This window comes from Anarhichas minor, unplaced genomic scaffold, assembly GCF_050575085.1.
Source record: "Anarhichas minor isolate MPS153535 unplaced genomic scaffold, ASM5057508v1 ptg000034l, whole genome shotgun sequence".
NCBI lineage: Eukaryota > Metazoa > Chordata > Actinopteri > Perciformes > Anarhichadidae > Anarhichas > Anarhichas minor.
In genome coordinates this window covers 879529-1015983 of record NW_027466480.1, presented here as the reverse complement: position 1 = coordinate 1015983, position 136455 = coordinate 879529, and the positions used below count along the sequence as shown (strand labels likewise).

Sequence of the window (136455 nt, the reverse complement as noted above, 5' to 3'; positions counted from 1 at the left end):
TGTCTCTGTCTTACAAAGAAGAAAGAAACAGTGCACAATGATAACAGATAACAAGACACCTGGATACTAAACTAATTAAAGTCATCTACTGAAACTACAGTTTGGTGTCTGCACTTTTAGGACTTACATTCTTTAAACCTTCACATGAGACTATGACATATTTTCCCATTACAACACACACACATATATATATATCCCCCTCAGGCTTTATACCCCCCTCACACCTGTGCTGTGAGCTCTCTATGAAGAGCTTCTGACAACACACATGCACCATGGAGATAGGACCCCATGGGGGCTGAGACGCCGAAAGGTCCACATGTATGATATTGCTCATTAAAAGACAGTTGTCAACATCTGGCAGTGGTGATTCGGATTTATTGACATATTGACCTTGTAGATATGAAACATTTAGCAAGCAGTTGCTTGCTAAACAACCAGGAGATACGTAGCAACATCGTCGAATATAAGTCAGATTTTCACTCTACTTCTACCTCTACTTTGGTCTTCACTGCCTCCTCGGGGGAAATATCTGACTCCTTGCTGTTAAATGCTCCAATTGGTTCACCCGCTAACTTTGTCTTGCTGCTGTTTGGTGCCGGGCAAATACCATACCTTGGGTTACATCAACAATTTCACAGAAAAAAAAGGCGCCTGCTGCTGCTTGATGCATGGATGCTCGAGAGTGGGGAGAAACCGAAAAGTTGCATGTTGTCATAATTCTTGGTGGATTTGTCACTACATTAAGCCTTTTTCACATTACACATCAGTATTTAATCCATTGTTGATAGAAAAATATGAATAGGTGCATCTTTAAGCCCTACATTTCCCCACCCTGACTTTATAAAGATCCCTCAACCCCGAGTGGTAAGTATTTAGTTGGTGTGGTTATTTGGTTTTCTGCAGTACACTCATTGTGTTCCTCAACTTTTTTTGCAGCTGCCGCCATCACTCCCGGTCTTTGCAGGTGTTCTCATTTCCAGTCTCTCAGATCCAGGTTTACCAGCAGCTGCGGCGCAATCTGGCAGCCGCAATCTTATCATCACATATTCTCCACGCAGTGTTCCCTTGTTCAATGATGGTAACCTGCTTTCCACAGTGACTCATGGTGAGTAAAATGTTTTTCAGGGTGGAGATGGCTTTGAGTGCCTCTCTCTAGCACCAGGCTGACTTATGCTGCTTCTCACCATTTTGACCTCTGGTTTTCCAACTGATGGTCACGTCAATAGAGCTAACATTTCCCTGCAGGCCAACCTGCCATAGATCCAATCATCAGGATGTTTCAGTGCTCGTTGGATGGTTGGATTTTTACAAAGCGGTTACTGAGTTAGCAGTTTCAACATAGCTAAAGATCTTGCTGTTCTACAGATGTATTAGTATTCATTCCATCATGAAGGCAACGGCGTGAAGTTTGACCCTAAAATAACCATACTCCTTTCATTTGGTTTTTGAGTTTTTCCCCAGGTAGGAAGCTTTTAAATAGCACCCTTAGAAAATCAAATCGGTTTAAACACACCATGGCAATCATCAAGAGTTATACAATTTGTATTCTGCAACATAGGCCCTTTTCACACCAGCCATTTTGACATGCCATTGCAGGGTAAACACAGGTGTGATTACCTGCCCCACTATACAGGCTCAAAGTTCTAAAGGCGGGCAGATGAAAGTCAAACTGAAACTCCAAACAGCAACCAAAGAACAAAGGAACTGGGCTGGTATGTGTAGTGAATGACTGATCGAATAAGTGGGAACAGGTGAGCAGGAGGTGAGGCGACTGCAGGGGCTGACGAGGGACAGGGGAAACTAATCTGGGCGGGGCAGACAATCAAAACTGGTGGGAAAACGCATGAAGGCAGGAAGTGAAGAGAAAAGAGGCGAGCGACAAAATAAAACAGGAAGGCACTGACCATGAACGATATGAATGAAACAAAAGGGCAAAAATGGAGCAGGGTGAACTATGACACTGAGTTGGATGAGACAACATGCAGAGAAGTGACCTCAGGATCTAGAAGAAGGATCTTATGATCATACAGCAGATGCACATGTTGGTGTTCAGTTGGTGAAGGCACCAACTGAAAATATGGTACCTATATGTTTTCACATGTTTTGTGGCAATGGGTGTGGCAATCGTGTTTAAAGATGATAAAAAGGCTTTTGTCTTGCCTGCAAGAGATGTGCTGAAGAGACACTTCGCTGTTTGACCTGTAGTAACCCCTCACACTGTTATCTCTTATCTCCCCCCCCCCGACAGTTACCCTTGCCAAATCTGTGAAACAAAACGAATGAAGCCATTCAACAAGATTTCCCTTGTCTGGGAGGTTGAGAGTATGACGATGAGGGGAGGACTACCGGAATAAGACTCTCTAGGCAGGAGATTGCTGAGCCCAACAGTGAGACAATAAAGCAGCGGCAGCATGCGATGTGGAGTCCTGAGTCTTGTTCGGGGTAATATTCCGTCTGAGGCTCCCTGTGTTACAAATACAATGGGATGACACTTCAATTTTCAGAGCGTACAAAGGCACCGGGGGGAGCTGAAAAGTGCTTCCACGACGATAGCGCTGTAGATAAAACCGACTGGAGAATGCGGAGACAGTATGTCTGCTGATGATGGTGTTAATCAGTCAGTTAGATTCACAGTCTCACAGATCACTGACAAATCTGGGCCCCGTTCAAAATTGAAAGGGGCATTAGTGGAGACAAAGTGCATTTCTTGGCTGTAATCAGACTCATGAACAGGCGCTAGATGTGATCCAACAGCGAGGCGCCCTCAGGTTGCATATGGTGACAAATTTGCCCACCTAATTTACGCCTTCTTGAGCTATCGGGGGCAATTTGTAGAAAGCTGCTGCCAAGCACTTTTGGGAAATTGTGTGTCGCTCTGTGGATATTTTGTGCTGTTCTTGTGATGGCTGCTTTGGGGCGCTCAGAGCGAGATGAGCCTCCCGAAAACTGAGGAAAGGTTGAGCAACTGTGCCACAGGCTATGCTGTATTTTGTCAGTTGAACTGTCAAAGAACTGATCTGAAAACCAAGAACTTTAAAGGCATATTTCTTCTGACGTAATAGGCCCCTTCGCTTCTACATTAAAGCTATATATTTTTATATATTTCATTTATGTCAACATGTAATAATTTGAGCATCATGTATAATACTTAACATAAATAACATTTATACCTCTGAGTCAAATGAAAATCTAAAGACATTGATCATAATTTGCACAATATTTATTTAGTTTAAGATGTCATACATTGTCAGATTTCTGAATTATATGAAACATTAGGACATGTTTGTCATATAAACAGATATTTAGAGAGTTTTTCTAACATATATTGCACATTTAGGAGATAAACATACTGTACATATAGTTTACACTAACACACTGTATTCTACACACTGACTGGTTGGTTGACATCCACTCTCAGCTGCCCCAGTAGTGAAACTATAGCACAGAGGAGTCCTGCCCTATGGGAGACAAACACAAGGGATGAATACTTGTGGGAACAGCGGCTCCTATAATAAATGTAATCCACATATGTATAAAGAATTTATGTCCCTACTTTTTCTGTAATCTTGGTGAGGGGATAACCTACCCTGCAGAAAGAAAGGCGACCACCGCTCTCCATCTGGTCCTGTAGTCCTCCATGCTTCTCATCTGGTCCTGTAGTCCTCCATGCTTCTCATCTGGTCCTGTAGTCCTCCATCCTTCTCATCTAGTCATGTAGTCCTCCATCCTTCTCATCTGGTCATGTAGTCCTCCATCCTTCTCATCTGGTCCTGTAGTCCTCCATGCTTCTCATCTGGTCCTGTAGTCTTCCATCCTTCTCATCTGGTCCTGTAGTCTTCCATCCTTCTCATCTGGTCCTGTAGTCTTCCATGCTTCTCATCTGGTCCTGTAGTCCTCCATGCTTCTCATCTGGTCCTGTAGTCCTCCATCCTTCTCATCTGGTCCTGTAGTCCTCCATCCTTCTCATCTGGTCCTGTAGTCTTCCATCCTTCTCATCTGGTCCTGTAGTCTTCCATGCTTCTCATCTGGTCCTGTAGTCCTCCATCCTTCTCATCTAGTCCTGTAGTCTTTGTGGAGGCTGAAATCTTCCCCACCGAGAAAAGGCCGGAGAGCACGCTCCACTGTTTTACAGTAGAGTTGCTTCTTAATAAATCTACCCTAAACTGGTTTACAATTAAAATGTATTTAATCCTACTGAAGCTTATACAATTACAGAATGAAGTACACTACTAACAGAATATATAATATATGATCCGCGCGGAAAAGCTATTCACTCGCGACTCAGCCTGGAAACACAGATGTTTCCATGCTGAGAGCCGAGAAGAAAGAGAGTGAATTCCTTTCCAGCACTTCCCCTTACAGTTTGAAATCCCCTCCCTTTTGTCCATCTTAATTCCTATTGGCTAATTTCGGTTGCCTCCTCCTGGCGTCAGGCTTCCGAAAACCCTCGCGCGGGCACAACCTGCAAATGTCTGTCTAGAAGTCTGACTTTCCCTTGGCTATTCTTCACAGTTTAATACATTCAATGACTGTCTTTTATGGCTTAACACTGCTTTGGTAAACATTCTATATAAAGATTAGGATTTGCAACTTTTGGCAAAAACCTTCACAAGTTTCACAAACAAATATTAAGGTGCTACAATTCTACTAAGATACACTTCTAACTACAAATTCTAAAACACTTCTAATTATGAATCTTCTAATTATGTATTCCAACATACTTCTAATTATGATTTCTTAATTATGAATCATTAAACACTTCTATTATAATTTCTTAAAACACACTTCTAAACCCCAAATTTCCTACACAATGTGGTAATTTTATTCTTTATTACAGTGCTCGTAATATTAACCCTTAATCACAGCACTCGTAATATTCACCCTTATAGTCAGTACCCTTAATTCATTCTGCAGTATGTTTCACAATGTAAATATACATTACTCAGTTCAATGAGGCCTACCTCTCTTTGTCCGCTTCTCGTCAGCTCCCAGCAGCGTTAGCCTTTAGCAACGCCAGCCCTCGAACACCTTCGCTAAATTGTCCTATAAGCTACCTATACAGATTTTATTAAAAAGGTTCTGCTGACCTCTGTGTTTGTGGGCCCCGAAGGTGTCGATGGCGAACGCTGTCCTCCAGCCCACGCTGCTTCTGGCGAGAGTGTCCCATCTGGGGTGCCAAATTTGTGGAGGCTGAAATCTTCCCCACCGAGAGAAGGCCGGAGAGCACGCTCCACTGTTTTACAGTAGAGTTGCTTCTTAATAAATCTACCCTAAACTGGTTTACAATTAAAATGTATTTAATCCTACTGAAGCTTATACAATTACAGAATGAAGTACACTACTAACAGAATATATAATATATGATCCGCGCGGAAAAGCTATTCACTCGCGACTCAGCCTGGAAACACAGATCTTTCCAGGCTGAGAGCCGAGAAGAAAGAGAGTGAATTCCTTTCCAGCACTTCCCCTTACAGTTTGAAATCCCCTCCCTTTTGTCCATCTTAATTCCTATTGGCTAATTTCGGTTGCCTCCTCCTGGCGTCAGGCTTCCGAAAACCCTCGCACGGGCACAACCTGCAAATGTCTGTCTAGAAGTCTGACTTTCCCTTGGCTATTCTTCACAGTTTAATACATTCAATGACTGTCTTTTATGGCTTAACACTTCTATGATAAACATTCTATATAAAGATAAGGATTTGCAACTTTTGGCAAAAACTTCACAAGTTTCACAAACAGATATAAAGGTGCTACTAAGATACACTTCTAACTACAAATCACTTCTACAATTATGAATCTTCTAATTATGTATTCCAAAACACTTCTAATTATGATTTCTTAAAACACTTCTAAACCCAAATTTCCTACATCTTCCATCCTTCTCATCTGGTCCTGTAGTCTTCCATCCTTCTCATTTTTTCCGGAGTAAACACATCTCCTCCGTCGTCAAGGAAACCCTGGATGCTGAGTCTCAGTCTTCCGTGATTGGTGCGGTGTGTTTACACACACCGCACTGAAAGTCCCAAATTCCAGAAAGTGAGTAAAATGAACAATCTTTGAATTATTGGTATAAGAGGCTTTCAAGAGACTTGTGTAAATGCTGTCATCAAGTGTTGACTTACCTTTGTCTGGTTTAGCCATCTATACTTCATGAAGACAAATATTTATAACCAGTTATTGTGAACTTACCTCTGGTATCATTATCTAGCATACTTTCTCAATGTCTTTAAAAAAAATGATCCAGCTCTGGTGAAAGATGCTTTCTATGGCACACTCTGACAGACGTGTGTGTTGGCTGTCTGGGGCTTTATCAGTCAAGGTTTTTTACAAACCTGCAGCAAACAGGGCGCTGGACCATCTGTAGTCCTCTTCCCTGCTCCTGTTCGTGGAGGATCCGAGGCCTGAAGTTGAGGGCGCTGACCATCTGCAAGTTTAAGTTTGAGGCAATTTGAGGAGTTTGGGAATGGAAACGTGTTGGAATTTTTTTTCTTTCTGACTTCTGCAGTCAGAGTAGAAGTTCAACAAAAACATGAATAACGCATTTTATTACACATAAACTACAAATTCATCTCTCGTAATGTCTCAGTGGAGTTGGATTGAGAGAGGGGGTGTAGGAAATTTGGGTTTAGAACTGTGCTTTAAGAAATTATAATAGTGTTTAATAATTCATAATTAAGAAATCATAATTAGAAGTGTCTTGGAATACATAATTAGAAGATTCATAATTGTAGAAGTGTTTTAGGATTTGTAGTTTTAGAATTTGTAGTTAGAAGTGTATCTTAGTAGCACCTTTATATTTGCTTGTGAAACTTGTGAAGGTTTTTGCCAAAAGTTGCAAATCTTTATCTTTATATAGAATGTTTACCATAGAAGTGTTAAGCCATAAAAGACAGTCATTGAATGTTTTAAACTGTAAAGAATAGTATGTTGGGAGTAAGGGACAGATAGATTTCTAGACAGGCAATTACAGGTCATACCCGTGCGAGGGTCCTGCGAGGAGGAGGAGCCAACTGGATTTAGCCAATAGGAACTACGGACATTATGGGAGGTTTTTTGAACTATGTAAGGTGGGGGATAAAGAAATTCCGGCCTCTTGCTCCTGTACCACTGGGTGGGTGGTAACGACTTTTGGGGTGAGCAGGTCATATTCGGTGTAACTGTAAATAATGTACTCCACTATGCAATTGTTTTAGCATGAGAGGTATTAAATGCTTTGTTTATAATTGAAACCGGTTCTCTTTGTGTAAGAGGCTGGATTACATGCGGTTTCCACACAGTCTAGAGGTTCCATGAACCTAACGGGCTGCTGAGGAGAATTTGGATGCCCTCGTCATGTTGTCAGTTACAGTTAGGCGCGCTGCTAATTCTGCTTATGCAGACGCGTAGGTGTTGAGCTACAGCTCAATTTGAATGCACTCCCACACACTGTTGCGTCGTGCTGTTTATTTATCCCAATTTTTAACAGATCGCTAAGGAAACCACATTCAACCAGTGAGAGGCTTGTTTTAATTCATTCACAGTCAAACATGTAATGTAAGGAGGAGACTAACCTGATGGAGCAAACTCAACACCATCAGCCTTTAATTAGTTGCTTTTTTTGTGCCCTCGAATCAAATCCATTGTGGCGCGCTAAAGAAAGCGCTCCGAAGAATCTATGTTTTCAGGGCGCGACGGCTTCGACTAGTTCGTCTAGCCAATGACAACCAACAGATATGTTTTTATTCTTCTGACCAGTCTAGACCAGTTTAACGTTCCATTGACAGGTGTCCCAAACTGAAGATGACAAATAACAAGTAACGCTACTGTGACGGTTGGAGCATAGTTTTTGGTCGTTGTAGTGAAGCCTGGCGCGAGGCGTGTGCGCCAGAAAATTATGTAAATGTGGCCTACACGTCTTGCTCGGGGAGGTCCTCAAGTAGTTGCGGGGCTTGGTCGTGCACTTTCAAATTTTTGTAACTTGGCGCGCGCTATCACGTGACTGTCACAAATAGTTCACTGATACAAAGACGGCCAATTCCTTTTTAGATGCTTTAGAAACCAGAGGTCTTAAAAATATTCATTTGATTAAATCTTTTGCAGCCAAATCAAATAGTTTACAGGATATTCACCCTTTGTTTCTTTAAAATGCACATAATATTTGACTTGCATTTACAGGGCTTGCACAAAGGCAATAAAGTAGTTCATGAATATAAGATATGAGTTTACAGATCATTACAATTCCTCCTCGGCATTGTGGAGGTTGGTTTATAGATTTTTGCCGGTTACACTTGTCTTTTTGATCCTTAACAATTCATTTGATTTGTACGCCCTCTGGCGTTTCGGAGAATAAGGCGCGTTGAGCATAAATGCCTTTGTGCCAGCTCCTAGCTTGCACGCCATCTGCGGAAGCTCACGCCACGGGGCCGGGCGCAGCTGGAAATCAATGTCTTTGTTTTGACTTTCTTTAGTTCGGTAAGTGAGGCTATCCGCACGCAGGTTTTGGTTGCTTGGTAGTGGCAGGAGCGTAATCTCCAATAAAGCGTGTGTAGGCCACAGCTGTCAGTCTGAACCCAGTAGAGCCAGATGTAATTGGCTTTCTGCTCGACACTCTCAAGGAGGGGGGTGAATGAACGAATGAGTGTGTGCTATTAGGGAGTTCTTTACCAGAGGATCGGGGAAACGCCGCACCATTTTTACTGTCTTCTCTAAATGGAGACACCATTCCTTCTTTGCGATGGTGTTTGACCTCCGAATAGAACAAGGAAAAAGATAGAGAGAGAAAGAGAGCTGGGGTGGGGGGTTGGATAGTACTGAGACCATCCCACCAGTAAGAACCACTTACTTGAAACCGTAGAAAACAAAATCACTTAGTCCGCAAACCGCATCACCGCCAATGGGATTCCAATAAAAAACATCAACTACGATGCACACAAACGTGCGCGCACATACGTACTGCAATTGCTCAGGCACGCTAATGGTACCACTGTGGAGATCTATTCTCTTCTGAGCTGAGAGTTACTGACTTGTTTGTCATCTCGAGGGTGGAACAAAAATGCATAAACATCAGTCGGAAAAAACGAGACAAACACACATTGCTACTGAACATAAAGTGAACTCATGGAAAGAACACAATGTGAGAGATGTAATCATTTATTGACTACCAATCATCCCATCATGGACGGGGTTTTTTCAGCACCTACAGTAAAAAGCACATAGTGTGTGTATTTTTAGAACGTGTCGAGAATAGATTGACTTATGCTGATGAGATCATGAATATTTCACATCTGCTGGCAAATTAGAGCAGCTTTGAGCTCCCCCGGTCGCTCTCAGCTGTCCACCAGAGCTGGCAGAGTTAACTGGATGGAGCCGAACCCCAGGGGGACTGGCTGACAGTCGGCAGAGAGCATGCTGGGACAGAACCCCTGAATAAAACAGGGACTTTTGGAGAAATTCTCAGTGGGAAGCGGCACCAGAGGGAGCTGCATTTTCACATGATGTATGTGCTGCGTGTGCAGACCGGCTGCCTGAACACAGTCATCTCTGGGGATTGTGGTTCAGATTTACACGTTATTAAATCTGCATCCTATAACCTTGTTAGCACAGTAATTGCTTGATAACTGCACCTGACTACAAATGGCTTTCATGGCTTTCACAGCTGAAGCAGTTGGGTCCCACTGACTTATGAAGGTGCTGGAGCTCAACATTGCCCAACAGATTTAAAAAAGGGAAAATTCACAGTTTTTCAAAGTGTGGAAAAACATCTGCAGTTGTTACAGATGCTCTGTGTTTCTCGGGCGCAGCTGCAAAATCCGTCATCCAAGTGCAGGCTGGTCACATCCAGCATTCGTAGCTTTAAAATAATACGCCGTAATTCATAGATATCCCACAAAATAACTTTGTATTTTATTCACGTAATCATGAAAGAGGAAGTTATAAGAGCGCAAAAGCACACAGTGCAGGTGAGAGGTGAATGGGTCCAACAACCGGAGATCTTTCAGCCAGGACACACTTACCCTCCAGAATCTGAGAAAACGAATGGTGGTGCCTTTGCTGAAATTGTCCTCCAATGCTAAACAGAATCATTCTGCTGGTTCTTCAGGATTCCGAAGACAAACCAGAAAACAACCAAGACCAGCACTGTAATGTTATTTTCCTGATTTAAAGGCCTCCAAAGAAGGAGTGAGGCTGGCTTATTGGCGGCAGCCAATAAGCCAGCGGGGCAGCTGCCTGGGCAACCGGTGCTTTTGTCTCAACATGTTTTCTTGCTAACTGGTTTCTATATGCGTGCACACTTTGTGTTGTGTTCAGCTAACACCAGCAGATGTTTGTTGCCTCTGTCACCAGATTTGGCAGACATTCCAACATATTACTGACGATTGTCAGCCAGCGTCTCCTATCTACTGCGGCAAATTTGATTGTACAAGTGAGCACTACACAGTCACAGTCACCTACGGAAAAAATATATTTGAAAGATCGCATTGAGTTTGATTTGACTGCACTAAAACAGCACATGTCCTGAGTTTGCTGCTCTGCACTATGAGTGACACAAGCTTATACAGTTCAACTAATTCCAGTCAGATCTTAATTAAGTAACGTTACGTTAGCGTCCAGGTAACATTTTGTTTTCGCTTGATCTGAAACAAGTGGTTACCTCTTAGAAAATAAAACAATAACATTTCTATTGGAATGCTCTTCAAATGTATAATGTCCACGCCCACTTTTTCTAAATTATGCTCAGACTATAATGATAATAAGGATACATTTTATTTACACAACACTTTTCAAATAAGTTTACAAAATGGTTCACAGACATGAATACAGAAAATACGCAGTGCAATAAAATAATGAATCCTGGAATCAATCAGGTATTCATCAACATCAGCATTTTCGGCTTTTTCCTCCTTCTCTGTGTATCACCTGTGTTGTATTAGTATCGTCAGCCTCGCAATGTTCCCTTGTGTTTCTTTTTTTCACCGATCAGCTTTCAGCCTGCCCTTGTGTCTGCCCACCTGTTTCTATTTGTCTGATTAGTTTCTCTGGTATTGAAGGCAGACGTCACAAAATGGGTGACTGTATTATTGCCTTTTGGGGAGCTGATGGAAACATTTACACCATGTGTCATGGGGGATTAAGGGCTTGAAGTCCGTCCTATAAAAAGTAAGAAGACTGAAGAAGCGACAGACTGCATAATGTTTTCTTTCCTTCTTATAAGCGAGGTTCACCAAAACTAACCCTGACGAGCGGAGGTAAAGAATTGATCAAATTTGCCTAATTTGAAATAAGTTGAATTGTGAAACATTTGATATTTCGGTGCTTTTCTACACAGCAACACAGGAAAGAATCAACATATTACAAAAAAATACTACCTGCAAACAAATGGCTTGGTGGAGAAGATAAATGGCACCATTCAAGGGTGAACACGCTTTTCAACATATTTTATTTGTTATTTGAAAAAATGTTGCAGACCCAACTAAGTGACTGGGACAATTCCATAAAACCAACTGTGTTTAGACTATGGACAACATTTTTTTTTTTCTTATGAATAGAAGGGAGGCATGTTACCCGTCTGAAGTTCCAGACAAGTGGCGGGTATGACGGCATTTTCTCTCAGCAGGAGCTCACTTGGCAGCCATATCTGATTCTCTGCTTTATTGTGTACTTGTGTTTCTACATCAACGTTACAGATAACTGATGAACACATCTTACTAACTGAAAATAAGGACGTATGCATCCAAACTGCAAACCTCAAAGATGTTTAGGCTAAAGTGGGTGCCAGTATTGCAGACGGACAAGAAAGAGTAGAGGAAAGAGAAGAGGAAGTTATCAAAAGGGGGAAGTTATCAAAGGGGGAAGATAAGAGCTTTGTGGTTAGGGGCCCACAAAGAAAAGGGGGTAGATTAAGGCCCTGTCCACACTACTCCGTTTTTACTCCGTATTTGCTACGTTTACACTGAGCGGCCACACTACGCCGCTACTACGCTTAGTTTTTTTTAACTAAGCAAGCAATCCACTTCCTGTTTACACCGTCACGCGCATGCCCAGTGTACGTTAATGGTCACGTGCTGTCCGCCTTCGAAGGCTGCCGTGTGGACGCAGATCAACTCGAGAATGATGCTGAAACTCCCGTGTGGACAGTGATCGTTTCTATTTGACAAGTCTGCATCCAAGGAGAAACGGAGTTGTGTGGACAGGGCATAAAAGCTGATGTATTGGGTCCATTCGCAATAACAAACATTGATGGAAAAAGTGCTGATCTAAAAACACCAACAGGAAGCCACATTGAAAGAATTGACCATCTAAAGAAATATGTGGAACCACAGCCAAGAATGCCCGCCAAATGGATCACTCCTGCTTTCGCTCCTCCTCCAGCACTGCAGCCCAGCCCCTTGAGGTGTCTTAGGGTTCACCAATCGTCTACTTTCACACAAAGTCCACAATCAGACCCCTCGTATTCCAGTCTCCAGTCATGTAACGCAACCGGCTTTAAACCCTTCAGTCGCCTCAGATGAATGTACGGATCAATACAATTTCAGTTTAGTGACGGTTTGGGTGTCCTTATGGAAATCGATGGTTGCATTTAATTACAAATGAGGCCTTGGTAAACAATGCTGTCTTCTAATTCTCAGCAATAGCTGACCTCTGGTCAGGTAAACAGGAAGGTGTGCCAGTGAGCAAAGTTGGACCATACAAGATATTTGCCACAGACCTGCAGAATCTGGCCACCAGAGGGGAGCTAGAGAGTGAGGCAAAGGCGGTAACAGCTTGCATTAAGTCTTTCCATTTACACGCTTAGCAGTTTTTGATGGCAAAAAAATGTAATGCATTTGAAACCTGACACTGTCGGGTTTCAAATGCATTCATTCATTCATACCATCGTTGTGAAGTTACAAGAGAAAAACTTCAGAAAAAGTTGTATCTCGTTAACTCCTTTAAAATGGGTGCGAAGTGGCAAGGATCATTCAGAGGATTAAAAAAAGTAACTTTTTTTAAAATCTGTTCATACATGATTAAACATTCATTCATTGTTTGTAATTTTTCAGCTTGACCCAATGGCCTACAATGTCCTCATAGGACAAATGGTACTGGACATTTACGTGCTCTAGCTTTTTTTTCTGTCAGTGTGTACCATCGCATTCATTGAAGGGTCTTTTAAGGAATGAATTGCACTTGTCTGATGTGTTGGAAAACGTGTTAGGACTATGCAGAGCATGTGGGAATGCTTGCCAAAGTCCAGGGAGAAATAAAGGGTCCAACATGCAGTGTGTGGTTCCATTGGATTTGTATTTGGAAACCACCATAGGAGCAGGACTTCTATTGTCCAGCATGTACTCTGTAACAGACAACGGACGAGGACGTATCTGGCTGAAGCTCTCCACCCCTGGCTGCTACCCCGGTCTCTGGGCCTTCAGTACTGTGTTGTGGGTAGAACATTATTGTATGAATAAAAATTATTCTGATTCTGTATTCTACTCTTCCTGTGGCTCAGTGTTAGCAATTATTTAGTGTGTTTTGACAGTATTGATTTTTTGTCACTATTTAACGGTATTTATTTGTCATAATGTGTTGCAGGGGGCTGTAAAGCGGTGTATGGCTGTAGCCTGCAGAAAAAGACATTGAGAAATATGTTCGGGTATTTTCTAAGATACAAAGTTGTTTTAGATCAACCCCAAAATAATAAATATTACCTAGGGGCTGACATTACGTAACAATACGTAACTAGAAGCAATTCAACCATGTACACTCGGTTGACACAGCAGTGGGCCAAAGAGATGTGCTGAGATCTTACTTTTCCATAAGTGGCTGGGAATACACGTTAAAGGCATTCTGATTGTAACCTCTGATTGACTACAAAAGTCAGATGTTAGTGGATGATTGCAAGATTTTTGTCAAGTGGGGAAAAGGGCTTTATAGGAGAACAGCTAGAATATTTACATTTTTTATCGCAGGTGGTCTTGATTGCTTCTACTGGATTGGACGGCTGGACTGTGTGTTGCTCCAATCACAAACTCCAGAGGTCCTGGCAACAAGTGGGATGGGCTGTGTCTGGTTTGAACCAGGATCATGGAAAAGGAACCAGACAAGACAAAAAAAAAAGGTTACACACATACGCTACGTCACACATGTGTCACCAGATATTCATTGCACTGGTCCCTGTGATTATAGCGTGAAAATGAATGAAAGCAAATTTTCAGGAGGTAATCAACTTACTAGGGGCGGGCGTAAAAATAAATAAATAATATAATTATGACTCTTTTCTTTGTGATTCACAACTTACAAAAATATATTTATATAAACATTTTTTCGACAAAAGAACAGATTATTTTGATTGGGAAAACATGGTAAATGGACTATTTTTATCGTGCTTTTCTAGTCTTCCGACCACTCAAAGCGCTTCAACACTTCATGTCATTTACCAACTCACACCCATTCATACACAGATGGCAGAAGCTACCATGCCCCAAGCACTCTAACTAAAATTAAAAATGTGGGGTTAAGTGTCTTGCCCAAGGACACATCCACATGAATTAGCGGAGCTGGGGGTTGAACCGCCGATCCTCTGAAACAGGGCATCTGACAAAAGTTCAGCTCATTACGTGGCCAGTTAGGACAGAGTATCACAACATAATGCATGTGATAATCACTCAAAATACAAATCTTACAGTTACATATTGTGTTCATTTTTTTAATTGGCTGTCACGATCAGGCTTTGCCTTCTGTGTTCTGTGTGTGTCTTTGTGTTGCTCCACACCCTCCTCACTCTACCTGTCAGCCACTCCCTCAGCACCAGCCTAACTCCCTTCACCTGCCTCTGATCACTAATCAAGCACTCCCTCCTTATCAGCACAACTCCCCTCACCTGTTCAAGCCCTTGCCTCTCAGTCACTCACTGCCAGATCATTTCCATGTCTACCCGCCCGTTTGGCTCGTCCTGTTCCCGGTTTCCCCGCCCGCCCGCCTGCCCTGCCTCGTCTTGCTGGATTTCCCCCGTCATCTCTTGTCTCGTTCGTGGATTCCACCTGTGTTCCTATCAGTTTCCTGTTCTGATTTAAGTATTCATTAAATTCCACTTCACTCTACTTCTGGTCTGGTCTGCGTTTGAGTCCTCCACCACACCCTGTGACATTGGCAAGTTACTGAGAAATACAAAGGCAGCTTGCCTACTGATTTTATTGACGTAACTGGCATTTTTAGTTTTTGTTTAACTTGATCTGGTTATTCTTGAGGTCACTTAGAATTGAGAAATATATTTTTTGTAAAAAAGGGTTTAGTCGTACAAGTTATAAGTAGCATGAATAAATGATGTGTGTTTACATTATTGCAATCGGTTGATGAGCTTGCTTTGCTGTCAGCATGTACATCCCCATGCAGCTAGCTACCAAAGCTAATCCAGAGAGCTCCTGTTGGCATCTGCTTTTGCGAGGACTCAAACACATGCCTTTGAAATGATTTATGTCCTGATGTCCAGCGGTGTACGTGAGTGCGGAGTTAGTGACCCGCAGTCAGAATGGGCACAAAAGACAAAATATTTAATACCTGTTTCTTTAAGAAGTTGTTGAAGGGGTGGGTTGTGTAAACAGTCAAATGGATGCAATGCTTGGACATAAGCACACATGCATGTGCAGGAATACAGATGATACTTAAATGTGCAGTCACGGCTATCTTCCCCTCTCACTTCTCTGCAGGGATACTGATCCAAGGCTTCATTTTCTTTGATACTGCTCTTTGTATTCCCTGTAAAAGTCCTTGTGACGCAGTTTAGTATGCAGAGGCAGTATTGCGTTAGCCCCAGGACCGCAGGAATGTGAAGGAATCATGGTAATAGAGGACAGACTCTGAGGACGTGGAATACACTGGAGGATTCCAGTATTTTAGTGAAACTCCCCTTGGACACGACATGTTATATAACACTTCAAATTGTTTATCAGTTTCATACAAATAGAGCATCAGAACAGTGTATATTAGCTCGGAAAGGATGATGGATAGTTCATGTTGTTGGTGAACGCCTTGTCAACTTTAAACCTTGACTATTTATCCCAGTTTCAAGCCAAATTTTCGAACTCACTCAAAGCATTTTACCAAAAGGAAACTCGATAAAATAGCTGACAGTGGCCCAGAGGCTATTCAACTATTTAGTTCACACAGACTGTCCGATGCTGCTCTGGGTCTATTCAACCCTTTTATTGAAGAAGAGCTGCAACTGTTGCAAATTTGCATCGCTGCCGGTCTGAATAGTTTTGATGCAAAAAAAATTTGTGTTGTCTATTAGTCCCACCCCCCGGTGTATAAAGGCCTTGATCGCTGTGAATCCAAGGAGACTACAACTTCCATTCTCTGCTGTAACCCGGCCTACATTAGAACCTTTTAGAGTCACTCCAGGTATGTTTCATACCTGGATTTGTGCACAAGTTTAGCAGCTCCCCTTGTCCTTCAACACATATGTTTTATCTTTGGATAAAGCAGAAGCTGTATTCCTTCAGGAAGTTGAATGTGTGCCATTTTTGTGTGTGCAACCCAAGAGGAATCAAAACATTTTGGACTGAAAAGGTAATTCCTCACAGAGAGCAAAAAGCGAGCACATCATCCATTAAGATTCAAATTAGTTTTAAATTGCTTTCCCATTAGTCTCTGAACTACTTGGACGGATTATTGCAGTAAAATAATATTTTATTAAATGATAACTTAACATTTATAACGACAGGTTATTATAGACTGAGGAACCAATTGAGCCATACATGTCCAGTTGTAAATGTTTAGTTTGGTTCAGATGTTCTTACCAGAATATTTTTTGTTTTTTGTCATCAAGTTATCCTGGAGGAAGGTTTACACAACCTGGCAGCCCAAAACACAACAAAAGCATGAAGAGAACTCTGTTCTGAAGTTTGCAGATGACGCCACCATCATTGGCCTGATTATAAACGGCGATGAGACTTCATATAGGAAAGAAAAACAATCTTGCAGACCGGTGCTTAGAGAACATCCTGCTGCTCAACGTCAGTAAAACCAAGGAGCTGATTGTAGATTTTAGAAAAAAGGAGGCGAAGACACACAAGTGAACAGTTTTAAGTTCCTGGGAATCAATCAGCATCACAAACAATGTGTCATGGTCCTCACAGATCTCCATCCTGGTGAAGAAAGCTCGTCAACTCTTTTACAGAGGCGCAATAGAAGGCTTCCTGGCTGGAAACATTACAAACTGGCGTGGGATGTGCACGGCTCAGGACAGGAGGGCGCTACAGCGGGTGAGTAAAACCGCCCTGAACATCATTGACACCATCTACTAAGCATCAGTGGTAGTGGGGACAAGAGGTGCCTGCGAAGAGTTAAGTTAAAAGGTCAACACATCCTCTTTAAGTTGCTAAACAACCTGAAATTATTTTATTTTTCTAGATTCCACGTGAGACTTTTTATTGTCACTACAATTGGTCTAGATGCTAAATTACAGATGCTTCTTTGCCATAGCAGGAATAAAACAATATACACTTCAAACCCTTAAAGGAACAGTTTATAACATTTAGGGGGATTAATTGGCAGCAATGGAATACAATATTCATAACTATGTTTTAATCGGTGTATAATCACCTAAATCTAAGAATTGTAGTGTTTTCGTTAGCTTAACAAAAGCCATTAACCCTCTATGGCATCAAACTACCTTTTTGGACCTCACACCTCCCTTTTAATTGTTTTTAACTTGAAAACAGTATATATATTATTACCAGACATGTCTGTGTCCCATGAAATGAGGGAATGAAGTGGGTGTGACCTTTTGTTTGGGAGTGAAGCACTCTTTCCAGGAAGCAAAGCAGCACAGGACACAGTGCCACCAATTGGTTCACTCTAGCTTTTAAATTGAAATATATTTATACAAAAAAAATGTATGCATGCACATTATATTGTAAAAAAGTGTGTTTGATTGCCTAATGACTTATTTTGATTTTATTTATATACTAAAATTGTGTTTTTTTGTTCGCTGCCTTGGGGCAACATTGTGCAGCTAGACCACTTATGTTCAGGCAATATCCTGCTATAATGTGGAGATGATAATTATGACAATAGTCATTGTTTTTACTTTACTACACAGCAACATAATATGAGGGCAAGGTACATGATCAGGCAGTTAGGATCATTTTAGAGAGACAATTAGGAGGTCAGGGGTCAGTCAGGAGAGTAACGTGTGAGTGTAAATGTGTAACTGTTTGTTTGCATGCATGTCAGTAGATGAAGAGGGTAAATGACACATTACAATTTCTGCTTCCTGCTTTCTTAAAGGGGAATGCTTGTCTGTTGAATGACACAGAGTCTGTGGATGAAGATGGAGAAGTGGCAGAGGTTCCACGCCTATCCTGGTGAACGCCCCACAATACTTCCTACGATGCTTACCCAGAACATCAGGGTCCTTCCAGATGCGACACACACAAGATGGTAAAATTAAAACAATGACTATGGCCATAATTCTTACACACACACACACACACACACACACACACACACACACACACACACACACACACACACACACACACACACACACACACACACACACAGAGACACACACAGTGGATGTTGGTTTACATGTTGATGTTAACATTAAACTTTTTCTAAATGCTATAATATTGCTTGTTTTCCTTATTCCTTTTATCATAAACTATAAAAAACCTTGTTGCGGTACCCTCTTGGCACGTTGTTGCCCTGAGGCAACAAACCCAAATCTGGCTGGGGGGGGGAATCAATTGTTAAACGACTGAACTGTTCACTGCTTCAGGTGGTTTGAAAGGAAACTGAATGTATCATGACAACTGTCACAAAGTGCATGATCCTCTGTTTGATGCTGTCTCTGTATGGGCTGAAACACGATGCCCACAACCTAACTGCTGCAAAAACATCATTCAATATTGATCATTAGCAGATAAAAAGCTAGTGTACTTCATCTAGCATCTATTATTCATGGGCATCCTTTACCCGTGATATGCGGGCTGACTTCATAACACTTAATGTCTCATTTTATTGCACAGTTCACTTAAACAGGCGGACAAGATTTCAGTGCAAAGGTGCAACAAGTTCACCACAGTAGATGTGCAAGTTGAGCGAACAAAATAGAACTCTGGTGTTCAGGGAAAGAGTACTATGTCATACTCAAGTAAAAGTACGGTTAATGTAAATACATATTACTAAAGTAAAAGTACTTGCATACAATTTTACCTTTTATAAAAGTAGGTCAGTTAAAACACTGACCTACACTTATCCCACACTTATCCCATACAGCACTACACAACAAAAATAAACATTTTTGGTATAATGCACACACATTAAATGTTCTTGAACATGAATGACAACAGAATCTGAAAATGCTAAATGTTATTAGCTTTGTAGTTCTTTCATGACCACTCAACACATGTTGATAAAATCTGAAAACATTTAGCGTCAAACAATACATTTCCTGACTTCTATACACTCATATTAATGTACAACTTTTGATCGTTATGTACAGAAATATTCAGAACAGATTTACCCACACGGACAACGACTAACGTTCCACAGGTTAGTCACTCAAAAAAAAAAAGGATTTCACTTGATGCTTCGCTCTTCACGTCCCGCTAGCTTTCTCTGGAGTAGAGTGCCCTCTAGTGGCTTTGGTGGCGACAGCATTTGTCCCACTGTATGTAAGTTGATGTTGTACAAGTCTCTCTTTGGTCATGTGACAAGACAAAGTAATACACAATAGCTTTCTTTTTGACCTCTCTACTTTTCCAATGTAATAGCCTATAAGTACAACATGAGTAGTAATTACTAGACATAATACTGTGCACTTGTGTCTTAACTGCCTTACACACACCTCACCACTGGATGATCCACTTTACAATGTCAACATCTAACATTTTAGCTAGATTCCAGCCCTGACCCCTAACAAGTAGATGCCCGTTTTTTTTTTGACGTATCACAAATATGTTTCAAATGAGTCCACGAAGGTTTACGTTGGTTGGGAGGTCAGGGTGGTGGATGGACCACAAACGCGGGGCTTTTACTCAGGAGACTGTTGCTTGTGTCCCATGTGAACAGAGTACTTTTGTTGCCTGAACATAATCAAATACTTTTGTTGCAGTCATTTAAAGCCAAACCAGGATGTTATTTTACTAGACCCAACGACGTAGCGTCGTGTCCCGTTTTTTTTTTGTTTTGTTCCTTAATCACCCCTATGATGACTTCATCACCAATTTCCATTGCTGTGCATTTTGTGCCAACATTTAATTGTTACAGTACCACAACTGAATTCATTACTTCAACTCCTGTTAAAGTTACACCCAACATGCCGTTGTGTCATGATCATCTGTTTGCCTTTTGATAGTTAAAGGGGGAATCCACTGATATTACATGTCAAAATCAATTTGCTAGTTAATAGACACTTTACATATTCATTTTTAATTATGTCTTGACATTATTGTACTGTTTATTGCTATTCACCAATCGCCAAGTCAAATTCCTTGTATGTGGAAACTTACTCTGCAATAAACCGTTTCTGATTCTGAATGGGTGAATAAAACTCAAATTGTAAAAACTGCTGAATAATGGCTCCTGTGAGCTTTGTCACGTCTATCATAAATAGCCCCTCATGATGTCATAGTGATGTCATCAGGGTTATCTCAGCGTTGTCTTGGAGACTTGGGCCCAATCCCAATCTTCACACTCAACGACTCAGACTTTGAGGCGTGAAGGTTTAGGGCTGTCCCACTGTCAAATCGTTGAGTGTCTCTCGCAGACATTTTGAGCCCTTTATGAACACGTTTCCGTAAGTCAGCATTAAGTGCAGACTTTGCCCAAGGAAATTACCCACAATTCATAGCAATGTGATGTTAAACACAGGGTTACCAGTGGAAGCATGGAGGTGTAAAAAAAGGTAAACAAAGAGGACGGCAGGTGTGTGTTCAGCCTGGAATATTACATTTACTCAAACATTAAGAGGATGTTTATTTATTCATCAAATATGGAATTTAGTCATTGAAGCTGTTTTGACAAAAATAAGTAAATAGATTATTTGAAATGACTCACAATTGTACATCATATTTTTTGACGTTGTCATGGTAACATTAAATGTTGCAGCAAAGAGCTGTCCTATTCATATTTACACCATTTAAAGCCCTTTCAGTCTCACTCAACCCTTTAACAGGTGATGTCAGTAGGTCCCTGAGGGTCAGGGTTTAAGACCTGGGGGACATTGGGATTTGGCCTTCAAATGTATGACAGAAAGCCTGCAATACCAATTAGGGGCGTGGAGTTTGAAAGACTTGCCATTTACCAGAGTTGCATTATGGGATGTGTAGAAAGCATGATCTGATTGTAAGGACTAAAAGTTAGGATATTTAAGTCTGTGCTGTTCTGATTCTGGCCAATCTTTTTTTTTTATGTCACTCGCAAATCTTTCACCTTTATTGAAGTGTAAATTGATGGATGATTGCCCCTTGTAAAGGGGTTTTATCCATCCTAATCATAAACGTTTTTTGATGTTAATGTATGGAAACTGATAGGAAAGAAAAGTTAGAAAAATGAAAAAAAAGGAAATTATAAGCTTGATTATCAAACGACTAAAAGATAATGTTTGAGTTAAAAAACTCTATCAGTATCACCCTGACCATGATTTCCTCATGGGTTATATGATTTGTTATTCCTTTACCTCCATCTAGCGGAATACAATTGTAAGTACAGCACTGAGAAAGCTGTTTGGGCTGAACACTGGAATGGCCATGCGGTCATCAAATAAAAGAATAAATAAATGCCACTGGAAAGTGGTCTCAGACAATATCTGCGTTTGAATCATTTTAAGATTCATGATCTCTTTAAGCCTGTGTTTATTGGACCTCATTAACATCTAACACATTCCAGTGTCTGCATCTTCTGAAACATGTCATTAGTCATCAAAAGTCACATTTATAAGCAGCTCTCATTAGTTGAGTTGTTAAAGAGGGGCCCGCGGTTATACCCCAAACAGAACATCAAAAAGAGTCAAATGACGTGATTTTCACATTTTTTTAAATTTACTTTTATTGTAAAGGTGGTTTCTTAGAAAATAGTCACGTGATACAGAGGCAACGAAATCAAGAAAGAGGCCTGAAAACAGACAAGTGTGAAGGCAATAAAGTCAAGAGAACATCGACAGAAAATAGAACTTTGGTGATGACATTCTTAATAAAACAGAAAAAAAAATGATAATCATAAAAAAAAAAAAAGAAGAGATTTTACAGATCGTGGCAACTCGATGGAAAGCGCAATAAAAACAACACGTGTAAACATAGTGTGTTGTAACCAAGGCCCCAGTAACAGTCTACTGCGTGTTGAGCTGTCCTACACTCTTTTCCATACAACCGCTTTTGCAGCCAGATCCGGTGCAGCGCAGAACACACACGCGTGGGACGCTCGTCTCCGTCTGTTTGTGTTCTTCAGACACAATCATTATAGCGATGTGTTTTAAGACAACATCTACGGCAAAGAAAGCATAACGTCCAAACCAAACGGAATCACATACCACATGCTAACGGAAGATCTGCCGACGAGAGTGAGCGCTATCGCGGGTTTAATGCTACATCAGCTGAAATGACAAGATCAACAGCAGTACAGTATATAAAGACTAATTTTAACAGTAAAAAACATCTCTATTTAAACATATCTGCCTATTAGGGAATGTGGTTGTTTTAGTACTTACATAGTAGTGTCATTTATAAGTGTTGGTTAGATAGGAGATAAACAGTACATCCATCAAGACAACAGTCTTTAGAGAATTCCTGTGTGAGCGTCTATGTCTTGCAAAAAATTAAATATCCAATATCTTCAGTTAATGCTTTTTCTTCTCAATAAGGTGACAGTTTGCAACTTAAAATTATCCATACTATGGTTGAAAGGGATTTTAAAATGACTACTCTTTTTCATACAAATGCTCTGTAGTGGACCAAAAACTCATCTTAGAAGTAAACTATCTTTGATTTGGGAGGGCCAACTGTGGCTAAGCAGGGCCGTCCTTTAATCAGAGGGTCGGCGGTTCGATCCCGGGCTCCGGCTCCGCTAGGCACATGTTGATGTGTCCTTGAGCAAGAAACTTAACCCCAAAATTGCTCCCGTAGCTGGGCCTACGGTGTGATAGCATCTGAATTGTAGGTCTTTGGATAAAAGCGTCTGCTAAATGACTGTAATGTAATGTGTTTCAATAATTTCCCTTCCGACTGATAGTGAGTTTATAAATATGATACTCAGCTATTGATTAAACCAAGCTTTTCCTTATCAGTGATTCAACTGATGACCCCTGACTTAGTGACACATATTATGGATCTTTCACATTATATTCAATTCATAACAATAACAGAATACAAAAAAAGGATAAACTGTACAATCAACCCAAATAGTGTGAAGTGATTGTGTTGATTAGGATGAATTTTGAGCAGATTATTTCCTGTGAATTTTCTAACCTTTTAATACATTTCTCTGCATTATGTAAAATAATTCTAACAACACAGGCTCTGTTGTGTTCAGGTCTTCGTTGTGCCTTTATGCTGTTTATATCTTAAATAATAATTTCATTTTCTTCACAGAAATGTCTAACACCCCTTAAAATCAAGGAGATTTGCAACACCCCAGGTTGGGAATCAGTGGATTAAACTGACCAACAGTGTTTAAAATAGTTCAATTAACTTGAGTACTTTCTTACTGTTGAAACACTACATCTCTACTTTGACTTAATTGCCCCTTTTCAATGCTGGGTTGAGTATATTTATATTGCAGTATCGCTTCTTGACTTGAGTAAAATATCCTATATATGTGTATATATATATATATATATATATATCCTATATATATATATATATATATATCCTATATATATATATATATATATATCCTATATATATATATATATATAGGATATATATATATATATATATATATCCTATATATATATATATATATATATCCTATATATATATATATATATATATCCTATATATATATATATATATATATCCTATATATATATATATATATATATATATATATATATATATATCCTATATATATATATATATATATATATATATATATATATATATCCTATATATATATATATATATATATATCCTATATATATATATATATATCCTATATATATATATATATATATATCCTATATATATATATATCCTATATATATATATATATATCCTATATATATATATATATATATATCCTATATATATATATAAAACACACCAATACACCTCTGGGAGATGAACCCTCTGCATTGTTGTCATTTACAGATTACTTCACACCTATTCTCAACAGCTATTTGAACATGAGTACGAATCAGAAGAAAGTTTATTCAGTTGTATTACTGTATGTCATTTCAATGGCGAACTACAGCTACGAGCAGACCCGTGGGGATTGTTTATTCTCAGAAACTACGAAGCAGATTTTGGCCCCCTTACCCTCAATGGCAGAACTACTGTAAAACTACTGTTTGTTTCTGGTTGTTTTTTTTGTTTTTTTGCAGGACACAGACGTGACTCTCTAATACTTCCATTGTGGTCTAAAGTAAATGTCAGCCCTGGTAACTAAATGCCTACAATGGCTTTACTAAACCGCACATTATCATCTCCTCCCTTCGCCTCTTCTTACCTAAACTCATATCTTGTCTCCAATAAGTGTTAAACTAGCCCATCATCTCACCCCTCACCTCCCTGTACACAAAACGCTTTCCCATCACCTTCATCAAACAAACCCATATTTTTGACGCCTCACATATTTAACCTGTCGCTCCCCTCCCCCTCCTTTGTAGCTCAGCAGTACCCCCCCCCCCCCCCCCCCCCTCCCCCTAGCAGGGATGAACGTTACAGGCACGGATCTCCTTCCGGTCCTTGCAACCAGCCGTCAGGGCCCCTTTAGCTCTTTTCTTTGCCGCCATGAAGCGCTCCTGGATCCCCCCCTCACACGGTTTGGTGCAGTCCCTCCAGGCGGTCCACGGCTGCATCCTGCAACCTGAAACAGAAGGGTCTCAACTCTGGCTCTCATGTAGTCAAGCTAACGTAACAGATCGCTCCCAACCAACCTGGCTGCTCCTCGGCCGCCGCGTCTCTTCCCTGTTTGCCCCGTCTCCTTCTCTTTCCTCCTCCTGCACCTCCGCCTCCACCCCCACCTCCTCTCTCCTCCTTTGCTTTTGTCCGGCACTTCCTGATCTTGCACTTCTTCCTCTGGATGGTCTCGGGACAAGCGCTGCCTCCGAACTGCGGCTCCAGTTTGACCATACGGGTCCGAATGGTGTGTCCTCTGCCGCAGGACTTGTTGCACTCGGACCATTCGGACCACTCGGAGACCATGCAGTCGACGGCTGGAAGGGAGAACGGAAAAGGAATGGAGAACGAGAGAAAACGAGGCCAGAAAATGAAATGTCAAGGAACAAATACAAGCACAGGAAATATTTCATGGCATATTTCTTCTAGTGATTGATAAGCTCAAAATCATGTTTGTCAGTAGTGCATGTTCCAATTTTAACTGTTCCTCTGCCCTTCCCTCGAGGTGTCATTCCATTTCACTGAAAGCTCAAGTGAACCTGTGTGAGATGTAGGAGTCATGTGCATTCATCTTACCCAGAATGCAGTAAACTAATGAATTATCAGTAACCACTGGACAATGTGAGACCACATTTGTGTTAATCCACACTACGTAAAAAACTTTATTCAAACAAGATGGTCTCATTCTCAATAATGCCGGCAAAAAGCGAAACAGCGTTACTGCTATGAATGGAAATAAGACGAACATAGAGCCGCCAAAAGAAAAAGCCTCATCACTTTATCCTATGAGACATTAGTGTGAAATTGTCATGATTAGCAGATAAATTATTGAGTTAGGGCCAAAGACATGTTGGTGCCAAATTTAAAGAAATTCCCTCCAGGCGCTCCAGAGATATCGCGTTCACAGGAATGGGACGGACGGAGGGACGACCCGAAAAACATAATGTAAATGAAACATGATAAAAAGTGACGGGTGAAACAGGCAAGAAATGAGAAATGACACCTCAAAATGAACAAGCGTAAAAAGAATACATATGAAACAAAACCTTAAAAACGCAAACCAGGGACGTTAGGGCGACAGTATATAAATCAGTTTGTGGAAAAAAGTTCAAGTTTAAAAAGCTAAGGTGAATGCACCTATGATTCTGAAAGTACAGCGCAGTAAGTTGTTCGAGGCTACCTCTCTGGATCTCTCCTCTCTGTGACGGTTAGGAATGAAAAAGCAGCAGCTCTGTGCTTCCGGTACTCACGGCACTCGGGAAGCATGCACTTCTCCGTCTGCTCCAGCTCCTCGGAGCACCCCGCAGGATCCGACTTCAGCATCCTCTGACGCGTTCGCAAGCCCAGCCCGCACGTCACGCTGCAATCGCTCCAATCGGACCAGGGTGACAGCATGCAGGGGATGCTATCTGCAAACGATACAGGTGTGCAAGCATGCATGCTACAGTTAAGTGGGCTAATTATTGCTAATTACATAATGAAGCTGGAACCTGGTTCATGCTCATGTGTAGTATCTCTGTCATCAGTTGGCTCATTTACAACAAACGCTCATGTAACTAGAATTACTGACTCATGGTTGTATGCCTCTGCAAACCAGCCAAGTAGCAGTTTAAGGTCATCACTTCAGTATTTTATCCTATTAGACATTTGTGTTAAATTGTCATTATTGACAGGTCGCTGCCACTACCAGAGATGTATACGGCGTCTCTACATCACTCCTCCTCATTCCAAATATGGTAACTTCTGTTTATCGGTTGCGAAAAAAACCAACATGGCGAAGGCTGTAATCCAAGATGGCGACAGCAAAATCGCCGAACTCGAGGTTTCATAACGCCAGTCCACAAACCAAAGCCGGGTTTCTAATGCAGATAGTGTCTCCTCAGTGTAGGTGGGGTTCTCAGCTGATCGCCGTAGTGACAGGACCCTCGGTATATCATTTCAACCCTTAGACATTGGAAACATTGGAAACGTTTGCATTTTGTCAATCGTAAGGTGTAATGCAGGTAGTTTTGCGAGCTGCCAATTTAAAAAAGATTGGTCAAGAGAATTAAATATTGCTGTCAACATTGCTGGTATGTCTCGTGTCGCGCTAGTGACGGTTCTCTCTGACTAATCAGTGGTCTGCAGTGTTTTAACTCCACCTTCTGGTATCGGCTCACCTCGCTTGGAACCTGAACCGAGGTGGGACCAAGCACAGAGGGGATCTATTGGTACAATCCACAACTTTTGCTAAAAAACCTCTTATGTGTAACGAACTAAACTGAACCAGACTGCTTGGTTGAAACGTGCCACAAGTGGGTGTTTGTGGCAGATATAATTAAATTCCCTCCAGGTGTTCCTGAGGTATCGCATTCATGAGGATGGGACGAACCTGAGGTCACATTGACCTTTGACCACCAACATCTATAATCAGTTCACCCTACCAAACGGGCTCCAAGCCAAATATGAAGAAATTCCCTCCAGGGCGTTCCTGAGATCTCATGTTCAGGCATAAAAAAAACGTGTAATATGATAAAACCAAAGAAATGAAAGAAAATACATTTCACTTACGGCATTCTGGCATCATGCATTTCTCCACTTCTGCCACCTCGGTCTTGCACATTGATCCGTCTATAGGGGGCATCTTCACCATGCGCTCACGTCTTCTCATGCCCAAGCCGCAGGTTACGCTGCAAGGGTCCCACTCAGCCCACTCGGTCACCACACAGCTGCTGGGTGCTGTGGAGAAGAACACAACACCAAAAAACACATTTAGTATTTCGGTGTTTGCCGATGTTCCACCACAGAGATGTCCAGCTTTGGATTGACTGCTAAACTTAGCGTAACTAACTGAACAGTGCTTGTTAAATTCCATTTTGGGAGCTTGTATACCCGAACCGACTCACTGTCACAATAACCTGTCAAGGTTTTGTTGTTTTGGGGATTACTGCAGAAAAGGAACATTTAAATAGTGCACCTATTTAGATGAAAAAAAGACACACATGTACACAACTCATATATGCTTAATGGTTCATATGTGAAAAGACGTTAACAAATCAAAGTCACTACATCGTGGAAGAACATTAAAGTCACTTATGCAATTGAAAAATAAATTAAATTATTATTATTGTTTTTTAAATTCTCAACAGAAACATAAACATAGTCACACAGCAATACAATAGAAAAAGGCCTCACAGCATTCATCGTTGACGACACACTTCTCCGTCTCCTCAGTCTGGAGCTGGCAGAGCGAGCCGTCCTCAGGATACTGTTTGACATACCGCTCTCTAGACCTCATCCCCATCCCACAGGACACGCTGCAGGCCGACCAGCTGATCCACTCCGACATCATACACGTCGAGGGCTCTGTCCAACAGGAAAAAAAGATAGACGCTTTCAGAAGAGCATCCTGACATTTTAGTTCCATTTCTTTTCTCTTTGCTGGTTTATTATTAGAAAAGGTTCCGGGTTTGTACTTGAGCTGTTCAAAACAAAAAAAGGTATCATAATTTGCATGTGTGGATTTCAAGAGAGAAGAGAAACAATGAGACCAGATTCAGCTCTGGAGAAGCACATTGTTTTATGATCGCTTCCTCAGTGGTTCCCTCACCTGAGGACATTATATTCTTAGTCTGTCAATAGGTGTATTGGTATATTTCTTGGTGTAGGTGTGAGAATAGCTGCATACATAGTAAAGAATATTATATTAAATATCTGCCAATAAACCCCCCTAAATGTTACACACTGTTCCTTTAAGTCTTTGTACTTGGAAGTCCCAATGTAAGTCTATGGGGGAAAAAAATCTTTTTGGGCACAATGGGCTCACGTGACGGACCTGGAAGTTGTGATTCCATGGTTCGGCCACCACGAAAATTGGCTTCGCCCTTGGGGGCTTGGTTGAACCCAGGTCCTCCGGTCTTCCTTCATGCCACACCAGACTCCCCTCTAACAGCTTCTCGGATTTGAGTCTGTTAAACTTTCAAAAAAAGCTCTTCCTCGGAATGTGCTTTGGCTCTCTTTTTAATAAGGCAAGTTGCCTGAAGGACAGTCCTATTCACAGCATGGGCCTGAGGGAGTGAAAGTCAATATGTATGACCCCCGGCTGGTATATCAGCTGAAAAGTGAACTGCAGCTTCTCTGGCTTTAACAAGGCTCCACTTTTGTGTATTTCATCACTATTAGCCAGCACTGCGCTTGGAGATCTCCCTATCACTACCTCACTATAGGAGTCTAACCGCGCTTTGATGCCGTCTCAGTAAACACCTCTTCTGAGAGGGGGAGCCCTGGTGCAGGTACTGAAAGTGAGTCAAGACGATGCGATTATGCGAGAACAGGCCACGTGTAAATCAACAGAAAGCGGCATTGCTTACCGGCTGTGGCCTAATAAAGCAGAACTGAGCGAAGTATTGATAAAAGATACGGGTATATCCGAACTCCTCCAGAGAGCCAAAGTGTTTCCCAGGAATATCAATCAATCCGTGAACCCCGCAATTATCAATCTCCCGCCGCATGCTAATGGTGCTCTAAATGAAAACAAAGGAGGTGCTCCGCAGCAAAAAAAAGCCATTGCTGTCTGATATATCGATAAGAACAGTTGGGTGTGTGTGTGTGTATGAAGCTCTGAGGGGAAGATGGGCGCTGACCGCTCTCAGCGGTCAGCGCCTGTCTTTTGTGACAGATCCTCTCAAAGTAACCATATCAACTTCAGGTATGTGTGGGCTTCACTGACTTTCCCAGTCAGCTCCTGGCTCCTTCTGTTTCACCTGTTTCTTCACAACAACAATCCCAATGGTCGCGCAGTGGCTACACAAACAATTCCACAAGGCCATGAAATATAAATGAGGCAGCGGCTTTGTGTTTCCACCTGCAGATCAGCCAAAATGAACCATTCACTTTGGGTTTTAGTCGCAACGGGATGAACACCTGAGCTTTAATCTGCCTATTATTTTGAGGGCTCACTGATCAAAGGAAAACAAGGATTACAACAAAAATAAATGCAGTCTTTGTTTTTTTTAATGCTAATTTGTGCAATGAAGTGGGACAGAAGACAATAATACCATTGTGTTTGTGGTCATGCAATAGAGTTTGGAGGTGAAAAAAATAATAGTTTTTCAGCATATCGTTTAAAGTGTGCCAAAAACGTTTGTGTTTGTGTGATTATACACCTAGTATATTCACAACCTGCAATTCCAATTGTGAAATACATATATGAATGAAAAGGTGTTTTTGTTATTCTTGTTACTCTCACATTGTTACAGGAACGTGGGATGAACTAATAAGAACGCGCTCTGCAGTCTTTGTCTGTTTGATGAAGGGGCGTAACGCTCCCCGCCCGACTGCGGTACGTTTGTAAAATATTTGGCCACCGATTGGTTAACGCCACACGCCCAACATAACTGAAAGATTGGGTGCCCTGTCTGTAGTAATATCCTACATATCCGTGAATTCCGGTACATTTTATGAACCTAAAAAACACAAGTTTAATGTCTACCATTAGTCCCCAGGGACCTGAGTCCTGCCGACACCGCCGAGTGTGTAGAGCTTCAGAGAGCCGGGGATGATCAGATGACAACATTCACTCTCAGTGGTTTCCCTGACATGAGAAACACTTTCAAAATACTTGGGAAAAATACAGTACACAGAGCTACCTACAGTACCGTATGGGGCCAAAGCTTGTGCCGAGTGGAAAAGTCATGCCACGCCACTGAAGTGTATCCTGTATACTATTAAGAACAAGACAATGGAGGATATCTGGTCAGCCTGCCACTAATTATGTCAGGGCTGCAACATTGTTTTCAATTTAGAATGGTATTCACTTATATTATAGATGTAAATGAGCCCGGTCACATCTGATTGGCATGAAATGATGATAAATGAGATCTTTAGTCCGGAAAAGAAAATAAATAGTTTTCTACGACTGAACCTCACAGTATTCACAACGTGAAAGGAAGGTTGTGTGTGATAATATAAATATATATATATTTCTGTATTTTTTCATATCAAATCATATTTGGCAGAAAAGTTTTTTCCCAATATTGTGCAGCTCTAATCCGTCCTGTTTAAAGCATGAACGTCGGAACCGTTACCATTCGTAGACCACCACCGTTAGTGTGGCTAACCATCGTGTTTAGTATTTTATATTAATCATATATAATAATAAATCAACGCAGCACAAGTGCCGCTGATCACTTACGTAGCACCTACAATGGAGCAACTTGCTCAAGGACTTCCCTACCTACATTTACCCAGTAAGTGCAGTGATTAACAACTATACTCCCCACCCCCCTACACTCTCCATCCTTTACTTCTGATAAGGACACTGAGCTGTACATGTGTGTTTTTACCATCAATGCTGCATCCCGGCCCCATGCAGGGCTGGAAATCTTGGGTGTGGGGACACGGCACGCTGAGGTCCAGCTGGGCCTTCAGCATCCTCTGCCTCATCCTGCGTCCCTTTTCGCACGTCGCGCTGCTACAGGCCGACCAGGGAGACCAGCCCGAGTAGATGCATGTCTCTGGTGTGTCATCTAAGTGAGAAACACAGGAGCCAACAAAGAAAAAGAGGCATTGTGATATGTCCTTTGGGCTGACACTGATTATTTTACATCGTACCCACAGGTGATCACTGCAGATACTGGACCAAAAGAGGCCACTGAGTGACATTTGAAGAGGGGGAGAGCAGAGTGTGATTTGTAAATGTCTTGCCCAATTATCAGCAGTAGCTGGAGCTCCAAGAAGTAGCAGGGGGACTGGCTTCAATTAAAAGTGCTCTCTTGGGGGTTCAGAGAGCCAGAGAAATTGAGGGAGAGAGAGAATATACCGTCAGGCCTCGGGGACGAACCTTAAGCGGGTGCAATTCTCCGGGATAACGTATAATGACAGAGGAGAATGAGGGAACAAAGGAGCCGGAGATGCAGAGAGGAAGGGAAGAGGACAGACGGGGCTGATGCGTAAGTGAAAGCAGTGAGGCTCCGCAGTGGAACAAAAAGGGGCCAGCCTCGTCTTGGTAGTGTCATCTCACACAGAGAAGACGGGAGATGGCGGAGAAGGAGAGGACAGGCAAGAGTAAGAGAGGAGGGAAAGGAGCAAATGGTCTCTGTCTGACTGAGGAAGACATTTATTAGCCGGTGGGAGATTCTCGTTAAGAAATTCTGCAGCGTGGGCAAAATGCTGCCCCCTTCCCGAGGCCACTTAAAATAGGCTCTAAGCGGCAATGTACTACACAAACACCGTCATGCACGGGTCTGTCTTGTTTAGCCCATCTGCTGGTTAACAAGCAGGCAGGGGACAGCTCATTTAGCAGGTTTAAGGTCACAGCGCTGATCCCGGTTCTTGCTAGAAAAGAACATGGTCACAGTTTTGAACATGTGGTTAACTTTGTAAATTCAAGCAAAAGAATGTTTAGTAAAAAAACAAGGTGCGGCTTGAAATAGGTATATTTGTTACCTAATTTAAGTTTCGTACATAACTTAAAATAAGTAAATGTTGCCTTTTTATTTCTGTTGTCACCTGTCTGTCTTGAAATTGCCGGTCGACTCTACCTGCATGCTTGTCTTTTATTGTTGTTTAGCTGTGTCTGACTGATTTATGTATTTCACATACTCTGCTAGCTTTTATGTTTTGTGCCTCTGACATGGATGTTTTTTAGTGTCTAACAATTGCATCATAATATTGTCTTTAGTGCATGTTTCTATTTTAACATGATTATCCCTTATTTTATTTGCTTTGTGTGTGTTGACTTTGAGAGCCTCTGTGTTAGTTGTTAGTTTTGTTGTTAATACTTGACAATGTATAAGAGTCTCCTGAGTGATGATACTACGTATATTAATATTCTCACTTTTTTTCATTGTTTGTGCACGCAATATTGTATAACCTTTTAAATTTAATCTTACATTCTGTTTTTAGGTTTATTTTGTAACTTCTGCCTCTTGGGACTACAGATGAAAAATAGCCTTTTGGCTAACTGGCGCATTTACAGAAATGTTTTTCTTAATGTGCACTGTCCCTTATCAAATAAACCAATACATAAAATAAACACAGGACATGAAGGTCTCCTGGGTGAAAGTCCTGAAGTGTTTGTTTGACACTCTCCCCTACGCAGACTCCCGCAGAGTACGAGTACAAATGTGTTTGAGGAACGTCAAAAACCAATGGAGAAAATATTTTCCCTCGAAAAGTAATTTATAATGCAGTTTGCAATTTGTTGTATAGGAATGTTCGTTTTAGGAGGCTGACATTTTCATACATGCATTCATTCATGAAAAGTGGTATAAATCTTAAATAAATAATATGTATAAAATATATGTTATATAATGAAATACTATAACAGTGAACATCTTGCATATACATTGTATACTGATTTCGTATGCAGCACTGCTGAAACATCGTTGTCCAAGAGTGACAGGATCTGTGATCCATGGCAGGATATAAAGTATATATAAAGTGGTTGATTGGGACAGGACTTGTTCTCTCTGTGTTCTGATTACCTAACCTGAGCCCATCTGTGACTCTATCTAAACCACTTGTGTCTGTAATGAGCTATGTGTGTGTCCTGGAGCGCCATGCGTCCCTGAATCCCCGCGGTATCCGCTCGGTCTGTAAGTGGATAGTTAACGTGAATGTTTTGCACACACATAGTGAATTGAAGAGTTCAAAGAACATAAAGGAATGCAATATCACGTAATGACAGGGTCTGAATAAAACACTCCATCAAGCCCTTAAAGTGAATCCATTATATCTTGTTAGGGTCTTTCCCTGAAGAACTTTAATCAAGAAAAGGTGTGTTTACAGTAATTAAATCAGAGTAAAAGGATTTATTTCCCCCAACCATATGAACGTAGCAGGATGGCCAGAACTGGGGCCATTTTATGTGTACCGTTGCCACTGCGACCGTTGTAGCGGGCTGACTTCCGTATAAACTAAACAGAAAAACAACTTCAACAACTTAATGCTTCGTTACTAGCGGAGTTGGCCAGTTAGCTAGCTAATTCCACCACATTTTTGTGGAGAATTTCAGTATTAAACGCATTATTAGTAGGATTAAATAACACCCCTAGTGGTGAGTAGAAGTGTCACAATAATAAATATGTTAGTCACAATATGTTTCCATATGGAATGTATTATAGGTTTACAATATTCTTACTTATAGAGGATATTATATGTTACAGTATATTAACTCATTGAATGTATTAAATCATAGAAGTATAGTCACTGTAGGTATTAAAACACTAAGAATAGTTTTGAGGGTCAGATAGGGATTCTGAGTGAGGTGTCAGACATGCAGCAGCAAATGGAGGCGACCTCATCGATGGAGGATGGGGCCAGTGGGACGGTCAAATGCCAAGCTGACCAGCAGGACAGAGAGGAGGAGTCCAAGATGTTTTGCGAAGAGCCAAGATGTTTTGCTAAGGGATCGATAATGGGAGGGGACAGAATTCAAATGAAGCCAATCACTAATCGCCACGGAGGGTCATTCACACGTTTTATGACAGTATCGGACACTTTCCGACTCTCAGGGGATACAAAAGACAATGTTTTAGGGAGTTTACTTCAGGTCACTGCAGCTCTCATTTTCAGCTAACTGGCCGCGCCGGACTGTGAGGAGATGCGTGTATGTGGTCTCTGCTCTCGAGAACATTACTATTGATAGTTAATTCAGTTTGTAAGTGAACTTTGTGTAGTACATTAAATATTGTTTTTAATTTGAACCGGATCTAGCTCATTCTTCTGATGCGCGTGCGCAGTAAGAAGCTCGCAGCAGAAGAGTACCTGCGGCCTGCAGGCTCTCTCATCCTTTGTTCTTAAAAACCTAACACTTTTCATGCTACACTGGTTACAGGCTACCTAGCTAACTAGCCAGCCATCCGTCTCTACGGAGCTGCGTCCACTCTCTTCCCAGCCAGCTGCGACAAAACACTTTACCGCCAAACTGACGTGTGTTGTCATCATAACAACTAGCAACAATCGCCGTTTCCTTTCGTACCACTCAAATGACCACAGAAATCAGTTCAATGTCTACCTACTCCCATTTCATTTGTGTGGGTGTGTGCATTTACTGTACCTTCCTCCTTCTCCTGTCCAATATCAGCAACGATGTCGTCTATGGCGTCCGGGACCACGTTGCACTGCTCTCCCTGCACACAAAGAAAACTCATAGAAAAATATATCCAAAGCTCCTCACAAAACAAAACGATCTTTGAGCATGAAACTTTGATGATTACACTGTTATCTCTGTTATCTCAATAGATCACCATTGGCTGTGTATGAGAAAATGGTATTTTAGGAATTGTGTGTGTGACAACATGATTGAATTGCAATTATATTCTTAGTTAACCTCCATGCCTGTGTGTATGTGTGATCAACAGAGTTTAAATAGTTTGACACCATCATCACGAAGCAGTCTTGTTTAATCAGATACTTCGACGAAGTTGTTTGTTGTTGAAGTCCTGCATAAGGTGTTAATTGTACGTAAATTACATATCTTTTTAAAATTTTCATTCAAAAACGGCTCACATGTAGCAAGTTATTACATTTGTAGCACACTTGAAATTAATATAATTACTATAAATAGACTTGATCACATGAGTTTCAAGTAGTTTTGCAGAAGAGCCATCAGCTACAGCGTAAATTTGCTGGCGACTGTCACATCCAAGTTAGCCCAAATGGCGTTTTACTTGCATAATATAGTGTTGGAGCTGTACTTCCTATCATTGGTAGAAATATATATATGGTTATCAAAGAAGTTGAGTAAGTATTCCATAACTGTTGGAGACCAATACAATAAACGATAAAGTGGTTTTGTCGACAAGGTTGCAGTGATTGAAAGTTTTGTAAAAAGCTAATGCTTTTTTGCCAAGAAACACTCTGTATACGTGCATACCTACTTTTACATACTGCATTGTACCTTTCTAGCGATGCGTTCCACCACCAGCTTGGCTACAGAGGTAATTGCCCCTCCCTCTGGGTCGTAGAACGGGCTCTGGGGGTGGTCTAAACTGGTCAAGGGTCGGATCTTCTCCTGAGGAATAGTGGGCTTGTTTGGTGACTGAAAAAAAGCCGAAATAAGACGGAAAAGTGAGCAAAAAAGTGTTATATTCAAAGGTTAAAGCTGCTATACTCAGTGTGTTTTATAGTGACAATAGATCAAATGAATTTGTGTCATGTAAAAGGTTTTGCTTGCAGAGACAAACCCACAAATAATAATCGACAGACTCCCCTTAGCTCTACAGTGTGCTTTAGCACCTTTCAGCTCATTGTTTTGGTTTTCCCGTCTGCAACTTCACAGTCATGGTTCAGTCTTACTGCCCTCATCAGCGCTGTTTTCCAGCTATATGGTCAGCAAAGAAGCTCTATAAACTGACTTTATGCCACAACGGACGGATAAAGTTAAAGATATTTCCCACTGGAGACCAAAACAAAGCTAAAAAAAACTTGACTTATATTTGTCAAGTGGTCAAAAACAAGAATCCGAATGAATGCCAATGTTGCTCAATGACAGCTTGATAGGTAAAAAAATGCCATGTTTCTAACACAGTTGTCATAATAGCTTGCTAGCATAATAGATGCTACCAATAAAGATGACAATGATTTGAAGGGAGAGTATTCCCACCCTCTCACATTAGCATTGTGCAAATGGTGCACTTGGTGTTGCAACGGTTGGTGTGCTAGAGAAAAACATCTGCTCTTGTACCGTGTACTGAGTATGAAATACTACTCAGGGAGGGCAGTCTGAGTCTTCCACTGAGCAATGGTAAGAGTAATCAAAGGTAAACAGCCGAAATTTAGGACATGGGAATTATTTGTGGGACAAGAATACTAATCCAATAGCAGCGTAGTGTCTGCATGTCTGTGAAACACGCTTTTAGATGGAGAACAACATAATTTCTCTTGAGGGGAAGGGAACAGTGGAGCGGCAGTAATTTAAATATACAAACAAGAATTAATAAAAAGTAATAACATTGTAATGGGTGCATTCATTTTATACCCCAGTCTGACCTATAAGGGTAAGGTAGGTAGGTGTCAAGAGCCCTGAAGAGTCACCTGCAGCCACCGCTCTTTTCTTCTCTTTTCCTTAAACATGAATCATTCTCTTTGTTCTTACTCAGTGTTGTTTCAAGTTTCAAAGCAACTTAACATATGCAGGAGTACTAAATCAGACAAAAGGAAAGACATCCACAAAGGAAATATGAGAATGAGATATGAAGTTACATTCTCATCTACAGCGCTGTAACGGCGACGTTGATGATTCCCTTTGTAGTTAAAAGTTCACTAAAAGTACCGTCTCTGACTTTTTGGTTAAAAAACCTTATGTCAGAGACCGGGCTGAAGTGCTGTGGCCGCCATCGCTCCTCGTCTCGGGGCCCCACAAAAGCAAAGCTGACTCCGTCCACGCCGTGCAGCGAAGCCGTTTCCCCAGGGAGTTGGACAGCCTCACAAGCTTAGCCTCCAATGCCTCCAGTAGAGGGTGATAGTGTCAACTGTTTGAAGTGGATAATAGTAGAAGTCTTTTGGGTGCCTCGGCGGGTAGTGGAGGTTCACCGATGTAGTCTATCCTCCCCCATTTTTATGAATTGCGTCCTATCTATTCATGTTCATACAAATTGCCAGTTTTTTTCTGTAAAGTTGAATTTTATGATTATTTGACAGCTCTGACTTCGTGGGAAATAAATTCGTGCCACACCTTTTGAAACCCTAGAATTTTTACACAGCTCACAAATCGGCCATTTACCTCAGCGGAAATACTGCTGTTTAAATATGTTTCAAATACGTTCAGTTGCCTCTTAACTGCCTTAATTATTGTCCCTATGGTCACAACATCTTATAACTTGAAAAACACATACTATGTATGTACATTGACTACCGTATAAATATTTTCTCCAAAATAAGAGCTCTTCCGGAAGAGCAGGGACTTCACCTCTCTGTGACATACAGATACAGTCATCAACATCCCAAAAGGAAGCACAGCGATTGAATTAAGTGCAGTGGACTTTGACACAACCCGAAAACACAATGCCTCCGGCCACGGCTGTTGCCGTCACCCAAGCATTTCTGATTTAGTAAACATTGTAAACATGAGTGTATGGTCTCAATCACTAGTTTCAAGTCTTCTTCAATACAGCATGATGTTCATTTAGTAAATAATGCTCCCATTGGTGGCGCTACCTTGTTATTGACAGGTCGCTACCAGAGCCGAATATGGCGTGTCTACCACAACGTCTACAAACTCCTCAGTCTAAATAAGGTCCCTTACGTTTACCAGTTGCAAAAAACAAGATGGCGAGGGCTAAAATTCCAAGATGGCGATGGCCAAAATGCCCAACTCAAGGCTTTAAAACCGCAGTCCACAAACCAATGTGTGATGTCACGACAACTTAAAGCCTCTATTGGATGCTACAGCTCTCATGTTTCTACCATTGCCAACATACATCTGAACTAACCAGTGACATTAAGCTAGATTACCTCATATGTGACACCATTGTCAGTGCCTGCATCCCAGGGAATGAGGTCTGTCTCCAGCCTCTGGACCCAGCCACACTCCTTGGTGCAGAGGTCCTCTCCCGACAGCCCCACATTCCAGTCTGGGCTAGGCCCCAGCATGGTGAGGAAGGACATCAGGTGACGGGTTCGGTCCACAGAAAACTCAGCCGATGGAGCTGCACGCCTGGTGACATGGGTGGGTAAAGAAAAGACAAAAAAAAGGGAATTAAACAAAAGTTTATATCCAGATGATTAAATATTATAATGAGACAGCTCTAAGTCAGCATTTTTTTGTTAAATACTTGGTAAAGGGCTCTGATGTCAAGAACTCTGACTCGACTCAACCTCTTCTAATTGCTGCATAATTGAACCTCTGAAATGTCCAATTAGTGGCAGAAAATAGCTTATAATGAAATGTTCTCTCTCAATGTCTAAAAATCGATAGAATATAATAAATCACTCAAAGATGATAATAGGATAATTTCAAGTTTTTGTATGAAAAACAGTCTCGGTATCTTAATCATCACGTCTTAACCGAGACATACTGTAAGTGCAAACAAAACTTTTTTTGAACAACTTGATAACTTTACATGCAAAATTGAACAAAATCAGCTCATATTTCATGCTCACATGGAGTGTGTGATCGTGTGTGTGTGTGTGCATGCATGCAAAGATTGTCATTAGTAAAAATAATAGCGGCACAATGTATCGCGAATGACAGACAATGCTAGGAGGGGTAATTAAACAGATGTTTGGTGAAAGATACGGTACATTAGTGTGTGTGTGTGTGTTGGTGCTCATGCAGTGCTGGGGGCTAGAATTATGATCGGTTTCTAATTGCTCTTGAGCTAGTTCCAAAGAGTGCACAGGATGCCAGAGTGTGTGATTATTCAGCCTGGCTTTTTAAGAGCTGCATAAAGGAAGACATCATAAAACAATTAAGAATCATTTGTAATTGTTCAAGATCAAGAGCAGTGGATGTGAGCTGCTCGCCATTCAGGACATTTAGAGCGATTGTTGTGGCAGTAAATCCTGCATGATTATCAGAGACCCCAATCATCCCGACCACGGACGGCTTCGGCTGCTGCCGTCTGGCAAGCGGTATCGCAGCCTCTGGGCAAATAAACTAGGCAGCTGTTTTTATCAGGCTCACACAAGTATTTGCATCATTTGTAACATTATAGTGTATTTTATTACCATGTTATACCGTTTTATTGCTATTATGCTGAAATGTTGAGGAGCCAAAACAAAAGAATTTTACTCTCTTATACTTGACATGTAACAATAAAAGTTTCTAAACTATACATATTTTCTTACATAAAAACATATCTTCAGAGTATCGACATATTCAACGAAACAGGAATGTACTAGTGCTGGGCAAGTTAACGCGTTATTATCGCGTTAACGCATTCATTAATTAACGCCGACAATTATATTATTGCGCGTTAACGCAGTTTTTATTTTATTGTTATTAAGCGGACATTTTTTAACACAAGAACCGGGCAGCGAGCGGTGAACAGCTGTTTGTGTGACACAGTGGTGGGCCGTCAGGGCCTGCAAGGCCTTCTCTGCTGGCCTAAACAGAATCACAAAGTTATAGCTATTTTACAATTGAATAATTTTTCTTAAATACACTACATGTATTATAATTTATAAAAATATGTTTCCCATTATCTTATTTTCTCATTGCACAGCTACTGTCTTCCTCAGTTGCTCTGCTTCCAGTGCAGCTTATTTTAAGTAGAGCTTTTATCCAAGTCAGTTGTAAGAGTCATATGAAAAGAAAAAAAGAGTTTAAACTATTAAATAGACTGTCTCACTTACTCACAGCAGTTGGATTTAATCCTTATTTGAGTATAAAAGGAGTACTATGTTGTGGACTCCAGAAATGTTAAAAGAAACCACCCTAAATCTTTGGCTTACGCCCACTAACCCCCAACGTTTTTTTTTAACTTTGAAGTACTTATCCAGCTAATAAACATTTGATACCGCTCATAATGAAGATGTGATTCATGGAAAGGTCATATTAAAGATTTCTGCAACATGTTGTCACATATTGTTTCCATTGATCATTCAGCATTGGCTAAATTATGTAGATGTAGTATTTGTGATGAAATGTAATTTACGGATCACTGAGCAAGAATTCTGTGTATCTTCGTCTACTTCAGACAAAACAGATTATGTTATGCTTTTGAAGAATCTTGTTTTGAAGGAAAGTTGGGTAGCTTCTCAAAAGAAAAAAAAAAAAGACATTGTTTTGTGGGCCCCAAAAATGAAAATCAGCCTTGTTTTTAGCTTTCCATCCAGGAGATAATAGAGATTGTAAAGCACAATCCTGCTGAAAACGAGGATGAATAAATTAGGGAGACATACATCAAGAGCTCCAGTGTGGACGACATGTTCATGGTCAACTTGATGTCACATGTAGTGACCTCCATTGGTCAGAGAGAAAGGATTCAAAGTTGAACTGAAATTCAAACTCTCCTTATGTATTGTTTCAGTGAATATACGCTACAAGATATGTGTAAATATATGCTGTAAGGTCTGTGCACAAAGTATGATTCATTTTCCATTGTTCACGTTGTATAATGAACAATGTCAGTTTTGGAGTATTGCCTAATGTCATTGGTCTACTTGTGTTGATGTAAATGTTTTCTGCTAGTTTGGTAATGCTGCCTAAATGCGGTTAATGCTTTATCTGAGTTATTGTCGCATTGAATGAACACGTGCAATGCAATTCAGCACCAAAACATCAGCTTGTTACAATACACAACTTTAATAATGACAATTGAGTCAAGGAAGTCAAGAGTTGGAAACAGACAGCTTCAAAGAAAAAGTTGCCCGTTTTCAAACGTGTTTGCTTCAGCGATCAATTTATGGAGAGCTAAAGAAACAAACAAATATTATAAATAATGAACACAATATTTAACTGTCATAAAGTCATATTTCTGCCACTTTCCCACAGTTGAACATGAATAAACTGCTAATGAGCGCAAACACTGAATTATTTGTATGTAATGATTCATTATATATCAATTTATTTAATTAAGGCTTCTTAAACTATTTTGGTGAATGTTTCAGGCTCTCGTAGTTTTGTTGTCTAAACCTAATTATGATCTTTTCCTACTAAGTATTTTTATTGTATAAACCTAACTATGTATTTCACAATCTTTTCCTAAACCAAATTACGTAGTTTTGTTGCCTAAACCTAACTAAATATTTTACATTCTTTTCCTAACCAAGTAGTTTTGTTGCCTTCACCTAACAGAGTTTCCTTTAAAGACGGAACTTCATTTTGAAAAGACTGTATGCAAGTAAAGAGTTGAAATGTACACGTGTTGCTGGCGTTCGTAGGAAAACGCACCAAAAAACGAGGAGGTATTGTATGAATTGTATGACGATTATTAATTTGATTAACTAATCATCATACCATGATGATACATTTGAACACATTGGCAGCCCTACTTCTAACATAACATAACAAGTATTTTTACATCGCGCCAATAAAATTACAGCACTGATATTTCCAGTTTGACTCAAAAACTCTCTCACTGCCAAAAAGTAAATCAAACTTCTATTACTTCTTTTCGGAAATCTTAAGTGGGACTAAATAGTACACAAATCGAAACAGGCACCGAGGATATAGAGCGCTAAAATCTTAGCAAAGAAAATGGATGTTAATTTCAGTTTACGGTTGATTCCTGTTTTGTTTTTTTATTTGAATTTCCATCTCTCACAGAAGTGCCTCTCCCATTCAGTAAAAGTGACATTGAGTGATACTTACAGGTTGAGCGGCTGCCATGCCGGCCACTGAGCCTTAGTCTTAATGACAGTAAGTACTTCATCTCCCTGGGAAGAGAAAGAGACAGACACAGTGAAAGGGGTACATGAGGCAATTTGTCTCAAAATGAATGACTATAAAGCGAGAAAAAAAAGAGAGACATTGACAGAGAAAAGACCAAAATTGACAATTTGACATGACCGAGGGTGAGTACTCTCATCCAAGGACAGCAAAGTGTGTTCCACTTCTCGGAGGCTTATGAGCCTCTTATCGGTTATTGGGACAAAATGGCTCCGTGCTGTAGTGTTATTCTAGTGGGGAGCCGCACTCCCACCGCGCTCCTTCGTTTCTCCGCAGCATTACGGCCACTTTATGGACTGCACAACACATTATCTATCATTATGCATCGGACGAAGCCTTATTATTTGGCAGAAAGCAGCAAGACAAATAGTGTGGCGCTGCAGCTGATTAGAACAGAATGAGAAAGTCTGTATATATCCTTTCTGGTTGGGATATGCCCAAAAGAAAAATGCCTTTTATTCTCTGGTTGACTGAAGGTTTCACAGTCCCTTTGAAAGCCTCCCCTCTTCCCTGGGGCAGTGTGGAGAAAACAAGTGCATGTGTGTGTGTGCGTGTGTGTGTGTGTGTGTCTGTTTACAAGTCAGTGCCCATCCTTCTTTTTTGTAGCAGCCTGGGGCTCTGAGGCCTCAGACCTCACTTCGTCTTCTCACAAACACATGAAACACACACAAACACATAGATGGACACACACAGATAGGTGTGTGTGTGCGGGAGTATAGGCAGCCAGAGGAAACACACAAGCTGGCATTGAGTCAAGAAAAACCAATGGAGCAATGGGTGAATATGCAGACAGGAAGGATGGAGAAGAACGGTCCTTTAAGTTGTAGTGTCTGGTTAGAGGTTATTGTCTCAAACTTCAGTGCATGATGTGATGTAAAGTGAACATGGCTACAATCAACAGTGGAAATACATTTAGATTGGATGTTGGTGTGCAAGCAAACACTTCTTGGTTAGATTTTAAGTATGATTTTAAGCATGATTAAAACAAATCTATATCAGTATACTGATTCCATAAAGCCAGTTAAACCAGTACTAATAGTTTGGGAGGAGCTTTATCCCAATTCCACACTAGACAGGAAATGATTCAAGGCATGAATATGGATGTCAAGCAAATTATGGCTTTGGAACATTTCTAAGATTTGAAACAAAATATTTATTACAAAATACATTTTTTTCAAAGATCTAAAATGACCAATGTTCGCGTTTACATCTTGTGTTATAAGGGCTGCAACGATATATTGTATATAAGTAGTGGACAAACTCACCACGACGTCACCCATTGGTTTTTGGACTTCAGAGGGAGGAGTTAAGTAAAAACAAATGCTGACTTTTTTAGGCGACCACAACATTAACTTTCATAAACTGAAAACACATTGGTTTGAGAGTTTGTCGTTTTGGCCGTCACCATCTTGGATTTTGGTTGTCGCCATCTTGGGTTAGGGTTAAGTGACCATATTTGGATGGCGGAAGATGATGTACAGCTCTCGTAGGGTAGCAACCTGTCAATCACATGGTAGCCCCGCCCTTAAGTATACTCCACTTTTATGGTCCTTTTTCCTCTAAATGAAAATCATAATTTACTAAATGAACATCATGCTGTATTGAAGAAGACTTGAAACGAGGGAGTGAGACCACATTAACAATGTTTACTGAGATAATAAATCAAGTGCGAAGCAGGGTCATTTTCTCATAGACTTCTATACAATCGGACATCTCTTTGCAACCAGATAAGTCTCCCCCTGCTGGTCAGTAGAGAGAATGCAAATTTAAGATACTATCGGCTTCACTTTTCAGACCCAGAGGTTGCAGCCTGGCAACCATTAAAGGAACTACACGTCATGTTTTTCCTACCTCGGTAGCTAAACTGCAAGGAAATCAATGATTACACGTTTCTCACTTTCTAGATAAACATGTTGAAGGTAATTGTCATTCCCTCCACCCTCAGCCATTACCAGAAACTCTCCACACTCTGGTTCAATTTAGGCTACGAGCAAAAGCATCCTATTCTATTATCCTATTTCTTTGGCAGCCCTCAACCTGCATCATGTAATACAAAATGCTTCGTGGAGGTCGGCAGGAGATGTAAATCCCCCTGTAATGGTCTTGTTTGTTTGTGGTGATCATCGTAATGGCACAAAATGACTGATTTACCCATGTTTAAAAGCACATTACATTTTCACAAATGTTTTCAAGGAGAGAAGAAAGAGTGGAACATGAGGAGAGGGGGGTGGAGTTAGATACGGAGGACATCATTTTGGACAAGAAGAAGAAGAAGAAAAGAAACAACAAGTGTGATTATACAAAGTGATGCGAGGAGGGGGAGAGGGTGGGACAAGGAAAGTGATACAGCGGAAGAGTATGAGGATGGAAAGAAAAGACGAGAGAAGGATGAGGAAGCAATAAGTTAAAATGAAGACAGAGTAGGAGAGCAGGAGAATGGGACCAAGGTGGATTGGGGCAGTAACAGGGGAGACACAGCTGAGAGGGAAAAGAGGGAGGAAGCAGCAGCAATGCACTTAAAGGACGGAATGAAAGTCTGATAAAAGAGAGGTTAAAAAAGGAGTAGAGGAGAAGAACAGGGGGTCACAACTGACGCATAGTAATCCAGTTAAAATAACTTTACATTCATTCATATACTCGCTAGCATGATACCACTTCCTTCACTCCCTCTCTGTACTTGCTCCTTTGTTCCTTACTTCCCTCCCTCCGTCCCTTTCAAGGTTCAAGGTTCATATATTGTCATTCTACAACATGCAGGGTTGCACAATGACATGCAGTTTAACTCCCTTTATGCTACACAAGAAAACGGTAAAAGGAGTCTGATTCAACTGGCAAACTCACAGTCCAATCGTTGCAGTGATGGAAAAATGTGGTTATGATAAAAAGGATCCTTTCATTGTGGTGCTGAATTTGTCATTTTACATAGAATTGCTTTGTTTCTTGCAATAAATCATAATACTTAGCCAATTTTAGTATAAATACCAGCCCAATATTAATACTGTTAATGGTCTACATGGTGAACAGATCACCATGTAGACCACGTTGCATCCTCCTTTGCGGTACCGTCGGAGCAGCATCTTGGCGATTGCCTCAGAAAGGCTAAATGATAAAATATATAAGGCTACTGTTTCAAATTCAAATCAGAGTACTCACAAAAGAACGTAGCCCTATCAGAGCGCTGGATGTATTTTGATTTTATGAATGATTGTCTGTGAAAATCAGCAGAGTGAGACACATAGAAGCAGCTGTTCTCTTCCTCTTGTTAATTGCATGCCTCAGCCAACGAGTCAAGTTCAATTTTACATCCATGTATGTCCAAAATATTTAACTTTATCATTTTATTCTGTAAGTCATTTGTGTGAAATTGTTATTATCAGCATATGAATTCCTGAGTTGCGGCCAAAAATGTGGTTTGTGAGGTCACCTTGACCTTTGACCATCAAATTTGAATCAGTTCATCCTTTAGTCCAAGTGGAAGTTAGTGCCAAATTTTCAGAAATTTGCTCAAGATGTTAACGAGAAAGGGACATACGTACGTATGGACAGCTGCTCTGTGAGGCTGTACTTTGGTCATGGTTCTTTGAGCTATATGCTATGACAATGAGGTGCAGATGTTTAGCAGGTATACTAATTACCATGCTCACCACCAATGTTTAGCATTTTAACATGCTGACATTTGCTAATTAGCTCTAAACACAAAACACAGCTGAGACTCATGGGATCCTCCTTAGTTTTGATTTCAAACGTTTTGACCCAACCATGGCGCTAGCTGAAAAGTTAAGGGATCACCTGAGTGGGACACAAATGTGTGCCCCGAATTTCATGGCAATCCATCCAATAGTTGCCCCAACATTTCACTCAAAAAAACAAACGTCGACCTCATGGTGGCGCTAGAGAGGATCCCCAAAGTCAGTCGGATTCATTCTGTTTGTTTGAAAAAGTCATATCAATCCATCCAATAGTTGAGATATTTCAGTCTGGACCAAAGTGACAGACCGATAGACTCACCGAATAGTCACACCGCTAGCATGCTGAATCTTTACATTTACTGATAATGACAGTCGTCACTAGTTGCCCTCGTCTTAATTCTACGCAATAGATTGTCATTAACTTGGAAACTTAAACAAACTAAAATATGTTCCATTACATTACATTACAGTAATTTAGCAGACGCATTTATCCAAAGCGACTTACAATAAGTGTATTCAACATCGGTTTTCGAGAGAACTAGTCACCAGAAGTAATAAGTGCATGTCCTTTCCTCAAACAAGCATCTAAGAGCATAAACCAGAACCAACGTACAGTGCAGAAACAAACGAATGCAATAAGTGCCACAAACTAATATAAAAACAATAAGTGCAATAAGCTAGTATGAATACAATAGATGCTAAGTAAGTGCTAAGCGGAAGGGTAGGCCTTCTTGAAGAGGTGAGTTTTCAGCCTGCGCCGAAAGATGGGCAGCGACTCTGCCGTCCTGACGTCAGTGGGGAGTTCATTCCACCACTGTGGGGCCAGGACAGAAAACTGCCGCGACCGGGTCGATCGGCCGCAGGGACCTCTGAGCGACGGGGCAACCAGTCGCCCCGAGGTAGCAGAGCGAAGTGGTCGGGCCGGGGTGTAGGGCTTGACCATGGCCTGGAGATAGGAAGGAGCTGTTCCTTTCACTGCCCTGTAGGCTAGCACCAGAGTCTTAAACTGGATGCGGGCTCTTACAGGTAGCCAGTGTAGAGAACGGAGAAGGCAAGTTGTGTGGGAGAACTTGGGGCGATTGAACACCAGGCGAGCTGCAGCTTTCTGGACAAGCTCCAGAGTTCTGATGGCCGGGGCTCCGGCAAGTAGTGAGTTGCAGTAGTCCAGGCGGGAGATGACAAGAGCCTGGATTAGCACCTGCGCCGTCTCATCAGTGAGGAAGGGGCAAATCCTCCTGATGTTGTAGAGCAGGAATCTGCAGGAGTGTGTAACCGATGCAATGTTTGCTGAGAACGACAGTTGGTCATCCAGGGTCACACCCAGGTTTCTCGCAGTCCGAGTTGGCGTCACCATGGTATCATCAATGGTGATGGACAGGTCTCGGTGCGGGCAACCCTTCCCCGGGAGGAACAGTAGCTCGGTTTTGTCCAGGTTGAGCTTGAGGTGGTGTGTCGTCATCCATTTCGAGATGTCAGCCAAGCACGCAGCGATGCGTGCCTCCACTTGAGTGTCCCCGGGGGGAAATGACAAGACCAGCTGGGTGTCATCGGCATAACAATGGTAGGAGAAGTACAGCGAGCGAATAACAGAACCCAGAGATGTTGTGTAGAGCGAGAAGAGAAGGGGGCCCAGGACTGAGCCTTGTGGAACCCCCGTAGTCAGCATGCGTGGTTCCGACACAGAGCCCCTCCATGACACCTGGTAGGATCGACCTGTCAGGTAGGATGCAAACAGGGAGAGTGCAGAGCCTGAAACGCCCATCCCCTCGAGGGTGGATAGGAGGATCTGGTGGTTAACAGTGTCAAACGCCGCAGACAGGTCCAGGAGAATCAGGACAGAGGAGAAAGAGTTAGATCTCGCTGCGTGAAGCGACTCCGTCACCGCAAGGAGGGCTGTCTCAGTCAAGTGACCCACTTTGAACCCGGACTGGTGAGGGTCCAAGAGGTTGTTTTGGTGGAGATAGGAGGATAGTTGAGTAAAGACAGCACGTTCAAGTGTTTTGGAAAGAAAGGGTAGAAGAGACACCGGTCTGAAGTTCTTGACATCAGAGGGGTCAAGTGATGCTTTCTTCAGAAGGGGGGTGACTCTAGCAGTCTTGAAAGCCATGGGAAAGCATCCTGAAACAAGAGATGTGTTCATGAGGTGGGTGAGAAAAGGAAGGAGTTCAGTCGCAATAGACTGAAGAAGAGGGGAGGGGATCGGGTCAAGGGAGCACGTGGTGGGGCGGTTAGATGTAACAAGGTTGAGGACCTCGTTAGGGGAGAGGGGAGCAAGATAGGGTAAGATGGGGCATGGAGAGGGGAGGGAGAGCTGTGGGGGAAGAGCTGGAGATGGTAGAGAGGGAGAGGGTGGACAGGGAGAGAGTGGACAGGGGGGCTGAGAGAAGGAGGATCTGATATCGTTTACCTTCTTGTCAAAGAAGTTGGCGAAATCGTCAGGGAGAAGGGAGGAAGTAGGAGGAGGGGGTGGAGGTTGGAGGAGTGAAGAGAAAGTTTCGAAGAGTTTTTTAGGATTGGAAGCAGAGGTTAGGATTTTGGAGCAAAAGAAAGCAGCTTTAGCAGTAGATAGAGTGGTGGAAAAAGTGGAAAGAAGAGCTTGGAAGTTAAGAAGGTCCCCCGGGAGTTTGCCTTTTCTCCATTTACGCTCAGCCTCTCTTAGGCTCCGTCTGTCATTACGCACTGAGTCCGACAGCCATGGGGCAGGTGGGGTTGGCCGTGCAGGCCTGGAGGTGAAGGGACAGAGGTTGTCCAAAGAAGAGGAAAGGGTGGAGAGGAGAAGATCAGCAGCAATATCAGGGGATAGGAGAGAGAAGGCTTCAGGGTCAGGGAGAGCAGAGGTAACAGAAGATGAAAGATCAGCCGGGGAGAGGGAGCGGAGATGACTACGGGTAGAAACCATGTGGGTAGGTGGTGGAAGTACGGGGGGAGAGGAGAGGGAGAGGGAGTAAGACATGAAATAGTGGTCAGAGAGCTGGAGGGGAGTGACGGATAGGTTAGCAGTAGAACAGTGTCTAGTGAAGATAAGATCCAGCTGGTTGCCGGCCTTGTGGGTAGGAGGAGAAGAGGCGGGGTAAAGGTCAAAAGAGGAGAGGAAGGAAAGAAGCGGTTCTAATTTATCAGTCTGGATGTTAAAGTCTCCGAGCAGGATGAGTGCGGAGCCATCATCATGGAAGTGTGAGACTAATGTGTCGAGATCTTCCAAGAACTCACCAAGAGGGCCTGGTGGGCGATACACAACAGCAATGGTGAGCTTGACTGGATAAGTGACAGTAACCGCATGAAATTCGAAAGAGGACGGGGAGAACTGAGGAACCGAGACAAGAGTGTATTTCCATTTTGGGGAAATTAGCAAGCCAGTACCACCACCCCGCCTCGCAGCTCTGGGTGTGTGAGAGAAAGAGTACACTTCTGACAGAGCTGCAGGTGTGGTGGTATTTTCTGGCGTGATCCAGGTCTCAGTTAGAGCAAGAAAGCTGAGAGAGAGCAAGGAAGCGTAGCCCGAGATAAACTCAGCTTTCGGCACTGCCGACTGGCAATTCCAGAGTCCCCCCGGTACCACTTGCTCAACATGAGCTGAGAGAGCAGGATAAATGAGGTTAGCGGGGTCACGGCACCTGGGAGTGGCCCAATGTCTACGTCACCACCGAGCAGAAGAGAGGACCGAAATCGGATGCAAACACATGGTTTGAACAATAAAAATGAGGTAACTACACGTTCGAGAAGTCTTAGCTTGACGAAGTCGGGCTTGAAAAAGTCGCCTTGTTGCCTTTGTTCGCCCTAGCCTTCGTTTCCATCTCAAGTCAGCAGCGATCCACACACATGCACATTTATTATACCACTGAATGCGTTTGAGCTCCTGTTACAGTGAATGGGCAACATCGCGGTGAGTGTCTTAGGTGTGTGACTCTCTGTCAGAGATCTGCTGCCCTTCATGTTCTGTTAGACACTAAATCAGCGAGTGTGACAGATGTGGAGAGAGCTGCAAGTCTTACAAAAGAAGTTGCACAGATTAGGAAGTGACACCGCTGGCCAACACTCAGGTACACGGTGCTGATGCCCTGAAGCCCTGAGTTTAAGAGTGCTGTGACTCATGGCTGTCCATGTAGGATAGGGAAGTGGTGACAATGTAAAAGACAGGATGAAAAACTATAAAAAAAACAGAGATGAAAACTGACCCAAGCAGCAGCTGGGTTTTAATCCACGCTTTTGCAAATAATAATTTATCTAATTAAAGGCAAAATGGAAAAAGGAAGAGGCTGCTAAAATACTTTTATTATTATGGGGAGGGGTGGTGGTGTGTGTGTGTGTGTGTGGGGGGGCTCATTTCACAGCTTATTCAGCTACCAATTATGAAATAAGCAGGGATTTGAATTGGATAGATATTCTGACAAACCAGCCCTCGCTTTGGTCATGCCAATATCCTGTCCTATTAGCTGCTCAACGCTCCACTGTGTTCACACAAAAGTTGTAGCTCGCTGTTTGGTGCTGAGCAGGTAGTGTGTATATTCCTTTTTTAGAGCTTTTTCGCTGAAAACAGCAGCCTGTTGTGGCCAAAAACAACGCTAAGAGAGCGGTGAGAGTCAACCAAAAGATTGAAGTTGCAGGCCAGAAACAAAACCAAAAGAATGAGCTGAAACTAGAGGAAGTTCCGTGTACAGCTGAGGGCTGATCATTCTCTGTGCGGTCATCCCTACGATCAAACCCTTTCATTACACGTAATCATTTGTTTTAAACTGCTATTTCTAAGGAGGAAAATAACCTTCCCCGCTGAAACATAAATCATACTGTTGCTTCCATGTTTAAGCAACCCAGTACTGGCTTTTTTTAAGCATTAGACACAATGTATTTTTTTTTGATATCTTCAGATTGAGGCATGGATTTTCACAACGCTTGCCAATCACACAGGAAAAAACACTTGCTAATTTAGTATTTCCAAATTGACTCTTGTGTTTTGCAATGGAAGCATTCCATCATATAGCTTTTTGTGTGATATTTCCAGACTTCGGAGTACATTTTTCTTGACGGCTGGATAGAAACATACCTGTGTGGACAGGCATAAAACAGAGACTATTCCTTCCCAAATCCCCTCAGTGGTCTCACTTCTGCCGTTTTATCACTCACTCACGTTGGAATGAAGTTTTGCCTGGAGGGACTTTACGTGCAAAGCACAGGGCTCTGTATTGTCCTTCCAGAGTCGGCCTAATAAAGGAAAATGAGCCTGGGGACTAAGGGAAAAGGTGTCTAATAAAAAAAATCAACACCGCACTAATGCAATTACAATTGCATTGGGGCTGTGGAACAGATGGATGACTGTCCACTATGTTGAACACACACATTGTTTTATCCAAAGGTGACTACCTGATGAAACAACCTGTCCTTGTGGAAATAAACTGTTATTCCCCTCCTCTAGGGAGATGTCTTCGATCATTTGTCAAATGTAATTTCACAGAGACACACACACGCAACAATTTCAGCTCAGCAGGTTATTTATCAACCACCTGTGACATGGATATGAAGCCAAGGGCTATGCTGTATCATCTGTCCCATTACATTGTCATTTACGTGTCCCTCTAGCTAGCTGCTGTAATTGTACAATACAAAATAACAACCCGAGTTCCCCTATAGCGACACAATGGATTTGAAATAAACAGAGCCCATATCTCCTTTCCCCTGCAGGCTCGCTAGTTGCAAATCACAATTCAATATTTAATGAAGGAACATTTAATGTGATTTTTTCAAGGCATCTGATTAACTCTGACAGTGAAAAGATTGCCATTTGAAATGTTTCTAATTCGAGTAATAACTTGATAATTCTTCACTGTGTCTCCTGGAGATATGAGTGTATTCCTTCTTGTCTCCATGTACTGTTCCCAATCATAGCTCATATTCCAGCAATTTGCATCAACATTTTTAATACGCCACAATAAACCCACACTTAGAGCTCCAGTGTTGAAAACAATGCAGCACCGCAACCCACATCAGAACCACATTTTTATGAGACTTTGACGACTGTGTTTCCAATTGTAACGATGGCAGCAATGACGCTAAAGGCAAATACTTTAATATCAGGGTGTAAAAACATGGTGTTTTATTAAATGTAGCCAATTAAAGGCCTGGCGTTTGTGAAGAAGTATTTCCTGATGGTTTTGGATTATCTGCTACAACAGCAAACACAACAGACAATGTTTTTTAACACATTCCTCATTAAAGCCCCTGAAAACTTGGTTTACCTAAGTATTGTATTTCTCTACAATATTATATTTATTCATAGGTCAGGAAGTGGAGGCCACAGGAAGCGGTTGTCTAGGCGGAATCCTGGTTTTGGCACTGTGTGCTGGTTAAAAGGGTAGCCTGAGACCTTGAGAGAGCCCAAGGGAAGGAGAGGTTTAACAGGATCCATCAAGAGATACGAGAATGGGAGGAGGAAGTAAGTACACGCATGGGAACAAGCCATCAACCGCAAGATCCCTTGGTCAGAGTTCTGGAAAGCTGAGATACTCCAAGTTCTTGATCCAGCTGGTTTAAGACATCGTCCACAGCTCATCCAACCTTTTCCACTGTGGTCTGGCAGAAACACTGGGTTGAGTTGCTGTCTACTGGAAAAGGACGTTACTGGTGGCATCCCTCAGGTTCTGGGTGCAACAGTAAGTGTAAATCTGCACAGGGATTGCCTAAACAAAGAAGGCAATTGGCCTTGTCAAGGAAGGGGGGAAAGCCGTATCATCACCCAAGATCAATTGTGTGTCTTGACACAGCTCGGGACTGGCAGCTGAGGGTTGACCTAGAGATGCAAGTTGCGAGACACCATGGTAGAAAGTGAGACCAGGCTCAGGCCAACATGGCCTTGATGTCCGAAAGAGCAAGGCAAGTGGTCCTGCCATTATTCAATGTCCTCTGGGAAGACCAGATGGAGGAAGCCATGGATTTGAACCGTATAGGCTAGTCCCTGAGCCAAGGATGCAATGCACAATACGTGTCCATTAAGGTTGGCTGCAGAGGCTTTGCCAGTCAATCCCTATGCAGAGCATTCAAGCTCCTTGGCACCACAGGACAGTGTCATCAGGAACATCACTGATGCCGCAAAAAAAGTGTCAAGATGGCTGTGGATCCACAGGGGTGACCCATGGACAACAAGCGCTACTTGGACAAGCTACGATCGATCGCGGCTGGGTCTCCTGGCTGAGGGTGTCTGATGTTGAAAGACCCAAAACACCAGTTGAAAGTGAAACACTAATGCTGAAAACCCACCAGAGCAGCAGTACAGTGAAGCCTGCCATGCTATGTCTATGGAAAGCTGCAGCCATAGACTGTATGTAAGAATTGGACGTAGTCATCGTGACATCACCCATTGATTTACAATGTTTACTGAGGCAATAAATCAAGTGAGAAGTAGTGTACTCATAGACTTTCATGCAATTAGACTTCTTCCTGCAATCAGAAGAGCTAACCCTTGTAGCCAATAGAAAGTTCAAGTGTAAGTCACTTCCATATTGGCTTCACTTTTCAGAACCGGAGGTATACGCCTGCTTTGGAAGGCCTTACCGAGCTGAGTGTGTGACAGGTTGACTTATGTTACAAAGAATTTCTTTCCACCTAAAACCCATGAACACGCCTCCCTGACACAAAAAAAAGGTAATTATCATGGCGAGCCGCATTTCGTGGCGTGCGCAAAAGAGCTAATCTGCTTCACCAAGACTGTGTGGGGGTGGACTGACCAAATCATACAGTGGCATGGTAACATAATCAAACCAACAGCTGTCATCAGACTTTGATTCAAATCTTTCTGCATGGCCTCTTTCAAACCAGACAAAAAACCAATTCCCAAGATTTTGTAAGTTATCTTTGGCAAAAGATAGTTTGTGTAGGACCCCATTGTTCAAAACAAGAAGCTGATTCAAACAATGTATGGGCCTTTAGACAATGTATGCGTTTCTTACATGTGTTGACACACCTGCACACATTACTTACAGTATGCTTTCGGTTAGTGTAGTGTTTCATATGCACCTTTCTTTGTGCACTTTGCTGCTGTGTGTTTCTGTGACACAATGATTTTGTTAGTGTGCGTGTATCTCTGTGTGCGTCCCTTCCAAGATATTATAACCCGAGGGCTTGGTAATCCATCACACCAGTGTCAGGTGTAATATGTGACACATTCACCTGAGGAAACGCTGTCACATTAGTCAGCATGGTTCACTGTTGCGCTCCGTCTTGGCAGACTTCCCTCTCCCGTTTGTTACAAAGAACCAAACAGCTGCAATTAATAACGGCTGAAGAATGAGGTGAAGTTATGATTTTCTTTTGTGGCGTGAATGCATCCTGCCCAGAACTCTGTGGTGCAGGCCTGTATATGCATGAATATTTGTATTTATGTGAGAAAAATCCCAGCCACAGATCATCCCATTTTAAAGTCCTAATATACCTCTTGCTGGCACAACTCGCTGATTTGTTTATCTGTTTACCGAGCCATTTAACTCCAGGGTAGTTTGGAAAATGGATGACTCCGCTGAATGAGCAAAGAAGTCATTTTCATCAGTAATGTAATGTAAAAAAGAAAGAAGTGGAAAATATGAAAAAGGATGTTGTGACAGATGAGAAAAAACAAGAAAAAAGCTTTCAAGCTGAGATAAGAAATGAGATGTTGCCATTAGAGTGAAAATAAATCAACTGCCATAAAAGCCCTTTGAAAACGGAGGTTTTTGATAGAGAAAAAAAAAAATGTGGAAGCTTCGGCAGAAAGCCTTTTGAATTTGCGTTTGAAGTGGATCTGGAAATGGAGATGATGTTCTTTTCAAGACTGCAGCCACTCCTCTATGGCACCTCAAAGGCTTTTGGACCAGGCACTAGGATTTGAATCTGAAACATCATTATCATCAAGATCTTCCGGAGGGTGTGAGAAAAGAGGAGAGTAAGGGGTGGATAGTTTTGTTAACCCGTATAATTGAGTGCCTTGTCTCCTGTAATGAAGGTCTTGTACCATTGGGGTGCTTCTTGTCCCATCATGCCCTGTCCAGTGACTCCCCTGTCCTGTTCTGTGTAATTCAGAGCCAGTGGTGACTCTGATTTCTTGTCATCCGTTTGCAATCACTCAGGTCAGGTGAACCTCAAATGATTGGCTCCGTTATTCAGTCGTTTGGGGAAAAAGAAAAGTCCTGTAATCTTTTTTCATCAAGGACATGAATGTAGGCTTTTTCTACAGCAGGCTATGGATGCTGCAGGCTTTCCTCAGCTGTAATTTGAAGAACACAAAGGTATATGCTCAACTGAGAACTGGTTCTTTGCCTCTGGCAGCTGAGGTGCTGATTTTGAAATTGCCTCTGGCAGTTTCATTTTCTGTTACGGTGTAGTAGACAGGCTTAAGAAAATCTCTATGTGAAAGAAAGCAAAAGAAACAGATCCGATGACTTGATGTTAAAATGTCTCTAAAAGGAGGAACGCAACAAGCTCTTTTTCTACTGTGTCCTCCAATTTTGCCGTACTTTGAAGATTCCCCCAAATATGTGATGTACAATAGGCATGCCTATTATAATCATAGCCTATACTGTACACACACAGTTTACACCCATATCTGTCAAAGTATAATGTGTATGAGCCTTAGTATTCATATTATTCTCACTTATGTCTGTACTAAAAACACTGCTCTGACTGAAGGGAGCACAAGATTTTCAGACGTAGTATATAGATAGGAACGAGACTACAAAGTTGAGTACATTTTTTTTTCAGGTTTAAATATGTAAATGAGGCCTTATCTACTGCTAACTTTTGGGGAATTTAGGAGAAACCTACAGACGCAAATAGACGAAGTAGTAAAAATGTTCTAGCCCAAAATCTCCAAGTTGATCAGTGCATGGAAAACTATTTAATAAGGTTTAGGAAAAGATCATGAAATTCTTAGTTAGGTTTAGGCAAAGAAAGTACTGAGTTAGTTTTGGGAAAAGGTTATTGTTTGGGTTGAAATAACTACAGAAGTGCCGTTACTTAAGTACGCAAGTTATGTGACAAAAACATCAACGTTCTCGTTTCACATGGGGAACAAACAACGGTCTCCTGGGGGAAAGATCTGTATTTGTCAGAGTATTTCGTTTTTGTAATGTCTGTTACCCATCTATGATTGGCCCTTTGCCAAGCCAAAGGACTATAGCCGATCGCTGCAGACATGGATGAAATGCACTTGGCGAGGGCCCGGCAGACGCGGACAACCGTTGAGAAGTTTAGTTAGTTTCAGGAAAAGATCATAGTATGGGTTAAAATAACTACGGAAGTCCCTTTGCTGAAGTACTCCAGTCACATGACAAATTAACCAATGCCGCCTTCTCCTTTCAGTCGGGGAACAAACTGTGGAACAAAAACTCAAGAAGAAGGGAAAAAAGCGAGCAATTTATGTGCGCGACATGCCTCGGCCACAAAAACATTATGGAAGGAGGAAGCAAAAAGGCAAGTGGGGTCAGAAAGTTGGGTAAAGAAAAGAACAGCAGAGTTAAAGAAAAAGCAGCAGTGGTTGTCAGAGATGTGGCAGAAGGGAAGCTGGGTCAGGGGGGAGAATGAGAAGTAGAGTTTTGTGGAGAGGAAAGCTGAGAAAAAGGGAGAAGAGGGAGGTCAGGGTGGGGAGTGAAAGTCCAGTAATTGCTTTGACCTTGAGCCGAGGCGAGGTGTAACTCAGTCAAAGTGAGTGATGAATTCCATGCCCTCGGCCCTGTCGCGGGAATAATGCCACCGCTTGCAGGGATTTTTGTTTATGACCACTTGGAAGAAGAAAAAACACGGAGGGAGGACAGCACTGGCTGAAAGAGAGTTTGGGCAGGGCAGGTTTCACAGCCGCCCAGGGAAACTGGTAAATGGAAAAGGTAGACTGGTGAAGAAAAGAGAAACAAGAGAGACTGCAAGCAGAAATATTTGCAAAAGTTTGGGCGGACTGTTTGACCTGTCAGCCGGATGACGTTTATGACCACTGATAGACTGAACACTGGAAAAAAAGGACTCGGAGAGAGAAGAAGCGCTCAGACACTGCTGCTCTTGTGTTCTTCTTTGTTAGGGTGCAGCAGCAGCTCCGGAGTCTTGCAGCAAAGAATGCATTAACAGGTTTTTTCCGGCTCATTAAACTTTCATAAGGCTTATAAGCAGCTACATGAAAATATGTCATATTCTGAAATGGCTTTCACCATGTAACCAACTGAAAAATGATCTTTCATGAGTGTGTTTTTTTTTTCAATCTGTTTGGGCAGCTAAAATAATTATGTCACATATTTTCAGATGTAGAAGGAATGTTTTGATCCTGAAATTAAGTAAATGTTTTGCTGAGAACTCGATATCTTTGTGGTGTTTGTTCACAGATTTGGTCAAAGTTGTAATTAGAGAAATTAAAAAAAAAGATTTAATTAATTGTTTTTGCAGTGCCCCTTATATTAAAATGAATTACATTTTATGATATCTTCAGAAAAGTGTTACTCCTCATATTTCCTGCGTTTCACTGCAAAAGCCAGTCAAATTCCGCTCTTTAGATGCATACGGTCTTTTCAAAATAAGCCTCTGTCTTCAGGTTTAGCCAAACAAAACGATAGTTAGGGAAAAGATCATGGTTTTGGTTAAAAAAAATTACATATGCAAGTTCCGTGACAAAAACATTCCCCGTTGACTTTCACACGGGGAACGAAAGATCTTTCTTTGTTACCTACCTATTTTACATCGTAGAGCAACCACAGACCTTATTTCAGGCATCTAACCAAAAACACATTCAAAAAAACCATTGACTTGGAGATGAGGGAGCCCGAAATGCAAAAATGCACTAGTTACACTGTACTAATGGTCCAACTCCACTTCCAACTTCTACTTGAGTTCTGCGCTCCTCCACTACCGTCCCCCTCGGGAACCCGCTGTAATTATCTTGTCACAGGGCTAGATTGGTGTGTTGGACCCAACTGATTACACCGAGGCTGATTGGCGCAGAAATATAACTGGCTGCAGTTCCCCTAATGAAGAGGGATGTGAACTGGTGTCAAGCTGCTGTCACGCAGTAAATGCCAACCCACATGTCAGCGCTGACACAGGCACTGAGGTTGAGATGGTGGTGGTGGTGGTGGTAGGGGGGGGTCTGATTACACCTTATCACCCAATATCCGGCTGATGGGTGTTGTAAAGTGATGGAGTGACAAGGAGAGCACGAAGCAGAGGAATCCAAGAAGGGAATGAAGGGAGGAACAAACGACAGCGGGGACAAAAGGCAGCATGGAGATATTATGCAAAATGTTTGTGTGCGTGTGTGTGTGTGAGAAGGGAAGAAAAACAAGTTTAAAAAAAGTATTTTGTGTGTTCTGAGATTGAATACGGTGCATGCAAGCAAGCGACCAAATACCACTCATGAAAAGTCCAGGTCAGTCTGGTGGCTTTTACATCGCAGTGTGGAGCTTGCAACAGTGATAATTGGTGGTTAAATTATTTCTTGCCACAGTGGAGTGGCTCTGTGGTTGGCAATGTCAGTGGGTTTGGTCCTGACTGAATTATCTCAACAAAGAATGAATGGATTGCCTTAGCAATTCTGGTCCTTAGTCTTGTTAGCTAGAAATAATTTATAAGCGCCTTGAATGCAATAAACACATTTAAATGAAAGCAGACCTGTAGTAGGTGAGGGCAATGAACAAGGCTGTAAGGAAATGTTGACAAGTTCTGCTGAGCAGCTCACACTCGCAGCATCAATTGAAGCAAAGTACAGAACTTGAAAATCGCACCCGCTTCAGATGTTATCAGCAGATTGAGCGGGCATTATCAGCCTCCTATATATGGGTTGGAAGGGTCCTGCTACACCCACTACACTGTAAAATCGAATTAACCTTACTTAAAAAAACCATGCAAACCGATTGCCTTGAAAAAAGCAAGTAAAGTAAGGTACTCATTTCATTCAAGTATAAGTATACTTACACTCAAGTTTCAGTAACTAAAAAAAACAAGTGAAGAGTACTTGCAACTTTACTTAAGATGTACTCTTGACTTAGTAAAGCCTACTCAGAATTACTATTTCAAACAACTAAATAATTTCAAGTGAACTATACTTTGTGTGTATTCCAAGCAACACATTTATTTAAGTCAGGCTAACTTATGTGACATTTACTGCTACTTAATATTTCTCAGTTGTATTTACTTGAACACTAAAATCATTTACTTGGTAAAACCATGCAAACCGATTGCCTTGAAACAACCAAGTTCATGTTACTCGTCTAACTTAAGTATGTCAAACATCCTTTAAACAATAATGAAAAACAGGTTCCATTGTCTTCAAACAATCACATTTACACATAATAAATCAAGGTAGTGACACAGTTCAAAGTTCTAGTATATGATTTTTTTATTTTAACATTAGGATTTGGTTCAGATAAAAACATTTAGTAAAATGTACAATTTGATCATCAAATAGACATGTACTGGAGGTTCTATATTTCACAGAGGAACAACTTTTTCACAATAGCAATTTAAAACACCAAATGCTCAGCTATGTTACACTGCTTTGCCAACTCACTGCTATAAGAGTATTGTGAACAATTGAGTCTGCTGGACTGTCTTTTTTTCCCCATCAGCCTACATATGCCAGCATCAAAATCAGTGATGGTACAGTTATCCGCCATCAATACTTGCCAGCTGTATTATAAATTGGGCTTTATAAAAATAAATGCAATTATAATAATGAAAAAGAAAAATCCAACCCTGATCTTTAACCTAACATACAGTCCTGAAACAACAACGTTAATACTGTAATAGCTATAAAACGTTGTTGATAGACCAAACTTGGTAAAGAACCAACGGGCTGACAACTACAAAGTGGCTTCATTCAGTTAGCAGAAGAGTATGAAAGAGAAAGGACTCTGGCATTGGATCACACACTTTTTTAACATACACTGGCACACTGGCAGCCTCTGGACATGACTTGCTGATGAATCCATGGGCTAACTATTTGAAACGAGTGCCTTAATATAGTTAAGGTAACAAAAAGCAACTGAATCTAATGCCAAACGTCAACACCTTTATACAGTAATTTACGTTCTAACTATTTTTAAGAGTTTGCAGTTTTGGTGGGAGTTTGTCTTGTGCCAAGCGTCACTCTTTGAATGAAGTTGAAAGTGTTTTTCATGGCTTTAGGGTATTCAGTCCAAGTGTAAAGAAAATGACAACCCAAACAAGAGGCAAAGTGCTTGAGGTAGGTTCAGGAGATCATCCATTACAATACCTTCCTCAACAATGGTGGAAGTAGACACTGGGTCAAGGTGGAGTTGATTTGGAGAGAGGGACATCTTCACTGATGTTCGTCAGCACCCCAACAGATACTTGTGCCCAGGCATCATCCCTGTCAGAATCCTGTGTAAGACCAAACGGAAACAACATTACAACAAGGAAATATAAATTGTCACTGTGTCATATGTCCCGTCTACGCTGCCTTCCAGCCTTGCCCATAACGTTTTCCTTTCACACACCTGCATTTAGTAGTTGTATCCACATTAGTAGGCCTAAAACAGTTTTGACCAGTTTACAGATGTCCAGTAAAGAAGATGAAAGAAATTAAGTATTGAAGTCTTCCTCACACTAAATATTCTTTGCCATCCTCGTTAGATTGTATTAGCTAATGTATTCGAGGGAGAGATATGATCTACCTCTTGTGCATTATACACAACCGGAGATGGCAAGCAGGCTTAGCACCATTGAGCTGAGCAGTGCAACCCGGTGGCATGGACTGCGAACGGAGTTAGTTCAATATATGGCTGCTTCACCTTATGGGTGATGCTACCAGCCTAGCTCATGTGAAGCCAGGAAAATACACCTTTATCCATATGCATTAAAAAAAAAATTGTAACAAATTTTTGGGGGGCATTTCTGCATTATTCGACAGTAACAGTAGAGAGACAGAAAAGGCAGGGATGAGAGAGGCGATGACATGCAGCGAAGGCCTCCATCCAAATCAACTTCCGGCCGCTGTGGTTGGGACTCAGCCTTGTTGTGATACGTCTTGAGGCATTATGTTTATCTCAGGATCACCTTGAGGGAATTTCTTGAAATTTGGAACAAAGGTCCACTTGGACTCAAGGTTGAAATTTGGTGGTGAAAGATCACAGGTCACCGTGACCTCACAAAACACGTTTCTGGCCATAACTCAATAATTCATATGCTAATTATGACTATTTCACACAAATGTCTAGGATAAGATGTAACTATGAGAACTTACAAAGCAGGTGTGGTAGAAGTGACTGGTCATCACCAAGTAGAACAGGGAGGCCTCCGAGTACGAGGGTGCACATTGCTGTCACATCTGGTTTCTAGAAGTAGATAATTAACAAAAAAAGTTCAAGATTATGTAACATTCAAATCTGACCATACAAATATGTTTGTCAATGTGACAATGAAACAAGTGTCACCAGAATGTTTGTTTGACAGTACGGACTCACCCGTGAATCAATTTGCTGCACAAACTCAGCAGATGTCTCTCCAACACTTCCGTTCTTGGACTTGAAGATTGTGACAAAGTGCGGTGTTGTGTAGTGGTCCACAGCATCAAAAAAGTCATTCTGCAGGTTTGTGGTGGCTCCAGTTAAACTCTGCAAACACCTAGAACACACAGAAAAAAAACATAGAGTGACTAAATCGGCTTGGACCAATGTGGACATTTTTGAAAACCATTCTGCAAACAAAAACACCATCACAACTGTTGACATCACTGCAATTGCCAAATTTAAATCAATAGCATACTGCTATTTAGTCACCAGGCTGAGTGACAGGACAAAGTATTGATTGAAAATTGATTTAACTTTTGCTACAGCGAGCTAGTCTATTAATTCTAATAAAATTGTAGCATTAACGCTTTGTCAAAAACTGCTCTACCACTGATTATAACTCCTTAAGCCTAAATATCCTCCAAATTATAGGCTACTGGCATCTCACCTTTAGTGAACCGGCATCCAGCGTTGACGAAGCAGCTCTTTAAGAGCCCTCAGGCAGTTACCTGAGCACTTCTTCTGAAAAGGACAAAGAATATTTAAGTTAAAAGGAAGTTGTACTTATGTTGTTATTTAGAGACAAATCCCTTGATAAATGCATGCTTTACCGGCATCACAGGAATAAACATTTGATTTTGTTAAACTAATCTTTTTGACACAGGTCAAAGAAGCTAGCTAAGACCACCAATATCCCTGACAGACAAAATAAATGACTGGGTCATAACGTATACAAGCCTCCTCGATATAATTGTGGGATTTTTTTGTTTTAAGTTACCATAAAATGGAGATTGAGATGATTTCTCCTTCATTATCAGTCAGACAGCTTAATGTAGCTGACAGCTCGAGAGGGGGAAGGAAAGGTCGTTCATTTGCGCATTCAGTGAGGCTAAAGAGCGGTGTGCGCGCGCAGCTGCAGCTTTTAAGCACTTTCACTGGAATCTATTAACGTTGAATGAAGCCGGTGGCTACTCGCGTCCATGTGAAAAACTATGGGTGTGTTGGAAAGACTCTGTTACAACGGCACTAGTCATTAAATACACAGACGTAGCATAGTCTAACCTAACTGTTGCGTTCACTCCCGTGATATTATCGTTTCCTTCAACCACGCTTTGCATGATATATAAAAACATGTCCGCTAACGTCATACACCCATCACGTGACGTAAAATAATATAACTCCACCGCTAACGAAACAAACAGTACTGTTAAATAGTCTTCTAGTTGTCTACCTAACGCGGCTGCAAACTGCACGTTTCAACAACACCGTGTTTAACGTCGCTCTCAAAGCACGGTTCATGCTGCATTCACTTGTAACTCGGAATTTCCAAGTTGTAATGTCGTGCGACCTGCGACCAAAATACGTTGGCTGTGTCAACTCGAAGAAAACCGAACAATTAAAATGTACATCGGACTTTCCACTTTCGTTATGGGAAAATTAAAATATGTTTTCATGAGAACCTGGAGCAGTGGTGGGAACAGCTAACGTTAGTCTTTAGGCTACCGCTAAAACATGCCTGAACAAGTTTAGCTAAGCTAATGTGCAGTGACTGTTAGCTAAGTCAGCTAGCGTTGGCAAGTTAACAATTAAAATATGTTTGCAGGCGAACCTGGGGCAGTGGTGGGAAAAGCTAGTCTTTAGGCTACCGCCAAGACATGCCTGAATAAGTCTAGCTAATAGACGAAATGTGCAGTGAGTGTTAGCTAAGTCAGCTAGCGTCGGCTAGTTAACGATTAGCAAGCGTTAGCTCACGCTAGCTAACATTGGCAGCAGTCAGAAACATAACCATTTTACACACAGTTACTGTTTGCTTGATGACTTACCTTAATATTCTCCAAAAGACAAAATGAATCTTCACAAAAGCCAAGTGGTTTGTCTTTCTTGCCTCAGCTACCGAGTCCGCCGATCCACCATCTTGAGCTCACACATGGACTGAATGTGGGCTTCTGCGCATGCTCAGACCTCAGCCGTTTTTTGTTACTTGAGTGTTTGAAGTTAGCTTAACTCCAAACAATAAAGTAAATAGTTTTTTTCCACCCGCAATTAACGCTGACTTAGTAAAATCTAGTAAGAAGTCATATTTTGGATGACAAAGTAAAGTTAACAAATTAAATGTAAGTCTGGACAACTATTACATTTTACAGTGTAGTAGGTTCAGAAGGCCGTAACTATCTCTATACATGGTTGAAGACAACACCTACCTCTAGTGTCCAGAGTAATTTTGTCAGAAGCAAAGCAGGAAGTCAGGTGACTTAGTATAAAGAGTGACAAAATTATTTTGGCGGAGCAGTCGGTGGACTTTCACCCAGGAGACCGCTATTTGTGTCCAGCGTGAAAAACAAGACAGGTTTTCTACCATAGTTTTGCTACAAATCACGCTGTACTTATTTTGACCCAAACCACAACCTTTTCCCAAACCTAACCACGTAGTTTTGTTGCCTAAACCTTAAGTTGTTTTGTTTGAATTCACAACCTTAAGTTTCCCTTTCACAAAGTGGGTGGTGCAGATTGGCCCATTTAATCGGCTGATAATCTGGGTGATAATTTTCCTTTGGAGTTTAACTCCAAATGAAGGATGGAATGAGGAGGCTGAAAAGGTTGAAATAATGCTGATGTTAACTGGCGTGGTTGGTTGTAAACTAAAGTTACCACCTTGCGGTTGTATCCCTCCGCCAACTTGTTGCAGTTTACATCCATGTCTGTCCAAAATGTCATCACTTTATTTTATCCTGATCGAAATTTTCAGAATTAGCCAAATCTAAATCAATTCAACCTCGAGGTCAAGTGGATGCTTGTGCCACACTTGAAGCATTCCTGAGATTTCTAGTTGACAAGAATGGGTGGGATGTGAGGTGACAGTGACCTTTTTTTCACTAAAATCAAATCAGTTCATTCTTTAGTCCAGGTGGACGTTGGTGCCAAATTTGATGGAAATTCCTCCAGGCGTTCCTGAGATATTACGTTAATGTGAATCGACCAGACAGACGGACAACCCAAAAACATAAGTTGGCCATGACTGTAGCTGGTGCAGAGGCATATTAAAATGAGGGAGGGAGGAAAATAGGGAAAACAAAGCAAGGGAGTAGTGGAGGGAGCAGCAAAAAGAAGGTAATGAAAAAAGAAAAGAGGCGCAGCAAGAAAGGAGCAGATGGATCAATTTCAGAGGGGAAGTAAAGAAATAAGGTGTGCATAGGTGACAAACAATGCACCGTTTACCATATGTCTCGCTGCTGTGATGTGTTGGGGATTAAAGCTTCGGTCCACATGAAAGAAGCCGCTTCATTATCAAGCTCCCAACATATTGTTACCTATTAGGCATATGAGGCTAACAAGCTACTGTGCATCCCCCTATTCGCTGTCAGTCAACTGTGAATTCCCGCGACTAGGATAAACTGATCTCACCGTCTCTGTGCCTGCAAGAAGCCCAAACACACCCCTTTTGATCAAAACGTAATCTTTCCTCTCCACTCTAATGAGATATACTGGGGAAAAAAAAAAATAATTAGGATGGAAATCTATGGCGGGAAGCACTATAATAGCTTCAAAAAAGAGTCTTTTCATTATTTTGAAAACTAGAAAGACAGACTCGGATCTCGCCCGAGGGCAGCAGCTTGGGAGATAATTGGGGATTCATGATGTGATTGTGATTATTGATGAGAGCGAAGTGGGGACGGTTAATTCTGACCCGCCTCCAACAGAGTCGCCGTCGCTGACACAAACAACAGGTGTGGACTTGCATTTTAGTGTTCATCCAGGGCATTTAATGAATACAAATTCCCAATTAGAGAGAGGACGGAGGCACGAACGCACACACCCACACACACACACAGATACACACACAGGCGCTGCAGATGCAAACATATAAAGTGTCAGCTGGATTAATGCAATAGTGTTCCCAGTGGAAACGCAACACTGTGTTGGATTAACTAAGGGGGAGTGAAGGTATGCAGTCATTTTATTATTTGCTATGGAGAATACAGATAATAAATTAACCACGAAAGGGTGTAGATATGGTTTCAGAAGAGGAGGGGACACAATAAAATGAAGTAAATGCTCGTTCTAGACCTTGGTAACGCACAAAACAATCTCACCACCAAGTCCATTTAGTAGCTTGTCCGGAGCTTTCAGTGGTATTCTTCAGTCATAAACCCAGTTGTCGTTAGAGGGTATATACATTTGCACTTTTCTGAACACTTTCAGGACTTATCGTTGATTTTGGTTTGAATTTTGCAAGTTTAAAAATGTCACCATATGCCATTTCAACACGTTCAACGCTTGGTCAGTGCCCCCTACGTGTCTATGCACAGTTAGTCCCTTTACAATCACATAAGAAAAAGAAAAGCAGTAAATCCTCACATTGGTCAATTTTAATGCTATTTTTGCTTTACTTCAATAATTAAGAAATTATCAAATTAGCTGCCACTTCTGTTGATGGACTAGTTGATCACTCAACATATTTCAGCTCTACTCTCCAATAAATGTAAGTCCAACAAAAGCAAAGTGAAATGCTCTGTTAGTTACTTCATTAATGCACTATCCCTACTTATAATGACATTTAAGTCTCCCAAGCACCTGCTGCTGCTTCCCAACCTTATCGCTAAGAGTGCTTGGTAATAATTTATATACAAGGCAACGAATTCAGGCAAGAAACTTCTCAGGTGTTTGAGAAACACAAGGTTACAAAGCTTAGCAAAGGTATCGACACCGGGAGCAGAACACCAATGATTAAAGTGACTGGTTAGCTCACTTCACGAGTAACTCCACATAGGTTTCATTATTATTTTTATTCCAACCTGGAAAACGCTGACAGTAGGCTTCAGGCACCAGCTCATAGGCTTTTAACACAGAAGCTTTCATTTTGGCATAGTCTTAGCGTATCTGCCAAGCTTACTGCAGAATATGCTTCCGGAGCTTAATCAGTAGGAAAGCAATGGACCATCAGGGTGCGCTCAGTATGTATCTGCCACCTGCTCAAACAAGGATAAACAATGTCAGAATATTTCCGTCGGTAATAACCTCAAACTTGTGCCTGTGTCAGACCTAGAGTAAGGTTCACTGTTCCAACTCGTATTCGCTCTGTTTCAAATCTCAATATCATAATGTTTAGTAGGAGAATGTAGAAACTCATCTACTACAGGGGCCATAATCTAAATCTTAACTTGAGGTCGACCTATTTTTCGTCACAAGAAAGGCTTTCATCCTACATACAACATATCCGCAATTACATGAGGAGAGTCCCCAGCCCTAACTTTACCAAACAAAGAAATGTACCTAACCGAACTCAACCACGGGCAATGGTATACCAGCGAAGTGAAGAAAGCAATGTGTGTGCGGTGTTGTGAAGGCACAACAAAGTAGAACAGACATTCCCATCCAAATCAACATACCAGGATGGTCAGAGTAGCGGCCATTTTTACGCATACCGTTGCCATTGCGACTGTCTCGTGCTCACTGATGGGAGGGTTTGCAGTAACGACTAAAATGACCAGTGTAGTAGTAACGTTCACAGAGAGCCAGAGACAAATGTAACAAGTTAATGCTTTATCCACACGCATTTGTCACAGCGTAGGAAAGCACATTCGCCAGATATTGCCAGATAAGTGACAGCTTTATTCGGCAACAAGTGTTGCATTAAAGCATGGTGGAATTAACAAGCAAGCTCGCTAGCTAACTAGCGGACAACTGGCTATCACTCACTGCGAAGTATCCGTTCCCAGAGATCTGCGACAACACTTTACTAGTCAAATAAACCAAACATTTACACTGACATAGTGACATGGGTTGAAATACAAAAATAAATGGTGTGGTCTACAGTTATAGATATTAAAGTGAAAATCTTCAAGATCATTCTATCGCCCAGCCCTATAGGATATAGCATCTAGCCGCACATGTGGCACCTAGCCGCACGTCCAACCCCACCCCGATCCCTGGTGGAAATAACTGTATGCCCAGTGTCCTTTGGTATTACAAGAAATGTCTGCTCTAGGTTTACACTCCTGTCAAGCAGGATTGTGGTCACTTCAGTATCTAACTACCAACTTTCAAAAATCCAGGGACCTTTGTTCGCCTATTGTCTCGTCTTCATCATTTTCCCTTTTCTCTTTTCAGTCAGGCTTAGGCAAAATCCCCTTACCACCCTTCCCTTCAAAAAAAAAAAGAAAAAAACCCTGACAGAGAATCAAAATGACCAAACAAAATAAAACCAAGTAAGACATTGCCAAGGACAAGACAGGCCCCCACGGTGTCAGCCAGCCTAACAGACTGTCCCGCTACAGCTTGAATCTCCTGCATTGATTTGCTGACAGTGGATCTTTAGCTCTGAGTAAAAACGATCCATTCCGGACAACGCTTTCTGTCAGCGCCTTGCATTTCACAATACCATATTAAACATTTACGACTTGGGCTAGAGTTATTACAACCACAATTCTATTAATCTAATTCATCGCTCATACATCACTAGTTTATCCATTTGGCTCTGCTGCCACATTAACCGCACAGACAGACTTTCATTGTGGCCTTTAACAAAAACATCCATTTATACAATCGGTAGGATCAGATATATTCAAAAAAGAACATCTCGGCTAATAATATTTGGTAACAGACAATTCAACAGACAGTTAAAGTGTCACGCAAGGCATTAAGGAATTCAAATGTGTAGAGCCGGCAGCCGACTTCATAGTAAAGAGGAGATGATACAACAATGACAGTGACAGCGAAATATCCTCTTTGCCTCTGAGTGTTCAGCTTAAATGAAGTCCCACTACAAAGCGAAGCGTTAAAGTCTTTCAACATTAGATGAAAGAAAGAGAGGCATGAGATGCCGAGATGTCGTCATGCTGTCTAACACCGGAATGTAATTGAGTTGTAAACCCACTTAGTCCACTGTTATCAACAACCTGCTGTTAAATCCTGATTGGATTACATTTTAATCTCTCAAAACAAGAAATATATTTGCTCAAGGTAGTCTAAGGATTCTGCACTAAAAGACTTGTTCGAAGCTCCATATGGCAGTAAGAGGATACTGATAAATAACAAGTTTCCATTTCAGTCCACAACCCCCTGGGTGTTGACGTCCATAAACTGCACATTCATGTCTACCATCCTAGCTGATGTGTTCTGCTTTATACCAAAAGGGGATGAAGGAGAGAATTATCTCATATCGGTGAGTCCGGCTGTCTCCAGATTGCTGCTAACTGGTGTTTACAGCTGACAGTTTCCATTTGAATTTTCAACTTTGAATTTGTGTCTTCCATACCAGGCACCAAACGGAGCATGTTTCAGTCAATAGAAAAAAAGTCTACAGCCATGCCAGCAACGCGGTGAGGCAGTACTTAGTGAAAACGCCCATTGTCCCAATGGCCTATTATTCCCAAACCCTAATAGTCTGAAATATTTCCCATTGGACTGAAAGCCCACTTTTCCGACAGTCCGTTGCACCAAAAACAAACTCCCATTGTTCCGATGGCCCATTACTAAAATACCAACTCTCTGTGCAACGAAGAGAAGTACATGGCTAATTATTTTGCAAAATGACATCATCAGACCTTCCCAATTTTTTTTCCTACTGATGAAGGCATAACCCACCACTCGGCCTCTTATTACTTAATGCCTCTGTTGGTTGTGTTAGATAAGTTTAGGCATGAGGAGTGAGATTGGTTAGGTTTAGGGTAAGAACATTAGGGTAATCCAACCAGAGGGCAATTTGGGCAGATCATGCTTTCGCCATGGTAGGAAAAAATAGCTATTTAATGTTGCATGGAGCATGCACATTTTTTGAGCAATGGGCCTTCGGAACAGTAAGAGTCTTCGGTGCAAAAGGGACATTTTCCGTACTATTGGGGGTTTTGGAATAATGGGCCGTACGAACAATGACATGGCGCCGTACTTAGGCACAGCTTTGAGCTAAATGCTAACATAATGCTAAACACAAAGTACAGCTGAATTGACTTATTAGTTTTGCAGGTATTTGACGATAAAACAAAGTATTGGACAATTAAAAATGTTTATCCTGATGATGGTGCTAGATGGAAAGTCAAGGGATCATCAAAGTCATTACAATTTATCCTGAGGGGAACATGACCTGATCTGAAATGAATTATTTTGCAATCCATCCAATAATTGTCGTGCCATTTCACTAAAACCGCAAATGTCAACTTTGCAGTGGTGCTCGAGGAAACGTCACATGAACACAAAAGTCATTAGCATTTGTCCTCTGAGGACTATGAATGTACAAAATTGTGTGCAGATTCATTTAGTGAATTTGATGTATTGATTAATTTTGCATTTTTACTTGAGATTACAACATTATTTTCAAAGCTTGATATAGTGTATGGCTAACTTTGTAATTTCTTTCTCAGCAAATAAAAAAGATGAAAACATTTTTTTTTTTTAATGATGAAAACATCACAGCATTGTCATCTGATATGAGACATTTTCAGAAAGATAAGAGACTGATCTGTCCACTTCTCTAATCCTATTGTCTTCATGTGATTGGAGAGACCCAGATGTGATCGGTGGCTGTCTGCGATGGGAACTGGGACATAGGACATGTAATGATGAAAGTTTAAAGACACTGTAAAATGTTAGCACTCTTTAAATTTACTTTTTGACACTTTTTGAATCTAATGTGCATGTGCACACGATTTGCTGAATAATTTGCAAAATCATACTATAATAAAGGAGGCAAGCAGCAAAGTATGATAAGAATGTAATTTTAAAAAAAAAACGTTTCTTCTTGGTGTACTTAATAGATAAAATAATGTCATATTTTGTGATCACACTTGAGAGAAACAAACTGGGAATATGATCTGGTGTATATGTGCCAGGTTATCCAATAAGTAGATGAGGATTTGTCATGTCATCAAATATAATTACAGGTGTATGTTCACTTTTTTTGTGGTTGAAATAATTCAAGTCATATCCAAATCAAATAAAAAAAACTTTGGGGGAACAGACAGTAGTGTGCAGGTCTGTTATTTAAATGACTCCCCATGCAAGTATTTTTTTCAGTAAATACTTTTGTACTCGTACTCGAATAGTTATTTATTGTGGACACACCTCTAACAAACCTGTGGACTATCATGCAATTATGAGCTGTAATTGTCACGGGGCATGATGAGGACTCAAACGCAGACAGTCAGGTGTAGTGAAAAAATAAGGTTTTTAATCAACCAAAAACAAAACAGGGAATCCAGGGACAAGACAAAAGAAGAGGGGGAAAATCCGGCAGGAAAAGGCAGAACAGGCAGACTGGAAAACCGGGAACAGGACGAGCAAAACGGGCGGGTTGGACGGAAAACAAACACAATGATCTGGCAGTGAGTGAGTGAAAGACAGGGGTTTAAATAGTGACTAGGCAGAGTGAACAGGTGAGAGTAATGAGCTGATGAGGTGAGTGTGACTGGCAGGTGCACTGAATGAACTGATTAGGTGAGTGAGGAGCTACAGAAAGAAACAGGCACAGAACACACAGGGCAAAGCCTGATCGTGACAGTACCCCCCCTCCAAGGGACGGATTCCAGACGTCCAAAAAGAAAAAAACAAAAACATCTTCCAAGGGAGGGCGGTGGGGGCCCGGAGGAGGGTTATAACTCCTCCGAGGCCGAGAGTCAGAGTCCACAACCGGGTGGGTGGAGGGGGTCCGGAGGAGGGATGGCCGGCCTGGCAGACTGGGGAGACTGAGGGTCCGGAGGACGGAGCTCTGGTGACTGAGGGTCCGGGGGTCGGAACTCTAGAGACTGGGGGTCCGGGGGTCGGAACTCTAGAGACTGGGGGTCCGGGGGACGGAACTCTAGAGACTGGGGGTCCGGGGGACGGAACTCTAGAGACTGGGGGTCCGGAGGACTGAACTCTAGAGACTGGGGGTCCGGGGGTCGGAACTCTAGAGACTGGGGGTCCGGAGGACTGAACTCTAGAGACTGGGGGTCCGGGGGTCGGAACTCGAGAGACTGGGGGTCCGGGGGTCGGAACTCGAGAGACTGGGGGTCCGGGGGTCGGAACTCGAGAGACTGGGGGTCCGGGGGTCGGAACTCGAGAGACTGGGGGTCCGGGGGTCGGAACTCGAGAGACTGGGGGTCCGGGGGTCGGAACTCGAGAGACTGGGGGTCCGGGGGTCGGAACTCGAGAGACTGGGGGTCCGGGGGTCGGAACTCGAGAGACTGGGGGTCCGGCGGTCGGAACTGCACTCGAGAGACTGGGAACCAGGAGGGGAACTGCACTCGAGAGACTGGGAACCAGGAGGGGAACTGCACTCGAGAGACTGGGAACCAGGAGGGGAACTGCACTCGAGAGACTGGGAACCAGGAGGGGAACTGCACTCGAGAGACTGGGAACCAGGAGGGGAACTGCACTCGAGAGACTGGGAACCAGGAGGGGAACTGCACTCGAGATCGGACGGGGAACAGGGCTCCAGGGGCTGGAGATCGGACGGGGAACAGGGCTCCAGGGGCTGGAGATCGGACGGGGAACAGGGCTCCAGGGGCTGGAGATCGGACGGGGAACAGGGCTCCAGGGGCTGGAGATCGGACGGGGAACAGGGCTCCAGGGGCTGGAGATCGGACGGGGAACAGGGCTCCAGGGGCTGGAGATCGGACGGGGAACAGGGCTCCAGGGGCTGGAGATCGGACGGGGAACAGGGCTCCAGGGGCTGGAGATCGGACGGGGAACAGGGCTCCAGGGGCTGGAGATCAGACGGGGAACAGGGCTCCAGGGGCTGGAGATCAGACGGGGAACAGGGCTTCAGGGGCTGGAGATCAGACGGGGAACAGGTCTCCAGGGGCTGGAGATCAGACGGGGAACAGGTCTCCAGGGGCTGGAGATCAGACGGGGAACAGGTCTCCAGGGGCTGGAGATCAGACGGGGAACAGGTCTCCAGGGGCTGGAGATGAGGCTCTGGGCAACCGGAGTCCATAGACTGGGGCTCAGGGGGATAAAGGGCTGGAGGTCGTTGCAGCGCGGAGGCGGCAGCGGCCGGGACTGGAGGTCGCTGCGGTTCGGAGGCGGCAGCGGCCGGGACTGGAGGTCGCTGCGGTTCGGAGACGGCGGCGGCCGGGACTGGAGGTCGCTGCGGTTCGGAGACGGCGGCGGCCGGGACTGGAGGTCGCTGCGGTTCAGCGGCGGCCGGGACTGGAGATCGCTGCGGTTCGGCGGCGGCCGGGACTGGAGATCGCTGCGGTTCGGCGGCGGCCGGGACTGGAGATCGCTGCGGTTCGGCGGCGGCCGGGACTGGAGATCGCTGCGGTTCGGCGGCGGCCGGGACTGGAGATCGCTGCGGTTCGGCGGCGGCCGGGACTGGAGGTCGCCGCGGTTCGGCGGCGGCCGGGACTGGAGGTCGCCGCGGTTCGGAGGCGGCAGCGGCCGGGACTGGAGGTCGCTGCGGTTCGGAGACGGCGGCGGCCGGGACTGGAGGTCGCTGCGGTTCGGAGACGGCGGCGGCCGGGACTGGAGGTCGCTGCGGTTCAGCGGCGGCCGGGACTGGAGATCGCTGCGGTTCGGCGGCGGCCGGGACTGGAGATCGCTGCGGTTCGGCGGCGGCCGGGACTGGAGATCGCTGCGGTTCGGCGGCGGCCGGGACTGGAGATCGCTGCGGTTCGGCGGCGGCCGGGACTGGAGATCGCTGCGGTTCGGCGGCGGCCGGGACTGGAGATCGCTGCGGTTCGGCGGCGGCCGGGACTGGAGATCGCCGCGGTTCGGCGGCGGCCGGGACTGGAGGTCGCCGCGGTTCGGCGGCGGCCGGGACTGGAGGTCGCCGCGGTTCGGAGACGGCGGCGGCCGGGACTGGAGGTCGCCGCGGTTCGGAGACGGCGGCGGCCGGGACTGGAGGTCGCCGCGGTTCGGAGACGGCGGCGGCCGGGACTGGAGGTCGCCGCGGTTCGGAGACGGCGGCGGCCGGGACTGGAGGTCGCCGCGGTTCGGAGACGGCGGCGGCCGGGACTGGAGGTCGCTGCGGTTCGGAGACTGCGGCGGCCCGGACTGGAGGTCGCTGCGGTTCGGAGACGGCGGCGGCCCGGACTGGAGGTCGCTGTGGTTCGGAGACGGCGGCGGCCCGGACTGGGGATAGCTGCTGCTCCGAGGCGACAGCTGGAGTCGGCTGGATCGCCGACCGGACACAGGGATCTGGAGTCGGCTGCGGCCCAGCGGGAGAGGGAGTCTGGCCCTTCCTCTGCCTCTGTCTCCTTCGAGGTTTGACCGATATGTCCATTAGGTCACGGTCTGCCTTCTGGACACTTCGAGGTCCTCCAAAGGCCAGACGGGTTCCCATGAATTGTTCATACCAGTCGGGAAGACGACACTCCATACTGTGGTCTGCTGAGTCCATCTTGGGCCAGATCATTCTGTCACGGGGCATGATGAGGACTCAAACGCAGACAGTCAGGTGTAGTGAAAAAATAAGGTTTTTAATCAACCAAAAACAAAACAGGGAATCCAGGGACAAGACAAAAGAAGAGGGGGAAAATCCGGCAGGAAAAGGCAGAACAGGCAGACTGGAAAACCGGGAACAGGACGAGCAAAACGGGCGGGTTGGACGGAAAACAAACACAATGATCTGGCAGTGAGTGAGTGAAAGACAGGGGTTTAAATAGTGACTAGGCAGAGTGAACAGGTGAGAGTAATGAGCTGATGAGGTGAGTGTGACTGGCAGGTGCACTGAATGAACTGATTAGGTGAGTGAGGAGCTACAGAAAGAAACAGACACAGAACACACAGGGCAAAGCTTGATCGTGACAGTAATATTAAAGCAATGTGTCACTTTCTGATTGTTTATGATGTATTGAGGAAGGTCCATGTGACCAAAACGGCGACTTATTTTAAGCAAATCAATGCAAAGGTGATGAGTGTGCCAGCATGGACTTTTTATTTTTTTATTTGAAATTTTCTAGTTTTGCAAAAAACATTCGTCCTAAAAACACCACTGACCAATGTACAACTAAAACCAGCTGTGAACGAGCTGAAACACTGGATTCAAATTAACCCAATTTAACATAAAACACCTGCTAATGTTGGGAAACCATCTTTTCACACTTTTTTCAGGACTTCAGCCGTTTTCCAAACGACTTTGAAATAAGTGCAAATGTTTCACTCAAGTCGAGGCACTTTACACTTGCTCAAGTCATGCTACCTAGACCGGACACGCGTCTGTTCCCATCCACTTTCAGACTTCTATTCCTCAGTGACGGAGCAGAAGGTAATAACATGTAATAATGGAGGTATAGACAATAATTGGTGCACAAATAAAATTAAATGATCTTTCAAACAAGGGAGGACGCATCCCGGCTGTCACTGTCTTCATCCTCTGCTTCATTCGTCCAGTCGTCTCCCTCCTCTCAGCCAATTAGAGTTAGTTGAGAGACGCTGTCCGTCTGTCAGCCACCGAAAGCTTTCCAAAGATTCCCCCAGGGCCGATTCTGTGAGCTGATGTGTGTATCTCTGTGTGTGTGCATGCGTCCCATTGTCATCAGCTGCTCTCTGACTTAACTACCTCTCACTCTTTCACAGCGAGAACTCAAGACCAGCACTACATAATTCTACTCCCACGTTCGCACAAATCACAAAGATGCACACAGCGGGCTGAGCTGTCTCTCATTTCATCCGCCCACCTTGCCAAAGTCCAAATATAGTGCGGCTGACAGCACCCTTCATTGCAGCCCGACAAAACCAAATCACTCCGTAGCCCGACGGAGACATGCGCGCACAGCAGCATAGACATGCATGCGTGCGGGAAAAAAAGTCCAAACTATATTTGAATAAATAAACAAGCAAGACATTGTCCTCCATAGAGCAGCAGATTTGGGGTTAAAATGGTAATATATTCGACTTGTTTTTTACCAAAGATGATATGTATCTGATTAAAAATGAAGATGCCTTGGGGCAGGGAGACGTGCGAGGCGTCGGGTTCATGTAAGGTATCAGCATAAATTCATCAAGGCTTCCCTGACAAATAGATATCAAGATGGGTGACAAAAAAAAGATTTTCCCCGTGTATTCATCAAGAAAACGCTGTTGGCATCAGTGACATTATTCATGAAAGCTTGACAAGGTCGTGTTTCCTAAAGGGCCAACGTGATGTGACACAGTATATGTGTCCATAGAGATTAAAATGACATTGTGTTACTGCCCTCACCTTGTGACAAAAACAGGAATAGAAAGTAACCAATAAAAACAGAATCTATGACGGGCCACGTTCCAATTTTCATAAAATAGTAAAAACTCAACAATTATGTGAAAGATGGAGGGATGGACAAATGTGTTAATCCTGCTATTAAACACCATGCATGTATTTGTGGAATCATACATTGTATGGTGTTGATTGGTCAAAAAAATGATGTCTTCTTCAGAAGGTGATTTCGCTGCTTGAGCTGTTGCACTAACAGGCAACAAGAAAATTAAACGAAGAACGGGCAACGAAACAAATACTAAAACTGTAATCTTACGTTAACGTAACATCGCCAAAGCCTGACAAATGTTGATTGTTAACACAGTTGGCAGAACATTTTTTGGCATTGCACGTTTCTGCAAACCTCGGGAAACATTAAATGTGGACATTTCTGAACCAAAACAATATTATATACGTTTCATTAGGGTTAGCTTGACGCTAACACACGGTTAACATCGTAAAAAGCTTATTTTCACGCAACACACGTACTTGGTAAAGGTAAGAAAAAAATGTCATGCGTAATAATGTAACAACACAACAAACAAATGTATAACAAGTGACCTAAGCAAACTTTCTCAGGGAACAGACCGTAAAACACTTAAAGTCAACATTTAATTTTGGTTTCGCACGGGACACGACAGCAGTCTGCTGGATGAAAGTCCTGTGTTTGTAAGGTCTGACTTAAAACTATTTTATACTTCCATAAGAAGACTAAAACTAAATCAAAATCATGTGCCACAATTAACACTGGAAGTGTGTTTAAATAAGTCATCATTTCAACATTTAAAAAATAAATTGCTTTTTATTGTATGCAGACGTCTTTGCATGGTAAAAAGAAAAACTAAAGAAATATAGAACAACAGGAGGAACTGAAAGTACTTTCCCTCAAAATGTGAAATGCAGATAGAAAAGGGAGAGAAAGGAGGCCGACTACTACTCCCCTTAAATGTGCACAAGTCAAACAAAACGCTGGCTAACTACCAAAACCGGCGGCGAGAAAATTTCCCCGCTGAGGCATTTTCGAGCAGTGCCACGAAAAGCATTCCTCCCGGTAGCGCGTGGACGCCGTTGACGGCTTGACAAAATGTCTCGGAGAGCGCCGACGGTTTTGAGAACACGCACGCGGAGATGCGCTAAGACGAAGTAAATTACTTAGCATTGCTTCCTCCACTCTTAATCTGACAGGTGTCAGCCATGTGAAAGGGATGGGAGGGGAGGAAGACTCTGTTTCCTTTCTCTACTCTAGTGGTGCGATGCGGACTTCTACAAGAAGCAATAAAGATGTACGGAGTGCTGTGTGTGTGTGTGTGTGTGTGTGTGTGTGTGTGTGTGTGTGTGTGTGTGTGTGTGTGTGTGTGTGTGTGTGTGTGCGTGCGTGCGTGCGTGCGTGTGTGTGTGCGTCTGTCGGCCTCTCTGTCTATCTGCAGCACGTCTGCCGCAATTTCCTGTGAAGTGTTTTGAGGAGAGCGATGAAAGTGAAGGATAGCTTTCTTGCTCGTCTTCTCCCACCCTGACTTCTATCCTTCCCCTCACCCCTTCTGACAATCTGTCTGAAATAAGGGCTTTCAAAACAGAGAATAAAAAAAAACAAAAAAACAGTGAGAGTAGAGAGAGAGAGGGAGAGAGAATGGGAGAGAAAGAAAAATGACTGTCAAGAAAACAGAGAAAGACATTTTGGGTTTTCTTGAAGCGATGTCAATCAGTGAGTCATTGAGGTGTTTGGAGAAAACGCAAGGATGGAGGAGTAAGGGAGGAGAAGGAGCATGCGAAAAGGGGAAGGGAGTTCGCTGTAACACCACCTGTTTCTGCAGAGGAACAGATTTATGAACTAATGATGAAGGAAAGATTGAAAAAAGGAAATGAATATTTCCTTTTTTGATGAAGGGACGCTGGAATAAAACAAGTAAGAAATTAAGGTAGGAGGCAGGCGAGAATGAGGAAAGAGAAACGATGACCAGGGGTACATCCCAAGTCTTATTTGTCATTTCCTCACTCCTCGATCCTCGCTTGAACCGGAAGTTGTTCTGCGCCGCCATATTGACGGCCGTCCCAAAGCTCTTATTTCTGCGAGGATTGAGGATCGAGGAGGGATCTCCGAGGAGCCATGAGCTAGGACGCAGGAGAACAGCCTTCCAGGGGTACATCCCAAGTCTCTTAATTGCATCCCTGTTTCCCTCACTTGGGTCCTTTCCTTGCGTCTTAGTCCCTCCCACCAGGGATGCATGGAGGAAACCATGCGAGGAGAGAGGAACGAGGAAATATGTTTTAAGAGACATGAGACGTCCTTTCCTCAGTTGCGTCACGTGAAGCGACGTCTGTTTCTGATGACGGAGGATCAGCTGATCACAGCTGGATCAGCTGTCAGTCGGCTTTAACAGCTGGAGAGACTTTTCATACGTTTGTGTCTGTTCACATGATCACTGTACTTAATAACAGCAACTAATAATACTAATAACTAATAAAGACACAGTTATCACCACTGTAGAGGTGTTTCTCTCTGTAGTCTGTTAAACTGTGTCCTGTGTCCAGGATCCATTTCTACCGGCGGAATGCGATCGTCTTATTTATGAATTATTTGCGTCTGTACGTTTTGAAATTCAGATTGTGACGTCGATATTAAATAACCCAGAATATGATTATTGTTTCTCTTAAATGATACAACTCATCAAACCCGACAATCAGGAATGAACAGCCTCACGTGACTGAATGAAATGATGATAAATGATGTAAAAAGTGTTTCGTCTCTCCAGCTCTCTCTCTCTCCCTATATATATATATATATATATATATATATATATATATATATATATATATATATATATATATATATATATATATATATATATATATATATATATATATATATATATATATATATAAGTGTTATATATATATATAAGTGTTATATATATAAGTGTTCTGTCTCTCCAGTTCCCTCTGACTTTAATTGTTTCCATAATAAAGTTATTGAGGGAAATATCAGATCATGAAAACACAAATCTTTCTAATAAATGAAGAAAGTTGTTTGTGGTCCTTTTGTTGTTCAGTCTACAATGAACATTTATTTAAACCAGATGTTGAATCAGAAAACGAATCAAATATAAAGCTTGAGTTTAATCTGTGATCCGTCTTCACTGTTTACATGTTGAAAATAATCTCATCAGTCCGATCGGCTGTAGCGTCCAATCACATGACAGATGAACAATGAGGAGGCGTGTCGGCCGTTAAAAGACTTCCTGTAAGTCTATTCTCGTGGGTCCTCGCTCATGGCTCCTCAGAGATCCCTCCTCCCTCCTCCATCCTCCATCCTCAGAGCTAAATAAGAGCTTTGGGACGGCCGTCAATATGGCGGCGCAGAACAACTTCCGGTTCAAGCGAGGATCGAGGAGCAAGGAAATGAGAATTAAGAGACTTGGGATGTACCCCAGGAAGTGTTTTAACGACCGACACACCCTCTCATTGTTCATCAGTTATGTGATTGGACGCTGCAGCTGATCCGACTGACTGGAGTTTCATACCAGAGTGAAGACAGATCAGAGATTAAACTACCATTTTGGTAGCACTTTATAATAACTACACACTATGAAGCATTAGTTAAGTATGAGTAAACACTTAATTCATCATTTATACCTTAATAAATCATGAATTAATCATGAATTGCAGTATTAATATGCATTTATAAAGCATATATTAACATAGTCCCTAACCATTATATATATAAAATCATGAATAATGTACATCTAAATAAGTTATTAATCATTTACTAACACTTTATAAATGATCTTATTAATCATCTACAACTCCTTAATATTTGGTTTGTAAAATATATAATACTTAATTTACAAATGGGGAATCCATCATTTATAAAGTATGAAAACACAATAATGAAACACATAATAGACTAGCTTATTAATCAAGAATACAACATTTACAACTGTTATGAACTGCATACTAATGAATTAATGTAGGAACAATGCTTTATAAATGATGAATTAAGTGTTTACTCATACTTAACTAATGCTTCATAGTGTGTAGTTATTATAAAGTGCTACCCAAGTTTTATATTTGATTAGTTTTCTGATTCACCATCTGGTTTAAATAAATGTTCATTGTAGTCTGAACAACAAAAGGACCACAAACAACTTTCTTCATTTATTAGAAAGATTTGTCTTTTCATGATCTGATATTTCCCTCAATAACTTTTATTATGGATACAATTAAAGTCAGAGAGCTGGAGAGATGAAACACTTTTTACATAATTTATCATCGTTTCATTCAGTCACGTGAGGCTGATCATTCCTAAGTGTCGGGTTTGATGAGTTAAATCATTTAAGTTTAACCTGAAACATGGAGCCTAATAAATTAATTCTAGTATTCAAGAGAAACAATAATCATATTTTGGGTTATTCATTAATGACGTCACAATCAGAATTTTAAAACATACAAACGCAAATATTTCATCAATAAGACAAACGCATTCTGCCGGTAGAAATCGATCTTGCGCTTATAAACGAGATACAGAACACAGTTTGTTAAACAGGTAACAGGCTACAGAGAGAAAACACCTCTACAATGACGATTACTGTGTGTCTTTATTAGTTTTCAGTGGTATTAGTTACTATTATTAAGTAAAGTGATCATGTGAGCAGACACAAACTTCTCAAAAGTCTCTGCAGCTGTTAAAGCCGACTGACAGCTGATCCTCCGTCATCAGAAACAGACGTCGCTTCACGTGACGCAACTGAGGAAAGGACGTCTCATATCTCTTAAAAAATATTTCCTCATTTCCTCTCTCCTCGCATGGTTTCCTTGCGTCTCTCCATGCATCCCTGGTGGGAGGGACTAAGACGCAAGGAAAGGACGCAAGTGAGGGAAACGGGGACGCAATTAAGAGACTTGGGATGTACCCCAGGAGGCAAGAGGAAGAAAAGTATAAACGAAAATTTAGGAAGCAGGGAAAGAAAGTGGGCATCAATGAAGAGCATTAAAGCCAGGGTAGCTAAACTTGAGAAACTAGCAAGAGTAAGCGACATTTTGAAAATCCTCCAACCTAAAAATCCAGTTCATTATTACAAAATATTTTCCGATAAATGGAACTTCGACAAACCTTTGTTTGTCTTTGTTGATGTTCAGAATTATCTTTGAAATTGAGTTATGGTACAATTGAAACGAGTTTGAAAAAATAATTTGCCTCGCGCCATTGACTACCGCATATATCTTTTTCTGAAATGAGGTCCCATGGGTGACACCGGAAGGGGCGTGACTGAGTCTTTCCATACAGGCAATAGATCAATAGACGGGCAGATATAGCTCGCAGACAAGCAGGTAGCCCATCAAATCATTACATTTTGGCCGAATTAATTGATTGGACGGGCTTTATTACAGTACTGTGACAGCCACAGATACCAGATTTGTTTTTAATCTTTTTTTTTTTTGTCAGAGATTGATTCATCGACAGCTTGTTAGGATGCAATACGAATTTCAACAAAAACATCAAAAATGTTTTTTCAAGAAGATTAACAACCCTGCCTTTAAAAAAGCCACACACTTGAGTGCAAAATAATATCTCTGTGGAGAAGAAGGCCGAGTAAGTGAGGCAGCCTCGGCCCAACAGCCACCGAGAGCCACAGATGCACTTTCTGCCTATGACCGATCTCTCTCCCCCAGCACAGAGAAGGTCACAGTGACACATTTCACATTTCTTTTTGTCAAACACACAAGCCTGAAACTTTGTGATGGAAAGAAAGAGTGGCTTTGTACAGAGGAGCTATCGGCTGCAGCTGTTCCCCAGAGAGGCCTGATGGGTACTAGCTCCGGGGCAATATACGGTCAGGCCTATGGCTCGGGGCGACGCGCCGTCCACTTGTCTTTATACTCCTGCCTCTTTTGTCGCCCTGTTTTAAAAGGAGAATGGTGAGCTTCTGACTGCTCCCTACAGTGTTAAAAGCTGAGCCAGTTTTTTTCTCAAAACAAGTTAATTAAGCTCACACACAAAAGAATCCCACATCAAATGGCTTTTCACAACAGCTATAGCCATGACAGGCAGGCAGCAACCCCCCACGAAGCGCCCCGCTGAGCGATGCCTGAAAGAAGGAAGGAAAGAAAGAAGGAAGAGGAACCCAACTGACAAATCCTTTTTGGAGGTGAGCAAGAGTGCACCGGCTACGGTAGACCTTGAGATTTCTGGATGCGCGAATCACTATCGAGGCGATGAGTTGCATTGGCTTCATTAAAATGTAATTGAACAGGGCCCGTCATCGCACTTCTCCACATTAGAGCTGATACAATTGGCCAGTCGGTGAGCCGCTCTTGACATTTTGCTTCCCGTGTGATCGCACCTGGTTGAGAGCGTTTGGCATTTCACAGGGACGAATAATTAGGTAGCTTCACATTTGTTCTCTTGTGTCAGTGTGCTGCGACATAAAAAAAAAAAAGGTTTGCGGATTTACTTCTTGGTCCGCAGCTCTTCCAAGTTTTTCCAACCTCCCACTCGTCGTGTGATCGTTAAGGCGCTCTCAGCCACGTGTGACATTTCCAAGCGATGGATGATTAAATGTGCCGTGTAATTTGGTTTTAGCAGGTGACATTAAAAAGATACTTTTAGTTCCTCTGGACAAAAGGGGAAGCAAATCTGTCTCTTCTTACTGACACAAAATGAGCTCAGGTAGCCAAGCTGTGTAAAACCACCAGCAACTCCAAAGCTCATGCTGTCATTTGTCCAAAAAAAAAAAAAAGGACGTGCACCTTGTTCTGACAGCTTCGGTGAAGTGAGAACAGCACCTCAGGATTGCAGGCACGTTCAAACTTGCTCGCTGCTACGTCAACGTTGCTGGCATATAGAGGGGTCCATTTCCAGAAAGTAGTCAGGGCCGTGACTTTCAGCTGGCGTGCTGTGGTATGAACAGAAACTGTTTGCCTGGAGCCTTTTTCAAAATGGGGCTTCATCACACATATTTTCCACAAGCTCATGCATGTCGAGCCCCTGTCCAGCCGGGCCTCCGGCGCTCACATGCGTGGGGGGGTCAAGTTTCCAAGTTTAAACAAACAAACGGGAGACGACAGATTTAGGTCAGGATTTTTGCAAAATGATGCACGCAGCAGCAATTCAATTCTCTTGGTTTCCACTCGTAAGATGGAGCAGGGTGCTGTGTCAACACCCATTCAGCGGCTCAATATTTGCTCGCAGAAAGTACCGGCGAGTAACGACTCTGTTGTCTAATGCTGCCTCATGACTTTCTGAACAATGTGAAGCCTCCGAAAGTGCTGACAAGTTTGACGAGGCGCCTCTCTGACAGAGATGTTCTGGCTTGTCCTCGCATCATCGCGGTAAGAGCTCTCAGGCCTAGTCTGTCTGTCTGTCTGCCGTGTGCCGAGCCCAGGCCTGTGTTAGTTAGGGGAGCGCAGGTCGGCTCCGGGGCGAGAGGGGTTGGTCTTAAGGCTTTGTCCACACATCACCACAGCTGATTGCTCCACTGGATGGTTGGGATTCTCAGCTAAGACAGGGATTACTGACCCATGTCGGCTTCCCACCTTTACAGCAGCCACTTCGATGTTCGCCGGCCTGAACTCGGATGCCCCCAGAGGGTTGTGTGTGTGTGTGTGTGTGTGTTTCAGTTTGCTTGTGTCTAAAACCTTGAAAAGGTAACTTCAATATCTCTTTCAACAACCATAGAGAACTGTTTTATCTGCAAGGCGATGCATGTGCATGAGAACACACACAACAATGAGGGGAAATATGGTGCTCTCAGTGATGCCGGGTTGCTGGTGAATACATATATACATATAGTCTGTTTCCATTTATGTGACAAAATTCTTTGAGAAATCACCTTAGAATCAGGCTGCTGATGATCTGAAGGTAATTAGACTCCAAGAGGCCAGCTGGCACAGTGTCGCCTTGGTTATTAATCGCACCATTACACTTCAACTACATCATGATGTGAAAAAAGAATTGCACTGCCGACCTTTATCGGCGGATGTTTAGTAAAAATGATGCGAGTGGGAGATCGGCATTAATGCTTTCTAGTCACTGATTCCTGATAATGTTAATGTTCATGTTGTGAACAGCAAATCTGCAGAACTGGTGACGTTTACAGTACCAGTGCTAACAGCTAAAATACGGAGGTCCATTGGGTTACTTTATGGTGCGTTCAACTTTGATTCAGTAAAAATTTGAATTGGGGAAAGGTAAATTATTATTATTTTCATTATTAGTTATAACAATGTGTTCAAATGTAATCTTGTCAAATTTACTTTTGTGGAGACACTTGAAAAAATACAGTTGTTTGAAGGAGATGTTTTCACAGCAATATAAAATAGATAGAGAGGAATTATGGCCTGTTTAACTTCCTAACTCTAAGCTGCTTTTATTACATATTTTAAAATACTAAAGCAAAGTTTTTTTTAAATCAATAAAAATACAATAATTTCATCCTAATCATTTGAATTGTACTTTGTGTTTTTTATGCAACAGTATTGATGACTAGACAAAGTAACAGGATATCAAAGTAAAAGGATAACATTTAGAATTTCTGACACTTCCGACTGATTTCAGGGTGGATGAAATGATCTTTTGTGACATTGGTGAAAAAAATAGTCTGGACCCCTTTACCAGCTGCTATAACAAGACAAGACCAAAAACCATCTGCATCAGCTAGTATGGCTCATTGACGATCGGTAATCGTATCGGTTATAGGGGCATCTTTAAAAGTTAAATTTGGACCGAAAGGAAGATGGTGCACAGCTAGCGAACGAGCCTCCTGCTAGAGGGAAAATCCAAGCATGGAGGACGAGCCGGCATGATCGGAGGCATCTCGAACCGATAACTGAGGCATCTCCAACTTTCACCAATGAACCACAGAACCCTTCGTCTAAGGGTTGGGCAATCATATGTTCATTCGTTAAAGCTTCATTCATAACATTGATACTCACATTTAAATAATAAAAAAAGTTAGAGAAACATTGCGTGCAGCAGTCCAAGCTCTCTTCCCCTCTATCATTTTCTCTCTCAAACTCACACAGAGCCAGCGTTGTAGCGCTCCTCGACTCAAACTGTAATTGTCTGTCCTCAGTCCAGTTTTTATCGAACAAAATATTTTGCTAAAATCCATATTTGTTGTTATTTAGCCTTTCAAAAGCTATATTTTCACTGCGGTCAAAGAGCTGTGACTCGGACGTAGACTTTTCTTGGGAAGATATTGGTAAATGAGGCCAGATGTTTCTAAAAACTGGAGGCAGGAATAGGTCTCTTTGCCATAACTAAGTTAACTATGATGATATTGTGTAGTATGTTTTATGTGGAGGCAGGAAACTAGAATGATGAACTAGTAAGAGGATCATTTTCTTGATACATTAGCTACTCAGCTATGAAGCTAACATGATGCTAGCCTGCTGTGTTCAAGGTTGTTAAGTGACAGAACAGTTGATATTCTAAGTAGTTCACATCAAATTGAGATGATTTCTAAAATACTTAATCCTTCTTTGCAAGGAATATAATCTCCATGGGATTTCATAGAAGCCAGTAGGCATTCAGTTATTTCTACACTCTATTAATCTGAAACAGGTAGTTTAAATCACATCTATTTGTATGTGCTCTGTGAACAAAGTTCATAGATATTATCAATATTAAGTCAGTGACAGGATGCAGATATGGTAAGAGCTGCACATCTGCAAACATTCATGAACCATACATATTTGAAAAATAGGGACATATTTGAGATTATTTATACACTATCTTATCTTCCTATTTTCTGTCTCACGGAAAATCAGCACCATTTTCATATATGCACTCAGTTTTGTGATGAATTCAGCCTAGCTTAGCACAACACAGGATATAAATACTATGAAATATGTATGGTATAAACCATCCGTATGGATCTATATGTACTGCCTTCATGTTCACAGGATACAAACAAACGTAAAGAGATGGGGAAAAGAGCTACCAAGGTAAGAGCTGATATCAAGGCAACTGCAAACCCACTGGAGCAGAAAGCTAATAGAAATTCAACATTGTGTTGTTGTCATCAAACAGATGAAACCCCGGTCAACTCTGCACTAGTCCAGGCTCCCCCCAAAAAGATGGAGCCTTTACTTCCCTACTGATGCGGTGGGTACAGTCTATACTTTCTCTCGAGGCAACACACTTAAACAAATTTGAAGTCATATAAGACTTTAGGGACTTACCAACTTTATCTCTACAGGGCAACATGGTCAAGAAATGTTACCTACAGAAAAAGTCTTACAACAACTTTGACAAGGTCAGTACAAACATTTTACCAGTTGATTATGGCTTTCACCATCCACAATTGAAAACTAGCGTATCTAAAGATTACACAGTGACATACTTTTGGGCTCACTTTGCCAAGTCTGTATGAGCCTCTGCGTAACCTGCTGCACCCATGGTGTTGTAATCCTCTCAGGAAGATGTTATGAAAGCCTGCTCTTGACCAGGTACCATCTCGTCAACAAAAATACAAAAAAAAGCATTTTCTCTTGTCAAGTTTTGTTTATCCTGCGGCTTGTGGTCACCGAGGTGTTTGGGCTCATGTCTTTCTTCAGGCAGACTTTCAAATGTGTGCTGTAGAAGATAACCCTTTTCATGGTGACCATGGCTACCATTTGCTTTTACAAGAAATACTACCTTCTGCCAATTACGAGCAAATGACCACAAGAGTACTTGGCAATGAGCCAATCAAATCGTAGCGGGGCAACAGGCAACTAGCCGCATGTGGCATCAAATTTGTGCCATTCACTTTCAGTGCCAAAGGCATTGGGCATGCACATTATCCTTTTCCCACTGTCAAGGGACTTAACATTGCAAGCGTGGAGATGTTCTCATGTAGCGGCCTCTTGAGCCAAAAGCAATTAAAACACCATTTAAAACTGTTCTATCCAGCCCCTGGCCTTAGATTATGTCATGTTACTGCATATACATTTCAGTCATGTTACAAACGACTACTAAAACCGCACTTTCAGGCCATATACTGGTGCATCTCAATGAATTAGAATATCATCGAAAAGTTAATTTATTTCAGTAATTCAATTCAAAAAGGGACACTCGTATATTATATAGATTCATTACACACAGGGTGATATATTTCAACTGTTTATTTCTTTTAATTTTGATGGTTAAGGCTTACAGCTAATGAAAACCCAAAATTCAGTACCTCAGAAAATTAGAATATTACATAAGACCAATTCAAAAAAGGATTTTTAATACAGAAATGTTGGCCTACTGAAAAGTATGTCCATGTACAGTATACAGTATGCACTCAATACTTGGTTGGGGCTCCTTTTACATGAATTACTGCATCAATGTGGCGTGGCATGGAGGCGATGAGCCTGTGGCACTGCTGAGGTGTTATGGAAGCCCAGGTTGCTTTGATAGCGGCCTTCAGCTCGTCTGCATTGTTGGGTCTGATGTCTCTCATCTTCCTCTTGACAAAACCCCATAGACTCTCTCTGGGGTTTAGGTCAGGCGAGTTTGCTGGCCAATCAAGCACAGTGATACCGTGGTCATTAAACCAATTAAATGGACTTGAAACAGGAACAAATGCTCAGAATGGCTCTTGAGAAAGCCTTAAGAAATGAGAAATCATCAACAGCTACTCTTGAAAAAGCTCTAGCTCAGGAAAAAAATCTTCAGGCTACACAGCAAAAGCAGCTGAACTCGGCAAAAGTCCAGCTGGAGGTGGAGACTCTGGCATCTGAGCTCAAGAGCTGTGAGAAAGTTAAGAAGCAGAGAAGAGATTTAGCGCAATGTAATCGAAAGCTGCAAGAGCACATAGAAACAAATGACAAGCTGGCTCTGGAGAAAAACAAGGAGATACAGGAGCTTCAGGACCGCATCATTTGAGCTGCAAAAGAGACACCTGTGCATGAACGCCTCTCAGATCCAGGTGCAGAAACGTCAACAAGAGGTGAGAGCCAAAGACCAACAGCTGCTCTCGCTGAAGACAAAGGCCAAGCAGCCGTCTGCTGACCTCGTCGAAGAACAAAACAGGAGCTCGTGTCTGCAGATCGATGTCGCGGCAGCTCAGTCCAAACAGACGAAAGCGGAAGAGGAAAGTGTTCGTCTAACCCGTGAGATCAAAGAGATCAAATCCTCTCTGGTGGCACAGAAAGCTGATGTGATCCAACTCGAACAGAGACTCGAAGCTAAGACCAAGCACACATCAGCTCTGATCACGCAGGTGCAGGCTCTGGGAGAGAGCTTCTGACGTTGAAAGAGCAAAGAATCAATCAGCTGACGTCTTATTTCACACTAAGACACACCAAAGATCATTTTGGGACACTTGCATGTTAATGTATTTACTTTGTGATGGGACACGAAAATGGCAGCAAGGAGAAGCATCAATATGTGGAGCTACTGTATGTTCTCCTTCGTCCTCTCTCTCTCTCAACCCAACAGGTCGAGGCAGATGGTCACCCACCCAGAGCCTGGTTCTGCCTGTTAAAAGGGAGTCTTTCTTCGCCACTGTCGCTCCAGTGATTGCTTGTGTGGGTAATTGTTGGATCTCCGTAAATAACAATATCATAAAGCGTGCAGTTCTTTTTTCAGCAACCATGTTATCAATGTCAAGTACCTTTTATGTAAAGCAATAGACTGCAGCACTGCCCAAGACAAATGTCCCATCAGGGGCAATAAAGTTTACTATCTTTACTTGATTACATTTATTTATTGCACTTTATTATATATTCAAAAGCACTGATCCTGTTCTGGGCATTACTATCATGTTAGAATTCTCCTACAGGCACTTGTTTTAATATTTAAATATGATTAAGCATAACAATTGGCCTCATTCGCCAACTGTTCTTAATTAATAAGAAATTTCTTCATAAAACCCACTTTGCGATTTGTTCTTTGGTAAAGAAGAGAATCTATAAACTTACAAAGATTTCAGTGTTGACATGTTTGTGCAACATAATTGGTTATTGCGTTTTTGTCAATTTTAGCTTGCTGTTTTTAGTCTTTATAATGAGCTAAGCTATCCGGCTGCAGCTTCATATTTAATGCAGAGATTTGACAATAGTATCAATATTCCCATCAAACTCTCGGCAAGAGAGCATGTAAGTGTGTTCCCCAAAATGTAGAACTATTCCTTTAATGATGTTAAAATCATAGATATGGACAACATACTCTTTCTACCAGTTTACTGCACAATACAAGAAATATTTAATAATAATTTCAATGGCCTCCAGTGCAGAAAGTATTAGTCAAGCGAATGCCAATTATTTACATTTTCCAACTTCTTGAATGCAATGACATGTTGATGATTTCATGTTTTGTATCATTTCAATTTTTGTTTCATACTGATGGTCAAACAAAACTCGGCATTGAGTTGAAGCTGCAACATTGTTAGTATGTCTTGTGTTTTTATAAAGGAAAATCTTTTAAATTATGGCATATGTGATTTTATTCTATTTTCTTGTAGTCTTGGACTTTTGAGTCCATACTTCTTGTTAAGTAGAAAATAATTTTCAGTAACAACACAGCTGTCGCGTTGAAAGAAGAGTCCCATTGTGCGATCCACCTTTTGCCATGTGAATGGCAAGATACAAAACCTTTTTAGTTCACGGATTAATAGAAAAGACCCCCGTTACAAAGTCTGACAACTCAATAGCTGACATTCCAGTGTACAGTGTACAATCGAGCTGTTTCATTCCACAGCTCAATGGCTAACATTCCAGTCTACAGTACACAATCAAGCCATCTCATTCTGCTATGTTACAGGCTGAAGTTTCCATTGTGTCAGGGTAGTTAGCCCCAGAGACAGACAGAGCCAGCCAAGAGAGGAGTTAGGGCTGTCCGTCAGACTCTAATGTCTCCACACAACAGCCCAAACCTAAACTGACAGGCACACACCATACTGACAGCCCACTAACAACATGCTATTGTTCCCTCGCAAATGGCCAAGACACACCTTTCAGAGCTCACATAGAGAGAGACGGAGTGGCAGAAAGAAGACTCAGAGACAACCTCATATTGTGGGCCTCAGCACGAAGGGGCAACATACATATGTCACATATAGATACAATCTTCTATAACAATATATAATTTTACACTGTGATCATTTGAGAAACTGATTATAGATTAAAAAATAACCAGATGCTGATATCTATGTATGCTCCATGATATGCAACACTACCTCCAACGGCCTAATGTATCACTAATTCCATTCATTATACGTACAGCTATAGTTCAGTAGGTATAGCTGGTTGCTCATTAATCACCAGATTGTTGGTTCGATCCTTGGATCCTCCTGTCCATGTCTCGTTGATCTTTTGGAGCTCCATGTGAGTGAAATGTGAGCCTGTCATTTCAACTGTTTGGATTAAAACCAGGCAGTAACCTTCGCGTTTGAAAAGTAAAGGAAATGCTGAAGTTCCTTAAACTTGCATTCTCTCTAATGGCCATCAGGGGGCGACTCCTCTGGTTGTAAAAAATAAGTCTGATCGTATAAAAGTCTATGAAAAAATGACTATTTCTCACTTGATTTATTACCTCAGTAAACATTGTAAACATGAGTTTATGGTGTCAATCGCTATTTTGAAGTCTTCAATGCAGCATGATGTTCATTTTGTGTTGACAGGTCGCTACCACAGTTTTGTGCAGTCTGGATGTTGTCCTTGTTTTCGTCTTAAAACTTTATCCCTTTCACAGTCGGTTTTTATGTGTTTATGACAGTTAATTGTAATCATTTTGGTTGCCTAAAAAAGTCTGGCCAAACAAACCAATGGGTGATGTCATGGTTACAATGTCCACTTCTCATATACAGACTATGGCTGAAACTCATCTGGTGGAGAAGGGGTTTAAGATAGAGGGACAATGGAACAACATAGTGTCAGAGCTAGCCTTTCCCTTTTTATTCAAACTGGAAAAACTATGGAAAAAAATGTCCGTCTGACCAATTGCATACCCCGTTCCCCTTATGCATTTCTGAGAAAACTAGCTACCCTTGCTGATTGGATGATTGTGATACCAAAACAGATGAGAAGATTATGGATTTAAAAACATTTCTGAAAAAAAAGTCCATTGATAAAGATTAAGCTGTTTGATGACTTTTTAAAATACAACTGCTGTAGAGTAAGATTAGCAGCTTATCACTCAATTGAGACAGCAGAGGCTCGGTGAGTGAACTTCAAGTCGTCTACTATGTAACATGGTGAGCTACATTATTTTCCCATCAGTTCAAAAATAATTTCACATTAGTTCTAGTTCATTTGAAGTTAGCCTTCGGAGGAAGCAAAGCTTAAACTTAAAGGAGTAGCTTCGTAGCATGCTATAAATGGTTTCCCAAAATGTCTTTTGGCCAATTTCTATCTTCTCACAGTACATATTATCACATTACCCAATCTTTAAGGACTTGAATAGACATGTAAGCATTTGACTCACCTGCATGCACACATACACACACGAATGCTAAAGCACATCTCTCAGCTGTGTCCTCTCATGCACGCACTCACTCAAGTGAGGAACTAAGGCAACAGCCTGTCCTCTCGGGGTAATATCCAGTGGATGCCTTCCAAAAATATCTGATCCCCTAAAGGCATAGTTCGCTCAAAAGTAAGTCTGCTGATGTTTTCCAAAGGAATCTGATTTCGAGCACAATCCAGCACCAAGCACTGTCAATATGCATCTGGTTTAATGAGAAGAATAATGGGACGGTGAGACGATGAAGACGCCCTGTGTTGCTATGTAAACGCTTTGCCCAATGTGGAAATGAGAATTTCACTGTATTGCACATTCATCAGCTGCCATTTTGACAGAAATGACTGTGTGTTTGTGTGTCGTCATGGATTCTTATTGCCTCAGCCTGTCATTAACCCCTCAGTATGTTGTAATAGCCCCTGACAAATGAGCGTATATAATGATGATACTGTATCTACATTCTGTCTGCGCTGATGAAGGTTGGAGTATAAGTATGTATATATTTATATTTCTTTAGTGCCCATTAGCTCTTGGGTTTAGACCAGGGGTGGGCAAACTTTTTGGCTCGGGGGCCACATTGAGTTTTAAAATTTGACAGACGGGCCGGGCCAGTAGCAGATGAATGGAGTGTTTGTGTGAACTAATATAAATTACAAGTACAATTTAATTTCAGTGGGTACAGTGTTGTTGGTCACCCTTTTTAACCAGTGCGTCAACGTTTGGTGTCAGTTTGGTTGTAGCAATTCTCAGAACAGATCTGAGGTGTTCATCAGTTAGCTGGGATCTTACAAGGTATTTTTTTTTTTTATCGCATTAATGTATATTTTATCATGCACTTAATTATTAAGCAGTCATTTTCGACAGTGTTTTTAGTGCAAAGGTTAATGACTGTGGTCTTTTTAGCAGTTTGAGTCTTTGACCGGATCATACAAATGTTTGATTGTCACATCTAACATTATCAGAGCTCTGCTCTGTCATGTCTTTCCTTGTCTCTCCCCCCTGTGTCACGGTGTGGGTGCATCTCACTGCAGTCAGGAAACGTATCAGAATACCCTTATTTTATTGGCTAAACTGCATCACGTGACGTGATTTACAACGCATTGGTCGGTGTTTTTCCTGCACCGCTGAACAAGTGCCGTAAATGCTGGAAAGGAGCGTGAATAACTCCGCTGCATAAAGCAAAGTCCCGCGACCCACTGAAAACGTGTCCGCGACGAACCACCAGTTGAGAATCACTGGTCTGCAGGATCGTGACGAGCGGTGAACAGCTGTTTGTGTGGCGTGTCTTACGTCTCTTCCTGTTTCCTTCACCTACATTCCCCTAGGTCCTAAGCCCCTCCTCGTACAGCTTATTATCACCCTCTTTGCACCAATGTACATTTATAACAAATACCACACATATTACACGGTAATCAGCGTTGCATATGTGTCAAACTCTATCGGTGCATCTCCGGTTCTTTAATGTAACGTAACTGGAGCGACGGAGCCTCTCCCAGCAGACTGTTGTGCTAGCAAGCAGGCTCGCTCGCGAGCTGTACCCAGAATGCAGTTCGGCGGTGAAATTTTATAAATGTACAATTATTAGTGTTACAAATTGTTTATGTGTCACAGACTGTTGTGTGCTGTTGTGTTTTTCTCTGTTAAAGAGCGTTAGTTGTGTGTTGTTAATTGTTGCGTTATAAAGTTATGACCATGACTAGGGTTCCCTCTCAATACATATAAGAGAACTAGCGCTGACCGGCAAAGAATACATTTAGCTGCCTGTTGAAAGCAGACAGCAGTTGTTTCGGATATGCACCGGTATAATGGTGTGTGAAGAATTCATATCATACGGGAAATTAAAACCGGTATACCACCCAGCCCTATTCTTAATTATAATATGGACAATTTTGTACCAATATTTGACGGGCCGGATTAAAACGCCCAACGGGCCGTAGTTTGCCCATGCCTGGTTTAGACCATTATGACTCTCGGAAAACACATGGAAATAGTGTAGTTCCATCAAAAAAAGGAGTGACATCTGATACCCTACCTTCTGTCGAATCTCTTCCTCCATCTTGATGGGGGAGCCGAACTCAGCGACCTGACGGACGCCCTCGCTGGCGTAGCCCCCGTACTCCCATAGCACGTAGCCTCTGGAGTGAGACGCACCAATCAGAGCAGACCAGTGGTTGGCTCGTCCTGAAAGACATTTTAGTTGTTTTTTCATTCAGGTTTGAGTGGTTTGAATTGAAGTGGAGACTTAAACTATGTTTTACACTTTTGTACAGATTAAAGAAAAGATAAACAATATCTATTTGTTCGCTTTAGGTAGCGCCAAGCTAGCTGTTTCCCTGTTTCCAGTCGTTATGCTAAGCTAAACTAACCAGCTGCTGACTGTAGATTCAAAATGTCAAACAATTTCTTTCCACGTTGTTATTTCAGAAAGATGACTTTGTATTTTCTGACAAAACCCTTCTTGCTACAACCCAGTGGCGCATCCAGACTTTTTTGACAGGTGGTGGCCAACGGTTTGAACTCACTTGGGTAGTCTTTGGGATGTACTTTCTCTGACCAGTTGCCGAGGAAGGTGAGTCTGTACTTGGCTGTTCCGCAGGCGCAGCACTCCATAGCGGGAGCTTCTGTGGCCTCGCCGAACACACGCTCTACAGGGAGACGGGACGTGAACATGAACAAACACAATTTTAAGGACAGACAATGCACGAGCCAAATAAATGATAGAAAACAGAGTTCAGGAGCGAACAGGCAAACAGAGATCCGCCAGTGCGCAAGATTTGACATTAATGAACACCTGCATAAATTACCAGTGAAATGACTACAATTTGGAGCCAGTGAGAATGTCACAAAAACAAACATCCCTGGAATAAACTGGTATTTAAATGACACATTAGCTTTGACGCAGATTTATAAATATTCAAATATTGGTCCCGACAAATGTTTTGCAAAGATAGGTCAAGGGGAGTACTTGAATATTTATGAGTCGCCAAATTATTCGGAAGAAAATCCTCACTTGACATCCGAGTTATAGCAGGATGAGTCAAACATCGGAGGCGCCTTGATTGGCTTGCATAACATGGAAAATTTGATTCGGGAGAGGAGAGGAAGATTTAATGAGTCAAAATCCCCTGAGATGAAGTTTGAAACACATGTCCGGGCTCTGTTTTTTTTTATTGCACAAAAAACGTGAGCTTCGAAGCTAAAAGAGTCCTGTTGCCTTGCTGTCTCACTGGTATTTATTTTTTTAAACAAGGTATGAAAGGCTCGGAGCAGTTTTGCTCCAAAGGGGGGGGGGGGGGGATTAACATCAGATGGAACAAGGGATAATGGCACCATAATGGCACCAAAATGGGCGGTCAAGGATGAAAAGAAAAGATGACGGGCAGCTGTCATTACCTTTCTCACACAGTCGAATTGTGAGAGAGCCTTCATCCTGGAAATAAATGACTCTCTTCTGGACAATACTGGCCCTGGAGAGACAGAGTGGGCAGGAGAAAGAAAAATTAATTATGAATTGGATAGTAAGAGAGGTGCAAAGATTGTATTACATGGATACTGTAGTGTTTTGTTTTTTTCCAATATCTGATCCATGTAATCCTTGGTGAGAGGGAAAGGTAATGAGTTCCCTGATGTTTCATAGTGGACACGAAGTCCACATCTTTTCCACAGAAACAGCGTTGTATTCTCAGGACCTCATGACTCAATCACACTGCAGCAGTACAAAATGTAACAGAGCGATCATGCCCACAGACATGAAGGAGAGACAGAGCTGGAATTACAGTGGGAAGCAGGAATATACAGTAGGTCTTTACACAGACCGTGGACAGACCCCAATTCTAACTTATGAAGTAATATTGACTGGAAAGGAAACTGTACCAATGAAAATAGGTTGTTTTACCAAAGGCAGTTACATTCCTCTTCAGTAAAAAATGAAATACATTTCTCATATTGCGCAGACAGAGCTGTAAATCTGTGTGATGCCACTCCTATGGAAATGCTGAGGTGAAAAGGAAGATGAAAAAAATTGTCAGGGCAACAATAAGGCCTTGCAACACTTTAACAATAAGTTTGCAATAGTTTTACATTCCACTGCAATAAAATTTGCAAACAATCCCAGTACTTTTACATTCCCTTTAAACAGTTGTAGGTTTGCACCTACATTTTCCTCAGATAAAATACCTCACCTCTGGCACAAACTGTTTTTAGCATTACACAAACCTTGTTTTACATTTTAGAACTAACATCACCTGTTAGTAACCGAGTTTGCTCTGCTGGGGAAAACAGCACTATCTTGGTTTATATTTACGTCCTGGTAATAGCTGGTTGTACAGGTCTTGCTTTTGACACGTGGACTATGGCCCTGTGATACGGTCCACTGCAGCAACAACAAAAAAAGATCTGCAGAGAGCTTGAAATGGTTCAGGATCTTTCCTGTCTGAAGGTGGACGACAGGCTGAAATACAGTCCCTTAACCTTTATATATGCAAGACAGTGACAATGAATAAAGGTAGCCATTGCATGGTTATGGGTGTGTGTATGCTGCAGCACTGCTGATAATATCACAGGTTGGTACTGGACCTTGTTTTATTTATTTGTTATTTACATGTTAAATAGGCAGTAAATATATATTATATCTATTTAAGTATGTATGTGCATATGTATAAAATGTTATGTTTAGTTATGTTTGATTAATGGCTTAAAATTGTTATAGTTGTTGTAGTTCATGTTGTGATAACCGGAAACAAATGAATAAATAAACCAATCAGAGACAGGAATACATGCAAAGGAGAAATACGTAGATAAAAATGTCCATGTAACAAATGGTTGCCAATATAAACAGATGCTGGTGCAACGGAGAGCCACTATAAGAGTCTTATAGGCTTTGTGGCCAGGAACAACTACCCGAGACTACCCTACCTAGTCATAAACATGCTACCCTAGAGGGGAGCATGTTTATGTTCCTTCAGCCTTATGCTCCTTCAGCCTTATGTTCCATCAGCCCTATGTTCACTCAACCCTATGTTTCCTCGCCCTATGTTCCTATTCCATGAGTGGGTGACCGTGGCTAAGTGGAGAGCAGGGCCGTCCTGCAATCAGAGGATAGGTGGTTCGATCCCCGGCTCCACTAGTCGCATGTCAATGAGCAAGACACTTAACCCCAAATTGCTCCCGTAGCTGTGCCTACGGTGTATAGATACTGAATTGTAAATCGCTTTGGATAAAGGCGTCTGCTAAATAACTGTAATGTAATGAGCACTATGTTCACTCAACCCTATCTTCTCTAAATCATATGTTTCCCTCAACCCTATGCTCCTGCAGGCCTATGTTCCCTTAAGATCAATACCTCCGCCGGTGCCATGCCATTGCTCCGACGGCCCATTATTCCAAAACCCACAAATATCCCATTGGACCTAAAGCCCTGTTAACCGGAAAACAAATGGCGTTTGTCCAGAAAGCCCATTGCTCCCAGTATGCAGAATGACGTCACGCAAAGTGATGTCACTTTGCGGTTGTGATATTATTCTTTTAATATCTACCCTGGGGAAGGCATGACCAGCCCTGCTCTGCCTCAGGTTGGCTTATCCTAATATTCTAAACCAAGAAGAGTCTTTCTGTTATCGGATATTGCTTGCAAGATATCAGCGATAACAGATTTTAACATGAGGCTAAGGAAACATAGGGCCTAACTTGGTCAAATCATTGGTGGTGAGGGAACGTAGGCCTGACTCTAAAAAGATAAAGATAATTATAAATGAAAACATGTCACTGAAACTACATCATGTCTTTCCATTGCTGAAGTAGGCCTGAAAGAAGAAATTATACGAGATTCGTGGTATCCTCATATCTTACAGTAGCTTCAGGTAATATTCATTTTGAGTTGATAATTCTAGATGTAATTTTCATAGCAATTAATTGGTCTGTACCCAAATTACATTTGAGAATTGCTATCTTGCCGTCTGAGGCCAATTTGTGATTTGTGATTTTGGGCTGTACTAAATAAAATTGTATTGAATCTTCAGTAGAAGCAAAGTTTGTGGACAGCAGACATCCCAACTGTGACTGCTGCAAAGTCTAAGGATAAGCAAGCTTATATTATATAAATATCTCTAATGTAGCAGATTTTTGCTTTGAAGAATGTCATCAAAATACTGTCTAATAGATATTTGTATTACATAAATTGAAATATGTAGCAATTACATAACTGCTATTTTTTCTAAATGCAGTCTGTGTCACAGCAGTAAGGTCTCGTCTTTCAGAGACATGATATGAAAGTGGAGGGACTGCCGCCATTAAGTAGGAGTTATCTGTTATATTGCTCCTATCAATCTTACACAGACTGAATGGTGCAATATAGCCCGCAACATGGGTTGACTGCTTGGGCATGAAATTGAAAAACAAAAGGGAACTAAACAGAATTATTGAGTACGTTTTTTAATAGTTTCAATGAGGCCATTGGTCAACTGGTTTATCTATCAAATAAATCCATCAATAAATCCAACGATACATCTGTTCACTGAGATTTGAGTGAAATACGATTCACACCTACAGTTACACCTACTGCTGGTCCCTGTTTAAGATATCCCCTTCTTCACTAGACCTGTCTGTTCAATCTGTGCATCAGTTTGAGTGTCTTCTCAGCTCGATTTTGAAAATGTGTCAATTACAGGCCATTACACCTCAGAGAAGGCAGAGATATGTGTGGGAGGGAACAAGTTCTAACAACGTTGCTGCATTTCCCTCTGGTCCTAAAGAGGTCATAGATTAATATATAGCAATGGAGCTAGAGTCTAAAAAAGGACATTTCCCACTTAGGTTATAATTTAAAATGAGCTTAACCAAAGCCATAACGTTTTTCAGATGCCTGTTTAAGATGCCTAACCCTATACAAATGGGTTTTAAACTAGGCATCAACTTGAATTTTAATTAAATTGGAATCTTTCTGAATTTCACATTTAAACATCTACTCTAGACAGTCTCTGAAAGTTTAAAACCTGCAATTATTGACTTTTCATTATGGCCACTTGAAGGCAGTGAAGCTCGTTACAAATATAAGACTGACATTTCATCACCTTATATAGTTTGCAATGCATTAGAAAATCAATATATTTACAAATCCAACAGGCACAGATAATTCATTTACAGTCTCTACCAACTCCTGAGAAAAGCATCTGGTTCTTTACCTGCTAAACACTCCAGTATGTTGTTGTCTGTGTGCCGCTTGATGCTGGGCAGGTATTGCATTGTGGCTTTATAAGATTTTTTCTGACCAAAACAAAACAGTGAAGTTGAAGGCTTTGAAACCAAAACGACAAGCTGAAAGACACAAAACTGTCTGTAGAGGTGAGGGGAACTGCGGAGTTGGGTAATAGTTCTCTGTGGGTTTTATTTACTACTAGTGCAGTGGCTGTTCGAGACTGTCATGAATGGGGAAATTAGCTATGGAGCCCGAAACAGTCTTTTCGTACCAGGCATTTTAACATGGGGAGATTTACGGCTCTCGAGATACACAAAGAACACACACATACAGACAGACAAACAGATTGCTGAGAGTTAGATGAACAATTCATTCCACATTACGCTCAGTCATTTAATCTCTTGTCATTACAAAAACAATTGCAATTTTTTAAGGTGCTCAATTTCAAATTCAGAGTATATCAATGAGGGATTGCCTCTGCGCGCGCGACTTTCAACATGGCAACGGCTGAGCCGGCAGCTAGAGGCTGACGGTCCTAACAGTGCGAACAGTGGCAACAGTGCTGGCAGAGCTACCACTATTCACCTGAGGGGGAACCGGAGAGTGGGCGATACGCTTCTGGTTTAGTTTTTCCCCTTTTATGTCCCATCCTGTATTTATCAGTATGGTACTGCTGATGACCACACGTTAAACTGTGTTGACTCCAGGGAGTGTTTAACTCCAACAACTTATAAATGATAAAAGACAGAGCTCGACTAAAAATCTCCCCGACAGCGAGATTCGATCGCTGCCGTTTCCCTTTGCCATTTCCCCTCTTGATTGTGGGAGAGAGCACCAGGCATCTCCCTTTAGATCTGGACTCTCACATTGAGTAAGCCAACCCTCGTGTAGCTCGTCTCTGGAGAGGTCCTCTCTCTCTCTACGACTGTTCATTCAAGTAGCACACCCCGTCGAGCTGCTGTGGCGATATTGCCACCGGCACTTGCTGATGTTCAGTAAATATTTGGCAGCCCCATGTAAAGCAGATGCCTCCAAGACGGCGCTGTACTCTGAATAAACATTGAAATAACGAAACGACAATACGATTGTTGCCTATGGTAGGAGAGAAAATATGTATTGATAAACACTAATCTTGATGCACTTTAAACAAAGAATATTAATTCTTCCATATCTATATTTACCCATCTTTTCCCGACCTGCCATACTGCTGTTGACACCCCCCCGCGAAACCCCACAAGTTCCCACTTTAAGTTACTGTAAAAAAAAAAATGGTTCATTCAGTTTTTTATTGTTTATCTATTTCCATATATACAAAGAATATGAGTGTGTAGACGGTACAAGGCAACCAAAACACAAATTGTTAATTGATTGGTAAGGATACAGAATTCCTCGCTAAATGAAAATATGATTTCTATAAAGTTGCTCCTCTGTATTCAAATGATAAATTTGTCCAGAATGAGTCTGTAGAATATGAATACAAATTAGTTTGTAAAAGAGAATTACAAGGACAGAAATCAATTCCTCTTGATAACAGCACAAAGACTTTAGAACATAGTTACAACTATTGCAATGAAACTAAATTAAAAGTAAGGCCATATATTGCAATTTTTTTAAACCTTATTTGAATGAAACCTGTTATAATAGAAAGAAAACGCTGCTGTATTCATAAATCTGAGTGAAAGAGTTACTTTTGCATGTATCATGTCAATACTTTTTGTGCAAAGCCTAATAAATAAATATACGCATTTTTTTACAATCATTACAAAGTTATTACAATTAATACTACGGGCGGCATTAAAGTCAGTAAGAGTAAAAGTAATTTGGATTTATTCTGTGGGGACCAAAAAAATGTAGTGTAGGTGGCTTTTTTGATGGCTGAAAGCTGCATTGTGAACGATGTTTTTAGCTTAGGGTGGAGGTTAGATAGAAGGCCTGAGTCTAATGCTCACATTTCACCACTGCTTGACGGCGGCACTACACATAAGGTCAAAAGTTGGGCTGGACGATATGGAGAAAATCGAATATCCCAATATTTTTGACCAAACACCTTGAAATAAATAGTTCAACAACAATGTCGGGTTCACCACCGGTGATTTTACAAAATATTTACACAATGACATTTTTGATGAATAATCATCAATAAAGTGGGTAGAGGCAAATAGAACAGCTGGTACGTTCAGAAAATGACATCCCTTTACTGTAATGCAGCCTCATTACAACCAGGAAAAGACAACACTTATTCCAATATTACGATATCAAAAATCTAAGACCAAGAATCATCCTCTGGGAGCATAAACCTCCATGCAAATCTTTGGTAAATCAGGTCAGTATAGCAGGCGAGGTATCGAAGCGTCAAACTGACAAACTTGCTGTCCCAAAAAACAATAAGGGATACAGAGAGAATGGATTCATATCAGCTCGAGTTTACTTATGTATTCATTATTCGTGGGTCTTCACAGTTGACATCAAACAGCAGCCCAGGCGGCCGGCTTTCCGACAGCTGAGCACACTTGAAATAATCTAGTCCCTGTGATCAATACAAAAAGGCTCGTCTCTGTCTGTGACTGCGTCAAGACACAACAGTTTAGATCATGCTGTCAAGCAGCTTTCCTGGAGTCTCTCAGTTAAACTTGTGTTGTCACAGAGCGAACAGACGACTGGTGGCCTCTTCCTCGTCCCGGAGCGCTCCAAGTAACAGCGGGCAGAATACTGATGGGAAGAACCAGCTGGAAGGTCGGTGTGAGGTGAAGACGTGATGGAACAGACGGTCGGAGGGCAGTGACTGAGCGAGAGGAGGAACGTTAAGTGTGAGCTCGATAACGAGATGAGGAGTGATCAACAGAACAGCAGAACTTAGATTGGAAAAACAGTCTACCTCACCCTCTTTCTACTCACAGAAACTCACTTTCCTCTCATCCTTCCGTCTCTTTTGGCTCCGGGTGGAACTTTTTCAGGACTTTCTGGAGATTAAAGTATAGATTTAGGCTGAGCTCATCAGTGCTACCAGAAGGACCTTGGTGACCTGGGGTGGAAATCACAAATAACAAACGCACAGCCTTCACACTCACAACCTCACACATGGCGCTCGTGTATACAGGCACGTCATGCTGGCGAAAGAGAAGAAAAAGAGTCAAAACAAGGCAGAAATATAATTTAAGCGCTTCTGCTGAAAATCCTGCAGAAGTTGACACTGGATGATGCTTTGAAGATGGAGAAAGGAGGGGAATTGTGGGGGGTGACTCACCATTTAACAAATTTCCCCCTGGGGATGAATAAAGTATCTATCTATCTATTATTAAAGCAGTCTGGGAAGATTTGACAGTTTCCCTGATGAAAAAGAAGTGTAATCAAGTTGTTTTTTTACCACAGTCTCAAGATATAAACAAAACTTTTAAGTGTTTTCATCTACAGAGGTTGTCAAACCTGAGGTTGGAAGATCATTTCAAAGATCAATGTGCGTGAGCGTTTGTGAGTTGTCTTCTTTTGAAGACTGTGAAAGTGTCTCGGTGGGTAAAATCAGATATCAGCATTAGCAATCTATGCAACTTTGCCTTTAGCTCCACAAAGGAAAAATACAAATAAATATGGTTGATTACCGTAATTAAGTACCGATTCTTTAAAATGCAATAATTAATTGTATGAATGGATCAAATGACTATCTGTAATATGTAAGGTGTCCATCTCATTCACAAACCAAGAGAAACTTCTCAGTTATTTTGGCGGCACTGGAGAACCAGAACTGCGTAGGGAACACTCTGCAGTGAGATAAGAGGTTTTCTAAAGGGACTCGGGTCGACAGGGACTGCCAAAATCAACACAAAATGCAAGATCTTAACTTTAAATAACTTAACAATCATAAATATGTTTCCCTAGGAATGTAATTGAGAATGCAGTTTAGTTGAACGGGAACGCCATTTTTAGAAGACAGGGTTGTAATAGTAGGCTTGTAATAGTAGTGTCTGATTAGTAGAAGTAGTATTGCTCAATTTTTTAACAAATTACAAACACGTAAGAACTTTATAAGGTGACAATAAGTCGTTAAGCTGGTACTGCTCCCTCCCCCCCAAGTGGCTTCCAGGATGTGCACTATATGGCGAAACCATTAATACATTTAACAGCATTGATGCACATGTAATGTGCAATATATTTTTGTTTAAATAAAACCATAACTACAGGAAATACTTTATAGTTGTCTCACGGGGTGACCTCAAACTAAGTTCTGCTTAACAGCATTGATGAGAAACTAACCAGTCTGACACAACATCTGTTATGTGCTACATCAGTAAATTTGCAGCCGTTTACGTGTTGGGAACAGTTCTCAGTTGGAAAAAAATACACGGATTAATTAAGCTTCAAGGCTTACAAAGCAACAACTTCCCGGCTCATTTTTACAAGCAACGAGCAATGTAGGAAAACAATTTGGGTAACATTAGTAGGCGTCTCATTTCCAGCCGGCTCTGACCAAGCTTTCACCAGTTGAAGTAACAAATCACTGATGAAAAATTGTCAACTTTTGGCGTAGAAGTGTTAATCAGCTACACCTATCATTTCTGTTACATAATTAACATATCTCAATTTCAGATTGCAGATGCATTTTGTGAACACTAATTAGGCTGTCAAAAAGTGTTCAGCCTTATCAGAGAACCAATTACAGATCTAAATTGAATCTTTGGGTTATTTATAAATGTAGTTTCTTTTGCATGTTGAAAGCTAAAACTTCATTTGATCCAATAAGGGATTTGACTGGAAGAGCAGATTTAATACTGGATTCGTATTAGATTTTTAAAAAGCCATCAAAAGCCAACGCTTCAGACTAGCAAAATTTACCGAATCAATCATGGGTTGACATGACTTCAAACACACATGAGATATTTTAAAAAGTTGAACACAGCTTCACTTTTTGCCTGAGGTAAGTGGCTCTGTTAAAAGCTCAATAAAACTCGGATGATGGAATCATATGCAACAATATGTAAGTAGTACATACACATCCATCCATCCATTTTCCACCGCTTATCCGGGGTCGGGTCGCGGTGGCAGCAGGGCAAGCAGGCCGACCCAGACCTCCCTCTCACCGGCAACATGTTCCAGCTCATTCTGGGGGATCCCGAGGCGTTCCCAGGCCAGCTGGGAGATGTAATCTCTCCAGCGTGTTCTGGGTCTTCCCCGGGGTCTCTTCCCAGTTGGACGTGCCTGGAAAACCTCCAGTGGGAGGCGTCCAGGAGGCATCCTAATTAGATGCCCGAACCACCTCAGCTGACTCCTTTCGACGCGAAGGAGTAGCGGCTCGACTCCAAGCTCCCTCCTGATGACCGAGCTCCTTACCCTATCTCTAAGGCTGAGCCCGGCCACCCTACGGAGGAAACTCATTTCGGCCGCTTGTAGCCGCGACCTTGTCCTTTCGGTCACGACCCAGAGTTCGTGATCATAGGTGAGGGTAGGAACGTAGACCGAGTGGTAAATTGAGAGCTTTGCCTTCCGGCTCAGCTCCCTCTTCACCAAGACGGTCCGGTGCAGCGCCTGCTTTACTGCTGCAGCTGCACCGATCCGTCTGTCGATCTCCCGCTCCATCTTACCCTCACTCGTTAACAAGACCCCGAGATACTTGAACTCCTTCGCTTGAGGTAGGCACTCCGTCCCCACCTGGAGGGAGCAATCCACCGGTTTCCGGCAGAGCACCATGGCCTCAGATTTGGAGGTGCTAACTCTCATCCCCGCCGCTACACAGTACATACACAAAAATAGGTAAATCACAAGAACAGAAGGAACGAAGGAGGAGAGCAGCATAAAAAAAAATACAGCGAAGTTAAAATGTGGCAGGAAAGTTAAGAACACGGTTAACACAACAAGCGCGGACTTCTTCAGCGCCTGTGGAGGCTTCGCCTTCGCCGGTTCCCTCAGCCTCCAGCTACATGTTTGGAGGCAGACGGCTCCGCAGGATGAATGACAAGAGCCGGGGTGAAAAACTGGACCAACTGTGGAGGAGGAGGGCAGGCCCGACAGTACACTTCCTGCCTCGAGGAGAAAAGTTACACGTTGTTTTCTTGAAGTAGTTAGTTCTGGTGCCAGTAAACGGCTGAGACGAGCAGAGATGGCACATGATGGAGGGGTTTTTTTTCAAAGCGGCGGACATGCTCCGCTTGCCAAGAAACGGATGAGCTCGTCGGAACAGCTGACTTCTTTCAGGTGTTCAGCTCGCACATCGTTTAACTGGATGGTGAACAAGTCGAGTTTCAAGTGGAGTTTCACGGCTTGTGATAAAGAAAGTGTAGCATTGTCTTGAACACGACGGTTATATTCATATGCGATTCATTTGGAGATTCCTTTAAATAATCATTTTTAAACACTGACTATACTTGTCCCAGGACTGAATGCCACTGCTGATTCGTTAACACTGGTAATTTGTCGTTTTGGTCTGTTTTTATGTGTTTTTATGTGTGAAGCTTGTCCATCTTGATCTGAACCTCCTTGGAAAATATATTTTTAATCTCAATGGAGCCATTCTGGATGAATAAAGGGTTCAACAATATATATAAAATAAAGTATTTACTTCACGGTCTGATTTTTTGGACGATAACAAAATGCCCAAGCTCCCATAATCATGAATGTTTCTCTGATCAACAGTTTAGGACTAAAAGAACAAATATAAATATCACAAATATTCATACCTGGGTTTGTTTTTCTCCTTTCAGTCACTTCTTTCCCTCGTTTTGTTTCAGATTTTCTCTGGTTCCACTTGTCTTTCACTCTTATACCTTACTTTAATTAAGGCAGCCATAATTGGAAAATGTTGTTGAAACTCTGCCTTGCTGCATCTCCCTGTTTACGTAATTTATGCAAAGCTAAGCTAACTGGTTGCTGGCCTACAGCCTTACAGAGAGTGGTGTCAATCTTCTTAACTCTCAGAAAGAAAAATGAATAAGTATATTTCCCAATATGTCACTATTCCTTTTCGTTAAAAAAGGGGTCTTAGTAATTGTGTAAAAACGTCTAAAACTCTAGAAAAGCATGTTATAGAATCGGTTAATCTTTTTAGGTGCTACAGCTTAGTTACCCCTCCTCCTAAAAAAATAATTGCATTGATGTTGATATAGCAGATGTTGAAGTTGGAATGGTATTAAACAAACAATCCTGGAGGCTTGCGTGTTGAAGGGACACATGAGATTTTTACAGTGGAGGAAAACGTGCTGGATCGCTCCCAACTGTAAGGAGTTGTATTTGACGCTTCTTGGAATGAGCTGAGAGACGATTCGTTTGAGGTCCTGGGCTGGCAACATATAGTCTATAACAGAGTAGAGTAAAGAGAAACCCACTGGGGAAGAAGAAGCACTCCTAGTCGTGGCGATACTTTCCAATGATACTGGATGATGTGGGAAGGTAGTGAAAATGTGAGCGCCAGTGACCACCAACACTAAAGATGGTAATAATTTCACTGTAAGTGCATGTGGCTATTTGCCTGGATCTTTATGAATTGAACTGTTTTTGCAATGACGTCATCTGCATAGAAATGTATGCATATCGCCTCATTCAAATATGAGTGTTGTGGCAATTTATCATGTTCTTTTAGATGTAACTGGCATTGCTTAAACCTGAACATATGTAGACGAGGCCATCCGAACTCATCCAAACCCAAATAATAAATGTTATCATGTCGAAGGTATTTTCATGTTTGGCTTGCTGTAGTGTCATCCTGATCTCGCTGGGACCTTGGCCTTGGCGGATGCCTCGGCAGACAGAGGACGTCGTCTGCGGGGGTGGGGGGGAGGTTAAAAAGATTATTTTCCACTAACAATGAGCACCAAGACAATAATTGCTTGGCAAAGGTGCACTCTACGCTTTGCAGGTGCTTTGAGAATTACAGTTTCCCTTAGACTTATTTGCACAGGTTTAGCGCAAAAGCTGCGCAATCCTTTTGTGAACTCACCCCACATACTTTATAGTGGTAAAGCCTCTTTTTGTTGTTGTTTTGTGTCTCAATTGTGTTTCACATCTTAATGTGGTTGTGTCTTGTAAGTTGTTTTGGTCTTTCTGTGGATGATTTTTGTCTGTAGTTGCTTTGGCCCTTTTTGTAGTCATATTGCTTCTCTTTGTAGTTGTTGTGTGTCTCTTTGTAGTCATTTTGAGTCTTTTTGAGGTTTCTTTGCATCTGTTGGTCATTTTTCTTCTCTTTGTAGTTGTTTAGCGTCTCTTTGAGGTCAGTTTTGTCTCTTGGCGGGTATTTTGCCCATAACCATTCTTTGAGATTCTCTTTGTGAATCTCTTTGTGTTGCAGCTATTTTGCATCTCTTTGTAGTTGTTTTGGTCTCTTTGTAGTATCTTTGTGACTATTTGTAGTCATGTAATATGTCTTTTTGGTCATTTTGGGTCTCTTCTACTGTTGCTTCTTGTCTCTTTGAGTGACATTTTGTAAGAGAAAGCCAGTTCCCTTAGGCCCGTTCTGTAATGCGTCCATGTAACACTGGCTAGTATGGCAGAGACATGATTCACAGGAGACAGTTACTAATGTTGTCCACTAAAGTTATGTTTTAAAGCATAGACCTACTGCAAAAATATCTCCTCCCAGACTGATAACGTTTTTCTGTTTTTCCCATGGTGCTGCTGGCACAGTCTTGAGAAGCAAATTCACATCAAAGACAAAGTGACAAGCAAGTTACAACAGCAGAGAGAGGACAGTTAAGGAAGGAGACAGAGTGAGATATAAAGCCGTACATGTAAGATGAGGTAATGCTAAATCTCTGTCTCACTGCTGACAGACAAAAGCGACAGTAATACGAGGTGAATATGCATAGCAGATGTTCCCCACGCAGGACTAGATTTATTGGACTAGCAAACACTGGGGTGGCAATGTGCCATCTGTCACATGGCAGCAGCAGATAAATTAAAAGTAGCAGCTGTGAGTACACTGTGGAGGTAAGGGCAAGTTATAGCATCTCGCTCGGAGGAGGAAGAGATGCGTGTCAGGGAGGTTATTCCCCTCGGGAAGTCGGATGAGGAGAAGGAAACGAGAGAGGGGAAGAAAGCAGGACTGTGGAGAAAGCGGGAGCGAGGCAGACAGGCGTGTTCTCTCCAAGTTATCGCCTGTTTTTCGTAAATCTTTTCTTCTTTTTTGTAAATCTCAATTCCTTATTTCTTTCTCTGAAGTCTCCTGCATTCTTGTTCTCTCTTGTTTTATACCAAATGTTTTTTTCTTGATTCCACAACAGCCTGTGGCTCTTGTAAGAACAACATTAAGAATGAATAACTTCATTATGACGTGAGCGTCAAAGTGTTGTTGTCCAGGGGCTAAACCTTTTTCTCCAGAGAGCAGCTGAGGTGATGGTACATACGCTAAACAGAAATAAGCAACTCTGGATGCGATTACAGCTTCTGTAAATATAATGTACCAGTAACTTTTAATCAGGGAATATTGTGAAAATGTTTGAATCAGGGCAAAATAAAAAGGTCTGTCCATTTTGTAATTTTGTGAACATTTTGAGTAGTATGTTTCCCCTTATGTTTAAACCAATTTCTGTAACATCGGTTGGAGGTGTGCATTTTAGTGTTGGTTTACGACAATATTATAAAAAGCACAAATTAGAGATGTTCCGATACGAGTTTCTTCCTCCCCGATACTAATTCCGATACCCAAACTTGCATATCGGCCGATACCGAACACTCGCCCAATACTAGTGTGTTAAAAACAGAAAATACTTATATTTATGTTTAACAGCTGTATACAACTTGTCACAGCTCGGTTACTTCGATCTAGCCTTTTCCTCCTTTCACTCACCTCATCAGCTCATCACTCTCACCTGCTCACTCTGCCTCTTCACTATTTAAACCCCTGCCTCACACACACTCACTGCCAGAACGTTCGTTGCTTTCATGCTCAACTTTCCCGCACTCACCCTTGGACTGATTCCCTGTTGCCGACCCTGCCTGTCCCGGACTACCTCGCCTTGCCCCTGCCCTGGAAACTTACTCAGCCCTTCTGTCCTTGACCCCGAGAAACCTGTCGTGGATTCTGCCAGAGAATATTCTACCTGTCGTGCGTTGCTAATAAAGAACTCAAATCAAACCAGTCTTGTCGTACTGCTCCTGGGTCCTAACTACACCCGTAACAGTACGATCTGGCCACAACATGGATCCAGCAGACGACGCCACAGCATGGGCCCGGCTCGAGGCGATCGAGGAGGCGATGCGACGAACCCAGACCATGGTGGCCACCAACACCGCCGAGGTTCACCAAGACCTGACGAATCAGAACCAGGTTCTCACCACGTTGATAGACCAGGTACGACAACTCACGGCAGCCACAGCTCCGGCCAACGTGGCTGCTTCGCTGCAACTCGCTCCGGTTCAGTCGGGAATGGGTCCAGCAGCATCTACGGCGGTCTCAGAGCCCCGGGTGGGGGAGCCCGAACGCTACGCCGGGGATCCTGAGGGTTGCAACGCATTCCTGACAAACTGCTCCATCCTGTTTGCGTTGCAGCCCCGCACTTTCGCGTCTGAAGACGCCAGGGTAGCGTTTACCATCAACCGAATCACGAACCAATCGACGGGGAGAGCTCGGCTGTGGGGAACGGCAGAGTGGGATCGTCGTACTCCTGCCTGTGCTTCCTTCCAGTCCTCCGCCGAGCTACGCAAGGTTTTCGGGGCAGTTTCCGGAGGACCGGACGTCACCGGAGGGCTAAGGAGGCTCCAGCAGGGCCACCGATCGGTCACGGACTACGCCATTGAATTCCGGACCCAGGCTCGATTAAGCTCATGGGGAATGGACGCCCAGTGTGACGCATATCTGCTCGGGTTAGCGGATTACATCAAGGATGAACTCATCTCGATCGAGCTACCCACGTCCCTGGACGGACTTATCGAGACTACCTCCAGAGTGGATCGCCGCATCCAAGTCAGACGGCTGGCAAGGCGCCGGGGACAGCCAAGTCAAGGGCAACCGTCTCGCTTTCCTCGTGCTACGGCTCCGGATTACACGCCGACGCAGCCGCTTCCTCAGGCGAGCGAACCCATGCAAGTGGGACGTACTGGGCTATCCACAGATGAACGAGAGCGACGCAGACGGGGAAACCTATGCATGTACTGTGGTCAGGCGGGTCATTATGCTTACAATTGCCCGTTAAAAGACCGGGCTCGCCAGTAAGGAGGGAGGTACGGGTGAGCCGAGCTGATTCCCGATCCTCCGCCTGTCAACGACCACTTTTCCACGCCCAACTACTATTAACCGGGGGCTCCCATACTATTAGGCTGGCAAGGCGCCGGGGACAGCCAAGTCAAGGGCAACCGTCTCGCTTTCCTCGTGCTACGGCTCCGGATTACACGCCGACGCAGCCGCTTCCTCAGGCGAGCGAACCCATGCAAGTGGGACGTACTGGGCTATCCACAGATGAACGAGAGCGACGCAGACGGGGAAACCTATGCATGTACTGTGGTCAGGCGGGTCATTATGCTTACAATTGCCCGTTAAAAGACCGGGCTCGCCAGTAAGGAGGGAGGTATGGGTGAGCCGAGCTGATTCCCGATCCTCCGCCTGTCAACGACCACTTTTCCACGCCCAACTACTATTAACCGGGGGCTCCCATACTATTTCCACCTTCCTGGATTCTGGAGCAGACGCGTCCATCATGGACGAGGACCTTGTTACCCAGTTGGGAATCGACCGGAGACCTCTTCCACAGGCTGTTCCAGCCAGCGCCCTGGACGGTCATCTTCTGGGAACGGTGACTCACCAAACCTTCCCGGTACACATGCTGTTATCCGGCAACCACCACGAGACCATCAGTTTCCACATCCTGCAAACCCCTCACATCCCCCTCATTCTAGGATACCCCTGGCTGCGTCGACATAATCCGCACGTCGACTGGACTATGGGAGCTTTTCGGGGGTTGGAGCCAGGCCTGTCACCTAGTCTGCCTGAAGCAAGCCGCCGTTCCACGAAGTGCCGCGCTCTCCAGGTCCACGCCTGAACTTACGGGGGTTCTTGGACTTTAGGGAAGTATTCAACAAGTCCAAGGCCCTGTCTCTGCCTCCTCACCGTCCGTATGATTGTGCCATCGACCTCCATCCTGGTACATTCCCACCTAAGGGGCGCCTGTATTCCCTGTCAGCTCCTGAAAGAGAAGCTATGGACAAATATATTAACGACTCCCTGGCTTCCGATATCATACGCCCCTCGTCCTCTCCCGCAGGGGCTGGATTTTTCTTTGTGGAGAAGAAGGACAAGACTCTCAGACCCTGCATCGACTACCGGGGCTTAAATTAAATCACGGTTAAGGACCGCTACCCCTTGCCACTCATTGCAACGGCCTTCGAGCTACTTCAAGGGGCCACCATCTTCTCCAAGCTTGACCTCCGCAATGCCTATCACCTGGTCCGGATCAGGGAAGGAGATGAGTGGAAGACGGCATTCAATACACCTAAAGGACATTACGAGTACCTTGTGATGCCCTTCGGCTTAACCAACGCCCCCGCCATCTTCCAGGCCCTGGTCAACGATGTGCTCCGTGACATGTTGGACCGGCACGTATTCGTCTACCTCGACGACATCCTGATCTTCTCCAAGAACCAAGAGGAACATGTGCACCACGTCCAGTCCGTGCTTCAACGCCTACTGGAGAACTCCCTGTTTGTGAAGGCGGAGAAGTGCGAGTTTCATGTTCCCACGGTTTCATTCCTGGGATATACTGTCTCCCAGGGCAGCATCCAGATGGACCCCGCTAAGGTTGCCGCGGTCACTACCTGGCCTGTTCCAAGCTCCTGCAAGCAACTTCAAAGTTTCCTGGGGTTCGCCAACTTCTATCGGAGGTTCATCAGGAATTACAGTGCGGTCGCTTCCCCACTCACCGCCCTCACCTCCTCCAAGACCCCTTTCCGTTGGACTTCTGCAGCTGAAGAGACCTTCCGGAACCTGAAGTCCAGGTTCACTTCTGCACCCATCCTCCGAGTCCCGGATCCTGACAGGCAATTTGTGGTGGAGGTGGATGCCTCCGACATAGGAGTTGGGGGTGTCCTGTCCCAGTGCTCGGCCACTGATCAAAAGCTCCATCCCTGTGTCTTTTTCTCGCGACGGCTTTCCCCCGCCGAGAGAAACTATGACATTGGTAACCGAGAACTACTAGCAGTGAAGCTGGCCCTGGAGGAGTGGCGGCATTGGTTGGAGGGGACCAAGCTCCCATTCCTTGTTTGGACCGACCACAAGAACCTGGAGTACATCCGCACAGCCAAGAGACTCAATTCCCGACATCGCCCCGGTTCCCGCAATGTCAAGCCTGATGCCCTTTCCCGTCAGTTCCAGGGGGAGGGGGAATCCACCTCTGGCTCCTCATCCATCCTCCCTGCCTCCTGTCAAGTAGGCGTTCTCACCTGGGAGATTGAGAAATCGGTGAGGGCCGCAACTAGGGGTCAAGCCGGTCCCAGCGCGTGCCCTCCTAACCACCTGTTTGTCCCTCAGGCCCTTCGGTCCGACGTCCTCCAGTGGGCACACTCCTCTCCACTTACCTGCCACCCGGGCATCCAGAGGACCCAGGACGTCCTGCGGCAGTGCTTCTGGTGGGTCTCGCTCAACGAGGACACCAGGGAATTTGTCAACGCCTGCCCTGTGTGCAACCAACAGAAACCTTCCCATCAGGCTCCGGCCGGCCTCCTGCGGCCTCTCCCAGTGCCTCATCGTCCGTGGTCTCACATCTCCCTGGATTTTGTCACCGAACTACCGTTATCTGAGGGCCACACCGTCATTCTGACGGTGGTCGACAGATTCAGCAAGCTGGCCCACTATATTCCTCTCCCCAAACTCCCATCTGCTAAGGAGACGGCTGAACTCATCTGTCTGCATATCTTCCGCCTGCATGGAATTCCAGTCGACATTGTCTCCGACCGAGGTCCTCAGTTCACCTCCATCTTTTGGAGGGAATTCTGCACTCTGCTGGGGGCCACTGTCAGTCTGTCTTCGGGGTTTCATCCTCAGTCCAATGGTCAGACGGAGAGGAAGAATCAGGAGATGGAAACAGCCCTTCGCTGCATGGTCTCCCGGAATCCTGCCTCCTGGTCCCGCCAGTTGATGTGGGTAAAGTACGCCCATAACACCCTGACCAGTTCCGCCACAGGCTTGTCACCCTTTCAGTGTGCTTATGGGTTCCAGCCACCCCTGTTCCCAGCATTGGAAAGGGAAGTTTCCTGCCCATCTGTCCAGACATTCATTCGCCGCTGCCGCCAGACCTGGGCTAGGGCCCGAGCAACCCTGCTCCAGTCTGCGGACCGCGCTGCTACAGCGACGAATCGACACCACACCCCAGCCCCTATCTACCAGGTGGGTCAGAGGGTGTGGTTGGCAACCAGGGACCTACCTTTGCGGGTGGAGTCTAAAAAGCTGGGCCCACGGTTCATCGGGCCGTTCGAGATTGAGAGGATCATCAACCCGGCGGCAGTAAGGCTCAAGCTCCCCAGGTCCATGCGCATTCACCCCACGTTCCATGTATCCAAGGTCAAACCGGTCCGGGAGAGCCCTTTGGTGCCGGCTGCTCCGCCTCCTCACCTCTTCGAAGGAGGTCCGGTTTACTCTGTCCATCGCCTGCTGCGCTCCCGCCGTTGGGGGCGAGGGCTTCAATACCTGGTCGACTGGGAGGGATACGGTCCGGAGGAGAGGCAATGGGTTCCGGCTCGGAACATCTGCGACCCTCGACTCATCGCCAGATTTCATCGGCAGCACCCAGAACAACCGTCTAGGACCCAGACGACTGCCAGGAACACCCAGCAGGTCCCCGGTGCGGACCATGAGAGACCTCCCTCCGGGCCCAAGAAACCCTACCACCTGAACCCCTCCACCCAGCCGGATTGGGATTCTGACTCTGCGGCCTCGGAGGAGTTTTTTTAATTCTCTGGTGCAATTTCTTATTTATCATTGTCAGACTATACAATTAATACCAATTCATCGGCAAAAGGTAATATAAGCTACCTGGCTGGTGTTGCCGAAAGATCTCCTTTAAAACCTAAATCATGAGCTTACTATTATTACTATCCATAGCACACCCACTGCTTCAGTTACCACCCAGCACTGGTTCCCACCCACCATCATATTTCACAGGGAAACACTTAAGAGTATTCTTCAGAGTTGTTGCTGCCATCTCACACAGCCACATAACTAACTAAGGTTACACACACACACACACACACGTACACACTTGAAATAACAGTGCAGGTTTAGAGTCACACCTGCTTCAAACCACAAATTGCCCCCCGTACCCATCATTGGTCTCTTTGTTGTAGAGCCAATCCCTTTACACAAGCCACAGTGTGCCATGGCTTCTGGAGAAACACCTGGCATTGGCTTGCTTAATGCGTTGTCTACAACCAATGACGACTATCTGTAAAAAATAACAATGAGCGTACAGTATTCAATGAGTGACGCAGTCCAGATTTTGTAAAAAAAATAAAATAAGGAGAAACTGCAGATAAAGTGCTCCTGCTGTTGTGGAACTATATAACGTGATGGATATACTGGTGGTTTTTAATTTTACCAATAGACTACTTTCCATTAGTACTCTCAATTATAGGCAGTGGCTTTAGGCAGCCACTGATTTACATTCATTTCGTCACAGCGTGAAAATCAACTTGCAGAGACTTGAGACTTGCTCGAGTGAAGTCATTTATCACAGTTAACCCTCTTCTTTTTTGTCAAAACACCAATATCAGTGAACAGGCACTCATTTGGACTAATTAGTCTTCAGAGTCAACATCTTTTTAATACCAAAGGAAAACACATTCACAAAATCATTTTGCTCATTGTTTTTCTTTTCGGTTTTCCACCAACATAGCTAATTAATGAAAGTTGTTTTGGTAGCTGTCTTTGAAATCTTAGATCTTGGACAGTTTTCAAAACAGTCACAGTAATTAATGTTATATTTCAACTTGAAAGCAGCCCTAAACTGATTTTGTAATTGTTGCCCTCCAACAACGGCCCCATAATGTCGAAAGTTTAATCTTCTATAAAGGTATAGCATAATAAGACAAATATGAAACTCACTTCAGTATAACACAGCCAGACCCAGAGGGCGGCGCCGTCCAGAAGACCTGTATCCTGGTGCGTCTGCGAGGTGTGCTCTCCGTCACTGCAGGGGCACAGTTGGTCATAAACTGTGTGTCCTCTTCATCAATGTTCTAGAAACAGAAGAGGGAAAGATTTAGTACGAACCTATTCAAAAGCAATGTGATTAAACTGATAATTCTCTTCGTCACTCATACATGAACTTCAAACCTTCCAATACCTCACCAGATCATTGGTCAGATGCAATGTGCTTCGAAACAGGACTGACTATCCACCAAATTCATTTTCAATCACTATGTAGTTGCAACTTGTTCAAAAGTTAGAACGCCATTTAAACACTCCCAAAAGTTTTATGTTTGGTGAGGTACAGATCTGGGCAGGTACCGATCAGGATCGGCAATTTCAGTCGGTCGGTCAAGCTCTGTGGTCCAGCATGACAAATCTCCCCAAATGACTGCCATGATATTTTGTACAGACAATCATGATCCCCAGAGGATGAATCCTATTTATTTCTTTGACAGCTTTGTCTCATGCCACCATGAGGTTGGCATTTTAGTATTTTTGTGAAATCTTGCAACAACTATTGGATGGATTGCTATGCAATTTGGTAGAGATATCCATTGTGCCAAGAGGATACTTGGGGACTTGGGGGATGCCTGACTGTGGCAGCATCATCATATCACAGATTCAACTAGTAAAACTATTACTTTGATTTATCTTTCAGTCTTTGCAATGACCATTGCAGCCTCTCAGAAATGCTTGCGTGGCTGATGACTTGTTTAGACCTAAACCCTTGAAAAAAAACATTTCAACTTGCATGATGCAGTTTGGTTTAGGAAAAAACAGGGTGTACAGTATGGCATATCCCAACTTATATCCACCTTTCAAATACAAATTTCTGCTCATCGCACCTTTACCAATCTATGTTATATTTAAAATGAGTGACCATTGGACCATACATATAATCCTGTAGGTTTATCAAGAGGAATACGGGAAATATTGGGAAAAGCTTATTTTCCCACCAATGGCCGCATGAGAAAACAGGTTGCCAGCTAAATGAAAGCATAATAGAAGCAACATGGCTTTTTTTGGAAACTCCTAGCTGGTGCTTATTTTGCAGGGGCTGAGTTTTAAGATGTTATCAGGGGAGAACTTATTCACTTTGTTTCCTCGTAAATGTGTCGTTGGTGCACCAAGTGATTAGTGTGTCATCTTCATCTGTGATCAGAGAGCAAGAGAAGTGAAATGTTTAATGTACTGAGCTATGGTGAAGCAAAGATGAGTTAACTGTACCAGTCCAGTTTAAAGGGTATCAGTTTGGGGGAGCGAGTCAGTAAAAAAAAAAACTCTTAAGTCAACATCAACGCTCATTTGTTAACTGATGCCAACACTTAATATATTATCACATTGTTATCATGATGTATTATTAAACTATTTATTGATATTAAGACAACATCAGTAGTCATCATGGTGACATTACTTTAACAGGCCTACCGGACAAAGGCCTAGGGACTCAAAGTGTCCCCCTTGCCTTCACCTACAAAATGTCATGCAAAGAGATGTGTTCCAACCAGGAAGAGACTCAAAATGACCACAAAGAAACCTAAAACCACAAAAGAGACACAATAAGACTATAAAGAGACCTATTAAGACAAGAGTTTTAAACAACTACAGAGACGCAAAACGACAACAAAAATGGAAAAAACAACCACAGGCAAAACTAATTACAATAAAGACCAAAACAATTGCAAGGTGGCCCAAACCAACAACAAAAAGAGGCGAAACATCTATAAAGTATGTTCATCTTGCATATCTGTACCCATGGGCCCATTGTCTCATAGTTTGCCCATAGTAGCAGTAATAAAACAAAGCTTTAACTCTGCTTTGATAACCTTGACAATTATTCCTTTTTCTTCACTGAATCACACAAGTTACACCAGCTCGAGCCAAAAGCAAAGTTATGTGAAAGAGAACAATTCTCTCAATTCCTTAAGCGAGGCTTTGGATAATAACGGTCTTGTGAATTCAAGACATGTCTAGTAGAGTCCCTTCGGTACTTGGACCTTGTCAGACATTTTAAAGACTAAACACACACACAGAGACAGATACGCAACATGCACACATGGCCTATGACCTTGTAGTCAGTGTTCCCCAGCTGCCTCAGCTCAACAATAACAATGACCTAAGACCACGTCCCAAACTCCTGATAGGACATTAAGAGAGAGACAAAAGTCACCATCAGCTCTTTCCGTCTTTCACAAACTATCCTTTCTATTCCACACAGAAGTAAATAGAAATGAACCCGGACCTGGAAAAACCCATATAGGGCACACAAACACATACACGTATTTCTGTATTGACTTCCTCAGGCCTTTTTATACACAGTTTGGTTTACTTGGTGTCACCAACACTGAAGTTTTGTCAGTCAAAAGCAGACACAAACAACTGGCTAAATGGCATAAGAGACCGATAGCGGGAGAGAGAGACATTAAAGAGATAAGGGAAGAGAGAGTGGGAAAAATAAAGCAAAAGGAAGGCATAGGATTAAAGAATAGACGGAGAAAGTTTTGAGAGAGAGGAAAGTGGAGATTGATTTGGGCTACAACATAATAGTTTGAAATAGAAACGGCACAAGCATAATACTTAAATAAAGAGCAGCTGTCTAGACATAAGAAAAATACATTTTGTTTTGTGTAATGATGCTGTCGGCTCAAATGTACATGTACACAATTAACATCTAGAGCAATAGAACAAAAGTGACAGCATGCATGAGTAAGACAATTGTTTATCACTGTTCTCGCTCAAACTGGAAATTGTCTACTGGACAGCATCGCAGTAATACAATTTATTACAGTCAAGTTCTAAATCAAGACCAGAGTCATTACACTCCAGTCCCAAGTAATGTTCAAAGTTAAGACAGACAAGAAAATTCCAAATTCAAGACCGATATGTTTGAACGTAAGATAGCCAAGTCCCAGATTTCAAGAGAATCAAGTCCTAAATTAGGTCCCGAGCCGGCACAATCAAATAACAAGTCATGTTAAATTAAATTTAGTCAAGATAGACAAGTATATATTAAACACAGCAGAGTCAACAGGTCTGGACAGGTAAGTCCAAAGTAAAGTTCGAAGGCTGAATCATTGGTTTTAAAGTTCAGCCCCGAGGCGTATCCCAAGTCAAAGTTAAGACAATCAAATCCCCAGTCAAGACAGAAATGCAAGTCCCAAGTCCTAGACTTTGGATTCTGAGTTGTGGACTCTTTTTTTTCATTCAAATTTGACATATTTTCAAAATGGTAACCTCCTGCTTGAGAGCAGTAGCTTTGCCTGCTCTGCCTTTGAGTATGCTATTAATCAAGACTACTCCACTTTAGGCTAACGGGAAGATCAAGTCTTTAGAGTCAGACTCAGGCCTAATGACTGGAAGTCAGGAGTCAGTGATGTTAAAGTCAAAACTGCATTGACAGTCTTTTTTTACTTTCTGAAGTCGATTATATATTGGAATTGCTGTCAATACTTTTATTCAAACAGAGAATCTAGAGACAGCTTTAAGCCTTATTGTTCAATCACTGGTAACAGAGAATACGTGAGTGACGGCAGGACAGACAGAAAGAGAGACGGACAAAGAGAGGACGAGAGGGAGTGTGGGAAGACTGGCAAAGGAGCGTTTGTTTTCACTGCAGAGGCTGGCATGTCTGTGTGTGTCCACGGTTTGTCTACCTCAATCTCTCTGTGTCTGTGTCTCTCTCTCTCTCAGTCTCTCGCTCTCTGTTGAGACGGTAAACACAGATGCTTCAGAGTGCCTGCGCAAGCAAACGCAGAGCCCTGTTCAAACACACACACACCTCACGCACACAAAGAGACAGAGAGCGGGAGACAGACAATGCAAGCCAAAGAACTCTGGAGAAAACTGACAATAAGAGTGATGTAAGGGTGTGTGTTTGTCGGTCGGTGTGGGCGCACACATTGCAGGTTTGTAATTAAATGCACAGCAGTTACAAAGGAGTGAATACAGTTAAAACCTTTGGGACCTTGGTGCAGAGATGAAACTTTTCGGAGGAAAAAAACACAGGCAGGCAGACATAGATTGAAATGTCACGTCGACACTTGAAGATGAGCTTATTTCAGAAAAGTAACGAAGTTCTTTTGCTCGATGAAGACCTTGAAGGCGCCCGACATTTCGCCTCGAGCTTTCCATCAATCAAAGCTGTACTATTACTGCAGGACGCTGCTGAGATCTCGGGGCTATCAGAAATATTGCAACATATTACATTTTGTGTCTGAGCCACCCGACCAAGGCAGTGGTGTCACATATCCAAACATCTCCTCTGTGAAAAACTGACTGTGCGTGTGTGCGAATAGTTTATTTCCTAGCAAATGGAAGCCATTCTTTGGCTTTTGGCGTTCAATTACACAAAACAACATTGGAGGAGAGGGAGCGCATTGTTTATCGGGTCTGTTTAATATAAAAATGACCCCATAGCTCTTTTTAAAATCCCCTTTTTTTAACAGCTATATACACATTTTAGTGCTACAATGCTTTGTAGAGGTCAGTTTAACAGCAATTTCAAAGGTTTTTATGAGCTGTAATGCTGCCATATCAAACTAAGGAGTGTTTGTGTCTCGTTTGTGTTTACGCAGACTATACACGTGAATGGACTCCCTCTATGTTACATAAATGATTTCTGTCCCGCCTTTCTTTCAGTCTGTCATGTTCTTTTCTCATCTTTTTTTTCTTGTGCGAAAGCTCTGACGTTATCGGGGCTTTGGTGTGAAAAGCTCTGACAAAAACAAGACTAGTCTGTCACCTTGACTAAAGAGCATACTCACTGAGCAGACTAAATGACACGCAAAGGTAAAAGTCTTTCTATGAAATTGGGCTGGATCTTACAAACAATATTTTTACCAAATCAGAAAGAAGGTTTGGTTTAAGTTATTAATTTACTCATTCATAAACTGTGGGGTCGTTATCATTCTGGACAAGGACACTCAGCCATTGTGTATGTGTGTGCATGTGAGTATGAATAGGGTTAAGTGTGTGTATGTGTGTGTGTGTGCCTACCCGTGTCCGTTTTCCAGCCTTTGCCCGCTCAGTATGTTTAGCCTATTGTCAATGAGAAACAGCATGAATAACGTAGACGGGCTCCTGCTCAGATCAAGGCTAAGTCACAGAGCTGTTGAGACTACAGCAGTCATCCTCAAAATGAAGTGGTGACATTTCTATGAAGTTTCCATTTTCGTTAAAAATTGGCATGTTTTTTTTCCACAGGCGGCAACCTCCGCTTCTGTCAAGAGAAGCCAATGCAGAAGTGTCTTAAAACTTGCATTCACTCTACTGACCAGCAGGGGGCGACTCCTCCGGTTGCAAAAATAAGTGATTGGGTTAGGGTATTTCAAGATGGTGACCTCAATGCTTTAAAACAGCAGTCCACAAACCAATGGGTCAGGATGACTACGTCCACTTCTTACATACACTCTAGGTTTGTGCACTGCCCAGTAAAGCAGGGCTGTGCAGCAGGTGTTTAAAAGCACCCAGAACACAATTGGCACTCATCATCAGAGCATCAGTGATATTAGTGAGGTGCCCGCGCAGAGGCTAACGGATAATAGGGACAATACCCACCCAAGTCACAGCCTGTTCACCTAGCTTCCGTCTGGCGTGAGATACAGAAGGTTCTCTCTCTTTTTTCTCTAGTGTAGCATAAAGGGACTACAACTTCCATTTTGTTGTGCAACCCTGTGTTGCAGAATGGCCCTTAAACCTTAAATAGGCTTGACCTATTGTTCCTGGGGTGCATATTGTACTATAATTTCAGAAAATACCGTTTATTTCAGCATTTACTTTCTTGTATTTTTTGTATTCATAGATTGAAGATCTTGGGGTAACTATACATTCCCTATAATGGAGGTCTCATCATCAGTTATGGTGCCTCCAGCTAACAGGAGGAAAATTAATGTTCATGGGTGGAAAGACAGTAGGGGATCAGGTCCTTGTTGCTACATTTGTGACTTCAGCTTGTTGTTTGGGATGACTTCTTGGGGGTGGTGGGACCTTTTGGGATAGCATGAACCCGTTTTCTGTTTCTGAAGTTTGTTCAGTGTCGGTGTATGTCACTGCTCATGAAAAATACATTATTTTCTGCTGTTGGAAACGTAAAATCACTTCCCGGGCAGCGCCAAAAGTCACCACTCACTAAAGTGTTAAGAAGAGCAATTGTGAAATATTTGTCACTTCATTGTGCAAACTCATTTTTCTCAGACACTTGAAGAGCCAAAACGGAATCCCTCATGAATCACATAAGTGCAATTAGTAAGAAAGAGTGTCCTGATGCTCCTAGTCCTGATGCATTATGTATTTAATAAGCCATAATCAGTGCAGAGCACAACATTATTTATGCAAACCTCAAGCATCGGAACCAACCAGCTTGTCAAGCATTATAGATAAAGATGTGTAAACTTGCTTCTCGGAGGGTCCTTGAAGTAATCAAGGACATAGTCGTTCTTGTAAAATCCTGTTTATAAGAAAAACTGGGAGACTTGGGTACTTAGAGAGGCAATAATTACTTTGGGTTCACATTTGAGTGTGGTTATGCTACATATCAGGTCACCATCATTTCCAACTCTACACACATCCTTTTCTTCAGAGCCCTCTAAGCACTGCTTGGCTTATGTAATTGCCTCTATCTGAAACCTATGACTTGGCTCTGACACTTTAAACTGATTGGGTTTGTTTATCCCCAGCTAAACTCAGAACCCTAGATAATCCGTGCAGGAGAAAAAAGAAAAAAAGAAGATAATATCTCATGTCTGCTCATCTCACCCCTTATCCAAACAAGCCCATGTTTGTCTCCCTGAGCAATAACACGTCGCTGACCTAGATAAATATGACCCACGTCCCATGCTAACGCAAGGAGGGCTGGGAAAAACACATATACACATTATATATATATATATATATATATATATATATATATACATACACACGTATATACCCATTTGGTGCATTTATAAGCACAAAGGCATACATTTCCAAGTGGACAAAGGCCGCAGACTCGGTGGGATACTGAGTCGCACACACACACAGATGCACACTCTTTAATGTCTGACACACTAAGACAGAAGTCCTTTAATGGCGGTAATGGGGGACAGAGTGCAGATTATTGCTTAAGGAAAAAACAACAATGAGCAGCAACTCTCAGTTGTGGCGTTTTAGTGAAACAGCAGGCGGGCACATTCCAGTACAGCTGCCAGAAACAACCAGAGAGTACCAGAGAGTGAAGGAGCGCACGGGGAACCGCAACTGTGTTCATTTGGCCCCTGTTCCACGACACAATAACAGTCATGACATTGCAAAAGTAGACGCGTAATTAACTTGCAGAGAATAAACTGTCAGGAATATGAATTGCTGTGTCGATTTATTAGAAGTATTATTATGTAAACCGCTCGGATGAAGAGAAGCAGAGTTTGATGGATTAAGGTCGTTTAGATAAAAAAGCCAGTCTCGCTGCCTCACACTGAAAGTAATTTCTGTTACTACATCCATCCAAGGTGTCCACTGATGTAACGTAGCGTCCTTAGAACGATGATAATGTCATGCAGGACACATCTTATTTTGTGTTGTCAACTTCTTAGAATCCAAAATATTCTTTAAAGAGTAACTGCACACTTAACACTTAACATGTGTTTTTAAACTATTAACTAAATAAAATAACTGTACTGTGATGAAGGTCAATTGACATTTCTTAACAAATTTACAAAGCTTGGCCATTCACGGCTGAAAATGGATCCAAATGCCATCTACTGTTTAAAAATCAGCCCTGATCTTCCAGGCCAATTCTGAGCAAGAGTCGACAATTTGAGACTCATCTAAATCATGAAATAAAAGAATGTAAACGCCCTCTAATCCATCCCCCTCTCCTCGCCTCTCCCCACGGTGTTTATCCTTTTCTACTATTTTCATAACCACTGTGTGGCATTACAATGACAGCACCCTTTGTGTGCTGGGAATTAAGCCAAAGGCACATTACAGAATCTGGTGAATCTGGTGTTAAAGACTGATTATCTGGCGACAGCCATGTGCTTTCCTATACTGTGACAAGAGTGTGTAGATGAAGCATTAAGTCGTTTAATTTGTTTTCACTTAGCGGCTGGCTAGTGCTAGCTAACGAATAGCTTGCCAATTTCCCAATGGTTTCATGCTAACGTTACACTATGCTGCACCCCCGCTGCTAGGAGACTACAGCTGAAAAGCAAAGGGACACTCCAAAGATGGAGGGCTAGGGTGTTGTGCAGGGCCAGAAGTCGTCTCCCAGCTAAAGGAGAGTCATCAAATGCAGTGCCCCATGCCATATCGCTATTTTCCAAGCTACTGTAGCTGTCATATTTGTCGGCTCTGCCTCGAGACTATCGCCGTACGGAGGTTAATCTTTTTAAACATGCATTCATATGTAAAATCTGTAGGCAGCTGGAAAAGATTTTGGTATTGAAAGTGTTCTCGATTCCGCAGTAGTCCGAGCAGGCTTTGGTTGAATGCAGGTAAACAGTCCATGTGGAGAACAAAAGAGGCACATTGGCCAAAATGCAATCTGGGAATCCACCAGCTATTTTTTCAAAATTGTGCGGTTGGTGGGGTTAGGCTCAGACCTGGGGGTGAAGTTACACTTCAAAACACTTGGCTGCAGCTCATCTCTAGAGGCCTTTATTATTTTTCCACATGTGAAACTCTGCCTCACTCCAGACTCTGCTGGGACTCCGAGGTTGAGACTAGGAGGTATTTATTGTGCGGGGAGCGAAAATCAAATAGAGCAGGCAGAGATGAGATGTTTGCGTTTGAACTGTTTAAATCAAAATGATCCGCACAAGCAAGATGCGACTAAACGGAGTGGGTGTTTCAAAATCACCGTTGTCTCAATTCAGACCAAACCAAGGTTCTACTGTGAGCTAGAAAAACAACGAGGTTCCCCCGTTCTGGTTTGTGAGAACTGATAAAGGGACCACACTGAAGTCCTAGCACCAAACTCCAAGTAAAAAAAAACCTCTCCTTTGGAAGCTCTCGTAAAATCACTCAATAGTTTGGGAGACTTATTTTTTAATTGATGCCTTATTTTTTGCTTCTTTTCATCCGGTGGCTGTTACTTATTTATCAATTTGTAAAGGAGTTGTAAAAATATGAAAAGGATTTTCACGATAATTTAGTGTTTGGGAAACTCAGAGGCAGCCAACCAAGCTCGCAGGGACAGGACGATTGACAGCAAATGAAGAAATTATCTCGAAAGAGCCAATAAAGCTGCAGAGACTGCAAAATCCTTTGTGATTTTATTTTGATGGAAGAAAATATTTTGAAAGTGCAGTTGGATTTGCATGAAAAGACACATGATGATAGATAATCATGGGATACATAGCAGTATGAGAAAACTGCCCAAGAGTTAAAAATTACCCATTTTGCAAATAAAGAAATCCTATAAAAACGTCCCCATACCCTAAATCAGAGGTCTTCAACAGGGGGTCTGCGGAGGTACTGCAGGGGGTCTGCGAAACTTTTGGTTCATTAGACAATCTTTTATTTTTTTCCCCCCAAACATGAATCTTTCCATTATTTTAATAGTTAAGTATTGTATGCAAGATAACAGGTATGTTTATGCATGGCAGTGGCACTAATAGGCCATCACTCATTGTTAGTTTCCACATTTATGTTTAAAATGAAAACATCAGTGTGAATAGCTTGTGTGCATGATTATCATGCAATTGACAGACAATTTTGATATTGGCATCAGTTGACAAGGTATGTTTATAAATGGCAGTGGCACTGCCTCCCTACTCACTGTACCTTGCACATGTTTAAAATAAAAACATGAATATATGAAACTGTGTATTATTTGAATAGCTTAGTATTGAATGCACAATAAAGAGGTATGTTTATACATGGCACTAGGCCTAGTTTAATATAAAACACAATTTTATAAATATCTATATATATAGATATATATAGATATATATTAGTGCTGGGCAAGTTAACATGTTAATTTCGCGTTAACGCATTCATTAATTAACGCCGACAATTATTTTATCGTGCGTTAACGTATTTTTAAAATTTATTATAATTTTTTTTTTTATTGAAAGACAAGAGACATACATATACATAACAACAAGAGGATGACAAGAACAGTGGGATAAAAGCCAGCAAACATCCTATAGTCAGTAATTTTAGTGCACCTATATGCTGAAATTCACGGTAAACGCATTTAAACGGCACAGATCGGGAGCGAGCGAAGGACTTTGAAAGTTAGCGGAAAGATTAACGTGAGACAACATCCGGTTTCTTCAGACGAACATCCGGTTTTCAGAATAAGATGCCAACAAAGTATGAATTATATTCACATTAAGTATAAAACATGCTACCTGCATCTCGTGAACCAAATGTTATTGACCTTTTGTTCATATAGCAGTACTTTTAAAATAAAAGTGCGCAATACACTACTTTTTAATTCATTATTGAACTTTGCCATAACAATCACGATCAAATAAGTATGTTTGAACAACTTGGTCAGGTTTAAGAAAAAGTTGTGGTTGCTGCTGCCAACCATCCAATTGCGGAACGGTGCAAAACCGCCAGTAGAAAGGTTTATATAAAACTCTTAAAAACATTGCTCAATAGCGCTACCAGTGGTCAAAAACTCCACAGAGTACCTATAATTAACTAGGAGCGGCTCCTCACTAAAATGCGAATTGCTGGTCCACTTTTAAAAGGTCAGCCCACCTTAAGTGAGCCATGGCGGGAGTTGTTGCTAACTATTGGGGCTAACAGCGTAGGCACAGCTACGGGAGCAATTTTGAGGTTAAGTGTCTTGCTCAAGGACACATCAACATGAGACTAGCGGAGCCGGGGATCGAACCGTCGATCCTCTCCACTTAGCCACAGTCGCCCACTCTGTCACGCGGAAACCCTGACAGAGTTAACCGACAGACACACTGCTGACAACCTCGCAGCTCAACCAATAGAGTGTGGAATACTTTCCGTGAAACGCATCCGCATGCGTCCGCGACAACTGCTACAAGATCTCGACCAACATTATGATGAAGTAGGTGGGCTTCGTGGAAACAAAGAGGTGGAAACGTTCCCACTGGCTACATTATTAAAGCCAGCCTTCTGCTCCATTTTTGGCGAGAGTCTGGTTAGCATCACCGTGTCGAGACACAGCCACGGATGTATGTTTCTGTTTTCACTGAGCTGGAGGTAATTGAGGAAGTCTGGCTCTCTCCTCGGGAGCTCTCTGCCGCTCAGCGGGAGCCGTGTTACTGGTGAACCAAACATCTCACATCTCCCTCCTGCTTTCTCCCTCAACTCTCTCCGTTTATGTCCGTCCTCACATGCCTCTCTTCCTCACTCTGCCTTCTCCTTCCTTTTCTAGCTTCACCCGGGGCTGTGTTTACGTCCGTCAGCAACACCTCCTCGACCTCCATATCACAAGACAGCAGCTAAGTAGCCCTCCCGCGTGCATGCAAATGAGGTAATCTGTTTGGCGGACTTTCCCAAGAAAAAAACCCATTCTCACCTGGAACTGGCCGGTGTAGTCGTCGTCCACGGTGCCCTCTCTGCCCTCCTTCAGCGCGATGAGGGTGAAACCCCGGAAATATGAGGGGCTGGTTGCCAGGAGGATCACTGTTAAAGTAGAAGAGAGAGTGCGGTGTGTTTAACTCCACATTAGACAGTAAAAGGGGCACATGCATCTGCACATTGGGGTCACGGCGCGTGACACAACATGAACACAACATTAAGAGCAGCATCCCCGTGAGCATCGGTGTGATGTGGAAGAGTGAGGGGCTGCATGAACAGAGCTTTAGCATCCCACACAGAGAGCCTGTACATTCCACATGAGGAGTTCAATGAGGGGGGGGGGGGGGGGGTACAGGCCGGGAAGGATTTTATTCGGCTCACACTTGTGCCCTAACCTTGACTTTTCATACCATTCATCTTAAAATCTGACAGGGAAGATGTCAATATTTCCAACCTTATCCAGCATTGTTGGTTTTTTAAGCATCAAATATGTTCACTTTAAAGGCTGTGTAATAACTTCTATTTTTGTGTTATCCTCCACAGGTCTCTGATAGCTGATTCGAACTTAACCTTGGATTGCTGAATGTGGCGTCACAACCCCAAAAAATTGCATGATATGGAAAATGATGTCAGTGGGGAGACTTCTCCCCCCCATCACATCACTGTTTTTTTTATTTCTATGAACAAAGTTTGGATTTTAAAAAGCAGAGTAAGTGAAAAAGTTGAATTGGATTGTTGCTGGTTGTTGAAAACTGCTTGTTAACTTCTAATCTTGCCAAAAAAAAACAAACAACGTGAGTAGACCAAAGTTGTGCTTTTTTCATGCGGACAAATAAAATCCACCAGGCAGGACAGGGACTTTTAATTCCTCAGGATAAGCTTAATTGGAGCCTCTGTGCCGGACCCTTAGTTTGCAGGGAGAGGAGAGGAAGTGAATATCCGACAGTATAACACTGAGCCTTATCAGGCCACAACTCTCCCCGCAGGAGCCAGAGGAGCATGGTTTGGAAATTGTGTCCTCCAGGCTGCGATTTCTAGTCACATTTTAGATTAGGCTACTTGCAATGTAGACACGCTCATGTTTTCTCTTTAAGAATACAGTGAATTTTAGAGTACATATGCCCTGTTTACCAACTTCACAAACACTCCACTTAATGTGGCGCAGCTTTACGCACTGATTGCACAGACGGACTGGTAAAAAAAAAAAGTATACCTCTGTAGGTGCTGCCCGGCTGATAGCTTTCCGGGTCCCCCTCCACTCTGAGCCTGAACTCGTGGTGCCCGTCCCGCCGGGTCCCCTGGGTCTGCGCCCGGAGAATCCGTCCGCAGTAACCGTCCAACCTGCCGCCTGCGGGGTCCTCCACGAAGGCGACGGCGTTGCACAGGAAACTCGAGACTAAATAGCAGTGCAAAAACAGCACATGGAGATACATTCCCATCTCGGAGTCCGGAGACGAGTGTGTTCAACCAAACAAAAAATTACTAAAAAAAAACAGTGGAAAGGCGAAACAGCGGGCAGAGGATCAGCTCCAGCCCCCTTCCACAGGAACTCCAAACCTAACTACAGCGGCGTGACAGTCAGTGGTAAAGGTGAAGAGAAGGAGACGAGTCCATCCTGAACTGGAGAGAGAGAGAGAGCGCGTCAGGGGCGCACCACGTTGAAGTGCTGCTGAGCGGGTGTGAGAGAGGAGCTGCTGCTGCTGCTGTTCCCGGATCGGTGTAATGCGTTGACGGAGAGCCTGGGAAGCAACGGGGTGGGGGCTGCCAAATAACCGAGCGCGGGTGCACGCGGCTGTCTTCTTGATTTTTAGGAGAGGGAAGTTCCAAAACTGGAGCTCTGCACTTTTACCAAGAGCCAGCCAGCCCTCCCCTCATACACAAACACGTACAGTACACGCGCTGTGTGTCTGTGCGCATATCTCTCACGCGCCTACTAGGGAAACATACAAATGTCCTGCTCGCTGTTCAAAAGCGACAGCAGATTTCTTTTTAGAGCAACATTGTTACCGTACTGTCCGGTGCGTATTTACGCATTATCTGTGTCGCTCTCATGAGAGTTTAACGTGTTTTATGACCAAACGAGCAATGAGCATCATCACACAAAACGCAGTAGGCCTACTGTTCAATGCTCTGAAGTTACAAATACACCAGAATACAGTATGAGTCGCGTGCCCCCCTAATTACAGAAAAACGTGATTTAATGAATTGCATACTGAACCTAAATGAATTGAATTCTAATGAACCTTAAGGTGTTTGGATGTATACGCTCCATAAACTGCTGTCACTTTGTTTTTTGATAGTTTTCTTGTGGATGGAGGTTAAATGCACACTTTTCTGTATTGACATCTGGTGTGTACACGACGCTTTCTCCTAACGGGCTGACAATAAATCCCTCGTAAACACTTTCACAAGACATATATGCATTTTTACAATAGGACAGGGTCTTATGGCCAATAGGGGTCGCAAGAGCATCTTTACGCCTTTGGGTCCTCCAGAGATACTTAGTAAATGTGTCAGTCACCTCATCACTGCACCCTTTACTCTCCCATCTCAAGTTTTAATACAGCGCAGGGAAAAGTGCGAGGGATTATGGAAATGGAGGCTTTAAGGTTTCATATTAAATGTGTAGTTTTGAATCAGCTGAAGCATATTACGTTTAAGTTTATTTTTTTAATCCATTTCCTTTTTGTGACATTTCTTCATCCTTCTTTATTCTGTGTGAATTACAAGGATGAAAAAAACGTATTAACTTTGCTTGTATATTTACAGTACTACAATCAAATGTTCGCGTGTGTGTTTGTGAATAATAAAACCTCATGGAAATGAGCTGGATCAAATAAACTTGCACCAAAACCGATTCGCTCACATTTACGGGGCTTTTCGTCCAAATGCCAAACATGTGTGTGTGTGTGTGTGTGTGTGTGTGTGTGTGTGTGTGTGTGTGTGTGTGTAAACCTGAGGAGTGTTACCCAACTGAAAGCAGAGAGCTGGAGATGGTTAAACCAAACAGCCTGAATGTCTCCGCGTGATGGATCCCATCTGGAGTGAGTCTGCACTATAAACTTTCTGACGGATGGCTGACGTCTGTTGCTTACACCCTCGGCTGAGAAGTGGCGTCAAAAACGACTCACTGGAAGATCAGGATGAAAACAACCTGTTTGCACACCAGCCAGTAACATTCCTCCGTTAAAAACATCCAATTCAGTTTGAGGAAATCAGTGTTGCTGTGAAATCGTCTAGCTTCCCCCGCTGAACAACGTGAAGTTATTCTTTTATTTTATAGTTTTTTTTATTATCGAGTATTATTAATTTAATATATTATTTTTTATAATTATTTGTTTATTAATTTCTGTTTCATTGTCTAATGCTCTTTGCCTATGAGAGTTAATCGACAATAATATGTAAACCTAGACTAAGACACGGATTTTAATGGGTTTTTCTGTCTGTTTTGTTGTCCTTGAAAATATAAAAAATGGAGATACATTTGTTACTTTTGATACTGTATTTGTACCTACATCTCAAGTAATAATAATACCTGTACGAGAAAAAACTCCCGCAGTATCAGTATTAAATAAATGTCTGAATAGATGAGTAAAATGCTGTCTCTTTGCATACAATGCCTGGTTTTTCAAAGTCTTGCCGCAACCCTAATAACATATGCATTTGTCTTTTGTCAACTTGCCTGCTTGAATAAAACTTTCATGAGGGTAATAAGGTTGTGAAGCAGGAAGCGCAGGCCAAAAGGGTGTATTAAATATGAAAATTGCACTGATCTTAGTGTGGGGAAGTCATTTCCTCTAATGGACTCCAAGGGTCCTGAAAAAGCCTTCAATATTGCGCTCAAGTGTGTAATAGAAATTCTAATCATTTTACAAAGCGTTTTGTTTTATTCTCCTCATAGAAGGCATTTGCTTTATTTAGGTCCTTTTTTCTACCGCAAGTAATGAAAATAGATTTCATGTGTTAATATATAGGTTGTGTGAGGAAGGGGGTTTAACCTTCCTCAACCTGCCAACCTACGCCTAACAATTAGAGCTACCCTACGATTAGTAACTGGAAAACTGTGGCTGCTCTAGGGCTGGATGGTGTTTCTGTTTTAATCCAAACCATCTAAACCTGCCAGGCTAGACATTGGGTTTAGTAAAAAAAGACTCTAAACTGGCCACCCAAAATATTACGCAGTTTGCTGCAGCAGAATGCGAGATTAGCCGTGGACAGACACAGAGGTGCACACTCACTCACAGACGCACGCACTGGTAGCGCGGCAATACTGATATTGTGCATACTGGCTCACTTATAAAACTTACTGGAACACTGAATATTATAAAAGGTACACCTGGGCTATACCCGCTACAATAAATCCAAATGTATCATGTGAGAAAAGGTCAACTCGTTTTGTTTCCATGTGAAGAAAACATTTCACATCTTCAGAGTGAAGATTTGTAGATAATGCTAGACACTTTTTTAAAGATTTTTGAATATGGAGTTGATTGTGATGTTGTTTCTGTAGTTAGATATTTGATGTCATGGGTAATCAGATATTATTGGCCAAAACCCACAAGTCTCGTCATTTGCAACCGACCAATGAAAACCACGTATCCACATTTTAGTGATTTTTAGATTACAGAACACCTCAGATACTTTTTAACATTCAAAATTTCTACTTTTCTAATGATATAGTCTGGAATTTGAAGTGCCATGACTACATTACGCGATGTACGTGACAAAAACATCAACACTGAACTCTTGTTTCACATGTGTAACAATCAGAGGTCTCCTCGCTGAAAGAGCGCTGTTCGTTGGGCCCATCCACCTCCCCTCCCACCTGCCCTGTTCGGGCTTTTATGGTCCTTCTACTTCCTCTATCATGATTACGTGGATAACATATACCGTATTTTCCGCACTATAAAGCGCACTGGATTATAAGGCGCACCTTCAATGAATGGCCTATTTTAGAACTGTTTTTATATATAGGGCGCACCGGATTATAAGGCGCATAGAATAGAATAGCGTCGTAAGCGTGTCTCTTGAAAGGTGCCATTTTGGGGTCTTTATACACACAAGTGGTGTTGGACTAGGAGTAAGCACAGTACCGGTGTTTACCGCGGTGCGGCTTTGTAGTTTACCAGTCGTACTGAAACATTTTGACAGAGCGCCGTGTACAACCAGTATGGATCAACCAATTAACCAATTGATCCATATATAAGGCACTCCGGATTACAAGGCGCACTGTCGTTTTTTGAGAAAATTAAAGGCTTTTAAGTGCGCCTTATAGTGCGGAAAATACGGGTATACATTTTTTCATGGGATATCTATGGATTATGGCACACTTTTTTTCGCACGTATAGCAACGAATGCTGGACGACACCAGCCTGCAGATGCACGCAGGCTGGAGCGGCTACTTAAGCAAAGCATAGAGAAGCTCTGATTACAACATACAGAGGGAATCTGACTTTATTCACTGTCCGGGTCAACATTCCTGCACTATATATTTACATAGCAATTAGTTTTTGCAGATATATTAATGCTCCAAACTGAGTGCATCGACTTGAGCACCTTTAAGCCATTATGCTGAAATATTATATCTGGTGACATGCAGGAGCACGTAGTCATATCACGGCAGGAAGCTTTTAAAGTAGTGCAAGGAGCCGGTTGCCCTTTGAACCAAGTTTTATAATGACTTTCCTCTCTATAATACACAGAAGGCTATAGGCTTGCTACGTTATCCATTTAACAGTGGAGGGCTCAGAGCCAGATAGTCAGAGACAAATGAGATCTATATGCCAAATTAAAGCATGTGATGAAATTCACTGTATCCAATACTGAAAGCAAATTGGCAAAAGTTGAACTAAGTGGGGTAAAATACCCAAAAGCTGAGGAAGGTGCATGTACAGTATATTGGATCTCTTGTAAAAAGTTAGTTGAAACCTTTTAGCCCCAAGGCCAAGCAGCAAACCCTCTTCTTTGCTCTGTTGAGGAAACATCCATTGGTCGTGTCATTGTGTATGCCACACCTGTGTTGGATTGGTTTGCTACACATTTAGACAAGAGTATTTTGTGCGTGTAGAAATAGTCTAAGATCTCAACTCATGAAAATAGGAACAAAAACAAGCGTTACATTTACTTATTTATATTGTGTTTTTGTTCAGTGTAAATACACCAAAAGGAGACGTGCGACTTTACCGTTGGACATCCCGACACGGTGTCATCTACGCAATTTTTATAACGTGTGATTTCATAAAATCAGAGTTCTGCTTTGTGAAACATGACAAATTTATCGGAAGAACTGGGTGAATTGTAAAAAGTCTGTTTGATAAGTTAATTTACATTTTAAATGAAAGGGTAAAGTCTTCAATTGTTTCCTACTTTGGGAGGAAACCCTCCTTTAACATGTTAACATCCGCTCCTTATGAATTGATTTAGGATTTTCTTTAGGAGGCATAGACACACTAACTCATTCGGCCAACACGATTAAGCATAATTCTTAAATGACAGTTCTCAAAGCGGCCGTATGGCCAGTGATCGGATATTTATCAGATTTAGGACCACATGAAAAAAAAAAAATCGGATTTATATGTCCACATCACAAAATTCCTATGTGTGTCACATGAGAGCAAATAAATCAGATTTGGGCAAAATATTCTTGTTATGTGAACGTAGTGTAAGTGTATATGTCTGTGCACTTACGTGTGACTGTTGTAATTACAGTACTCTATAGTCACATACTAGTTTTGTTGATGTAGACAAAATAATCTTGTGAAAAAGACCTTAATGCTGCACTAATCAATATTTTTATATCTCCAATGGATCGAATGACGTGAAAGGTGTCGCCCATAGTGACAAACCCACAATTATCACCCACAGTTCCATTTAGCTCTACAGACCTTTTTGTTATCTTTTAGCTCACTGTTTTGTTTTGTTTACAGTCAGTGTTGGCACTCTCATCAATCTTGTATTAATTGATGGGAAAGTATGAAGACTCCATCTTTTTTTGGATGGCTTTAACTGGTGCGGAGTAGACCAAGCGTTTCACCCGTTTGATAACACAATGTTGAATTTCCATTAGCTCACCACCCACCCAGTGGGTTTGTTGTTGCCTTGATATCAGCTCTTACCTAGTAGCTCTTTTCCTCCACTTTTTACATTTGTTTGTATCTTGTGGACATGAAGGCAGAACATATTGATCCATTAGTAAGGATGGGAGACTAATGTTAAACGGAATATGATGCTGTGATATCGTCGCACCAAAGACAGACACACAGACTTTAAAAGGGAGCCGTTATTTGAATAGAGGTGACACTGCTATTATATAGATTTTTTTAAGGTTGAAATATTTCAAATACATTTTTCACACTTTAATAAATTACTATTCACGTAACTTTAACTGCATTGCTTGCAAAAGGCTATTCAAAGCTCCGTCGGACGTTGAGCCACGCCAACACTCCCTGCCGATCAGATCACCTATTGGCGATCTAGAGTAACCACGATTGGACAATATGGAACTCTAAACTGCGCATTCATCAAATATGTCAGGGGTACAAACCATGCCATACAATAAAAGAAAAGTACGACAGACATATGCAACGTCTATGGAGGTTAGAAAATACTGAACATTTGTGTGGAACCTAATTTGACAGTGTTAAAGTAATGTGCGCACTGCTGTTTTATTACATGTATAACACTGGGAGCTGCACAGACTGTACCACAGTGCTCTGGCTGAAGAAATGAGATGGAAATGATTTGCAGTTGCCAGCTCGCAAACAAGATTGAATTCTTGAGATTCATGTGGAATCACGGAAGATGACGACATGCCAATGACATACCGGTCGGTTCCACTGAAAAGACTAGACGCACACAGTCCAACATTAGAGTCAATTTCTTTTCTGTTGGCGGTCTCGTCTAACTGGAGGAAATCACCACCCCGAAACGCCTGATGGCCATGCAACAGTGTGTCTGCCAACAAATTATAGGGACTGAACATCTATAACAACGTGTCAAGTCTGCTGCACTTATCCAAAATATTTTGAAATATGAGGCATAATTTACATGCACTCACATCCCCTGAAGCTAAATGAATCATTCATGACAAATTGGTGGAGATATAACGGTCTGAAAGCACAATATTACTTTCATGCAGTCACCATGCATGGACATCTCTGTTCCATCTCTAAACCCCTCACTACTCTGGTTCTGTCAATCAAATTTAACAAGCTATAGATGGAGGGAGGCAGTGTGGGGGTGGGGGTAGTTGCAGCCCTCAGAACCAGCCAGGGAAAAGAGTGGAAGTAAAGAGATTCAGATTCAGAGGAGTGACAGAGAACTGAATTAAAGTAACGGCTGGTAGAGTGGTGCATGACACCCAGCTGCTTACATTCTGCATCTACGGGGCCAAAGGTTTCACCGCAGGTTGTCCAAGCCTTGTCCACAGCCAGGAGCAAAGTACAACACAGTTGAGTCACTTTACTGGAATAAATGCTAAGTTGGGGTGGGAAAAATAATCACCCAGCTCACCGTCCTAATGAGAAGAAAATGCAACGTTTCAAATGTAGTTCGACCTCATCAAATCTTGAAACAGTATCAGTCCTGCATATCCACAGCAGGATGGAATAATTGAGCTGACATTTGGAGAGGGAGCAGGCAATCAGCTCCTCTGTGTTCTGTCTGCTGCACTTTTACCTTTGACTAAACTGCACTCCTTTTAATGTATTCTAAGCGAATGTGAATCTCTCTTTTCTTCCACTTTGGCATCCTTTTCCTTGCCTCACTCTTCTGTTAAAATGCACTTATTAGCCACAACAGAAGTGTGGCTATATGGATAGCAGTGTTGGTCGATCTGTCCATCCACCTTGGTCCGAACTGAAATATCTGTCAGATGGATTGTCAAGATATTCTTTTTTACATATGTTCATGAATCCAGAGGATAAATAGTAATGACTTTGCTGATCCCTGACTTTACAAGTCATGCCACCATGAGGTTGACATATGTGGTTCCATTTTTTTGGTCCAATAGAGAGGCAGTCCTGCACCTTTTGGTGGACCACCATGGGACCTTATCTCGGAAGACAAAACATTTTTGATCCGGTTTGAATTGTGCCATGAATTACACATGATTTTGTCAATTTAATAGCTAATTTAGCAAGTCAAGAAAGTCTAATTTTGTTGTAAGAATAAAAGACTGTGAAAGTAGGTCATTAGAAAGACTATTCACCCAAAAGTCACGTAAGTTACGTCTATCTCGCTTGAAGCTACAATGCCTTCGTACTAGAATTTATCCACAAGAACAACGGGTCTTGCTCGTTCTTTTGCTTCCCGCCTGATCAAAAGCAAGGTTCTGATGAGTGAAACCAATGCAGAAGTGTCTTAAACTTCTCTCTACTCACCCCTCATGCCTAAGCCTCACCAGCACAACCAACGAATGCAATGAGTAATAAGTAGTAGAGTGATAGGTCATGCCTTCATCAATCTGAAAAATAATTAGGAAGATCCAATATCGTAATTTAGCATAATAATTAGCCATGTGCTTCTGTTTTTTGTAGGAGAGGGGTCACTAATAGGCAGACCGCCATCTGGATCCGGAGCCAGACGCCGTTCTATCCGGACCCTGGACCTATAACCGATAGATACTTGAGAATTATTAAATTTTGACGGAGCGCTTCTATTTTAACTGGCGCAGCTTTTCCAGTCTTTATAGCACTTATTCAGCGGTCCAGGAAACACACCTACCAATTACATGTGTATTAAATCACATGACGTGATGCTGCTCAGCCAATCAAATATGTGTATTCTGTCAAGTTTCCCCGACTCGAGTGAGATGTACACACACAGGGGAGACACGAGGAAAGAGAACGAAGAGTAGGAGTATTACGTGAGTCAGAGAAGATATTTTACATGATGTTCTCCAAAAGAGAAAAGTGGTCAGAGAGACCAGAGTCTTTAACCAAGAATGGACAGACTCTTACAGGTTAATTCTTCCCAAGGGCAGTTTAGAACCAGTATGTTCAGAGACCATGGCAAATTTTAAAAGCGGTAATGTAAAGCGCCACTATGAGACAAAGTATAACTCTTTTTAGCAAACGTATCCACTCAAATCCAAAAAGAAGTCGCAGATAATAAACAATCTAAGAGCCCAATATGATAAGAATCCTAACACGTTAATCCACTTCCCCACAATGATGTTAACTGAGAGGAATAGAGCTGAAACAAGTGGTTTCAATAACCACAGATAAAGTCCCTGCACACAAATTTATGTTATCAGAAGAATATAATATCAAAGCATTTTTGTGTGACATCACTTTACATGAATTTCTTTATTTGATAGTCAGTTGTTGACTACATACAGATGTTAATACAACTGTTGGCTAATTCAATATTTATGGGACTAAATCATAGGACAAGTTAGACATTATTGTGATGTTCCGGACCTTTGCATGAGGAAATTCTCTCTAACTGGACCTCGCTGAATTTTAATTGAATACCTCTGTTGTAGGAAGAGTGTGTATTTTTTGAACAATGGGCTTTCTGAATAAAGGACGCTTATATTTGGTGATAATGGGCTGTCAGACGAATGGGCTTTAGGTCCAATGGGACTATTTGTCACGGGATGACTCAAACGCAGACC

The 136455-nt window shown here is 42.5% G+C and overlaps 1 protein-coding gene and 1 long non-coding RNA gene across 2 annotated transcripts; both read right to left on the bottom strand.

The window, feature by feature from the left end:
- Nucleotides 1-24820: 24820 nt before the first annotated feature.
- Nucleotides 24821-127403, bottom strand: LOC142965582 (spondin-1-like). Its single transcript, XM_076106585.1, has 16 exons — nucleotides 127051-127403; nucleotides 125836-125942; nucleotides 114264-114397; nucleotides 94459-94532; nucleotides 93588-93710; nucleotides 93098-93246; nucleotides 42256-42320; nucleotides 38454-38655; nucleotides 35899-36039; nucleotides 35056-35128; nucleotides 31340-31522; nucleotides 28191-28361; nucleotides 27567-27734; nucleotides 26267-26425; nucleotides 25055-25333; nucleotides 24821-24984 (listed from the first exon to the last, which is right to left on the bottom strand). The coding sequence occupies exons 1-16, from the start codon at nucleotides 127274-127276 to the stop codon at nucleotides 24821-24823; spliced, it is 2418 nt and encodes an 805-aa protein (XP_075962700.1). The 5' UTR covers nucleotides 127277-127403.
- On the bottom strand, nucleotides 61270-61994 carry LOC142965566 (uncharacterized). The gene is made up of 3 exons (XR_012957707.1): nucleotides 61935-61994; nucleotides 61442-61601; nucleotides 61270-61312 (listed from the first exon to the last, which is right to left on the bottom strand). It is a non-coding gene; the product is annotated as an uncharacterized LOC142965566 (long non-coding RNA).
- Nucleotides 127404-136455: the final 9052 nt, after the last annotated feature.

Bases quoted from the DNA above. Each gene is read 5' to 3' on its own strand.
- LOC142965582 (XM_076106585.1), bottom strand. From the start codon at position 127,276: ATGGGAATGTATCTCCATGTGCTGTTTTTGCACTGCTATTTAGTCTCG. The intron at 125,943-127,050 runs GTATACTTTTTT...CTACTTTAACAG, and splicing joins GCCGGGCAGCACCTACAGAG to TGATCCTCCTGGCAACCAGC. The intron at 28,362-31,339 runs GTAAAAACACAC...CCTGTTGGACAG, and splicing joins GCCGGGATGCAGCATTGATG to AGCCCTCGACGTGTATGATG.